Source organism: Schistocerca cancellata, chromosome 11, assembly GCF_023864275.1.
Source record: "Schistocerca cancellata isolate TAMUIC-IGC-003103 chromosome 11, iqSchCanc2.1, whole genome shotgun sequence".
Classification (NCBI taxonomy): domain Eukaryota; kingdom Metazoa; phylum Arthropoda; class Insecta; order Orthoptera; family Acrididae; genus Schistocerca; species Schistocerca cancellata.
The window spans coordinates 116532337-116676515 of NC_064636.1; the positions used below are offsets into that span (position 1 = coordinate 116532337).

Here is a 144179-nt window from a genome sequence, read left to right on the forward strand (position 1 = left end):
AACGTCATCCATGTTAAATCCTTCATAGCAGTGTAAGTTCATCTATTAATTGCCATAAATTCAGAGTCAAATGGAACTGATGTATGGACTATTTATTTAGTATAGAATCTATGTCTCACTCCTTCATGAAACTATTTAATTTTCTTTATGTTTCTGCCAAATAGAGAGTTCAGTCACGAATTCTTTCGTCGAAATGGGACGGAAGTTGCATGCGGCGAAATATTTTCTCCGCGCCATATTCTACTGGTACATGCATGATAAACTACGGTCCCTTAGGAAATTCGTGTTGAGCTATCCAAAAATAATTATATTTTTAATAGGCATTTACTCTCCTCTGCAATGCAACTTCCGACTGATCCAGACGATCCAACAAGAAACAGCCGCACACGGTCGGCGTTCGCAAATATATTTCCACCGCTGATTATAGCTATATGTTACAGCACAAAAGTAAACATATTGTTATAATTAGCGACTACGAACGGGGACATTTATAACTGTATGCCTGAGTATACACATTACGTAAACATATCGTTATAGGACCCCTCGGACCACACTACATGGGCCTCCCCCCGAGTCAGCCACTGGACAGTTTGGCCCAATGGTGACGTGCATCGTTATGTGCCACTACGGTCAATGGCCTTCATAGAGATACCGAACTGCACATCTCCTCTGCGTGCAGCTCCCTACAAAATATTCGCTTGGAAACTGGTTGAGATGGACTTCGATTGACCGGTAGAGGTAAACTGTTGTATTTAGAATCAAAACGCACATGCAAAGTGTTCCACTATTCTAAATTCCTCACTACAATGACATGCAAAGATTGCCATCTTGTCTATGATGGATGCAACAATTTATGATTTTCGAAATTCATGCAGTTGTTCCTGTCACCAATCACTAGCTTTAAACTGGTTATGAATGTTTCTAGCTAGGCCTATACAGTGTCTGTAAAGACATTTGCAAGCTTCACTGGCGCATATGTGAACAAAGTGAAATATGCGTTTGAGAATAATTAGTCCAGGACATTTTTCGGCGAACTGAGTAGTAACAGCGTATCTTGACTCTGCCATATAATTACAATCAGCAGAAGCAAATCTTATTGTTTCAGAAACATTATACTCAGAAAATGAAAGCATTACATTAGGATAAAGGTTTTCACTTATTGTACCCTCGTATGCCTTATCATATTTACCATGCTTAGATATTTCACCAAGACTCCAAACTATACTTTCATTTTAATTGATTTCATGGAGTGCTGTGTGCACAACGACCATATACGTGAAATTAAAAGGATGGTCAGCGTTGGCCGTAATATTGATGGTTTATTGAAAAAACAATCCATTTTCAATCACATAGTGATCATCTTCAGTGCTGTGCTGTACAAATTAAACTCATAGGCACTGGTATCAAGTTATTATCAATAACCAAAGCTAAGAAACGATCACAGTAATCAATATTGTGATCTAATTGGAAGGAGAATCAGCATTGGTCGTATTTTTTTGTTTTATTATCCGCAAAATCGACTTTCGGTCACCTAGTGGACATCCTCAGTGCTGTAATATACAATTAAAATTGGTAGGCACTGGTATCAACATGCTTAGAGCGATCACATATACTGTCAGTTTATGTGATCGCTCTAAGCTTGTTGATACCAGTGCCTACCAATTTTAATTGTATATTACAGCACTGAGGATGTCCACTAAGTGACCGATAGTCGATTTTGCGGATAATAAAACAAAAAAATACGACCAATGCTGATTCTCCTTCCAATTATATCCATTATCTAGTCGTGTTGCACAGTACACTCCATGGAGTCGCCAATCAATATTGTCATCGTTTCTTAGCGTTGGTTACTGATAATAATTTGATACCAGTGCCTATGAGTTTAATTTGTACAGCACAGCACTGATCACTATGTGATTGAAAATGTATTTTTCTATCAATAAACCATCAATATTACGTCCAACGCTGACATCCTTCTAATTTCATTTTAATTTATGTCCTTATCAAAATATGCAACAACAACACACGACGTTTTAACCCAATCTGCGTCTGTTGACTTATCAGTGAGAATACTGAATTTCGTGAGTTATTTACAATGAAATATTTAGTGCAACACAGATGTGTAGCATCAGAAATTTTAGAATCAGGAAAGCAACTCCAGGTGATTTACAAGATTGAAAGGAAGGCTGTGCAGCCACGAATCCTGCCAATTTAATTTCAACAATGTGAGCCTGATTATTTAAATGCGCATCATTTGTAGCTGTTTTAGAAAATGTATCAAAATTGTCTGCCTTTTATATGACACCAGTTTTTGACATGGTTTTCAATTTTAAATTTATTTTAACACATCCTAATTAACTCAAGAAAGTTACAATATAGACTCTACATCTAGCCCTTTCTGAGTTCGAGTCATCAGATCACAACCAACCTATACACTCACAAATAGTTTCCCACACTTTTCCGTATTTTTGTTTTCCAGTCTTACGTTTAAACAGGGCCGCTGTAGATTTATTGGGAGTACTAGGATCACTATCACTGCCTTCGGTTCCCACTGACACCACTTTGCACTGCTTAACACCTTATAAATCGCTCGTTTTCCTCATCTTAACCAGTAAGTTAACTCTAAACAATTTCACTTACGCACAATGTGAAGCAGTCAATACTACCAATTTCCCAGGCGATTCACCTCGGGGAATAACCTCAGCTGACTTACGCAGCTGCAGCGTAATGATATTGGGTAATCCCACGGCCAGACAGACTGACATATAGGCTGCTCAGAATCGTATTTGTGAAAGAAATTGTCAAAAATTAAGTTTATTTATTAATCGTTCGACTTATACAAAGGCACTCCTTCTTACATTAATTACATTATGCTTATACAACTATGGTAAAAATACACTTTACAGGTGCTCTTACAATACTATACAACATTACAAATACTCTCGAGCCACTTTAAAGCCTAGTCACTGATTCTGTGTATGTCTTTCAAATCACCCACACATCCGTACACTTCACACACTAGTAAATGGTCCATTGTTTGGATTTCACCACACATTCAGAGCTGTCTGACAGGTCCAATTTCTTCATTAGTAGCTTGCAGCTGCCGGCACCTGTTCTTAGGCGGTTCAAAGTTGTCCACAGTTTCCATGGGAGGTTGAGTGAGTGCTTCAATATTAACCAGTAAAAATTAAAATAATAAGAAAGATGGAATCTTAACAATAGTAAGCGTTTAAAGAACGTCGTTCGAAGGGCGGATCGTGTGTTCGTGCAGCATCTGAAACTATAGTACATGTGCAACATGGATTGTAAAGTTAGAAAAATTGCGCCCCAGCAGCAATATCTAATGGTCGCCGGGCTTCTTTTCAGTGCAAATTCTGGCGTTAAGAACTTGCTTATTCTGTATAAGGAGTAGTAGTAAATAATAATAGTGATGCTGTCACTGTTGGTTGGTAATATTTAATGGCAAAATGCAACGTAACACTAGATTGTGTACTTACCGCTATCCTGTGTGGCCGTTGTTCAGGTTGACTTGAAAAGAGAGGGAGATGATTAATTGGTCACCGATGCGTCGGTTCTCGATTGTTTTCAGGAGATGTACGGATTGATTACGCGAAGGGGTTTTCTTAATTGACCTTTTGCCTTTGACCCAGATTGCCTCCACGCAATCAGAATCTTCAAAGAAAATACCTAAGGGACCTATTTGAACATGAAAGCAAATTAGTGGATTTCGTAAGAAAAAGATTTACAGGTCGGAAGCTGAACACATTAGTGGTCTCCCAAAGACAATCGAGACACTGCGATAAAGAGCGAACCTGTAACGATGCTCATATACATTTGAACATTATGTTTAGTTAGTAAAAGAAAAGAATAAGGAGAAAATTACTGCATAGTCAAGTATTACTATATTTTGAACCAATTGGCTTTAAGCTTCTAGACATTGACAAATACACAATAAATACATGACTTACATCTGATATTTCCTTTGTACATGGTGCAGGTCAATAATCGCTGGTTTGTCGGCCCGTTCCTTCTTAAAAATTATATGTCCTTGCGTGTGCGTAAATACATTATATCTTCACCCGAGTTACCGAAACGTTTGCTCGTCGTTTCACATACTTTTTACACAAAATAGAAATACAACTGGTAGCAATGCTATGTAGTATATCTTAACATGTCGGCGATCAAAAGTACAGGGGATAACGAAGTCTCTAGTATATTTCATAACAAAAGATAGATTAAGCTTTCTTCTGTTTCGCAGCTTCTTGCCATCAAGAGCAGCGGCAATGATTTTAAATATCTGCGCCCAGTGGGTCGTAGTGTTTATTTATAGTATTTAAACGCTGGACGCGCGTCTTGGTATAGGCGGACATTAAAAAAAATATTTCGTTTCTTTACTCTAGCGCTGTGATGCCTATCTTTACGAACTACCGCTCGTTGGCTGTCCTTTTCTTTTATGACGAATATCCGATATGCAAAGTATCTGAAATCCATTAATATCACACTGCTTCCCGCGTGAGGAGCGGTGACTCCTTCAGGATCATTGCGACTCAAGCGTAGTCGGAACATTATTGCTTTCGTGAATGAAGTTAGTGTTTCTTGCTAAAATTCTTTGCAATAGATTTCATATATGACATTAGAAAAAGTGGTTCACATAAAGAATAACAGGTAAATATATTCGTACGACTGAAATTGATGGTAACTTGTTATAGGATAATTACATGACAATTGAGCCGTACTCTTTCTAATGTATTACACAAGGATTACAAATGTTCATTTCTCGGTAAGAGACAATGAATTTAGGACAAAGATACACATACAGTGATACATTATGGCATTATAAATATTAAAAAATAATAGAGAAATAAATTATTCGACTTCACAAGAAGTCTTGGTGCATTGTGCACTCTCGAAAAAATATATTACAAATAATTGACATTCTTGTTCTACAGTTACATTTACAGGGACATCTTTCTTCGTGCTCTCGACGAAGATGGTGGTGGTGGTGGTTAGTGTTTAACGTCCCGTCGACAACGTGGTCATTAGAGACGGAGCGCAAGCTCGGGTTAGGGAAGGATTGGGAAGGAAATCGGCCGTACCCTTTCAAAGGAACCATCCCGGCATTTGCCTGAAACGATTTAGGGAAATCACGGAAAACCTAAATCAGGATGGCTGGAGACGGGATTGAACCGTGGTCCTCCCGAATGCGAGTCCAGTGTGCTAACCACTGCGCCACCTCGCTCGGTCTCGACGAAGATTTCTTGCCCTAAACACTTAGCGCTTTACTGATTTATGGCTTTCATGACAGAGCCGCGAGCACTCCCAGCTATTCGTTTTCTATCTGTGTTTGGTTTCCCTCCCTTGTTGCGGTTACGTCGTGATTTTCTTCCTTCGACGGGTAACAGCAGTGATGTGCATCGATATTTGAGCCGAGTACCATCTCTGGTTCTGTGCATATAATTTCCGGCTAGGGGGTCTGCAGTACCAGTGAAATACCCGTTAAATCAGCTGGGCGGAACAGGTAATTAGAATTTGTGGAAAGGGCCAAATAAGGTTCGGATCAGTCTCATCTTCTAATCGTAATTTATTGTAATTTAATAACAGATTTACAACCAAAGCGGCACATAGGCGAACGTTTACCAAATGCAACTCTTTCACGGCTGAAGGCCTCGAAACAAGAAATTTTAAAAAATCGACCAGATAAAAATCCAGTTAAAATAGCAAATAAAATAATTAAAGAAACATATATCACAGCTAAGAGGAAAGCCTCAAGGCAAAGTAAATAGAACCACAAGGTGCAATACAAATGGCTAAAGGCCACAATTAAATTTCCAAATTTTAAAATATATTACCATAATCTTTTAAAGGCAGAAGGCCGCAATGTTTAAGCTTGAAAGATAATTTTAGGACCAAAGTGGCAAGGCTGAAAGCCCACAATTAATTTTACTAAGTTTTTCAAAAATATAACCATTAGCCTTAAATTTTCTATAGCTGAAAACAGATAATTAAACACCGGTGGTAAAAAGACAACGGCACTCAGAAGCCTCCATGGAGGTCGGTCTGCCCTCGTTCACTTAGGTGAGACAGGTGGTGAGCCCAACTATAATTGATCCATCGGAACCGAACCAGGGGACAGCCACGGACTGACCGGCACAAAGATTTGCTTGCCATCAATCAGTACACGAGGACTCAAACGCAAAACGTTACGAACGTGATAATCCATAATGATGTATGCATTAGCTGTCAAAATTACACACCATGTTGGACAGCGGCAACAGGTGAGGAAAGGACGCTGCCGGTAATTACGTTAGAGGACAGGGGAGGTAATCAGAACACTAACGGCCACAAGGCAGAAAATGCGAACACTCTGACCCGAGACAACGTGGCCTAAAAAGAATACCTCCTGCCTATCTAGCGTAATTTTACTAGGTTTAACAGTTACACCAACTCGCGGTGACCTCAAAAGAACTTGCCGGATATGCTCCAAATCATCCTAAAACGAACGACTATAGATAACCAAGTCGTCCAAATAATAATAGACACAAACTAACTTCAGATACCCAAGAATATTATTCAACAAACGAGTAAGCACCGCCGCTCCTTTAGCTAACCGAAAGGGGACTCTGTTAAATTCGAACAAGTTCCAATCAGTAGAAAAGGCAGTAACATGTTTACATTCCTCTGCCAACGGAATTTGATAATAGGCCTGATGTAAATCAAGAACAGTAAACCAATCAGCGCCGGCAAACCAAGTAAAAGCATTATGCACATCGGGCAAGGGTACTGATTCAAGTACAACATTGGCCTAAAAAGGCTGGTAATCAACAACAGGTCTAAAATCCAGCCCCTGATAGTTAGGTACAAGGTACAAGAAAAATTGGAGAAGCGTAAGCAGAAATAGAGGGTATGATGACTCCTTGTTCAAGCATCTGAGACATCTTAGCCCTGAGTATCTTAACCTTCGGAGGTGAGAGGCAGTATGGAGAGTGCCTAACGGCGGTCTCATTGGACAAACGGATATGATATTCACGAAAACTGGTGACACCCAGGTTATCGCTAAGCAGTTGAGAAAAACTGTGCAACAAATTGGGTAGCTGAGACGCCTGATTAGGCAAGAGATGGGACACATCGAATTCATTAGCTGCCAACTCTACGCCGAAGGTCCGGGCAGTTCGCCATGCACCAGGTTTAGCGCACTCGCAAAGGCCAAACTTCTCGCCAGGAGAGAACCTAAAGGAAAAGGTGCGTCCGGAATAATCCAAAATGAGCCAGGTTCTATATATGAAATCGCGCTCCAATATTAGATTAATAGGCAGTCCCTTAATCAACGCTTTAGATAAAGGCCAGGCACTCGCCCAGGCACTCGCCTGGACCCAACTCTGCATAGGAACACCTGGCCATCTCTGCACTGGGGACGGGACCGAAAGAAGTCTAGTAAGATGCCCAAATTCCAAAAACCACTCAAAACTCAATAATGACACAGAACTACCAGAACCCAAGAGAGCGCAGTTGGGCTCCCCCCCTACTCGAGAACAAACATAAGGCAAAGGGAATGATGCGGGGGCGACCACACGTGTACACCAAGGCCTAAAGGTTCGAACCCGGGTTCGCATACCAACCCAGGGTAATCTACTAGCTCTAAGAGTACAAGGCTGATCAGAAGAGCATACAAAATGAGCTGTATTGCCTCATCTGAAACAATGCCTAGGTTCTATTTTTCTAACTTCCACAGATGTGGATAAACCGGAATCGCCCCTAGGTCAATCCCTACAACTTCCTGACTCCGGTGGCTCTCAAGGGGTAATGCGGATGCTGCTACAACCACATCACTGCGTTCTCCTCAGGTCTCAGGCTGCTTATGGAAAACAAAATGCGACTTATCCGCCGCACGCATTCCCTTGAGAATGATAGAAACTAATTCGCATTCAGACAATTCAACAAGCAAGGCCAAGGAGGCTGTGAAGACTCTATCGACATACTGATGTAACTGCTCGTCACCCAGCTGCATTTCCCAAATGTGGCAGCACTCAAGTTGTTTCCGAACCCCGGTGGTTAACCTTTGACTAATTACAAGCCCCCTTAATTGTTGCAAGGTAAACTCTTCGGCCATGGCCCGTGAGAAGATGTTCTGCAACTTGCCTCTACCTAGCGGATATAGCAATGACAGGGTCTCGTGGTGCAGAACGTGGAAGGCGACCGCGTGCTGATCGAGACGAACCAACAACCACAATAGATTTTCTACTTGATCAATCTGCTCTACAACCAATTCGGTCAGACCCTCAAAGAAATAAGCCAGAGGGTTAGGCAACTTAGCAAACATGGTATCTAACTTAACAGCCGCTGGAGCAATGCCACCCACGGCCTGGCCCCCATGTTCCCCCTGATAGCGCAACTCACTATCTTCGAACTTCCTCCCATCTAACTCCAAACATGTGAGCTTAAACTGGAACGCACTCGCCAGAGTATCCAACTCAGCGGCCTATTTTTTTGTGATGCTTTCTCAACTCTAACGTACTCAAATCAGCTACCCAATTAGTAAAATGCGCCAACTGTGCCCGGACCCGACCCAACTGACCGCCACTAGGTTGGGTTCCTTCTAGGAGACCAATAGTATCCTCAAGACCTTTAAGGGCCTCACCAAGAAACCGGATGGCCGCACCTGTCTCACCAAACGCTGCCGAGGTGACGTCAAACGGCTGCAGCGCGGCAGCGCGCAAACGAGCTACCAATTCTGGAACACTGCCCTACCTCGGTTGAAACCTTACTGCCAACTAGTAAATGAGATGGTCTCTTCTCAGCAGGCCGATCCCCTGACACTATATGACTGCCATTATCGTAACACCTGAAACAATACAAGCCATACAATACCATGCCACAGACACAATCGAAGCGAGAGTGAAACTGACCGCAACTCAGTTGGTAAGCACAACCGTAACCACGCTCTGCTACCAGTGAAACGCGCGCTAAACCCGCTGGGCAGAACAGGTAACTAGGATTGTGGAAAGCGCCAAATAAGATTGGGGTCAGTCTCACCTTCTAATTGTGATTTATTGTAATTTAATAACACATTTACAACCAAAGCGGCACATGGCCTATCCTTTACCAAATGCCACTCCTTCATGGCTGAAGGCCTCCAAACAAGAAATCATAAGAATCAGCAAGCTAAATAGCAAATAAAATAATTAAAAAAACATATACCACAGCCAGGTGGAAAGCATCAAGGCAAAGTAGATAGAACAAACATATTCAAGGTGCAATACAAATGGCTGGATGCCACAATTAAATTTCAAAATTTTAAAATATATAACTACACTCTTGGAAATTGAAATAAGAACACCGTGAATTCATTGTCCCAGGAAGGGGAAACTTTATTGACACATTCCTGGGGTCAGATACATCACATGATCACACTGACAGAACCACAGGCACATAGACACAGGCAACAGAGCATGCACAATGTCGGCACTAGTACAGTGTATATCCACCTTTCGCAGCAATGCAGGCTGCTATTCTCCCATGGAGACGATCGTAGAGAGGCTGGATGTTGTCCTGTGGAACGGCTTGCCATGCCATTTCCACCTGGCGCCTCAGTTGGACCAGCGTTCGTGCTGGACGTGCAGACCGCGTGAGACGACGCTTCATCCAGTCCCAAACATGCTCAATGGGGAACAGATCCGGAGATCTTGCTGGCCAGGGTAGTTGACTTACACCTTCTAGAGCACGTTGGGTGGCACGGGATACATGCGGACGTGCATTGTCCTGTTGGAACAGCAAGTTCCCTTGCCGGTCTAGGAATGGTAGAACGATGGGTTCGATGACGGTTTGGATGTACCGTGCACTATTCAGTGTCCCCTCGACGATCACCAGTGGTGTACGGCCAGTGTAGGAGATCGCTCCCCACACCATGATGCCGGGTGTTGGCCCTGTGTGCCTCGTTCGTATGCAGTCCTCATTGTGGCGCTCACCTGCACGGCGCCAAACACGCATACGACCATCATTAGCACCAAGGCAGAAGCGACTCTCATCGCTGAAGACGACACGTCTCCATTCGTCCCTCCATTCACGCCTGTCGCGACACCACTGGAGGAAGACGGCCTAACTGTGTGCGGGACCGTAGCCCAGCTTCATGGAGACGGTTGCGAATGGTCCTCGCCGATACCCCAGGAGCAACAGTGTCCCTAATTTGCTGGGAAGTGGCGGTGCGGTCCCCTACGGCACTGCGTAGGATCCTACGGTCTTGGCGTGCATCCGTGCGTCGCTGCGGTCCGGTCCCAGGTCGACGGGCACGTGCACCTTCCGCCGATCACTGGCGACAACATCGATGTACTGTGGAGACCTCACGCCCCACGTGTGCAGCAATTCGGCGGTACGTCCACCCGGCCTCCCGCATGCCCACTATACGCCCTCGCTCAAAGTCCGTCAACTGCACATACGGTTCACATCCACGCTGTCGCGGCATGCTACCAGTGTTAAAGACTGCGATGGAGCTCCGTATGCCACGGCAAACTGGCTGACACTGACGGCGGCGGTGCACAAATGCTGCGCAGCTAGCGCCATTCGACGGCCAACACCGCGGTTCCTGGTGTGTCCGCTGTGCCGTGCGTGTGATCATTGCTTGTACAGCCCTCTCGCAGTGTCCGGAGCAAGTATGGTGGGTCTGACACACCGGTGTCAATGTGTTCTTTTTTCCATTTCCAGGAGTGTATAATCTTTTAAAGGCAGAAGGCAGCAACGTTTAAGCTTGAAAGATAATTTTAAGAGTAAAGTAGCAAGGCTGTAAGCCCATAACTAATTTTACTAAATTTTTAAGTAATATAACCATTAGCCTTAAATTTTAAATAGCCGAAAACAGATAATTAAACACCGGTGGCAAAGACAATAAAAACAACGGCCCTCAGAAGCCTACAGGCAGGTCGTTCTGCCCTCGTTCACTTAGGCGATACAGGTGGTGAGCCCAGCTACACTTGATCTGTCGGAACCCAACCAGGGGACAGCTACGGACTGACCGACACAACGACTTGCTAGCCATCAATCAGTGCATGAGAACTCAAACACAAAACACAAAACACAAACATAGCCAAAGCCTTGCAGACAAACAAAAATTACGCGAAGCGAAATATAGTGTGAGGAGGGCTATGCGAGAGGCGTTCATTGAATTCGAAAGTAAAGTTCTATGTACTGACTTGGCAGAAAATCCTAGGAAATTCTGGTCTTATGTCAAAGCGGTAGGTGGATCGAAACAAAATGTCCAGACACTCCGTGACCAAAATGGTACTGAAACAGAGGATGACAGACTAAAGGCCGAAATACTAAATGTCTTTTTCCAAAGCTGTTTCACAGAGGAAGAGTGCACTGTAGTTCCTTGTCTAGATTGTCGCACAGATGACAAAATGGTAGATATCGAAATAGACGACAGAGAGAGAGAGGAACAATTAAAATCGCTCAAAACAGGAAAGGCCGCTGGAACTGATGGGATACCAGTTCGATTTTACACAGAGTACGTGAAGGAACTTGCCCCCCTTCTTGCAGCAGTGCACCGTAGGTCTCTAGAATAGCGTAGCGTTCCAAAGGATTGGAAAAGGGCATAGGTCATCCCTGTTTTCAAGAAGGGACGTCGAACAGATGTGCAGAACTATAGACCTATATCTCTAACGTCGATCAGACGTAGAATTTTGTAACACGTATTATGTTCGAGTATAATGACTTTCCTGGAGACTAGCAATCTGCTCTGTAGGAATCAGCATGGGTTTCGAAAAAGACGGTCGTGTGAAACCCAGCTCGCGCTATTCGTCCACGAGACTCAGAGGGCCATAGACACGGTTTCCCAGGTAGATGTCTTGTTTCATGACTTCCGCAAGGCGTTCGATACACTTCCCCACAGTCGTTTAATGAACAAAGTAAGAGCATATGGTCTATCAGACCAATTGTGTGATTGGATTGAGGAGTTCCTAGATAACAGAACGCAGCATGTCATTGTCAATGGAGAGAAGTCTTACGAAGTAAGAGTGATTTCAGGTGTGCCACAGGGGAGTGTCGTAGCACCATTGCTATTCACAATATACATAAATGACCTTGTGGATAACATCGGAAGTTCACTGAGGCTTTTTGCAGATGATGCTGTGGTATATCGAGAGGTTGTAACAATGGAAAATTGTACTGAAATGCAGGACGATCTACAACGAATTGACGCATGGTGCAGGGAATGGCAATTGAATCTCAATGTAAACAAGTGTAATGTGCTGCGAATACATAGAAAGATAGATCCCTTATCATTTAGCTACAATATAGCAGGTCAGCAACTGGAAGCAGTTAATTCCATAAATTATCTGGGAGTTCGCATTAGGAGTGACTTAAAATGGAATGATCATATAAAGTTGATCGTCGGTAAAGCAGATGCCAGACTGAGATTCATTGGAAGAATCCTAAGTAAATGCAATCCAAAAACAAAGGAAGTAGGTTACAGTACGCTTGTTCGCCCACTGCTTGAATACTTCTCAGCAGTGTGGGATCCGTACCAGATAGGGTTGATAGAAGAGATAGAGAAGATCCAACGGAGAGCAGCGCGCTTCATTACAGGGTCATTTAGTAATCGCGAAAGCGTTACGGAAATGATAGATAAACTCCAGTGGAAGACTCTGCAGGAGAGACGCTCAGTAGCTCGGTACGGGCTTTTGTTGAAGTTTCGAGAACATACCTTCACCGAAGGGTCCAGCTGTATATTGCTCCCTCCTACGTATATCTCGCGAAGAGACCATGAGGATAAAATCAGAGAGATTAGAGCCAACACAGTAGCATACAGACAATTCTTCTTTCCACGAACAATACGAGACTGGAATAGAAGGGAGAACCGACAGAGGTACTCAGGATACCCTCCGCCACACACCGTCAGGTGGCTTGCGGAGTATGGATGTAGATGTAGATGTAGATGTACAACGTAATAATCCACAATGATGTATGTATTAGCTGTCAAAATTACATACCATGTCGGACAGCGACAACAGGTGAGGAAAGGACGCCGCCTGAAATTACGTTAGTGGCCAGGGCAGGCAACTGGAACACTAACGGCCACAAGACAGAAAATTCCGCTGGTACACTTGAATTTGAAATACGGTAATATAGTTAACTTCACACAAAAGGAACACAGCCTGAATTTACGTCAGTGCCCCGGGGCAGGTAACCAGAACACTAACGGCCACAAGGCAGAAAATTCCGCTGGTGGCCTCCAATTGTAGTCGACCAATATAGCTAATTGCACCACATGGCGGCTAAATGTAAGCAATAGAAACAGTCGGTGGTGCTGTAGGGAACCAGCCTACTCACGCCGCAATAAATTCACATCAGTATTTCCATTGTGTCTCAGCCGAGTCCGCTGTAACTAGTTCTGACGTCATGAATGTTGCGCAATACTTTAAAAATCAAGTAAATAACCTGAAACGATTCTAGAATGTCAGGAGTAATACTAAATTAATATGTGTTGAATGTCAGTTCAATAACTTTAACCATTTTCAAAATTTGGACGTTTCTCTGTAAAAATCATTGGCGCAACAGAAAAGAGCTAGAGACTTATAAATTTATATTTAGATTCCTTTTTCATAATAATTTAGTAGAAACAGTCTTCTGGATCTCACAAATTAAGATTTTAGTCGAAATTCAATATTATCTGGTTATTGTCTTAAAAATTAAGGAAGCAAGATAGACTAAGTAGGCTAATAAATAAGGCTGGGATGTTTATATTTAAGTAGATTGGAGATCCGCTATAATCATAAAGATGTGAGAAGTTTCAATTGAATAACTATATAACTATAGCGATAGCGTATCTCCAAAGGGCAAGTTCAGAGCTCGTCTACTGCGTGTAGTGTAATTAAATTAATTCTCTCGCCCAAGATATATAACTTAGCCACGTCAAACTTTTATTATGATTACTTACGTGTGTGCTGATTGCGCATTTAAATTGAGAGCTTCATCTGCCATCAGTAAAAGAAGCTATGATTTATTCAATAACTTAATGTGGTGCGTTACTAGCCCAGCGGCTAGTCGGGAGAGCCGATTTGATCAGACGTTCCCTTAGCCGTCCGCACCGCGGCTTTATATATAAGAACGCTGCGCGAGGAAGGAAGGCCGCAGATCTCTCCAGACGCTGAATAGCACACCATCTGTGTTGGGAGTCGCCTCGCGTCGGTATCATTGCTATAAACAGCCTCGGATGCCGTAATAAGTTACTCGGGATACGCGTAACCATGAAATCGTTTTCGAGTGAAGTGTCAATTCTGGGATGACTTTAATTATCTATCTTCAGTTTGCGTATGTCGTATTTTCACGTGCCGTCGCGGGACAGACATTCTACCATTATTTAGCGTGGCGTTTGATGAACATTATCATCAAATTATGGCGAACATTCATTTAAACATTTAATTTGGACAGTTATAGTTGCATCAGCGCATTAAACTCTGAACTGCACTGTTAGTCAGATTGTGTGGATTCTTCTTTTTTTCATCTGTGACTTTCAGAATATACTGAACTATTTTTAATCAAAATCGTTTTTGATTATGAATCCCAGACAATCTCCTAATTTCTCAGAGCTATAAGTTGTAGCTATAAGTGTGTTTCTCAGATGAAGTGGGCACTAGGAATTCTAATTACAGGCTTCACGTTTTGCGAATCACTTTCTGGTTGCCAAAATTGTAGTTAGAGAGCCAGTGTTGAGAACGGCGAAACAACAGCATAAATAATAGGAACATTTGTATAACAATTAATATCCACCCGCCGCCCCACATATGGTTAAACGGCAGGGAAATGCATCTATTATACATTACAAAACAAACATAATTTCCACCCGCCGCCCCACAGTGCTCATAGGGAAACCTCCCCAAGAGCGAAACACCGAAACTAACCACCACAATATGAATGGACGTGGGTTGGGTAGTTGAAGCCACTACTCAACTTTGACGTCCTGGGTCGGTGAACCACGAAGCTCGTAGCGATCAGACAGCTCCACACACCTTCCGACACTGCGCAGGGACCGACAGCGGACCAAGCCGACCAAATCGCGAGTTGATAACTTCCCCGGTCCGCAGCAACCGACCGACTCACTCCAGACCCCCTAGCCGGAAACTCTATGCACAAAACCAAAGATGGTACACGGTGCAAATATCGATACACGTCACTGCTGCCACACATAGAAGGAAGAATAACAACAACATAACCGAAACAAGGGCGGGAGATCGAACACAGATAGAGGTTCACAAAAATGCTTAGTTGGCAGTGAGCACGGCTCAATGACCTCCCCCCTCCCCCTCCCCCCCCCAAAAAAAAGTTTCACTACACTTGGTTTGGTATGACTTGCACTGGGAGTGGTAGAACTTCGGGTTTAAGTGGTAGCACTGCAGTTGAGTGAGGGAAATTGATTGCACTTTCATAGAGGAGGAAAATGAGGGCATCACTGTGGAGGTTGAAGTGGTTGTCTCGATGTGATGGTGCGTTGGAAATATGTCGTGGATCAGGAACTGGAAGACTGGTTCTGCACCGTGTTGAGCCGTTTGGTGGCGGTTTCTATTTCACTTGACACAAGTTCGAGCTTCCATTCTTGTTCCCATAAATGAAAAATACAGAGAAAATCTGTATTAGAATGTGCTTACTTACTAATAAGTGGATTATGTAAGGATAAGAACTTTTTATGTACCGGGTGATCAAAAAGTCAGTATAAATTTGAAAAATTAATAAACCACGAAATAATGTAGATAGAGACACACATGCTTGGAATAATATGGGGTTTTATTAGAACCAAAATGCGCGATGGCGCTCCACCTCATATTGCTAGACGCGTGAAAGATCTCTTGCGGAATGATGGTGGACATATTGAGCATTTCCTGTAAAGAAGATCGTCTTTACTTTGTCTTACTTTGTTATGCTAATTATTGCTATTCTGATCAGATGAAGCGCCATCTGTCGGACATTTCTTGAACTTTTGTATTTTTGTTTCTAATAGAACCCCATGTCATTCCAAGCATGTGTGTCAATTTGTACCTCTCTGTCTACATTATTCCGTGATTTATTCAGTTTTCAAATTTATACTGACTCTTTGATCACCCGGTACATAAGGTCTCATTCTCTTAGGAGTGTTTAGTTCTCGTATTTATTTATTTTTCTGGTTTTATTTGGGTCGACATGTTTTCTTCATTACTTGGCCTGGTCTATAAATTCAGTAGCAATTGTCAAAGTAGAGTTTAAGACTTTTCAGATTAGTGTCTTGGCGATTTTATGAGGTACATAAGTGCTTAACTCATGGTTTTATCAGATTTTATATTGTAAGTATTTCAAACGTATTTGGCGCCCGCTCTCATTGTGCAAAGCACGCAGCGTTCTCTGTGTCACGTCCGTTTGTCATAGTCAAGTGATAGTAACTTGACGGCTTCACAACGCTAGCAGCAGTGTTCTGCGAGAGGCAGAACGTTTGGTCTCTGTTAGACGTGTTGTGAGTTTTCACAGTTTTTCATCGACTCGGAATTACGGAAGCAGCCAGACGCGCCGACTCCCGCAGCTGTGTCGAAGAATGTGTCCGTGGAAAGGCGTACAGCACCGGTTGCGGTAAGTGCTACCCTTATTCACTTGCACAGTTAGGCTTTCCACATCGTGGTTTCGTGGTACAAGTACTTATAACATTACTTCACACGCGGAATCTTTTCAGTTCAAACATTATTATTTCGTGTCCACATGTATTTGGTCGTAATGTTAAAGTTCACACGCAACATTTTTATACGTGTCCGTTTATTGCTTGTCTATAGTCGGTTCACACGCAGCAACATATACGTGTCCATAAATTGATGACTGCCATTATTATTACAAAGTACAGTTAACATTCGTTATACATATTATGTCTAAAAATTATTTACAAAGGAAAAATAGTCTCTGTGACTACAAGGCCTGACTAAAAAACGTGTTTCTTATTCTTAGTTGTGCTTCCGAGGCACTTTAGGTTTGCACCTTTTTCGAAATCTTTTTATTCTTTTCTCTTTATAATAATTACTCTTTTCTCATGTTCAGATCTTTTATTTTCTCTCTGTTAATTATGTCATTAGTTTGAAGACATAGTCAATGTGGCTTCGTGTACGTTCAAGCATCTGAAATCCAATAATATTACAACATTACTGATCATATGAAATGTACACGCTAATAAGATTACGTCTTTCGGCCACGAGATGTCCGTGTGAACTCAACAAAATGGTTAAAAGGGCTCTGAGCACTATGGGACTTAACATCTTAGGTCATCAGTCCCCTAGCCTTAGAACTAATTAAACCTAACTAACCTAAGGACATCACACACATCCAAGCCCGAGGCAGGATTCGAACCTGCGACCGTAGCAGTCGCGCAGTTCCAGACTGAAGCGCCTAGAACCGCTCGGCCACCGTGGCCGGCTGAACTCAACAACTTTTAACTCTTGTACATAAGCTATTTATTCTGTAAACAGGAAACAAACATTCAGCTTTGTCTGGATGCGAATAATGTCAAGTTATTTCCACACCATGAAGAATGTCCAAGACTTTTACTTGATAAAAAACGATAAAGGAGATCGAACTGGCTGGTGAACTTTGCGTCGCTCACGTCACGTTGACGAAGAACAAGCCCGTACCGAGGGCTTCACTGTGAATAAACTGTACCTTTAATGAATGTGTGTTTATTGAACAAGAAATATAAATGCGCCTATTATCATTTCTTTCTGGGGTGTAAAGGCTGAATGACTACTCACAACAAAGTGTATTTTAGGCATTCAGTGGGCAGTGTAATACCTCTCTTTCTAATAAACAGCCTTTTTTTTAAACATTTGTATTAAGATTGTGACCACTGAGTCGAAGTTCATGTTTGTATTATATGTGTAATAAAAGGCGGCGCAGCCTTAAAATGTTTTGTGAGCTTCTAGGAGAAGCCTGGGTGTTCGCACTTGCCTTTCTGCTGTCTGCTTCCATGATGCAAGCATCACGGACTGTAACTGTAGAAAAATTACAATATACTAGCTTATCTTGAGTTACTTAAGTGCGACATTATTATAAATACTCCACGTGTTTAATTTCATTATTTACTGTATCACCAACTTTAGTTTTCAGCATATCAAGGAGGGAAGACGCAACATTTCGATGTGGTACTGATACGCCGCTGCAGTGGTTTTATTGCTAATTTAAAATGTTCTTTCTTATTCATTACAAGTGCGGCTCCTACAGTCGTTCAAAAAAAAAAAGTCTGAGTTTTTTCAAACCAATCATACACCATAGAGCGACTACCGAACAGTGATATGCAAATTGCAATTTCTAAAGCGCAGTCTGTCCACATCGTCTGTTCTGCTGCTCCAAACACCAATCTGACCATAATCTTCATTGTGGCAGCGAAATTCTGAAATATTTCAGTTCGCGAAAGTGGAAGCACCAGCTTACATCATCCGCAATTTTTTGTGATTCGAATACCATATTATGCTATCTGCTCTGCATTTAACAGCGGAATCACCATTGCACTCGTAATTTTACCGACTTTCTTTTTAATTTCAGCGAAGGCAGTTTTGACCTTTCTATTTGCTGAGTGAGTCCTTCTGAAAATATTATATCATTTTTTTCGATTTCTTCACATTTCATGCTGCCATTCCGCCTTAGCCTTCTTGCATTTCCCGTTCACTTTACTCCTGAATGACTTGTATCTCTTCATTCCTGTATTTGACTGCACGTTTTTGTACTTCCTCCCTTTGTCGATATGCTGAACTATTTCTTCTTTCTCCTCTGTGGTACCTTCCTTTTAGCTATGTTTATCTTTTCAAATTGTGTAGTTCCTCTTTTTATAAATGTCCCCTGCTCTTCAACTGCACTGCCTACTGTTCATCAGCGCTGTAAATATAGCCTCACACAACTTCAACCATGTATCTTTATTCCTTAGTATTTCTCTACCCCAGTTGATAGCGTCTTATTTGTTCCTGACCAGTCTGTTAAACTTCAGTCTAGTTTTTGTCATTACTAAATTGTGATATGAATCTACATCTACTTCTGGGTGTACCTGATTCTAGCACTGGATGCCCTATCTGCTCTGATTTGGGAATCTCTGTCTGGCCATAATGTTATCTAACTGGACTCTACCCGTATTTCTCAGTCTTCTCCTAGTACAGGCCTACTTCTACCACTCGTAAATATTGAACAGAGCATTCGCTATTACGCACTGAAATGTATTGAAGAACTCAATTAGTCTTTCTCCTCTCCCATTATTACTGCAAAGCCCATTTTGTCCCGTAAGATTTTCTTCTACTCCGTCCCGTAAAATCGCATTCCTGTTCCTCAAGACTATTACATTTTCACCTCCCATTCCATACTGAGTTACCTGTTCAGTACCCTCATATACTTTCTGCATATCGTCATCTCTTGCTTGCGACATCGGTAAGTATACCGGAACTATCGATTTAGGTGTTGGTTTGCCGTCGATTGTGATGATGAAAACCAATATCTTAGTCGCACTCTTTGGTTTGTTTACGCCCGTGGGAGCCGTTTGAGTTGTGGTCTGAGGGAAAGTTTGTACAGTTCTTTGTAATCTATAGGACTGTGTATTATGAACAATGTATTGCAATTAGACTTGTGCATCATGATGTAACCTTTGGATGCTAAAATGCGTAAGTAATGCTTTCAGGTGTAGCTAATGACATAAAGAATTCCTGATACCTCCAACCATTCAGTGCTTAGCTTCTTCGCTTTTTCTGCACTACCACACACTTCATTCCATTAACTGATTAACGATTCCTTGATACTTGAGGACGAATACTGTCAATCGCTTCCTTCTATATTTTTCATCACTTCGATGCAGTAGCTTTACATTAAGTATTCGATTTACACACCTTATCTTCACCATTATTCTCTGTAGGCTGCTGTCCCTCCTCGAGAACCCCTGCACAGACGCTCCTTCCATGTTGTTGCATTTACAGTGTAGCTGTCTGCATCGCTGATGCACGCGCGCCACCCCACAGCTAAACAGTGGAGGTGGAGACCGGATTGGACTATGTTGGTTAACATTGTCGCATATTTTCCTTAGTGCACAAATGACACGAGGGTATGGCCGTTTCTCTGGCTCTCTCTTGCACTGATAATCGCCAGGTAAGATTTGATCCTTTGATTTCTACATGTCTCCTTAATTCTATTAACCTTCTCCTTATTCTTTCTGTATATACTTCTTTAATATTTAAAAAATTAGTTTTTATATCTGTAGATATACAGTTAAAATTTAATGAAGCGGTTACCAAAGGGTGTAGCTATTCGAAACAGAGGAAAATTGTTTTTGATTCCTTGTAGGTATTTTGCACGAAGCCCATAGTGAGACACACAAGATGTAAGCTACAAACCACGTCGCGCCATACATTTAGTAGCTTATGTGGAGTCACCGACGCATCAGAAATGTGCCATTTGTGCTCTGGAATGGTTTTCGGCAAATGTGGCATATACGCAAGGTATTTCGCAGAACCCCACGAAAAGGAATATGTGGGTGTCAGGCCCGGAGGTCTAGCTGGCTCAGAACACAATGCCGCCATGGCAAGGATGATCGATTCAACGTTTTGGGAGATGCTGATTCAAAAGTGTACAGTACCTTCCGATTCATTGATATTGCACATCAGTGGAAATTCTGATATGCTTTTATCGTTTTCTGTGCTGCTTGTCGACGTACCGGTAAGCGTCGGCTGCAGCCCCGTGTCACTACCTCAGTGATTTTGGGTCGGGCCGTAGGCCGGGCCCCCTACTGTGTGGACTCGGCCCGTGTCCCCCGCTGGCCTCCCTCGCCCTGTGTTGCTGTGACGCCCACAGCCGGGCTGTCGGAAGCGGGAAGCGGCTCAGACCGCAAACGGGATGTTAGCTGGCCGCTAACCGCTAACCGCATGCCTTTACAGCGATGATATGACGCACTTTTCACACACACACACACGCACGTAAACGCGTGGAGTATTTCTGGTGCACACCTGCAGTGGTCCACTAACGCAAATAAGACTTGGAGGCGATAAATCACGTTCCTGCGATCCCACTAATCGAGAGATTTATATCAAACACGGCACCATTCTCCTATACAGCACAAAACAGGTCACTGTTGGAGAAGAAACGAAATAAAATCATGGGAAACTTAAAAAAAAAACGCAATATGACCGAGATCGGGGATGTTTTATAGAAATTCCAAATTTGGCGCGGACTTCATTGCGGGATGCTTTTAATTGTTTCCACAACGGAACTTTGTCTCCCCATCTCGCAGAAAACCCAAAGAGGTTCTGGTCGAATTTAAGGTACGCCTGCGACAAGACACAATTAATACATCTTCTGTACGATGGCGGTGCTAACGTTACTCATCACAGTTTCGCTAAAGAGGAGCTACTAAACACTGTTAATACACTACATTAAAATTGCTACACCAAGAAGAAATGCAGATGATAAAACGCGTATTCATAGGACAAATATATTATACTAGAACTGACTTGTGATTACATTTTGACGCAATTTGCGTGCATAGATCCTGAGAAATCAGTTCAATCACCTATGGCCGTAATAACGGCCTTGATACGCCTGGGCATTGAGTCAAACAGAGCTTGGATGGCGTGTACAGGTACAGCTGCCCATGCAGCTTCAACGCGATACCTCAGTTCATCAAGAGTAGTGACTGGCGTATTGTGAAGAGTCAGTTTCTCGACCACCATTGACCAGAGGTTTTAAGTTGGTGAGAGATCTGGAGAATGTGCTGGCGAGGGCAGCAATCGAACATTTTCTGCATCCATAAAAGCCCGTACAGGACCTGCAACATGCGGTCGTGCATTATCCTGCTGAAATGTAGGGTTTCGCAGGGATCGAATGAGGGGTAAAGCCACGTGTCGTAACACATCTGAAATCTTACGTCCACTGTTCAAAATGCCGTCAGTGCGAACAAGAGGTGACCGAGACGTGTAACCAATGGCACCCCATACCATCACGCCAGGTGATACGCCAGTCTGGCGATGACGAATACACGCTGCCAATGTGCGTTCACTGCGATGTCGCCAAACACGGATGCAACCATCATGATGCTGTAATCAGAACCTGGATTCATCCGAAAAACTGAAGTTTTGCCATTCGTGCACCCAGGTTCGTCGTTGAGTACACCATCGCAGGCGCTCCTGTCTGTGATGCAGCGTCAAGGGTAACCGCAGCCACGGTCTCCGAGCTGATAGTCCATGCTGCTGCAAACCTCGTCGAACTGTTCGTGCAGATGGTTGTTGTCTTGCAAACGTCCCCATCTGTTCACTCGGGGATCGAGTCGTGTCTACATTATCCGTTACAGCCATGCGGATAAGATGCCTGTCATCTCGACTGGTAGTGATACGAGGCCGTCGGGATCCAGCACGGCGTTCCGTATTACCCTCCTGAACCCACCGATTCCATATTCTGCTAACAGACATTGGATCTCGACCAACGCGAGCAGCAATGTCGCGATACGATAAACCGCAATCGCAATATGCTACAATCCGACCTTTATTAAAGTCGGAAAAGTGATGGTATGCATTTCTCCTCCTTACACGTGGCATCACAACAACGTTGCAGCAGGCAATGCCGGTCAACTGCTGTTTGTGTATGAGAAATCGCATGGAAACTTTCCTCGTGTCAGCACGTTGTAGGTATCACCTTGTGTGAATGCTCTGAAATGCTAATCACAGCATATCACAGCATCGTCTTCCTGTCGGTTAAATTTCGCGTCTGTAGCACGTCATCTACATGGTGATGAAATTTTAATGGCGAGTAATGTATTATACAATTCGAATTAATAACAGGTGCTGACGTGAGTAACTTAGAAATAGATACCCTCGATGTAGAGGAGCACTTAAACCACTTAATAAAGGCAACTATTTCTGCCAAACTGTATACCAGTCAGGTGCCGTAACGAGTGCCGTGACCCATACCAGTATCGTCGATTTGCAGTAAGATTTGGAACATACAGTGGGTTCCAACATTATGAATTATCTTGAAGAAAACGGTCTATTGAGACGTACTCAGCACTGATTCAGTAAATATCTTTTTTGTGAAACACAACTAGTCCCTTACTCATTTAATGAATGCTTAAATTGATTCCTTTCTAGATTTCCAGAAAGCTTTTGATACCGTTCCACAGAAACGGCTTGTAATTATATTGCGTTCCTATGGAGTTTATTTCCAGTTTTGCGACTGGGTTCGTCTTTCCTCTCGGAAAGTTCACAGGGCGTACTAATTGACTGAAAGTCATAGAGTAAAACAGAAATGACATTTGGCGTACGAAAGCGATTTGTTATAAACCGTCTGCTGATCCCAATTTGTATCAACGATTTAAGAGACACTTTGAACAGCCCTCGCAGACAGTTTGCACATTACGCTGTCAATTACCTTCAAGTAAAGTTAGCGTAATATCAAAACCAATTTCCAAATACCAAATTATTTAGCCAAAAGTGAAAAATGACTGTAAACAACGCACATGAATTAAAAAAAAGACCTTTACGTACCAGATACACGATAAATCACACAAATCTAAACACTGTCAATTCACCTAAGTATCAAGGAATAACAGTTAGGAAATATTCGACTTTGAACGATCTTACAGATAACGATGTGGCGAAGGCGAACCAAAGACTGCGGTTCATAGGCAGAATACTTAGAAGACGCATCAAATCCGCTAAAGAGACTGTATGCACTACGCTTGTCCGTCGTCTTCTGCAGTTTTCCTGTGTGGTATGGGACCCTTACCCGACTGAGTTGGTGAAAGACATCAAAAAGTTCGAAGGAGGGCAGTTCGTTCTTTACTGTCGCGAAATAGGAGGGAGAGTGTCATGGATATGTTCTGCGCGTTGGGATGGCAGTAATTTAAACAAAGATGATTTCTGTTACGGCGAGAGCATCTCACGAAATTTCAGTCATCAACTTTCTCCTCCGACTGCAGAAATATTTTATTTATGTCTACCTACACAGGGAGAAATGATCATTGTAACAGAGTAAGAGAAATCGGAGCTAGCATGGAAAGATGTAAGTGTCGTTCCTCCTGCACGATGTTCAGGAGTGGAACTGTACAGAAATTGGCTGCAGATGTTGAACTAACCCTCTGCCAGGCACTTAATATGAATTACCCAACACCCTTCCTCGTGGTCAACAGCGTAATAGGGAGATTGGTCTGATGGAGCTCTCCTCGCTGGTACATCTTCCTCCTCTGTACAGCCACTGCCATGATATGCATTACAACCTCCTTACGGTAATCGAGCATTGGTAACCCCCACCCAACAATTTTAACCTGCAGCAATTCCCTCCTTTAGAAACTCTACGATCCCTCGATGTTTCTGTGCGACCTCTCAACACAAACATTATTTTAGGTAACTCAGCACTTAAGTTTCTGTTTTTCCCATTGCAATTTGTTCCGGTACCTCCTCATTAGTTACTCGATCAACGCATCTAATAAACTGCAGTCCTCTGTAGCGCCATTTTTAAAAAGATTCTCTTTCCTTCTTGCCTGAATCGCTGGTCAACACAACTACCTACCGGAAATGTTCGTAACATTTCTATATACATTCGCTGTTAAATATTTCTGTTCTCAGAAACACTTTTCTCTTTTTCATAAACTTACTTTTTGCTATGCATGTTTATTTCACAACCCCTCCATTTCGTCCATCGTCAGTTCATCTACTGCGCATCAGCAATTCTTGACCTAAATCGGCTACGTTCTATTATCGTTCATTGCCTTTGGTTGAAAATCATTCATAAACGTTTTTCGAGATATTATCAATTCGGTTAACTGCTGTCCCATTGTTTTTGCGTCCCTGGCGGAATTACAGTGCCATATAAAAAATCTTGAAGATTTTACTTCTTCTCGCTGAACTTCCATTTCCTCGCTAATCTCATCATCCTACTCATTTCAGTTTTGCTTAATGTACAGGCTGAATAGCATGGGGGTAGGCTACAATTCCGCCTCACTCCCTTCATCGTATTCGACTCTTGTAACTTCAGTCATGTTTCTCGTTTATGTGCGAGTAGTAGATAATTGAAAGACATTGTTACAGACAATGTGGTCAAAAGCACCTCTCCCACATCCGCTGCATTGAAAATTCCCTTTCCCTAGTGCGAGGTGGAGACGCTATTGGCCTCCTCAAGCATATCCTTGTCTGGGCACAACATCTGCTCCATGTCCCGACCGAAAACCTCACCCTGCTGACATCAATAATTCAAAAGCAGCCTTAATCGCATTTATTATTGTTATTATACCTCCAACCGGTTTCAACCCGACGTAGGGGTCATCTCCTGGGGTCATCTTCACGAAACTGCCGTTATGTAGACAGGAGTGACACCACCAGCAGTCGACCATTGGTGTAAACGCCCAGAAGATGACCCCCATGTCGGGTTGAAACGGGTTGGTATAATAATAATAATAAATGCGATTAAGACTGTTTTTGATTTATTGATTAATCATACTAGTCGCTGCATGTTGTCCAAAAATCTGCTGACATCAGCCATGCCTCGTCCTTCCTCCAGAAGACTGTCACTGACACCATGGAAGCCCACATTCCTACCAAATTCATCGATACACACCGCCCTACTCTTCCTCTACAGGCCGTCCTTCTACTCCACAAATCCCACAGGCACCACCTTCTACATGATGCCTACTCCTTCCCTGACAATCTCAGTAAGGTTAATCATATTCCCTCCCACCTCTCCAACGTCTTCTCCATTCCAGAAGACCCCCACTCTGATTACTCTCTCTTCCCTACAGTTCTTCAGGGATCTCTCTCCTTTCACTAGCCCCCAGTGTCCAGTAATTGGATCAGGTACCCCTCCCCCCCCCCCCCCCCCCCGATTTAAACACTCTCATTACAGCACACAACTTCATATATTCTGCTCCAAAAGCAACACCACCCCTGGTCAAAATTGTCAGCTATCGCCATCTTAAGGAATCCTCTCCCTCCTACCTGGCTGTCCTGTCTATGTTGTATAATGTCATCTTCTCCACTGGCTTTCACTCTGACCTTTGGAAGACTTCCCACGTCCTGAAGGTCCCTAAATCCAAGAAACCCTCTTTGACGCCTCTTCCTATCATCCCATCTGCCTCATCTCCACGTTTATTGTGTTCTTCAAGTCCTCCTCCCCTGACCTCAACCAGCACCACCTTCTTCCCCTTACCCAGTGTGGCTTTCGACACACCTTCTTTACTGACAACCAGCTCCTTAACCTTACCAGTGTTCGTTCTCTCCAACTTAACTCCTGTTGACCACTATCTTTGATTCCCTCGACCTACAGGGTGCCTATGACCATGTCTGGCATCCCAGGGTCCTGTTTGAAGTCCAGACCTACGCCCTTCCTATTAATTTTGTCCATCTCGTTGCTTCATTCCTCCCCCACCGTCCCTGCTATGTCACTATCCATAATACCATGTCCCGTACATTTTATCCCACCACAGGCATGCCCCTAGACTGTCCTTTTCCATCTCCTCTATCTTCTCTAAACTGCAGATAAAACCAAACTTCTACTGCAGGTTCCCCTACTCCAGTTTTCCGATAAAAACTCCGTCCTAGCCCTCTATCCTACCCTTCAACTGTCTCAATGTACCCTTCAAACCCACTTCTACCAGATCACCACTTGGTGAAACCAGTGGCTCCTTCTCATCAACTGTTCAAAGACTCAGGAAATCATCATAGGTGGTATCAGCCCCTCCTTATGGCCCCACGATTTTTATGCTACTGTTTACGCTCTCCCTGACCACCTCACTCCTACCCTGAAATACCTGGGTCTCACCCTCAATGATCATGAAACCTGGACTCTCGATTTCCTTACAGTCCAACACAAAGTTTACAATAGACTACACCTCCTGGAACTCCTGTTTGGCGGGAAATGGAGACTGCATCCATCCACCATCCTTCACACCTACAAATCCTTCATCCATTCCATCCTTTGCTATGCTAGCATCACATGAATTTCTATCCCACTGAGGTTCTACAAAGCCCTTCAAGTTCTCGAATGCCTTTCACTCTGCCTTGTATTCAATATCTGCCATCTCCCACACAGATCCTATATGACCTCATCCCCTTCCCACATCTTTTCCTCAAACACATCTGCGCCCTGAACATTGTTTGCAGACTCGATCCCCTCCACATGCTGGCGTCTTGTATCATCTCTGTCCCACACCCATTTTCCCACCATTACCGCACCCTCCACCTTCTTTATTACCATTCCTTCTAATGGGTGACCCTTCTATATGATGAGCTCTGCCCCTCCTACCAACTCTAATCCTACCTTCCTCCCTCCTCAGTGTTCGCTCTCCCCTCCTTTTCCCTTCTCCTGAGCTGCTTTTTCCTCCCTCCTACACCCTCTCCATTTCCAGTGCACTCCTTCTGCATTTCAGCAGCTTCCTCCTGGCTTGCTTTCCCTCACCCTTTTGCACCCTGCCAATCACCTGCCCCTTTGTGGGCCACCCAACCCAATTATTTTCATCCCATCCTCTCCAGCCCCTCCTCCCCCACTGTCCCCCTCTCTGGACCCCCTCCATCAGCAGGTCCCTCCAAGTAAATTTTACTCTTTGTCATGTGTTGTCCATCTCGTGCAGTAGGTTTAATAATGCCACCGTTCTAGTGTAGTCAACTTTTATCTTGTAGTTTTAACACTGTGGACTACTTTTAACTTGTATTTGTGATTTTGGTGTACTTAAGTGCTATGCAGATCACCAACTATGCTTTTATCTTCATGTGAACATTTTTAACTGTCTCTTCCAATGAACAACATGTAAATGTATGTTTTAACTGCCATTGTCTCTCCCCTTACTATGTACTCGTGTTCTTATTTATATCGCCTTTTTATATGTCACACCGATAACTATTTATTAGTGCTCTTTGCTATAACCCTTTTTACCACTCTTTCGAACCGACCTACTAATCAGCCCAGCAAATGGCGTCACACCTTCATCCACACACTGCTGCCCACCAGGTGTCTTCATTTCCCTGGTCCTCTGATTTTATATAAATGTCTCTTGGCACAGTACTTAAAATTACAAAGCATATACATGTACGACTTTATCACATTTGTTTAAAATTCGATTATGTCACATAACATAAATCATATCAATTAACAAAATATAAACATAAAGAATTACGCAACGAGTAATTCCGTCTCACCCTGCAGCTTAATGTGGAACAGTAAGAGAACTTTCTGGTTAACGAAGCCTTGAGAGAGGTGAAAATCATGTATAGCTGCCTGAAATAGATGATTCGTAGGACCAGTAGACGATCGAATCTCCGGTTGTTCAGTTTGGAGTGAGACCCATGACGAGGCACGATTGTGCAATTAATAATCAACGAAATGATCATGTAGTTTTAAATTAAGTGTCTGTTAGAAGCTATATATGAATCAGGGGAAAGCGGAAAACTTCCTCTAAATGCACTGTAATTGTACGTTTTCGTGCCTACACATTAGAGAACTATAATTAAAATGATTTGCCTCAATCAGTACATGCACTGTTTTCCTCTTTGACATGTGTGAACTATTATAAAATGTTGTTATTTACATTTTGGAGTTCTTCATGTTAATGTTTAATCATATAACTGAGGAAAAGGAGTAGGGCAAGTACTTCCCTTTTATTATCATACAGTTTCAATTTTAGTAAGTAATTGCTAAACCTCATTGCATTTAAGTATGTAGACATGGGATACTATGCACAAATACTCACGCGATTATAGATAAAAAATAAATTAGAAAACTGAGGCACTCTTTTCACGATGTCTCTTTCAGTTAATTTTGCCGCATCAGCTACATTCTATGCTGAAGTGTGATCACAGACTTCAGTACACAGTACAATGAGGATGGTCTGTGATAAGAGATTTTTCTCCGTTGTAAAAGTATATAATACCTTCACTCATGACTTAAGATTTTAATGCAGAATTCAGTGTAATGCATGTTTTATATTTCTAACACAAATCTCAAATGGCAACATTAATATAATTGTAAACAGATATAAAGTAACATTTACACACGTGTATTGTTATATGAAATGTTTCCTCCACCGGTTACTAACAGTAAGTGGAAAGTGCTTTCATCTGTTACGTAAAAACTTACCTCTGTAATTTTATCGGAAAGGAAGAAGCAGTTGACGAGAGGAATCTGGATTCGAAAGATGGACAGATAGGACATGGCCGAGATATGAATTGTGTTTGAGGAAGGGAAGTTGTTTCCTTAGAGTAATGGTGGGATGGTGAGGAGTGGAGAGGAGAAGGAATTTATTGAAAGAGTGAGAGACACTTTTGGATGACTGGCTATGAGCAGAATGAAGGAGTTGCCAGAACTGGGTGATGGTGTCATTGTTGTGATGAATTACTAGATTTTACGACTAAACATCAACGTTTTACAAGTTTCGTGCTAACAACGACATGGGATGAAATATAATTTAGCGGTTTTGGTCAAAGAGCTGCGAGTATGTGGAACAATCAATGACTAAGTATGGAGTACATAAGAGCCATTGTTTTGACTGAAAAAAAGTGATGACGAGGTGAACTATAGTGGAGTAGTAGGCTGACTAAATAGGCATGACAAGTGAGAGAACTTTGCGCCAGGGAAGGCGATTTTGAAACTGTGTAATTTTTATCACAGAGTTATTGTGAGGGTCAAACACAGAATTAGTCCCAGAGTCAGAGCCTTCAATAAACTAACACCATGTCACAAAATAAACTGTTATGTGAGAGTCAATTGTTAAAATTAAATACTGTGTGTTCATGAAGTAACTCAACAAATGCCATTAAATTAGCCGATCAGAAGTCTTTAAAGGCGTTCCAGCAGCTGGACAGTAGGAAGAAGCCATAGTTCGAAGCATTACCATTTTCAGATAATTAATTCAATTACGGAATTTCTCGTGGCCACTTTGTAAACTTCAGAGGGCAGTGGGGACATTTGAATCACCAGAATTCAGCTGTCATCTTCAGTCGCTGTCACTGCTACAAACTCAGGTGAAGAGAAAACAAACTATGCGTCTTTGGATTAGCCACTTTTATTACAAACAAATGTGTTTATACAAATTTAACACAACTCTGAAGACTGTGTTTCAGTATAGACAACAGCAAATTGCATCAGAACTGCCTTAGTAATTCCAAAAATTAATAATAGAACTAAGTAATTTGTATCAGGTGCATCATGGAGAAGTTAAAGACCTCACCCACAGTGGGACACTTTACATTGCTGTATAACTCGAGTAGGAAAATTTTGTTTTCCTAAAGGAGAAGTGTAAAATAATTCATTGCTAGTTAGTTTCTCCAAGATAACATCGTTTGGAAGTCGGCTCGATTATGACACTACATTGCTATATCAATTAAAGATTGAAATTGGAACATGTAATTACATAAATTGCAATGAAAACATTGTCATAACTGTTCTAAAATACAGTTTCAATTCAGTTATAATTGTTTAAACGGCAAATAGTTTGACACAGTTTCAATAAATCTACAACAGATAAAACATTAATAACATCACATAAGTGTGTTTGTGGTAATGACAATATTACTCAGTGGCTTTGCATGAGTTCAAGTGCAATCCACTTTACATAATCATGTACTAAACATTATAGCAAATTTTACATATATATCTGCTAATGTATGAGTGTCTAGATGTCTAAGAGTGGACTTTACTTTATTTGTGACTCGAGATATGAAACATTATCACCTATCAGCTCGGAGTAAGCATTTAGTAAATTATGATTTCTTTCGATAAAACACTAGGAATGATGGAGGTCTTAGAAGTGTTAGATACAAAAAGTGACTAGTAAGTGAACTGTATTCCAGCTGTAGGTAGTCATTCATTCGTATTATCGTTATATGTTATAAGCGTTTTCAGTCCTCTGAAATGAAACATTACGGAGATTACAGTGAGGATTCTGCAGCCAGGGTTTGCTCGTGGAGTCTCTTCGCCATATTTCTCTCAGCTGATGAACACAGCTCTCCCTCAGCAACGAAAACGTCCGGACTCCACCAGGCCAGTACTTTGCAGGTGAGCAGAGGCAGCGTGGTTTCGTTACAAATGAAAAAAACAAACAGCAGTGGTCCCTGCGCCATCGTAGCTATATGGACGTAGTACACAAACTGTGCTATGCCTTGAACCTGGTGGAACCCAATTCTAATAATAATCCATATTCCACTCAAGATAACAGTTTTAACCGACATGAAAAGGAGTTCTTTCTTTGAGGCAAATTTCTTCTGACTGTAAACTCTGAGATGCTGCATGGTGTTCCGAGCACGTAGGTACATATATCCCACGAGTCCAAGAGAAACCAAATTAAAAGCTATCGATAGCGAAATACTCACAAGGAATATTATTCGACTGTGGATCAGATAACGTTTGCTCGTTTTCTGCAAAGTGATGCACGTTGTGCATACTACACTCCAGGCTATTAATGCATACAGCAGCTGACGACAGAATAGATTGTTTACTTCAGGAGGTAGTAGGTCGTTCGGAAGCCTGAGATGACGAACACAGGCGTACATTTGGTAGCAGAACATGTTTAGCCAGATACAGCTGAGCAGTGTGAGGGCGCTGTCGACCAGTACTGTAGTGGATAAGTCGGGAACACCTGCCATACGGTACACGACCTCAGAACACAGGATCTGGACCAAACACGTGACCTGAAAGGACAAGAATATCTTCCCAGGGAAATTGCGCAACTGGGGAAGATACACGTATACTCCGGCAGTCAAGAAGCGGAAAACAATGTTTACTGTTACAAATGATATTTCTAACGGTTTTAAAGTGTCAATTTTGAAATTCTTGTACTTTAATGTGGCGCTGTTTAGACTGTCTTTGTAGTTCAGTGTTCTTTCGGTTGGCTTCGTATATCCTTTGAGGCCGCCTCGCCACGTTACATTGAACGTCATCGAGTGCGACCCATCTGCGTAAAAATTGACGCCACACACCTCCGGAGGTTTTTGGAAGGAAAAGTCGCGGCACTTCAGCAATAGAACTGCTCTGGAAACAGAACACAAGGCGTCGGTAGCGTTCGATTCCAGACACGACTGGTCATCGGGGCTGTCGAAATAGCAGCGAGCGTCGTGCACGGACCGCATCATACTGAAGGGGACGTGCTGACAAGTGCCGAGGGAGTTGACCGCCATCCAGGCCAGCAGGCAGAGGTTGACGTCCACCCTCTGCGTGTAGGCCAGGTAGCTGGTGACGGGTATGTGGGGCGACCTCTGCACCATGTCATCCCACAGCTGCACGCGGCACTGCTCGTGCTGCTTAAAGGCTTCCACCGGCAGTTCTTCCAGCGGACACGTGGGGTGGTCCAGGGCGTTCGCCAACAGCTGCACGCAGTCAGTGTCCACGGACAGCGTAGCGTTGCTTTTGTCCTCCAGCTGCCACTCCCCACCTGCAAAAAAAAAAAAAAAGATGACAGCAAGTAGATGATACTCATACACTGAACGCCGTTGAACTCCACGGCTGCTCTGGATGTTAAGGTTCGGTGTTGTTTGTGAGCCGTGGCGGGAATGGTGCCAGGGCTGTCTTTGGCTTAGGCACCATCGATTCCCTCCGGCAGACGTTTCTCTTTGGAGCCTGAGCCGGCTCAGGATATAGCGGGCAGTACGGAGTGGAAAGGGACAACAAGGTTGGGCACGGCACCCAGAAGTGCGCGGAATAGCGAGATGTTGGAGAGGCGACAGCGACCACGGTGTGCCTGAGTACGGGCGGCAGGTGGCGCTTGGTCGTACTGGGGTCAGTAACGGCTGGCCGGCGCTGTGGCTTCACGGCAACCTCGTGAAGCTATGCGCTCGCTTCCGTGAAGGAACACGCTATTACTATCGGACTAAGCAACGTCTGGTGTCTTCGCCACATCGATACAGCAACTGGCATCAAGTTAAATAATTCAAGTCCTACCACAAATTAGTGAAATATAATGATGGTTCCTCTTGAGGCAGCAAAGCGTTGCAAGGCCTGTGATGTGATATTTCGTGCCCCTTACACTACTGGCCATTAAAATTGCTACACCAAGAAGAAATGCAGATGTAAACGGGTGTTAATTGGACAAGTATATTATACCAGAACTGACATGTGATTACATTTTCACACAATTTGGGTGCATAGATCCTGAGAAATCAGTACCCAGAACAACAACGTCTGGCCGTAATAACGGGCTTGATACGCCTGGGCATTGAGTCAAACAGAGCTTGGATGGCGTCCACAGGTACAGCTGCCCATGCAGCTTCAACACGATACCACAGTTCATTAAGAGTAGTGACTGGCGTATTGTGACGAGCCAGTTGCTCGGCCACCATTGACCAGACGTTTTCAATTGGAGAGAGATCTGGAGAATGTGCTGGCCAGGGCAGCAGTCGAACATTTTCTGTATCCAGAAAGGCCCATACAGGAACTGCAACATGCGGTCGTGCATTATCCTGCTGAAATGTAGGGTTTCTCATGGATCGAATGAAGGGTAGAGCCACGGCTCGTAACACATCTGAAATGTAACGTCCACCGTTAAAAGTGCCGTCAATGCGAACAAGAGGTGACCGAGACGTGTAACCAATGGCACCCCATAGCATCGCGCTGGGTGATATGCCAGTATGGCGATGACAAATACACGCTGCCAATGTGTGTTCACTGCGATGTCGCCAAACACGGATGCGACCATCATGATGCTGTAGTCAGATCCTGGATTCATCCGAAAAAATGACGTTTTGCCATTCGTGCACCCTGGTTCGTCGTCGAGTACACCATCGTAGGCGATCCTGTCTGTGATGCAGCGTCAAGGGTAGCCGCAGCCATGGTCTCCGAGCTGGTAGTCCATGCTGCTGCAAACGTCGTCGAACTGCTCGTGCAGATGGTTGTTGTCTTGCAAAAGTCCCCATTTGTTGACACAGAGATCGAGACGTGGCTGCACGATCCGTTACAGCTATGCGGATAAGATGCCTGTAATCTCGACTGCTAGTGATATGAGGCCGTTGGGATCCAGCACGGCGTTCCGTATTACCCTCCAGAACCCACTGATTCCATATTCTGCTAACAGTCATTGGATCTCGACCAACGCGAGTAGCAATGTCGCGATACGATAAACCGCAATCGCGATAGGCTACATTCCTACCTTTATCAAAGTTGGAAACGTGATGGTACGCATATCTCCTCCTTCCACGAGGCATCACAACAACGTTTCACCAGGCAACGCCGGTCAACTGCTGTTTGTGTATGAAAAATCGGTTGGAAACTTTCCTCATGTCAGCACGTTGTAGGTGTCGCCACCAGCGCCAACCTTGTGTGAATGCTCTTCAAAGCTAATCATTTGCATATCACAGCATCTTCTACCTGTCGGTTAAATTTCGCGTCTGTAGCAAGCCATCTTCGTGGTGTAGCAATTTTAATGGCCAGTAGTGTAATAAGTGAGTGCTTCGCTCCTTAATAGTATTGTTCTTACTTCAGCTGGCAAGTGTCTAAAACATCGACACTTGTGCACAGCCTTACCGAACGATCTATATTCCGTGTCTAAATATTGCCGTGTGGTACCTTACAGGGGCACATAAAGTGCTCCATGTGATGCTTGGGTTTTAATGAGCCAGTTCCGTATAAGTTTGAGTATTAAGGTGAAGGAAGGGTTGTTTGGTTCCCTTTGTCACTATTGATTTATGTTTGACGCATCGGAAGCAACGGGCCACCGAAGTGTAGAGATTCCCCTTTTAAATCACTAGCTGGCGTACGAGCGGTGGACTTGGCCTGAGCTCGCGTGTGCTGTTTGGTTCCGATTCCGGTGCTCTGAACGGGGTGGAAGTACAAACGGAGTCCACACCTTAATTCGGAAATGAGTACTCAGTCGCCTCCATCGTTCGTGGCCAAGTTGCGGCCTCACAATCTCGGGCCTTAGTTATTGTACAAGCTGCAGTCTTCTAAAACTTGTGGTGGCTCTGCAAGGTTGCCCAGGTCAAATGTTTTAAATATTTGTCTTAAGAATATTAAGGGATTTCTAGTAGAATGTGTCTTAATTGAAAACGTTTTCTAAAATTGCTGTGGAGTTCAAACTTAGTGGCGTATGACAATTTTGATGGGGAAATAACTGGGTTGTTATTGATCAAACTGTCTATAACGTTGTAAAGTTGTTTGCTATTATCTCGCCTGGGAGGGGCGGATCTTCGATCTATGTGGAAATAATAATTGATTTCCTAGTTATTTGATGTAAAGTTTATTTTAAATGATTTACTTGGCCCGAGTGGCGGTTTATTTAAATACACTCCTGGAAATGGAAAAAAGAACACATTGACACCGGTGTGTCAGACCCACCATACTTGCTCCGGACACTGCGAGAGGGCTGTACAAGCAATGATCACACGCACGGCACAGCGGACACACCAGGAACCGCGGTGTTGGCCGTCGAATGGCGCTAGCTGCGCAGCATTTGTGCACCGCCGCCGTCAGTGTCAGCCAGTTTGCCGCGGCATACGGAGCTCTATCGCAGTCTTTAACACTGGTAGCATGCCGCGACAGCGTGGACGTGAACCGTATGTGCAGTTGACGGACTTTGAGCGAGGGCGTATAGTGAGCATGCGGGAGGCCGGGTGGACGTACCGCCGAATTGCTCAACACGTGGGGCGTGAGGTCTCCACAGTACATCGATGTTGTCGCCAGTGGTCGGCGGAAGGTGCACGTGCCCGTCGACCTGGGACCGGACCGCAGCGACGCACGGATGCACGCCAAGACCGTAGGATCCTACGCAGTGCCGTAGGGGACCGCACCGCCAGTTCCCAGCAAATTAGGGACACTGTTGCTCCTGGGGTATCGGCGAGGACCATTCGCAACCGTCTCCATGAAGCTGGGCTACGGTCCCGCACACCGTTAGGCCGTCTTCCGCTCACGCCCCAACATCGTGCAGCCCGCCTCCAGTGGTGTCGCGACAGGCGTGAATGGAGGGACGAATGGAGACGTGTCGTCTTCAGCGATGAGAGTCGCTTCTGCCTTGGTGCCAATGATGGTCGTATGCGTGTTTGGCGCCGTGCAGGTGAGCGCCACAATCAGGACTGCATACGACCGAGGCACACAGGGCCAACACCCGGCATCATGGTGTGGGGAGCGATCTCCTACACTGGCCGTACACCACTGGTGATCGTCGAGAGGACACTGAATAGTGCACGGTACATCCAAACTGTCATCGAACCCATCGTTCTACCATTCCTAGACCGGCAAGGGAACTTGCTGTTCCAACAGGACAATGCACGTCCGCATGTATCCCGTGCCACCCAACGTGCTCTAGAAGGTGTAAGTCAACTACCCTGGCCAGCAAGATCTCCGGATCTGTCCCCCATTGAGCATGTTTGGGACTGGATGAAGCGTCGTCTCACGCGGTCTGCACGTCCAGCACGAACGCTGGTCCAACTGAGGCGCCAGGTGGAAATGGCATGGCAAGCCGTTCCACAGGACTACATCCAGCATCTCTACGATCGTCTCCATGGGAGAATAGCAGCCTGCATTGCTGCGAAAGGTGGATATACACTGTACTAGTGCCGACATTGTGCATGCTCTGTTGCCTGTGTCTATGTGCCTGTGGTTCTGTCAGTGTGATCATGTGATGTATCTGACCCCAGGAATGTGTCAATAAAGTTTCCCCTTCCTGGGACAATGAATTCACGGTGTTCTTATTTCAATTTCCAGGAGTGTATTTGCAAGGAGATTAATTCATTTATGGTGTTGTATAACAAGCAATTTGTAAAGTTTGCCTGAATGGTGTTTCTTAAAGAAATTATTATCTGATTTATGATTGTAATTCTGTTACTGATTTATCTATGATGCAAATAAATATCTTGAAATGAAATGGTCACTGTATGGGTCAAGTCATTCCACTCCCTGTATAGTAAAGGTTAAGCAATTTGCAATTCAAAAAGGAAAAACCTTCCAGTTTGGTTAAATCGTCGACGATCAACGATGAGAACAGGTCACAAGCAACAACTATCCGAGGGTAATCACCCGGTAGGTGCAAGCCGAAATGTAAAGATCCATTTTAGTATTCGGACAGACAGATGTCACAGATCCACTGAATGAATACTACACTAGTGTGCATCAGCAGCTTGATGTCCGAAAAGTCCCTGTACCAACCCTGATAGTGTAGAATTTGGGAATAATCTCTGCTGTGAAGTGACAATTGCATTGTTTACGCTGTGAATCTGTGCCGAAACAGTTACAGGCTAATGGAGCCAATGACGGCTTGTGTGTGGGTGCACGAACGTTCACACACAGGTCAACCACCGAAAGAGAGAATGTGAGCATTGGCCATGTTTCTCCTCGCCAAGTAACGCTGCTGTATTGAGATAAATGTGCTGTTTTTGGAGGCAGGTCCGCCGCTCGTGGTCTCGCGGTAGCGTTCTCGCTTCCCGAGCACGGGGTCCCGGGTTCGATTCCCGGCGGGGTCAGGGATTTTCACCTGCCTCGAGATGACTGGGTGTTTGTGTTGTCCTCATCATTTCATCATCATCCAGGAAAGTGGCGAAATTGGACTGAGCAAAGATTGGATAATTGTACGGGCGCTGATAACCACGCAGTTGAGCGCCCCACAAACCAAACATCATCATCATCACTTGGAGGCAGTGCCACACATGAGGTGATTACTGGACGTCACAGAACGCGAGGGGAAGCGTATATCTTCGTCCTTCAATGATCTGAGCAGTCTCCAATGGAACCCATTGGCCAAAGACTGGCTGTAATGCGGTCACCGCTGTGAAAATGTGAGGATGTAGGCCAATGTTTATGAATGAATTATCTCACAGCGACATGGAGCAAGTAGTTGTATGTCATGCTTTGTTGCTACAATTTCTGCCACATTCTGCTTGAGATTATTATGTAATTATAAACGTGCGATACATCCTATTTCATACAGGACGAATATTGTTTTCTGGTCTAAGGAACACCCTCGTTAAATGTAGGAATTGGAAAGGAACCGGCATCTTCTTACATGGACTGGTATGTCATACAGGCCACACTATTTAGAAGGATACAGGAATGAAAACATTTTTGTTGCTTGAACAAGAGAAAGCAATCATGGACTGTGCGTAGTTACAGTAGAGCACAGCTACATTATACATTGACAAGCAGGTGCACGAGTTCCTTAACGAACAATGCTGCTCTGGATTGGGCGTGGCTCCACATCTACATCCATACTCCGCAAGCCACGTGACGGTGTGTGGCGGAGGGTACCTTTAGTATCTCTACCAGTCCTCCCTTCTATTCCAGTGTCGTATTGTTCCTGGAAATAAAGATTGTCGGTATGCTTCTGGGTGGGCTCTAATGTCTCTGATTTTATCCTCGTGGTCTCTTCGCGAGATATACGTAGGAGGGAGCAATATACTGCTTGACACCTCGGTGAAGATATGTTCTCGAAACTTCAATAAAAGCCCGTACCGACCAACTGAGGGTCTCTCTTGCAGAGTCTTCCACTGCAATTTCCCTATCATCTCCGTAACGCTTTAGCGATTACTAAATGATCCTGTAACGAATCACGATGTTCTCCGTTGGATCTTCTCTATCTATTCTATAAACCCTGTCTGGTACGGATCCCACACCGGCGAGCAGTATTCAAGCAGTGGGCGAACAAGTGTACTGTACCCTACTTCCTTTGTTTTCGGACTGCATTTCCTTAGGATTCTTCCAATGAATCTCAGTCTGGCATCTGCTGTACCGACGATTAATTTTATATGGTCATTCCATTTTAAATCACTCCTAATGCCTACTGCCAATAATTTATGGAATTAACTGCTTCCAATTGATAACCTGCTATATTCTAGCTAAATGATAAAGGACCTTTCTCTCAATGTATTCGTAGCACGTTACTCTTAGCGCTCTGTTGCCCATATTACTCAGGACTAGTAGCCAGCACTGGGGTGATGGTGTTCTGTGGCCTGGTACACCCCATCCTAGATTTGTTACCGGTTGGTTCGAACAACACGTACATGTTACGGAAGTCCACTGGGAATCCCTGGAGGGAAGGCGACGTGCTTTTTTTGAAAAACACTACCGAGAAAATTTAGAGAATCGACATTTAAAGTTGACTGCTTGACTTCTGCTACTGGCAACATAAATTGTGTGTGAGGACCACGATAATCAACCTTCAAAGCAAGGCTCCCAGTATGAGATCTGCAGCCAACTGCAGACCATTAATGAATATACCAGCATATGGATTAGGTTCCCAAATGTGTGAGTGGCGAAAACTTCATAAGTGCATGTAAGGACAGTAGTATGAGAGGCAAATAGTTCAATTTATTGGGAAAATTTTACGAAAGTGTCGTTCATCTCTAAAGGAGGCCGCGACCCATTCTTGAGTACTGTTGGAGTATTTGGGATTAATAGAAGCAGTTCGGAGGTTGAGCTGCTACATACTTTAGCGGCAGGCTCTACCAACAGGCGAGAGTTACGGAGATGTTTTGGGAATTGCGATAGGAATACCTCGAATGAAGTCGAAGTTCTTTTCGTGGAATGCTAGTGAGAAAATTTAGACAACGGAATTTGAGTATAACTGTAAAACGATTCCACTGCCACCAAAACAGATTTCGCGTAAGTGCCACAAAGATAAGAGGTACCAGGACTCATGTGGAGGTATACATACAATCGTTTTTTCCTCGCTCGATTTGCGAAGTGGAACCTTTCTGCATATTTCTCCAGATTTAAATGCTGGGGTATCAACAAGTGTCAGCGTGCAAGCCATTCAACAAAACATCATCGATATAGTCTTTCAGAGCCGAAGACCCACTCCTGTACATTTGATTACTGCACAACATAAAGCTTTATGTCTCACGTGGGCCTGTCAATAGTGGCTGTTTTTTTTTTGTCTTTGGACTATTGATGACTGGAAACAACATGTGGCCTTGTCGAAAGGGTCTCGCTTCAAATTCTGTCGAGCGGATGTACGTGTACGGGTATGGAGACAACTTCATCTATCCATTTATCTTGCATGTCAGCAGCGGACTGTTCAAGCTGGTGGAGGCTCTGCAGTGGTGTAAGACGTGTGCAGTGCGATTGATATGGGACCTCTGATACGTCTAGATACGACTCTTACGGGTGACACGTACGTAAGCATCCTGTCTGATCACCTGAATCCATTCATGTCCATTGCGCATTCTGACGGACTTGCGTAATTCCAGCAGGACAATGCGACACCCAACACGTCCGGAATTGCTACAGAGTGGCTCCAGGCACACTCTTCTGAGTATATCTGGGGTACCTTGCAACGTTCTGTTCAGAAGAGATCTCAACCCTCTCGTAATCTTACGGATTTATGTACAGTCCTGCAGGATTCACGGTGTCAATTCCCTACAGCACTGCTTCAGACATTAGTGGAGTCAATACCACCTCGTGTTTCGTCACTTTTGCGTGCTCGCGGGGGCCCTACACGATATTAGGCAGTTGCACCAGTTTCTTTGTCTCGTCACTGTAACAGAAGAATCATCCTTATTTTTGTCATATTCAACCAGAAACCTCTGTTTTGCAAGTGCATGTCAATGTGAACAATGAAAAGTGTCTCGTCTAGCTACACACTTAAGAAATTGTAATTGTTCTATGTCCATAGTAAGTTGGAATATTAAAATTAGAAGCTTCCAACAATGCACACCACTTGTGGTCAGATAAAATGCTAGATCTAGTTCGAATGTTTTAAGAAAGAGTGTGAGGAAATTTTCGAACAGATTGGCCAAAGCAAGACATTAGTGATCAGACATAAACTTTAGTACTCTAGTAATGTTCTGTCTTGAAAGAAACGCCACACTTTGCACGATTCTTTGCTAATCCAGATCTTTGGTTGCTGCTTTTCCACTCATCATGGTTTTGGCTGCTTCCATCAGTGGTAACTGTGCCTGCAGTAAATCAGTTACGCCCTCGTAAGGAAACGTGTCTTTCCTACTGATCAAATTAAACTGGTAGCTATTGGGGAAATCCTGTCTTGTTGTTTTCAGCTCTTCAGGCTTGTGACATGAGACACATTTTTCTGGAGAGCAGAAAAGAGAGCTGAAGGAATCTATAAACAGAAATTTTATTGTTTCTTTGATAACCCATAGCCATAGATGTAGTGAATGTTTTATGTTTTTCCATATTCATCGCAGTCACAGAAAAAAGGCCTCGATTTATTGTAGTCAATTCTTCAACTCATTTGTGTTGGATGGTAACTATAATATGCCCATCGTAATCCGTCAGGCTGTGAAAGACAACACACAACGTATAATTAGCTCTATAATTTAAATTAACTGTCATCTCTACCCTCATTAAATCTGCCTGTAAAATGGCAGTGATTTCTGTGTTGCACATTCATCTGCTTGAGGCATTCCTTGTAGAAGTGTCAAATTGCAACTGTTCAAAATGCTTCTTCCTCTTCAGCACTAGTAGTCATCTGTTTGTTTCGCAACAAGCATTTTTATGCAGTTTGTAATCTGACACAGCTGACTGCTAAACCATTATATTCAATCGATACCTTGGTGTAACTGAAATTCTGGGCATTCGTCATTTTATTTTTAGTGCACGTAGATGCAATCTGGTATGGTTTGTGCACATCTGGCTGCATATACAGCAAATGGTAGCCTTAATTGTTTAATAGTCAAATCTTATGAACTGTTTCTCTGATATGGGGACGACACTATTAGTATAAACTGATTTTAATTGCAAAGAATCCACTAAGTGGACAGCCAACTTTTCCTTGGAATGGAAGTACCACAGAAATCGTTGGAATGTTTATGAGCATTAATGCTACTATCTTCTAGTTTCAAAAGGTTTCTTATGTGAGAGAAATGGTAAATTCCTATATGTTCGACCTGTTGCATTAGTAGATTCACATACTTGTCACTTTTATAATGTTTCAAGACATGTAACAGAACCACTCAATTCTTTGTTTTCTTCTGTTCGTCCTATAAGCATCCACTCATGGTCAGTGTACTGTATACCATATGCTTAGACACACTTTCATTTTTTTTCAAGGGTCTCCACTTATTTCAGTTCAGAACGAAATGATTAATTCATTTGAATAAGGAAGAAAACTAGATCAGTTGCTGGCATTGTTGTTTGCTGGGTACATACCAGCTATAATTGATCATTTGAAGCAACAGTCATCTTTCTTTGAATCAACACTTATCATAGCATATTTCTTTATAATGCCTTTTGGTAAATTTCTGTGGATTCCTGCGTAAGACCCTTTATCTACATTTGCATTAATATAAAGCTCCGTAATTTCTTTTAACACCGAACTTGAACCACGAACTTGGCCAGTTTCTAGTTTTTTTGAAAGTCAGTCCGTGACAACTGTTGTATACCATTTGCTGGTGTCATCAAACAGCGATGGGGCCACATTCTTGGTGTTGATACCCATTTATCCAGGTTCATCTAGCTTTGGCAATAAGACACTACGGGCAAGTGAGGCGTTTATATTAATTAGCCGATTGAGCTCCCACACCCTTGTAATGAAAATCGGGAGACATGCACCAAGAAATTCTTTGGGCTCATAAAGTCCATTGTGAATGGCTATTATGCCAGTACATACCCGATTTTTAAAAGTGGTTTCGACAGGTGTCTAGAGCACTGCTTAGTCTCTGTGTCAAAAGTGTCCACGATGTTCAACATAAAGAAAGGCTTGCCTGCAGTTCACTGGTGTGTGACCTATGCTCTGATCAGGTATTGGGTGACAGCTGCTACCCTCCCTCCCCCTCCCTCCCTGCCTCCCTCTCTCTCTCTCTCTCTCTCTCTCTCTCTCTCTCTGTGTCTTTCTCCAGCTACTTGCAGATTTAGTGACAATGAATCATAAAAACTACACCTGAGTTACAGGAAGTAATCAGATCTGTAGGTGAAATACATGATTGCCAAGTAGTAATATATATATATATATATATATATATATATATATATATATATATATATATATATCAGAATTACATTTTTTGTTGCACGGAAAATAAACTAGGAAATTATGGAGCGATGATGATTTCTGTTATGGTGCAACATTGATAAAATATACACCCATTGGCAGCCCTGCCTTTATAACCCACTTCCTGCTAAAAGATCTGACGAGTTTGGAGTAGTTCCAAGTAATTCCGACTAGTTCCGACCAGTTCAGAATTGTTCCGAGCTGTTCAGATTTGTTTCAGGTATTATTCAGCAAGTTTTGGCAACTCCTGTCTTGTAGACATACATTTCAATCAACACAAAACTCAAGCTTGAAGGCAGGTGTGCCCTCAAGATATGCGCGTACAAGAATCACTAACTCAATAGCAAATGCAGGTATTGCCTCTTCACCTCTAAGCAGCATGACAAGTTTTATAAGAGCAGCGTGTGCTGGCTTCACGGGGAATCAAGCAGCTTCTCGGCAGAGTATGACGGCACAGGTGATCAGTGAATCTAGTGCTCTGATAAGGGTCTCTTATTGCCAGCCAGCTGTGGAGCGATCATTGTCCACCGCCAGCCGCTTGCTGCTGCCTGCCGAATAAGTGCTCGTTGCTGCATGTCTTCTTACCGGTTACTCTCTGTCTTTCATGACTGTGTCATCACCAACACCGTGTCAAGCGGTTAAAGGCGCTACAGTGTGTATATTCATGTGCATTGTGCATTCCGATGGACTTGCACAAGTCCAGCAGGACAATGCGAAACCTTACACGTCCAGAATTGCTAGAGAGTGGCTCCAGGAACATTTGTATGAGTTCAGACACTTCCGCCGGCCACCAAACTCTCCAGACATGAAAATTATTGAGCGTCTCTGAAATGCGTTCCAACGTGCTGTTCAGAAGAGGTCTCCACCCCCTCGTCGTCTTAAGGATTTGTGGACAGCCCTGCAGGATTCGTGGTGTCAGTTCTCTTCAGCACTACTTCAGACATTAGTCGATCCGCGTCGTGTTGCAGCACTTCTGCATGATCGCGGCTCTTCAGTCTATCTTTCGTATTAAAAGAGTTTCGGTAAAACGATGCACATGAGTTAAAAAATTTAAAAATTGTATTTTCCGCCCCTACGGCAATTTATGGTCATTGACTGCAGTTAAAACAAGAACCTTTGTTTATGGCATTCTAAACGTTCACACCACTCAGGGATTAGGCGTTAAACCTGCTTCGAGTGTCCGACTGGTTCCAACAAGGCATTAATAGGAGCGATATATGGTCGTGCAAGAGGTGATCGGCATGGATGTGTGTGATGTCCTTAGTTTAGTTAGATTTAAGTAGTTCTAAGTTCTAGGGGACTGATGACCTTAGAAGTTAAGTCCCATAGTGCTCACAGCCATTTGAACCATTCGAACCAACACAGTATACATTGTTTATCTGTGCTTAAGTATAATTTGTAATACATATTAATCCAACAACAGACTAATTCTCTCTGTGTGTTTGCTAGCAACTGCAAGTCGTGTTCATCAGTAGTGTTATTTGGATGGTGAATATGCTGGAAGCAACAACTTGATGTGTATCTTGCTACAGTTGTAACTTCATATCAACGTGTAAAGCCAGCTGCAGAATATTAAAACCAATGCATGAACACTCATACAATTTGAGAAAAAACAAAATGAAAGATGAGAAGCTGCGGCCTCAGAGATATATTGTGCAATGTACATAATACCATCCAATGCTCAACTCTCCGACAGCACGGGGGAAATTTTTGCATTCGAGATCTGATTTCTCTAATCTCGACGGGCATTTCCCCATTCGGCGGGAGTCGACTCAGTATGTTCACATTCAGAGGAAAAAATCAATGACATTTCGTGAAAAGATTTATTCTCTCCGAAAGGTGCATTTATTTTAATGATAGCCGACCATACTCAGTTGTCATATCTGTGACAGATTCTCTCTCTCTCTCTCTCTCTGTCTCTCTCTCTCTCTCTCTCTCTTTCTATGTATATATGTGCGTTTGCGAGAGAGAGCCAGCGCCTGAAATGTACATAGGGTGATTTGATGATGATGTGACATACTTTCTAGATGACAGAGAAGGATAAATGTATCAGTCTGAGGTAAGATTCCCTGTACTGCAAACTAGCAAGTCGAAAGCCGTAAGCGAAAACGTTCTGATAACTCTGGCAGTGGAATACATGTACTGGTAGTGTTGTTGCTATGCGCAGTAAGCAATAGAGGAAATATGTTTAACAGTAGCGAAGATGAAAAAGTGCTCATATGTCTTCAGGTATGCATTTTAGAGCCAACGTTTATTTTTCCTTGTTCTCGTCCAAACTATCACCTCTGTTTGCTACCTGTCCTACAGTATTATCGACAATAGTACAAGTACATATATTTCACTGTTGGAGGTTTTGGCTTACAACTTTCGAATCGTTTGTTCCCAGTACAGAGACCCTTACGTCGAATTGACTCTGCATATGCATACATTTACAAGAGACTGTATCTATAACTTCTAAGCTCTAGAGCGTCGTTAGATGACGTTTCTGGACATGGTTTCCTATGTAAAACGTAATCTACTAAGTCGCCTTCAGAATCTCTGGAAGTGTGTAACAGGTGCTGTGAAACACCCTATTTCGTGATGATTGTGTTAAGCATCGTGTACCACACTGTAAAACTTCAGGAAAAGGTGGCCAAGGAAACTGTAGGCAGGCCTCTTTACTAGATTCGTTACACCTTATGAGTGTTCTGCCAATAAAACGTAGTCATTCTTTCGCTTTTCCCAATTTTCATCCCTAGGAATTCAGTTAAATCGATAGACTTTAAATTTACATGAACTGTTGTACAACTGAAATGTAACAAAATGTTTTGGTAATGATAGTCATTTGGAGAACCTTATATTTTTATAGTTAGGAGTCAGTTGCCACACTTAACAGCATACAGACGACATGTCTAATACATTTTCATCCTCAGATTACTTGACGGTAAACTGTGGCATCATCAGCAAACAACGTAAGGTGGCTGTTCAGATTGTCTCATAAATAATTTATTTATTTTGGAAAATCCAGATATAACATTGATTTCACTCAGTGACTTACAGTCTGTTACTACCAACTGTGGGCTTTTGACAGATCATGAATCCAGTTGCCCAACGGAAGCGGTACTCCATAGACAGGAAATTGAATTGGAAGATAACGTAACAACTAAAAATAACAAACACAAAGGGAAATAATTTCGCATGTCTAATCTTATCTTTCTGAGGAGAAATTGGCACTGAAAATGGTATGAGAAAGTGTAATCATATTGTAACACACTATTTCCGAGGCTGTGTGAAATTGTGGGAAACTATGTAAAAACACAACACCATGAAATTACGTGAATGAATTCCGTTCCATTTTTTATCGGTCTGTGGGAATGAAAATCATGGAGGTGTATTTCTTGACGTTCCGGTTGTTCTTTTCAACGGTCCGTGTGAATCAAACTGTCTGACCAACTTTTCTTTTTCTTTTGATATCCTACACGTTCCGGCTATTTCTTTCTTTTTTTGTGTGTGCGGACTGTGAGAATGACTTCTCATATGGTGACCACCATTGCCTCTGCGGATGATGGTCGGTTTTACAGTGTGACTACCACAATCTGAGGGGAGCATCGATGATCAGTTTAGAGGGTGACCTCTTCCGACAAAAACTGCAACTCTTACGTCTCAGTTAGTTGAAGATTAAAAGAGATGGTTTGCAGATAAATATCGACGAATATACCGATTATGCAAACTGCAGTAGTTTAGAAGAAGAATATTTCTGCAGGCTGCACGTAAAATTTTTAGTTCATTGATCCGTTCACACACGTCTCACATTTTGACAAGGCGTATTCACTTGATGTCACATGATTTTTGTTTTTTTGTTTTTTTGTTTTAGAATTTAAATGAAGAGGTACTCACAGTAAAGCGTCAACTCCACTCTTCGAAAATTACGCATTTTTCGCTAATATGGAAAGAGGTTGAGGCACCACTTTTTGGTGTAGCCACGTAATTTCCGTATATCTCCTAAACGTGATCAAATTTTAGGGTATTTCTTACATTGAGACATGGAATCCGCACCTTCTGGTAATTCACTGCATTCCGTTTGTCTTCGCACATAGAAAACATCTACAAATGACGAGGTTATGCACTGTGAGTTTTGCTGAACTTCCACCCAGAACAGTTCGGGTTTCTTACCTGCGATGGTGTTAGTCATACATTAAAAGTGATACAAAGCAACACGATAGGTTTTATCAATGTAGACTTAGTAGATAGCCACACTACGGGCCATTAAAATTACTACACCAGGAAGAAATGCAGATCATAAACGGGTATTCATTGAACCAATATATTGTACTAGAACTGACATTTACATTTTCACGCAGTTTGGGTGCATAGATCCTGAGAAATCAGTACTCAGAACAACCACCTCTGGGCGTAATAACGGCCTCGATACGCCTGGGCATTGAGTCAAACAGAGCTTGGATGGCGTGTACAGGTACAGCTGCCCATGCAGCTTCAACACGATACCACAGTTTATCAAGAGTAGTGACTGGCGTATTGTCACGAGCCAGTTTCTCGGCCACCATTGACCAGACGTTTTCAATTGGTGAGAGATCTGGAGAATGTGCTGGCCAGGGCAGCAGTCCAACATTTTTTGTATCCAGAAAGGCCCGTACATGACCTGTATCATGCGGTCGTGCATTATTCTGCTGAAATGTAGGGTTTCGCAGGGATCGAATGAAGGGTAGAGCCACAGGTCGTAACATATCTCTGATGTAACGTCCACTGTTCGAAATGCCGTCAATGCGAACAAGAGGTGACCGCGATGTGTAACCAATGGCACCCCATACTGACCGAGACGTGTAACCAATGGCACCCCATACCACCACGCCGGGTGATACGCCAGTATAGTGATGACGAATACACGCTTCCAATGTGCGTTCACCACGATGTCGCCAAACACGGATGCGACCATCATGATGCTCTAAACAGAACCTGGATTCATCAGAAAAAATGACGTTCTGCCATTCGTGCACCCAGGTTCGTCGTTGAGTACACCATCGCAGGCGCTCCTGTCTGTGATGCAGCGGCAATGGCAACCGCAGCCATGGTTTCCGAGCTGATAGTCCGTGCTGATGCAAACGTCGTCGAACTATTCGTGCAGATGGTTGTTGTCTTGCAAACGTCCCCATCTGTTGACTCAGGGATGGAGACGTGGCGGCACGATCCGTTACAGCCGTGCATATAAGATGCCTGTCATCTCCACTGTTAGTGATACGAGGCCGTTGGGATCCAGCACGGTGTTCCGTATTACCCTCCTGAATCCACCGATTCCATATTCGGCTGACCAACGCGAGCAGCAGTCTCGCGATACGATAAACCGCAACCGCAGTAGTCTACAATCCGACCTTTAGCAAAGTCGGAAACGTGATGGTACGCATTTCTCCTCCTTGTACGAGGCATCACAACAACGTTTCATCAGGCAACACCGGTCAACTGATGTGTTTATGGTTGGGAACTTTCCTCATGTCAGCACTTTGTAGGTGTCGCCACCGGCGCCAGCCTTGTGTGAATGTTGTGAAAAGCTAATCATTTGTATATCAGTGCATCTTGTTCCTGTCGGTAAAATTTGATGTCTGTAGCACGTCATCTTCGTTGTGTAGCAATTTTAATGGCCGGTAGTGTACGTATCTTGTGTATTGACTGTTTCTGCAGTGACAGAATGAGTCGTCATTGTTTTGTAGAGAGCTTTTATGTATATATCCCTTCTTTTCAAACAAGATCATTACAATTTTAGATATGTATTCAGCAATCGTGGTTAATCTGATATGAATCTTAATGCATTGCTCGAAATGCGATCGCCTCGAAGTAGTGCAAAGTAGCAGTTTATTAGCACAAAAATCTCAAAAACTGTGCCATATGACACCAAGTCTAGAAATATTTTGTATAATTCATCCTCATACCAAATCTGTTTTTCCTAACTTTAACTGCAAGTCGCATCTCAATTTGATGTTAAACGTAGATGAACTGGTAGTAATTGCCGATCTATTGCTTGCAAGATCATAAAGTTTTTGCTTGGTGTTCTTTGAAATTAGTACAAACGAGTCTCAAAATAAAATAGCGTGCAGACAGAGAACGCAGTCTCAACATCAGGAATGCACAAGGCTGAAGAGTTCTCTCCCTGCAGGGGTCGCAGCAGTGGATAGCGAGAGCCGCGCTTTGTCGTGCGTCGCGCGCTCCTGGGCCTTGTTAACAGTCCTAGGCTGCCGAGCTTACGACGAAGCTTACATACACTCCTGGAAATGGAAAAAAGAACACATTGACACCGGTGTGTCAGACCCACCATACTTGCTCCGGACACTGCGAGAGGGCTGTACAAGCAATGACCACACGCACCTCACAGTGGACACACCAGGAACCGCGGTGTTGGCCGTCGAATGGCGCTAGCTGCGCAGCATTTGTGCACCGCCGCCGTCAGTGTCAGCCAGTTTGCCGTGGCATACGGAGCTCCATCGCAGTCTTTAACACTGGTAGCATGCCGCGACAGCGTGGACGTGAACCGTATGTGCAGTTGACGGACTTTGAGCGAGGGCTTATAGTGGGCATGCGGGAGGCCGGGTGGACGTACCGCCGAATTGCTCAACACGTGGGGCGTGAGGTCTCCACAGTACATCGATGTTGTCGCCAGTGGTCGGCGGAAGGTGCACGTGCCCGTCGACCTGTGACCGGACCGCAGCGACGCACGGATGCACGCCAAGACCGTAGGATCCTACGTAGTGCCGTAGGGGACCGCACCGCCACTTCCCAGCAAATTAGGGACACTGTTGCTCCTGGGGTATCGGCGAGGACCATTCGCAACCGTCTCCATGAAGCTGGGCTACGGTCCCGCACACCGTTAGGCCGTCTTCCGCTCACGCCCCAACATCGTGCAGCCCGCCTCCAGTGGTGTCACGACAGGCGTGAATGGAGGGACGAACGGAGACTTGGCCTCTTCAGCGATGAGAGTCGCTTCTGCCTTGGTGCCAATGATGGTCGTATGCGTGTTTGGCGCCGTGCAGGTGAGCGCCACAATCAAAAAAATGGTTCAAATGGCTCTGAGCACTATGGGACTCAACTGCTGTGGTCATAAGTCCCCTAGAACTTAGAACTACTTAAACCTAACTAACCTAAGGACATCACACACATCCATGCCCGAGGCAGGATTCGAACCTGCGACCGTAGCGGTCGTGCGGTTCCAGACTGTAGCGCCTTTAACCGCTCGGCCACTCCGGCCGGCGCCACAATCAGGACTACATACGACCGAGGCACACAGGGCCAACACCCGGCATCATGGTGTGGGGAGCGATCTCCTACACTGGCCGTACACCACTGGTGATCGTCGAGGGGACACTGAATAGTGCACGGTACATCCAAACCGTCATCGAACCCATCGTTCTACCATTCCTAGACCGGCAAGTGATCTTGCTGTTCCAACAGGACAATGCACGTCCGCATGTATCCCGTGCCACCCAACGTGCTCTAGAAGGTGTAAGTCAACTACCCTGGCCAGCAAGATCTCCGGATCTGTCCCCCATTGAGCATGTTTGGGACTGGATGAAGCGTCGTCTCACGCGGTCTGCACGTCCAGCATGAACGCTGGTCCAACTGAGGCGCCAGGTGGAAATGGCATGGCAAGCCGTTCCACAGGACTACATCCAGCATCTCTACGATCGTCTCCATGGGAGAATAGCAGCCTGCATTGCTGCGAAAGGTGGATATACACTGTACTAGTGCCAACATTGTGCATGCTCTGTTGCCTGTGTCTATGTGCCTGTGGTTCTGTCAGTGTGATCATGTGATGTATCTGACCCCAGGAATGTGTCAATAAAGTTTCCCCTTCCTGGGACAATGAATTCACGGTGTTCTTATTTCAATTTCCAGGAGTGTATTATAGATGTGGAAATATAGCAAGTTGCTCGTTTTACATAATTTTCGATAAATTCTTTTGAACTAGCCGAGAAAACTTCAGATCCACATTTTTTTTGAAAATGAAGCAAAATTGAATACTTTTGAAAATTGCGGAAAATTCATACCGTTTGGACACTTTTGTACATGTCACAAAATTCATGGGCGTTTCCATGTCTCTTGTGGAAAACAGTGGTCCTGCGATGAATCTTTGATGGTAGGGGTGGAACCGAAGGAGCTATTGGCATGGGCACAGCACTCCGTCTTCAGGCCACAAGTGGCCCACTGGGACCATCCGACTGCCGTGTCATCCTCACTGAGGATGCGGATAGGAGGGGTGTGTGGTCACCACACCACTCTTCCAGTCGATATGATGGTTTTCTTTGACCGGAGCCGCTACTATCCAGTCTAGTAGCTCTTCAATGGGCATCATGAGGCTGAGTGCACCCTGAAAATGGCAAAAGCTCATGGGTGCCTCGATGGTCACCCATCCAAGTGCCAGCCACTCCCGACAGCGCTTAACTTTAGTGATCTCACGGGAACCGGTGTATCCACAGCCTCATTGGAATGGGAGGACAGTAAATTTTGTTTAGTGTATGATGCCTTTAATTTGGATTTATTGGGTTATATGGGGTGGGGTTAGTTGTGGGTAATGTTTACGAGGGTCGAAGGTTTCTGTAATTTTAAGTTCGGCATTCTGTCCTAGATGGGCCAATTGGGCCTGACTGAACTCTGTGCCATCCTCTATTGATGGCGTCATTGGATGCAGTATGGGTGGGGGTGTGGTCAGCACACCCAACACCTGGGCGTTGACATTACTAAAAAAGAACAATCCTTGGCAGTAGCAGGAATCGAACATGGGTCTTCCACCAGACAGTCAGCCACACTAACCACTCAGCTATCGAGGTGAACTGACAGTCACCATACTAGATGCATTTTTGACATCTCTAAGTTTGTAGTTGAGATTTGAATGATTCTACATTTTGTCAGCGATAGCAGATCGCAGCTCTGTTATTGATATGATGTTCTCTTGTGGATGTGGATGCAGTAATATTATGAATGTGGGTTGTCGGGAGAGAACCATGGTGGTTATGGATGGCTATAAATATTTGGACTCTGGGAGCCGAATTTAATTTCCACTTGACTTGCCCCACTATGTCTCACATTCACCAACCTGGTTGACAGTGGTTAAAATGACAGGACATTGAAGAGTTTGATGTTGAGTGGGAGTAATAGGGGTGAGTTACACGTTTGTTCTAAACTAAATGAGTACAGTTTTGCTGTAGAATGGTTGTTTGGTAATCAGGGTTCATCAATTTTATGATGATGGTATCGTTCCTTGGAATTCGCTATTACATGTTCAGGCTTTGTAATTGTGTCCGTGGGTTACAAGCTAAAGATTTAAACCTATGGAATTTGCTGGTTGTATGGGACTCGATTATAGAACCAATCATTGAAGGGTAATTTTGAGAAGAAGTGGGTGTGGATTATTTGTGCATGATATTATCACAAGTATACTTCATTTTTTCTGGGTCAAGACAAATAGATGATGGATCGAAAATATATTTTTCATCAGCCTGCACAGAAACAAAAGGGGCAGCAGCATTTGCTGAGGTGTAGGGAAGTAGGGGTGTACATGAAACGGTCCATGAACTGCATATGACCAAGGCGGCAGCAAGCAACGCTATGATGAGGGGCAAGTTGGTGAGAGGGAAACAGCTTGATAACATCACGATGACTGCAGTTCATGTAACCAGGGCTGTGGACTGACTACAGCCCATACGCAGTGGCTCTCAGCTGAGTGGGGTAGGGGAAGGAAAACATGTTCATCACTGTGGAATGATGGGCTGAGGGGAAGGGTGAGTGAGATATATGGCAAGATCTGGCACCAATAATAGCCGCTCAGAGTAACATTTTGTCTCTCTGCAACGAGGAGTGGAAACTGCTCCTGATTACCTCAGGTATATCACCTGTATTACTAAAAAATCATGTCACACCCAAACTATTTGATATGATACCGAAAAAAAATTTACAGAATAAAATTATGTCACAAAATTCTGCTGGGGCCAGACCCCTCTGCCTCTCACAGAGGAGCGATCGCCGTTTGAAGTACTAATCGAAGGAAGAATTTGCTGACCCTTTTAGCATGATGCAATGATCGCAGTTTTACCACTGGCATAGTTATTCTACAGTATCTTCGTGTCAAAGAAGTACAAACATTTTCAAATAAATACCTTGGTGAAGTTTGTCATGGTGCTGATACTTTTATTAATATTTTCTTTGTTTTGTGAGAAAACGATGCTTTTGTGTCTAATTCACTGTCATATTTCTTATCAAATTCCGGAATAGTCGAGCCAAAATGCAGGTTACTTGTGATGAGTTCAGATAATGGTCTTTTGTTTCTAAGAGAAAATAAAAACCCATGCAGCAGGCAAATGATAAAATCATCTTGTATAATTAATCTGTGCATGAAGTTAAATTTCTGCTTACCTGAAACAATTTGTCCATAAAGATATACCCTTATCTTTCAAAAGAATACTCAGCTGTATTTTTTGCAGTACTTCTGACTTTTGAACAATGACATTAGATGTGTTGAATTGCTAACTGTTATCAGTACTCTTCACAACATAGTGCAACATTCAGAACAAAGACAAATAAACTATTCGAATCTTGGCTGGTTCACTAAGAGGATTCAAACTCCTCCCAGGCATTAATTGTGCATAATTACAGAATTAAATCGGAAAAACAAATAATCTGACTTGCACCAAATAATGCTGATCCTAAAGAAAGTCATCTGTATTTCCAAGGATTACACACAACATAAACTAACACAAACAATTTTAAGGCAGATGATAAAGTGGTATGTTTCTGGGTTCAAACGATCCTTGTTATGCATCCAGGATCTGGGCCAGCTGTAGCATCAAACGAAATAAATGTGTACTGCAGAGAGATAAGTGAGGGATTGAATGCAACATTAACAGTATTGATTTGGATAAAGTGGGGTGTACCTTAGTGGAAGTTGATGTTAATTGTGTGCATAAAGTTGGGCCTGTGTTTGGTGTTTCAGTGACTGGAAAACAACATAGAGATGCAAGTTTGACTATTGACGCTCAGGTTAATGGTGTTCAGGCAGTGGAGGCTGTGCCAGGTGTCTCATGAGATGATGTTTGTATTTTCCACCTGTAAGTGCAAATAATATTTCAGTAATAGATACCAAGACTATGTGTTGTGTTTAAAATGGATGCACATAAGGTTAATTAATTATGTTACAATTGTTGTGAATGATGAGGAGATGTAGGCCCATTTATTTGTCATTAGAAAACAGCTGTTGATTGGAAATAATGAAATATTATCTAGGGATGAAAAAAAAAATTTCAAATGTTGGGAGAAAAATTATTTATGGGTGGGAAAGATTAAAAGAATTGTAGAGTTGGTGATACTCATAAGACTACTAGCAAAGTTAATAAAATTGTAAATTGTGAGGAGGATGGTGAGATTCAAATTTCTGTAGTTATTGATAGTGAGCAATAAATGAGTGTGGATAAACGAGAATTAAGCAATGATTAGATGGAGAAAGATGAGTGTTATTATGAAGTCAAGTTTTATTACCTGTCAATTCCAGAAGCATGGGAATAAGAAAAATTTTGTGTTCCTATTAAATTCGAGCAGTTCACTGTAGAAAATAAAAAAATTAAGGACTTTTTAAAACAATGTTTGTTGGGGGTAAAGATACCGAACTATTTAAAGAAAGACAGATGTGCTATTTTTAAAGAATTTGTTCATGAAGTAGAAGTAGATCTTTGTATGAAACACAATCAAAACATAAGTTTACAGAGAAGGTACAACGTTTAATAAATGTTAAAGAGGTGAAGGTAAATGAGACTACTCCAGAGGCCACTGGAAGTACTATATTTGGGACACCTGGAAATTTCTATGACTATATTAAGAATCGGGATAAGGAGTTGTTTTCAACCACAAGAAGATTGCAATGCTACAGGAAATTAAAGTAGGCCTGTGAAGAGAGGTAGTTATCACTTACCAAATATTGCTTGTTGTTCCTTGGTTGTGTGTTAGGTCTCTCTAGGAAAGAATTAGGCATACATTTATTTCAAGGACAAGATACTAGAAGTGAATGTAGGAGATGACAGGAAGATAGAGAAATGTAAGAACAATTTGACTGGAAAAGACTTGGTGGTGCGTTTATGTGTTAAAATGATAACAGTAGAAGTGGCAGGGAATGAAGAAACAGAGTAAATTCATCGGGAGGTACCTGTATATGTAGTAAATTAATTGGTACATTGGTAGATAAAATCATGTTCCTCACACTTTTGTAACCTTTCTGTAGATTTTCTGAAGAAGAAATTACTCAAATCACATCAATAAAGTTGAGTTTCTGAACATCACGTGACTAAAACTTTTTTTCCTGCGACCTTAATACGAGCATAAAAAAAAATTTGAAATGTATAGAATGGTTGCATGCCTCTTACGTTACTACATGTCACATTTCAAACCTTCAAATACCCTAAGCGTGTTGTCCCCAATACGCATTACCTGCACTACATATTAACCAGGGTGTGACGATTGTGGTGCCGATAGTTTCCTGGCTGAGATCTTGGCAACGACTCCTCACATTAGAAATATACCGCGGCCGCTACTTTGAGAAATATACGTTTTCCCCCCAAGTGGGAGTTTTTGAGGTGTAGAGTAGGATGTGCGTACAAACCGCACACGGGTTGTCTGTCGTAATACACACAAATGATTAGAGACCTCTGATTTCAGATGACAGTCATCAAAAGCATCGCAAATATATTTGGTATTTGCAGTATTTACCGACTTAGGACATTATATTTCACAATATCATCAGATACTGGTATTACTATCTTACGATATGTTCGTGTTATCAGTGTTGTTCCACAAGTCTTAGGACAAAAAAAAAAAATGCATCAAATGGCCTTAAACCATTACTTATTAAAACATCTGTTCTTTCAAGTGTAGCTTACGTGTTACACACACAACAAGGAGCAATGGAAATCGATGAGAAAGCGAAAACTTTGCTGAATCATGATATCAGCCAGCATATCGGAAGGATTTAAACTGCTTTGGAAAAAGGAACAGGCCATTGCAGAAGTGCAAAAAGGATTTGCTTACAGTTTGAAAAACGGAATACGGTTAAATTCGGCTACAGCAGGGGAATACAGAACATCTACATTTACTGTAAATACCGGAACAAAATCACAATGGCTTGTAGTACTTGAAGAAATCTCTCGATTCATGGATGTATACTGGATTGAGGGATACACCTATTTTTTTGTGTACTTTAATTCACTCTTGGATTCACTTAAAATTGATGGTTACATTGCATCCAAATATGGTGAACTGGAGGTTGTGCACCTAACAGTTTGTGGCTTCATGAGGCAGGTCCCACGCTATGGGGTTGTCTGCAAGGCAAAGAGGGCAACACCGGAAATCTGTGGGACAGTGCCGTGGACGGATGATTGGCGCAGGGGATTGGACGCTAGCGAACGTAATGTACTGCATGTAAACAAGTAAAAGGGTCCCTTGCTGTTTGGTTATGCTACTGGTAGAGCTGTACCTGAGAGAGATCCTGTAGGATCTGAAGTAGGATGACTAAATTAGTAGCGATAATTCACAGAAGAAAAAAGAAGAGACTTACAAAACGCTTTTTCGACTGAGCCTTTAGTATTGGTTTGTCAGACTGGAACCGATACCACGTTGCGTTAACAGGAGATCCGGTGAAGAGCAGCGTACGATCATTTAGTCTGTGCGATACCTGTGGTAAATGCTACAAGAGAGAGATCTTGTATCCTGTGGAGGATTTGCTGTTCCTAATTCGAGCGAGGGCCTTTGTGGTACTATATTAATTTTTCCTGTCTAAATCTCCCGAAATGACCACAAAAAGAAATTACACCACATATAGTAAAATTGTCTGCAGGTGTTGCACATTTGATTATAGGTATAGGCACTAGTGCTGTCTCGGAAAGCTGTTGCCTTTCTTCAGTGGAACCACATTTAAGTGTCTACAAAACATATATAGGCTGATGGTCATGCACCAGTGTGATCATAAATCTCTCATTGCTACAACAGAATTAGCATTCAGGAATCTGACCGACAAGATATTGGAGGTCCCTGACCTTGTTGATATGGGAGCTATTGACGGGTGTGGATGAACTTTTATAACACGTAGTTTTTCTTTGCTGTAATGCATAAGTAATAGGAGCTTGCCAGTTTTGTTACTGCGAAAGGAGTTTCCAGCTGCAGAAAAATCAAGAGTGATGAGTACATTGTTGGCCAGTTGCCAAATTGTGATGCGAAAATTACAGAAAGAAAAATGCTGATAGCAATAAAGCTAAGGGCATTTCAAAACCAGGAAGATGATAGTTGCATGGATTTGTATCATAAAGACTGGAGTCTTAAAGAAACATTTCTTAATGCCAAGAACATAGGAAAGGCAACATCATGCAGCAATACTCTGACGTAGGGATGAGAGGCATAGCGTAGAAAATCTCTTTTTGGTATAGACTTGTTGCTGAGAATATTACGGAATACCTATTACAATCTGCTTGAGAAGGTGGTTACATTGTACCTGCATATGCAGGACTGCTCACTGTGCATCTTGTTATTCGTAAGAGAAAAGCGCCATAAACATTTCTTTTATCACAAATACTGTTATCTGCTGGTCATGAGAAGATAAGGCAGTGTACCAAACAATGTTGACCTATTAAAGAAGTTACTTCCAGCTTCCAACAACAAATGAATGACATCTGACAGTACCCTGCCTTAAAATCAACAGCAATGTCATTCAGCTCTCAAATAGCATCTAGGAAAAATAAACAATTCGTGTACCGCTCCCCTAAATCTTCACATATGCCGTTGAATGGCTGTATATATATATATATATATATATATATATATATATATATATATATGCTCTAATCTGTCTTCTCTTATTTCTGTGGCCTCTACAGAGTCTTTTCGTAAGAGCGTGCAGAAATGTAACTGGACATAGAGAATGATCCACTGAACAATTTGAGGAAGGAACCTGGGGGTGGAGAAGCCAGCTTAAGGGGAGACGGAGGTGAATTTCTCTACCGCTTTGCCTAACATAACTGTTTTCCACGTTGATTACAATTAATACGCGTACAAGTTTACGCATACTGTTCTGTTTATTCACATGTACATTCATTATTTTCTGCAAGGAAGCAAGGAGGACGAGCGTGATTACTAGGACGTCATGATGCAGGTCTAGTATACTTTGCTTGTCCATAAGGTGGCTCTGTTCTATCTGATTCACGAGTACATTGTGCCATGATACAACGTGGTATGATCAACGACAGACCGATTCATTACTCAGTGCTATTCAGAGACGTACGGTACAATACGATGGAGCAGTACCGGTACAGTTTTGCAGACCTCAATGATGGGCACCTCGTGGCTTATTACGTTGCAACGCTCCCGCTGCTGAAAGGCTGTACAGGGAACGATTTCCTGACAGCCACCATCTGTCACAACAAGTGTTTATTTCTCTCGACCGACAAATGCTGGAGATTGGTTCATTGGAAAGAAAGACGAGGGACCTGGCAACATTAGGACCATTCGCACACCCGATTTTGAAGAGGAGGTGCTGGAATGTGTTGCAGTGGACCCCAATACAAGTGCTCGTCGTAATACACGTGGAATGGGCGCTGCACGTACTAGCGTGTGGCGAGTACTGCACGAACGACAGTGACACCCATATCATCCACAATGGGTGCATCCAATGCTTGTGGCCGACCTTGTACCAAAGGTCACACTGTGTCAGTGGCTGCTCCGACACTGGATTTGTCGACCAAATTTTCTGCAAATTCTGTTGTTTACTGACCAGACCTCACTTCAGCGTGGTGGTATTTCGAATAACAGGGTCATGTGTAGAATGAGCAAAACCCTCATGCTGTAGTTGAGTCACACCATAATGTATGTGAATATCTGGGCCGACATCGCACCTGTATTTGACGTTCATGCAGGGAGTTCTACCCGAGTTGTTGTATCCTCGGCTGTTCGTGAGAGGATGTGCATACATGATGGTACACTGCCTCACTTCAGTGTGGATGTCCACAACCATATCAATGCTGTATTTTCCGGTCGCTGGATTGGCAGAGGAGGTCCTATTCTATGGCCTGCGAAGTCACGTGACCTGAATCCCTTTGACTGTCACTTGTATGGGAGTGTGTGTCAGAGTCATGTTCGCCAATGTCATTCTCGCATTGAGACTGATGGCCGTCAGTTTCAGTCCACTTTTTAAGGTACAGTACAAATGGTACTTGCAGTGTGTCAAAGAAGATACTTGTGGTTAACTGTAGCTAATGTCAATCAAAAAGCACATAGAAATGTGATTTTATTCCTATTATGTCTTTAATCTGGCTTCTCCAGTCCCAGGTTCTCTACCTCAAATTGTTGTGTGGAGCATCCTCTACGTCGTGTTAAATTTTTTCCTGACCTTACTGAAACACACAGTACATGAGATATGCCATAAAGGTACGACAGCATACACTTGTGTCTGAACAAGTCTGACTCTGACCTGTGTAAGAGACAAATGGTCATAAGACCAACATGTATAAGTAATGAGTTTCTTAATATCGTAGATCTTTTTCACTACCTTTAATGATTTTCTTATGTTGAACATGAATGATTCGACAGGTAGGCACACCCAGTATTAATTTCCACTAGCAGGTGTCCACATGCATTTGTTCACATCATATATAGAGAATTTTGAAAAAAAAAATGGTTCAAATGGCTCTGAGCACTATGGGACTTAACATCTATGGTCATCAGTCCCCTAGAACTTAGAACTACTTAAACCTAACTAACCTAAGGACAGCACACAACACCCAGCCATCACGAGGCAGAGAAAATCCCTGACCCCGCCGGGAATCGAACCCGGGAACACGGGCGTGGGAAGCGAGAACGCTACCGCACGACCACGAGATGCGGGCAGAGAATTTTGATTGAAGATCACTGAGATGGAAGCAAATTCGCACCTGTGCATTTGTAGAATAGATTTTGTAATGCATTATACGTTACATTGGAACGGCAGATGCTCACTGTGGTGGTTGACTTGGTAGAAAAGAACAGTGGGCTACCTTTTCCCCTTTGAAGAGTTTGTACAGATGCTAAATAGTTGTTTATGCACGTGTGCCTACTGGTACTAGAGTACACTACTGGCAGTTAAAATTGCTCCTAAAAGAAGAAATGCAGATGATAAATGGGTAATAATTGGACAAATATTTTATACTAGAACCGACATGTGGTTACATTTTCACGCAATTTGGGTGCATAGGTCCTGAGAAATCAGTACCCAGAACTACCACTTCTGGCCGTAATAACGCCCTTGATATGCCTGGGCATTGAGTCAAAAAGAGCTTGGATGGCGTGTACAGGTGCAGCTGCCCATGCAGCTTCAACACGAGACCAGAGTTCATCAAGAGTAGTGAATGACCAGTTGTGACAAGCCAGTTGCTCGGGCACCATTGACCAGACGTTTTCAGTTGGTGAGAGATCTGGAGAATGTGCTGGCCAGGGCAGGAGTCCAACATTTTCTGTATCCAGAAAGGTCCGTACAGGACCTGCAACGTCAGGTCGTGCATTATTCTGCTGAAATGTAGGGCTTCGCACGGATCGAATGAAGGGTAGAGCCACGGGTCGTAACACATCTGAAATATAACGTCCACTGTTCAGTGTGCCGTCAATGTGAGCAAGAGGTGACCAACACGTGTAACCAATGGAACCCCATACCATCAAGCCGGGTGATACGCCAGTATGGCGATAACGAATACATGCTTCCAATGTGCGTTCACCGCGATGTCGCCAAACACGGATGCGACCATCATGATACTGTAATCAGAACCTGGATTGATCCGAAAATATGACGTTTTGCCATTCGTGCACCCAGGTTCCTCGTTGAGTACACCATCGCAGGCGCTCCTGTCTATGATGCAGCGGCAAGGGTAACCGCAGCCACAGTCTCCGAGCTGATAGTCCGTGCTGGTGCAAACGTCGTCGAACTGTTCGGGCAGATGGTTGTTGTCTTGCAAACGTCCCCATCTGTTGACTCAGGGATCGAGACGTGGCTGCACGATCCGTTACAGCCGTGCGGATAAGATGCCAGTCATCTCGACTGCTAGTGATACGAGGCCGTTGGGATCCAGCACGGCGTTCCGAATTAGCCTCTTGAACCCACGGTTCCATATTCTGCTAACAGTCATTGGATCTCGAACAACGCGAGCAACAATGTCGTGATACGATAAACCGCAATCGCTATCGGCTACAATCCGACCTTTATCAAAGTCGGAAACGTGATGGTACGCATTTCTCCTCCTTACACGAGGCATCACAACGTTTCACCAGGGATGCCCGGTCAATTTGTGTTTGTGTACGAGAAATCGGTTGGAAACTGTCCTCATGTCAGCACGTTGTATGTGTCGCCACCGGCGCCAACCTTGCGTGAATGCTCTGAAAAGCTAATCATTTGCATATCACAGCATCTTCTTCCTGTCGATTAAATTTCGCGTCTGTAGCACGTCATCTTCGTGGTGTAGCGATTTTAATGGCCAGTAGTGTAGATACCTCTCTCCCGCAGTGCTGCTAGCAGCAGCGATATTGAAATAACTTCACACCTTTTAAACATCAAGAAGTAATGGGCTGTGTACATTTCTTTCCAAGACAGTCATACCGGTGGTTGTTGGCCTGACCCATGTGAAGTGATGCCCACGCAGCACACGTCCAATGACATGACAGCTGCAGGCATAGTGGTGTGATTGGTACATGGAAGAGGGTTTGCCACATTTTGTTTGTTTATAGATAATGATGTAGTCATCCCTATCCCATTGCATGCCAGTCTTATTTCGTATCATTGCTGGTGTGGAACTTATTAAACATAGAATAGCAGTGTAATGATACAATATCTTGTTCGTGTGTGTGCGCACTCTTTAACATGTTTACATACCTGTAGAAAAATTTAATACAAGGATTTTTTAATATCTGTAATATCCAACAACCTTACAATGTCATACTCCTCTAAGTCAGGCTGATAGTGACTTCATAGTTCGCAGATGATTTTTTCAGTAGGTTCAGATCGAAGCATTTTAACACCCCAGTTATGCAGAAACAAGCTTCTTACTTTTTTAATAGCTATAATTACACATTAACACTGAAGTGGTAGATGAATGTTATATCAATAATCCACTGTAATGTCGAAATGTCTGAGCAGCCAGGAGACATTTTGGGATCATACAAAATAGCAATTAAAATAATTCTAAGTATAAGGGGTAGTGTGATAGTGGATTGTAAATGAATACCAGATAAGAGGACAGGTAGGTTATTTGCTTCATACAGGTGATAAATCTAGCAACTCTGAAGGGTAAAGGGAGTGACTGGAGAAGGATGCTCATGTGTATAAACAGATCTGGCAACAATGTAGAGTGGGCTCAGAGACAGTCAGCTCTATTACTAACAGCCATATGCGGTTAAACGCCAGAATCTTTAAAGACAGCCATGACTGCTTGCACCCTGTATACTGACAGCTAACGGGGGAGGGAGGGGGACGTTGGCTGCTGGCTGGACTCGGTGGCAGTGCGCGCCCTGGTCACGCTGTTTGCCAGGAGATGGCGCACAGGCTTCAATCACTCAGTGTGTCCACAGTTGCAGGAATGCAGTAGATAAACTGACAATTCCTTATAATGTCTGGAAATGACCAGCATGCTCAGCTGGCGGACAAGTTCATGGAGGGGCAAGCCACACATGGAGGAAACAAGAGACTCTTGAACAAACCAACAGACAGTAGGGAGAAGTTTATGTGATTCTAGCTCTTCATCAGACCAGCAGTTTTGAATTTATTAATTATCAGACCAACCTTTATAAACTCTCTCACAACGGATAAAGCTTGGGTTCTCTATGAGAACATACTGATACCACGTTTTTACACATTGGATTATGAGCCACAATGTGGTTTCCAAGGTTCAGAAGGCATATTTTCACACGTAATAAATAATAAATACGTAAAAGTAGCAGCAATATAATACACTACTGGCCATTAAAACTGCTACACCACGAAGATGACGTGCTGCAGACGCGAAATTTAACCGACGGGAAGAAGATGCTGTGATATGCAAATGATTAGCTTTCCAGAGCATTCACAAAAGGTAGGCGCCGGTGGCGACATCTACAACATGATTACATGATTCCAACCGATTCCTCGTACAGAAATAGCATTTGACCGGCGTTGCCTGATGAAACGTTTTTCTGATGCCTCGTGTAAGGAGGAGAAATGCGTACCATCACTTTTCCGACTTTGATAAAGGTCGGATAGTAGCCTATCGCGATTGCGGTTTATCGTATCGCGACATTGCTGCTCGCATCGGACGAGATCTAAGCAGAATATGGAATCAGTGGGTTCAGGAGGGTAATACGGAACGCCATGCTGGATCCCAACGGCCTCGTATCACTAGCAGTCGAGATGACACGCATCTTATCCGAACGGCTGCAACGGATCGTGCAGCACCGTCTCGATCCCTGAGTCAACAGATGCGGACGTTTGCAGGACAACAACCATCTGCACGAACAGTTCGACGACGTTTGCAGCAACGTGGACTATCAGCTCGGAGACCGTGGCTGTGGTTACCCTTGACGCTGCATCACAGACAGGAGCGCCTGCGATGGCGTACTCAACTACGAACCTGGGTACACGAATGGCACAACGTCATATATTTCGGATGAATCCAGGTTCTGTTTACAGCATCATGATGGTCGGATCCGTGTTTGCCGACATCACGGTGAACGCACATTGGAAGCGTGTATTGGATATCGCCTTACTGCCGCATCTCCTGGCATGATGGTATGGGGTGCCATTGGTTACACGTCTCGGTCACCTCTTGTTCGCATTGACAGCACTTTGAACAGTGGACGTTGCATTCCAGATGTGTTACGACACCTGGCTCAACCCTTCATTAGATCCCTGCGAAACCCTACATTTCAGCAGGATAATGCACGACCGCATGATGCAGGTCCTGTACGGATCTTTCTGTATACAGAACATGTTCGACTGCTGCCCTGCCCAGCACATCTTCAAATCTCTCACCAATTGAAAGCGTCTGGTCAATGGTGGCAGAGGACCTGGCTCGTCACAATACGCCAGTCACTACTCTTGATGAACTGTGGTAACGTGTTGAAGTTGCATGGGCATCTGTACCTGCACACGCCATCCAAGTTCCGTTTGACTCAATGCCCAGGCGTATCAAGGTCGTTATTTCGGCCAGGGGTGGTTGTTATGGGTACTGATCTCTCAGGATCCATGCACCCAAATTGTGTGAAAATGTAATCTCATTTAATTCAATTATAATATATTTGTCCAATGAATACCCGTTTATCATCTGCATTTCTTCTTGGTTTAGCAATTTTAATGGTCAGTAGTGTAAACTATACTGACGTATCTATTCAACATGTTAATAATTTTTCAACATCAAATTATCATAGCAGAACTGCTGCACCAATAAAAAGTAACTATAGCAAAATTTAAAACGTCAGCAAAGATGTAAAGACGTAATCCGAAAACTGAGAAGATTTCGATACTTATTAATTATATATGTTTATTACTTCTCTGAGTATTTACAAAATGAAAGACAGACTGCATAAGTTTCTGGCAGCCATCTTGGCCTGTAGCCTTTGGTTTGGAATCTTGAAAGGGAGCAGATGCGGATATCATTGAGCTGTATGTGAGGTGCGACCTTAAAAGTGTTTGAGATTCTTGAAAGAACGATTCTGGGGACTTGGGAGAACATCATATGACAGTGCCGAAAACAGAATATTTTCGTGAGTTCGTGTGAGGTGGAATTGTACTAATTTTACGCAAGTTAACAAGTGATTGCACTTGCCAGACAATTAAGTGTGATTTGCAGAGATGTAGATGTAGTATTTATGCTGGTTATTCATTGTGGCAGTTTATCCTATAAGAGCAAGAGCTGGTCTTCCATTACTGTTGGCAGGTAATTTTACACGAATCTTATTGCACTTGTAATAATTTGGTAGTCTGCCGGAAGTGCTTAGTAGTTACTAACAAGGTGCACAGCTCTGAACAATATATTAACTGTGATAGTTCGGTAACAAAAAGAATTAGCAAACTTTATTTATGGTAAACTAAAATCCGTGTTATTTGAGAATGTTATTTAATATTATCGCCGTTTACCAACCCTGCCTGCATTTGTGTGAGTTACTGTATAGTGAATACAACGATTTATTGGGTGTTGTGCAGTTACATTGGTTATCCCTTGAGCGCTGAGGAAGCCAAATAAATTGATATATCGAGTATACATCTGGAAATTATAACTGGTATTGTTGTTTCTATTATTATTACTATTAGTATTATTATTTTGGTGAAACGATGATCCTATGACATTTTTGTCACATGAAATATGTTTCTTTTTATCTCCTCTGAACTCTCCAACATTTTGTATGAATAGTTTTTTTTTACAATGTGTACTGCAGGAGCCAATAACACTTCTAAGTGAAGTATGTAGCTCACATGGAGAGCTACCAACCAGTCGGAAACCAGACGATGAAAGAAACACCAGCAATTATCTTGCGTTGCATTGAAAATCACGGAAGATCTAAGATTGGATATCCAGACAGATTTTGGAACCTCATTCATAGACTAACAATATATCGACAGTCATCAGTGCATATATTGTACACATAGTGAATAAGTCTTAATACTGAACTTACCGTTAATGTCGGTAACAACTGTCAACTTTGAAGTGAAGTACCGCAGTCTGTTGAACCAGTAGCTGTGATAGAAGGAGTAGAGTGCGTCGGCCAGACCGAACACCTGGTATGCCTCTGGCTGCAGCTCCTCACACTGCGCACTGAAGTCGCCACGGAAGGAGAGGTAGTGCTCGTGGTAGGACAGCAGGCCGTCATTCAACAGCGGCTGCCTGCAACAATCAACCCCTGAGATTAGAAGTCAGAAACGAATAACGTGGCAAATCATGTACAGTGTATGTATGAATGGAACATTATCAGGGATGAATATTCACTCAGCGCCAAAGAGTATGCTGATTTGAAACTTCATGCCATATGAAAACTATGTGTCAGACCGGGACTCGAACCCAGATTCTTGCCCTTTTTAACTAAAAATCTTAATTGTAATGAATTAAAAATTCTGAGCGAAAGCTTTATCATTATTAACACATCCTTCGAATTGCTTACATAAAGCAAGAAATGAAAAAATGACAGTACAAGTATACCCATACACCTTGTACCGAACATTATATATATATATATATATATATATATATATATATATATATATATATATATATATATAGGGTGTCCCAGCTATCTTGTCCACCCAAAATATCTCTGGAACAATAATAGCTATTGGAAAAGTCTTTCACCAGTATCAATATAGGGCTGGGGCCCATGAATGTACATATTTGGAAACGTTCTAAAACGAAAGGATATGTGTTTTTAACACAAACTCATCTTTTTTAAATGGACTTCCTATATTTTTTCTTCAGCAATCCATAGCATGACAAAGCACATACACAATGGCGTTGATTGCATCGCAATATTCCCATAATATCCCGAGATATTGAGACGCGAAGTTGACGCTTGAAACACCCGACATGAGCTGCTAGCGCACGTCCTGAGGCTCAGGCGTGAACCCCATGCTGCCCGTAATCGCAGCAGGATGGCAGCAGACCGTATTATTCGTTTCGGACCTCTTGATAAGTATGGAAGTGTGATTACGCATGTCAATCACATCGCGATTACGGGCAGCATGGGGTTCACGCCTGAGCCTCAGGACGTGCGCTAGCAGCGCATGTCGGGTGTTTCAAGCGTCAACTTCGCGTCTCAATATCTCGGAATGTAATGGGAATATTGCGATGCAATCAATGCCATTGTGTATGTGCTTTGTCATGCTATGGATTGCTGAAGAAAAAATATAGGAGGTCCATTTAAAAAAACATAAGTTTGTGTTAAAAAACACATATGCTTTCGTTTTAGAATGTTTCCAAATATGTACATTCATGGGTCCCAGCCCTACATTGATACCGGTGAATGTCGTTTTCCAATAGCTGTTATTGTTCCAGAGATATTTTGGGCGGACAAGATAGCTGGGACACCCTGTATATAAATATGTGTGTGTGTGTGTGTGTGTGTGTAATAACTCGACTTGTGGCTAAGCCATTTCTCGGCAGTATTTTTTCTTCAATGCTTCAATGAGTATTAGTCCGGCATTGAGCAGGATAATAACTGTGGAGTTTTACAATATATATATATATATATATATATATATATATATATATATAGAGAGAGAGAGAGAGAGAGAGAGAGAGAGCATTTTATCTGTTCTGTGTTGATATGTGGATTGAACTAAAGTAAATCATACAACTGGAGAATGCATCAATAGCCAAAGAACATATATCTTAAAACAAAGAATTTTGCTTATATTGCAAGAAAGTGAACATGTGATATTTATGTTAATGATGAAAGTAATTTCTTTAAAGTTGTTGTACCTGAAGGTGATTTGTACAAATCTGTGTTAACTTTATGTGTAATTAAATTATGACTTGAAAGATGAGACAGCTTGAGATATACAGTCACGAATCGCAGCCCATCGTCACAGCTTTACTTCTGCCAGCACCACGTCTTCTGTATTGCAAAGTTAACAGAAGCTCCGCTGACAAACTTGCAAGAATGGCACCCTTAGAAGGAAGGATACTGCAAAGAACTACAGTCTGCAGGATTGTTTGCTGAATGGATTTTGTACAGAGTATACGCTAATTTGAAACTTCCTGTTAGCTTAAAACTGTGTGCTGGACAGAAGTTCTGGAATAGAGTTCCGGTCCAACTTACAGTTTTAGACTGCCTTGAAGGTTAAAATCAGCTCGCACTCCGTACACAGTGAAAATTCATTGAGGAAACAATAACTCAACTTGTGGCTACGCCATTCCTCCTGAGTATTTTTTCTTCGAAGAGTTTTAGTCCGGCATTGTGCAGGAGAACGTCTGCCGAGTTTTGCAGTAGGGTGCCAGTGCAGTTTCGATTCCAGTCCCACTCCAATACTCAGTTTTGATCTGCCAGTAGGTTGTTCTCTGGATTAACTGATGGAACAGTTCCAATAATGCTATTTATCAAGACTGGGACGACAGCTGAAAGCAAGGTGACGTTTAATTGATGAACGTGAATGTAGCCTAACGTCAAATTGTTCCGTTTCTCCCGTCCACTGTTACTAATGCAGCAGTTCATGAGAGTACGATTTGATTACGTAAAGTATTTAAAGATCGTCATTGGAACTCCAGCACACCTGAAAGTCCACAGATGCACCATTTACGAGGTTTGCTTACCTCGCGTCTTGCAAAGTTCTTTCAACGTTCCAACTGGTATTCCTACAATCCTAAACTCGTGATTCTGTGTAAACACACAACCGATTTACGAGGAGTTGGAATGCCCTATCCTGACAATGTTAAATTTAGCGACTTGGTTTCCCTGTATTACACAAACCACTGTACCCACTGACATGAAACTTTTACAGGGAATTAATCTGTATGTTCTGAGTCTACTGAACTACAGTAGTTGCATTTCTGCCACTGCTTTCGGAAATACAATTTTTTATCTACACAGTTAAAATTTTGGGTACTTTTTTTGTACGTTATCCTAAATAATTTTAATTATAGATATCTTGATGTTCTTCTTTTAGTTCAGTATTTGAATACTCTGCTCGAAATAGTTTCTGACTTTTAGAGAACAATGCAACAGGAAATGTAAACTTTCAGGAACGGCTTCTAAAGTTTCAAAAGACTGTAACTCACTTAACACATGCTTTTTTTTGTTTTTAGTCACTCAGAGGCACCCTGCACCATAATAAGATTATTAAACTACTCTGTTGAGTCTGACCATGCAGACAATTGTTCAGTAATTCAGGATTTGCCAGGTCTCTGTAAACAGGTTTTATGATGTCCATGACTGCTGCTGGGATGGAATGTTTAAGGCTGTATGAACTGTTTGAGTACTGGGCATTGCGGTAATAGCACCATAAATCAGGCGCAGGAGGGAAAAAGTGATGTAGTGGTTTCTCTTAAGTGGACAGTCTGTCGAAGAATGTAACCGATAATGCCCGCTTTATTTTCAACAAATCCTTAGTATTATCTCTGATGGCCATCCCATAATACTGCTGTAGTTAAGCAATCATTCTGTCTCTCATCCTGCCTCCTATGGTTTTACCATTTAAAGTTTTTTGTCTCTCAAACTGTGTTTCAACTTCCTCAACCTGGTACCCATCTTATTCTGCCATGACCTTCATAAGACATAAATCCACAGCCTTCTATATAAGAAATTACAAATTTTACTAGATCTTGAAGCAATGCATGTAAAAATTTTAACGTTTTCAACCGGCTTAGATTATATTAAAAAAATACTTACCATGTGAGTTTATATATTGCAAATTTTATATTGATATAAAAATACGAAAGTGTGAAAAAAAATCCGTTCTAACTCCCCTTAAATAACGGAATGGCAAGCGAAAAGATCTCAACGTAACCTTAAAGAAATTCTCGAAATAATGCGATGCCACCTTGTCTTTTAATAGAAAAACCAAGGAGAGAACAGACTTTAGAGCCAGTCTAAAGGTAAACCTTGAATGTAAGTTCACGGAATCTAGTCATCAAATATCGAGTACCATTTCAAATTCATAAAATTATCTGCACAAGACTTTAATCATAATTCGAACTCGCACACGCCAATTCACACATATACGTTTCCCGCGGCACATTTAACTCACTAAATCACTTTTACGAGAAAACGTAATCAGTCCTCTGCATATAGACCTACGTGGTGCCTCTCCAGCAACTTAGTCACCTGCTGTCTAGTAAACGTTTCTTGAGGCTGACTCATACTTCAGCTTCATTTGAATAATATAAAGTATTCACTCGCAGCGAGTGCATGTTCTAAGTCTCAGTACTAGTCGACGACTAACTGTGAAGCTATCTTCAATTTTTTGCTCCTGAGCGCACAGGGTATGTTTCTGGCTGGTTGGTTTAGTCGTCTGATGACTGACAATCGCAGTGAAATTCTAATTAAAATGTTTGCTTCATTTTGGGGTCACTGAAAACATCGTTATGAAGCTGTCGGTGTGGATAATGCCAATAGCTTAGTTGGAGTCACATATAAACATTTAATCAGTCAATATTAACAACCGAAGTAATGGTTTCGATGCCAAGCGTCTCAGTGTGAATCACCATACTCTCTGACTGGTGCAGGGTGACAAGCCTCCTGCTCGCATCTCCTTTCTTATCCTCTGTGACCCTCCGTCGTTTGATGAGATAGACATTACTAAATGCTTGTTCGTGTGCAGCAGCATAAGCTTTTATGCACTATATGATGAAATCAAATGAAATGGCGATTGATGAGGGTGGCCACCTTTCTGCACTCGCCACAGTGGACTGGAGTTTCCAGAGGCTCTGCACGCGTGCTTGGGAGACTACTGGTAAGACAGATAAGCGTCGTCAATGTGAGTGGAAAGGATGTCCCCATGAGTGTGTGTGCAGCCCCTAGTTTAGCTAATAGTGCTGGAGCCGTTACTACGGATGTTAGGCGACTGTAGGAATTAAGTGTACCGGTGGAATTTTTCGATGACCTGCAATAAATGATGATACAATAACTGTAGCAGATACATCCAAAAAAGTGCTCTGTGAACCAGAGGAATGATATCAAAGCTCCACTGCTGCTATTGCCGCTGTGTGGCCCTTGATACACCACTGGCCTTCGACTTCACTTTGAGATCCAACCAACAATAACCCCAGTAACGTGTGTCACCACGTCAGCTCCTTCATCTGCAGTCACCTAGTGGTCCTTCACCAACAGTCTCCTATCCTTTCCCGTCTTCTCCAGTGTTATGCCGCCCACAACAAACTTCAATTTTGAAACCAACATTACCGCCGCCAAATGCACCAGCGCCATCACCTCCACCATCACCTTCACTGTCCTTCCATCACTAGTGACGTCGCCAGCTCTATCACCAAAACCATAGACACCCCCAGCATGGTGATCAGCCTCATCACCACCACGATTTACCAGTGACCGAAGTTCCAGTCATATACACCGCCACGGCACTGATACTGCTGCTATAAACTCCTGCCAACTTCCCTACCAAAACACAAGTAGAGCCACCTCCTATTGGAAAAATCCCCATCCATGCACTCGTAAAACTACACAAACGATACAGAGAAGATACTGACTCACTCTACAGCCCAAGAAAGACAACGAACTCACAAAAGAATTCACAAAATTCATGGACATGAAACCACCATCTTCTACCTACTTCCACTTTTCAGTTCACCTTCCAGAGCAAAACACCTTGATGCTGTCCCAAAAGAGATGTATAAGAAGCCGAAAGTCTATCACAGGAAATTTTAAGATATTCCCCAAACTCATAAATACTGTAAATCATACCTAGGAAAGGTGTTGTGATTATCAAATCCCTCGATCTCCATGGGTACACGCACCTGCTTTGCAGTCCTCCTACATTTGGTTCCCATGCATTCATCACATCTATCCCCTCCTCTCCACAAACAAAAATATGTTCCACATGGCTAACCAACACTTACCATCACAGTCAAGAATGTCAACCTTGAGATCGTGGTCGAGGAGATGATGCAGAAAATCAACTCCTACCTCAACTTACAAACTCGAAGTTTCATCCTCATTGGCTACAATTATGGTCCTACTAATTTAGCCTTTTCTCAGAATCCTCTAGCAAAATTGATCAACTAGTCAGAAAAAGAGTCTACATATACTTCAAGCACTCCAATCCATCCAAATCAAAACTCCATGAAATCAATTGCCTCCACTATTTTGAGTACAGTGAGAATCACACGAACCAGTGTAAAAACCCATCAACCTGCCATCACTGTAAATCTCATCATCTTCACCAAGAATGTCTTAACTTACGGAGATATAGTCAGATTTGTTATCATGGCCTTCCAAAGCATGCCGCTTTTCTAGCATCCCCATACCCTACACTAGTTCTCCCCAGCTGTCCAGTCTGTGCTCCATACCTGTATAACCACTACCTACTACTACAAATAATTCTGTGTTTGATATTTTATCGACCTCAGCAATATGGCTTCAAATTAATCTTAGTTACGTCTATCAACGTTTATGAATCCAAACGGTGTCTCAGCAGTACTTACACCCTACACACATTGTCCCTAGCTGCTCTATGTTTATTCCATCTCGATGTAACTGCTACCTACACCTACACCCAAGTATGCTTTCAACATTTAAACAATCTCATTTAGGCCTAGCTACTTCCATATCCCACTTTTCTTAATCCAAATTTCGTCACAGTAGTATATTATCATTTACTTAACAACTATTTCAAAATAGTCCCACAGACAACTTGCCCATTTTTTTTTACCTGACCTCTGTGTTTTCCTACAATCTGCATTGAACCAATAGCCCACACACAGTAGCCATGCCAGATATGGAGTATCGAACCATAATTGCCACATAGTAGTGAGATACGGAGTAGCAACTGGATACCTTTTGTGTACATACTGTGTTCAGTTGTGCTGCTGAACACTTCATCCTGAGGATATATTTCAGCATCCTATTAGTCAATTGTGCAACTATCTATATTTGTACAAGCTGTCCTATCCAATGTAATTTCCTTGGTCCCATTGACCAATACTTTTCCACCCATAAGATTGTTGCTGATGTGTGTGTACATAGCAGTGGACATGCTGAATTTAAGGAGACCTAGTCTGCTTCCTTGACACACCTAGCCCAAAGTAACTCCTCTCTCATCCTCCTCATAAACGGCAGAAGTCCTTGTCCCAGTTTGAAATGATCACGATTCAGTCCAACCATAAATCCTGACCCACACTCCCCACTACGACACCCACTCCACAATAACTTACCTGCGATAATTCAATAACACGACGACAAAATCTGGTATGCCTTCAGGGAGGTTATCTATACCCAAATTGGGAGCAACCTAGCGACCCTCCACATCACTAAGATTTCCAGTACCACTTTCTTCCTGCAAGAAGGCTTGACTGAAGCTGCCACTATCCCCCACCCACGCATACAAACACATAGAAATGAAGCAGTAATCTCTCTTCTTCTGCATCCAAGACTAGGACACACACAACACATCATTGGCAACTATGAAGACACGGTCGCAACATCCTTGATGGAAAAAGAGGCCTTGACTACGACAGACATGCAACAACTAATTACAACAACACCCACAAACTCAAGTGAGCACTGGGCAGCTTACCACACACTTACAAGTCACAGTCCTGTGAACTCCATCTCAAAAATCAACACCTCCTGACAATCTATGTAAAGTAATCTTTTCGCCTGTTATTTCCAAGACTAACTCACTGTCCTGACAAATTGACCGTGACATGGCACCATATGTCAAGGCACGGCACGGTCAAGGCACCAAATGTCCACTAGTAGAGGGATGTTTCCATTGCCCTCTCGCTTCCAACTTCCAGTGTCTACGCACTGTAACAGACGTGGGTAATCTTTGGTGACTCGTGGACGCTATTCACATACTTACTGAAGCTCACGGGCAGGCTCGTCCCGTGACGTGACAGTAGCGCTCGTAAAATCAAAACTGTATTGCCCATGACACTGTTCGTGGCGTAAAGCACTGATATGAATGACACCAGTTTTCCGATACGCCACACCAACAAAGTGCGTCTCAAAACACGCGTTTTAGGGAGCACATTTATTTTGGGTCTACGCTACTTTCAGACGTTTACGTTTACTCACACGTCGTGAATGAAGTTTCTTTACTTACGGTATTTTACTATTGCTATCTTAAAAATATCCGTCGCAAAATTCTGTAGCGCTGTTAGTAAAGATACAATTTTGATGTCACTTAAACAAAATTAAACATCTGAAAATCGGATGCCCTGCCTCTTGAAATGGTACCACGGAATAATAAACGCCTAAAACACAACTGATTGCAGCTAATTCACTGTAGGTATCATGGCTTGCAGTGACCAATTACGGGCCCAATGGACCAGAACTATTAACTACATAACAGGCCATTAGAACGTTTGAAATTTATTATAATAATGTTCACAAACCCCTATTAGCGAGCCTTTTTAGATACTTGTCCAAAAATAGTTTTGAAGGCTGATCTCGTATACATGGGTTTTGTCTCTCACACTAAAAATGAAACGGTTCAAATGGCTCTGAGCTCTATGGGACTTAACTGCTGAGGTCATGAGTCCCCTAGAACTTAGAACTACTTAAACCTAACTAACCTAAGGACATTACACACATCCATGCCCGAGGCAGGATTCGAACCTGCGACCGTAGCGGTCGCGCGGTTCCAGACTGTAGCGCCTACAACCGCTCGGCACTCCGGCCGGCTCTTACACTAAATAATCTAAGTCACCATTTGTTTGTTCATTTTAAAATGTTAGAAAGTCTGAATTACTTGAACTTGGCATATATTGGCTAAGTTAGAAAGAAGTCAAACTGGAAAAAAGCCAACAAGAGAATGTCGAATACCCGAAAATGTATCACGGGCGGCCCTTCACTGTCTTTCCCTGGAGTTTCCACCACAGGCCAGACTGAAACCACACGCGCGCTGACAGCTGTATGTTGAGAACAGACTGAAACACTGCAGCAATAGCACAAAATAAAAAGTCCGTGGCCGTGACCTACCCCACTGCCCATATTTTTCCGACATCTCCCTATTTTTGGTTCACCCCTCATCGCTGCTCAGCCATTGTTTATTGGGAGAAATATGGCTTGTGGACTTCCTTCCTCGACAAACTGGAGCCATTGTCTAGGATGGAGATGACGGTAGCGTATTAGCGTCGTTTCTCCTGGAGGTGATAACTTTGTTTCCTCGTGTGGTACCTGTATACAGTTTTCGAGTCAGGACCACAGGTTTCCCAGTTACCATTGTTTCCGTAAATTAAGTGAATTTAGCTATCCAGAAAGATGTTATTTGCAATCAGTGTTATGACATCGTTCACTGTCACGATTTGCTCTGCTCACCTGCTGCACAGTACGTCGCCCATTTTCAGACATAACACCAAGCCAAAAATTTAAGACTAAACGGAATTCCAAAATTTTGTAAATGGCTACTTGCAGTAATCCCCTCCTCCACAACTGTTCACCATATTTTGAATCGTATACACGTACGTCCAACCTTGGCACAGAGAACAGCCGTGACGTGATTTTGAATGAAAGCAGTAAGGCCTAGGTACATCGCTGGAAGGAGCTGGAATAACATCTGCACACACAAGCCACGAAATTCTCGTAAATTCCGGGGAGGGCGGCAATGAGCTCTGACGCGACGTTGAATCACATTCCAGATGTGTTCGGTCAGGTTCAAATCTGACGAGATGGAGGACCAGCACATCAACTGTAACTCGCCATCATGTTACTCGAACCTAATATTTTTTTAATATTTTGTGGGATCAGCCTCAGCTGCTCAAATTTTCTGGTCTTTGCAAGGTTTCGGCTACATTATCCTAGACTTCTTCAGGAGCATAAAATTACGATAACATGCCAGAGTAAGGGTCAGTCAACATTAAAATTAAAACCTGTAGTGAATGTACCTTCTCTGATAATATCATACCAACTGACTCTGTGCAACCATAGTCTCATAAACTGGCCTTCTTTCATTCCAGTTTACATAGAGCGCTCGCTATTCCCCTTTCTGCTAAGGCATTGGAGAACAAATTATTAACACTCAGAGTGATTGCTGAAAATAAAAGGTATAAACCTGACATTGTAAGACAACTCTATAACAAGAGATTAAATAACAAGAGAAGCACGACTTCCTCTACATTAGGTACCACGTCAGATGATAACCACGCGAACGTAATCTCCATTCCCTTTATAGGTAAAGCTTCATACAGAATAGGGCGGATTCTAAATAACCATGGTCATAAGGCAACATATTCTACCAATAACAGTCTTAAGGAAAATTTAACCCACTCTTTAAAAAGAGCTAAGGACAAACTGCCTCTCTCCGGGGTATATAAAATCACATGCGGTGAGTGCTCCAACTCTTACACTGGCCAAACAGGGAGAACGTTGTCAGCAACATATAAAGAGCATCTGCCAACGAGAAGTGGTGACGGCACACGGGGTTCGACTTTCGCCGACCGCCTTGTCCAAATGGCCCACGCACTCAGTCCTCCAACAAATACTGAGCTGTTGCACTGCGAGGTAAAAGGAACAAGGCTAGTTAGTCTAGACGAGATGCAGATTTTTAAATACTTGTTATCCAGTGTAGAAAACTTTCTGAACGATCAGCTGCTGCTGAGAAATAAAAATCTTTTTTGATGGTTTCCAATCTTTGTTACGTCTGGTTTAATTGATCCCTGTTACATCGACCATCATATTTCTCTCCTGGTTGCGGCATACCATGTTCAGACATCAAGCCTCGCGGTTCCCTCTAAATTTAAGTTTGGCCCACTACTCTTTCAGGAGAGTTTGGACGCTATTTAACAATTATGCAGCACAGTAAGTAAAACTTATCTGCTTTAAATACTTCTCCTTTCTATGATACGATAACCTTACGAGCATATCGCGTTACTTACAATGATACCTGTGGAAGAATATTCCCGTCAAAGGTACATTGTAGATTATATGTTAGTACACTTCACCTATGTCGGTCAATAGCACATAAGCGTGATGACGGAGATGCTGTACCCTGCGCCACACTCCAATTAATATGCAGCGCCCATGTCGGTCATTAGCATGGAGGAATTTAAGAATTATGCAGCAAAGTAAAGTAGAACTTAGCTGCTCTAAATATTGCCCTTGTAATGATAACGATAACGTTACACGTGTATCGTGTTACTCACAATCACCTATAGAAAATACACTCCTGGAAATGGAAAAAAGAACACATTGACACCGGTGTGTCAGACCCACCATACTTGCTCCGGACACTGCGAGAGGGCTGTACAAGCAATGATCACACGCACGGCACAGCGGACACACCAGGAACCGCGGTGTTGGCCGTCGAATGGCGCTAGCTGCGCAGCATTTGTGCACCGCCGCCGTCAGTGTCAGCCAGTTTGCCGTGGCATACGGAGCTCCATCGCAGTCTTTAACACTGGTAGCATGCCGCGACAGCGTGGACGTGAACCGTATGTGCAGTTGACGGACTTTGAGCGAGGGCGTATAGTGGGCATGCGGGAGGCCGGGTGGACGTACCGCCGAATTGCTCAACACGTGGGGCGTGAGGTCTCCACAGTACATCGATATTGTCGCCAGTGGTCGGCGGAAGGTGCACGTGCCCGTCGACCTGGGACCGGACCGCAGCGACGCACGGATGCACGCCAGGACCGTAGGATGCTACGCATGCCGTAGGGGACCGCACCGCCACTTCCCAGCAAATTAGGGACACTGTTGCTCCTGGGGTATCGGCGAGGACCATTCGCAACCGTCTCCATGAAGCTGGGCTACGGTCCCGCACACCGTTAGGCCGTCTTCCGCTCACGCCCCAACATCGTGCAGCCCGCCTCCAGTGGAGTCGCGACAGGCGTGAATGGAGGGACGAATGGAGACGTGTCGTCTTCAGCGATGAGAGTCGCTTCTGCCTTGGTGCCAATGATGGTCGTATGCGTGTTTGGCGCCGTGCAGGTGAGCGCCACAATCAGGACTGCATACGACCGAGGCACACAGGGCCAACACCCGGCATCATGGTGTGGGGAGCGATCTCTTACACTGGCCGTACACCACTGGTGATCGTCGATGGGACACTGAATAGTGCACGGTACATCCAAACCGTCATCGAACCCATCGTTCTACCATTCCTAGACCGGCAAGGGAACTTGCTGTTCCAACAGGACAATGCACGTCCGCATGTATCCCGTGCCACCCAACGTGCCCTAGAAGGTGTAAGCCAACTACCCTGGCCAGCAAGATCTCCGGATCTGTCCCCCATTGAGCATGTTTGGGACTGGATGAAGCGTCGTCTCACGCGGTCTGCACGTCCAGCACGAACGCTGGTCCAACTGAGGCGCCAGGTGGAAATGGCATGGCAAGCCGTTCCACAGGACTACATCCAGCATCTCTAAGATCGTCTCCATGGGAGAATAGCAGCCTGCATTGCTGCGAAAGGTGGATATACACTGTACTAGTGCCGACATTGTGCATGCTCTGTTGCCTGTGCCTATGTGCCTGTGGTTCTGTCAGTGTGATCATGTGATGTATCTGACCCCAGGAATGTGTCAATAAAGTTTCCCCTTCCTGGGACAATGAATTCACGGTGTTCTTATTTCAATTTCCAGGAGTGTATTTCCCGTCTAACGTACATCGTAGACTATATTTTAGCATACTTGACCTGTGTCGGTCAATAGCACGTAAGCGTGATGACGGAGACTTTGTACCCTCCGTCACACTGTAATTAATACGCTTGACCCATGTCGGTCAATACTAGTTAAGTGTGATGACAGGGGCGTTGTATGCCCAGTTACACCCAAATTATATTTTAGATAGTGATTAAGGTTTTAAATAAGTGAGACAAGTAAGGTGCTCGCTATTAGGCATGTTCGGTGGGAATACTTTACACGATGACCATATGTGCTTAAAGTCGTAGAGGTAATCCTTAAACTTTATATACCCAACCAAGTAAATCTCCTACCATTTAATGCAATTTTCGTATAGATAATACACATAGGGACTTCATCTACATAACGCCTAGTTTGCCTACAATTACGATTATCAGCTCCCAACACGTGACATACAGACAGCCAAAGATATACAGCCTTGACCCTCCATATGTGCACGCGCACTAGTTGCCATGTGCTCAGTGCAATTCCGCGTGAAATGGTCAGTGCCAACGTAGTTGCCGCTGCCAACCGACCGTAGGGTGAAGAGATGCCACGGTACCATAGGTTTTAGTTTTTAATGTTGACTGTGCCTTACTCTGGCATGTTACAGTAATTTTATGCTTCTGAAGAAGGCTAGATTAATTTAGCCGAAACCTGGTAAAGACCAGACTGAGTATGATCCTTCAAAATATTAGTCTTTCACAGTTGCCGACGGGGCTGCAATAGGCTAAAAATTCTTTCTCGAACCTCTCCATCACACTCCTTCCCCTGTGACATGGCGCATTATCTGGTTGAAAAATGCCGCTGCTGTCGGGAAACATGATCGTCATGGGTGGGTGGTCGGCTACCAGTGTACTATACGCCTTGGGCATCGTGGTGCCTCTTGCGAGCCCCACTGAGCTATGGATGTCCAGGTGAATATTCTCCAGGGGATAATGGAGACGCTGCCAGCTTGTCTCCATGCCTCCATACAGGTGTCAAGTAGCTGCTCGTCTGGAAGACGACGGATTCGCGTCCTTCCATTGGCGTGTGATAAGGAAGGTATCGAAATTCATCAGACCATACAACACTCTGCCAGCATGCAACGTCCAGTGTCGATGGTCCCGTGCCCATTTCAGTCGTAGTTGGTGATGTCGTGGTGCTAATGATGTCGTGGTGCTAACATTAGCACATGTCTACATCTACATCTACATACTCCACAATCCACCATACGGTGCGTGGCGGAGGGTACCTCGTTCCACAACTAGCATCTTCTCTCCCTGTTCCACTCCCAAACAGAACGAGGGAAAAATGACTGCCTATAAGCCTCTGTACGAGCCCTAATCTCTCTTCTTTTTGTGGTGTTTCCGCGAAATATAAGTTGGCGACAGTAAAATTGTACTGCAGTCAGCCTCAAATGCTGGTTCTCTAAATTTTCCCCAGTAGCGATTCACGAAAAGAACGCCTCCTTTCCTCCGGAGACTCCCACCCGAGTTCCTGAAGGATTTCCGTAACACTCGCGTGATGATCAAACCTACCAGTAACAAATCTAGCAGCCCGCCTCTGAATTGCATCTATGTCCTCCCTCAATCCGATCTGATAGGGATCCCAAACGCTCGAGCAGTACTCACATGAGCCGGCCGTGGTGGCCGAGCGGTTCTAGGCGCTACAGTCTGGAACCGCGTGACCGCTACGGTCGCAGGTTCGAATCCTGCCTCAGGTTTGGTTTGGTTGTCTGGGGGAAGAGACCAAACAGCAAGGTCATCGGTCTCATCGGATTAAGGACGGATGGGAAAGGAAGTCGGCCGTGCCCTTTCAAAGGAACCATCCCGGCATTTGCCTGGAGAGATTTAGGGAAATCATGGAAAACCTAAATCAGGGTGGCCGGTCGCGGGATTGAACCGTCGTCCTGCCTCGGGCATGGATATGTGTGATGTCCTTAGGTTACTTAGGTTTAAGTAGTTATAAGTTCTAGGAGACTGATGACCTCAGAAGTTAAGTCCCATAGTGAAATAAACAAAAAAAAAAAAAAGTACTCACATGAGTGGGTCTGCGGGCTGTGGAGGGCCATCGTTATGAGTGTTCAGTGCACAGTGTTTTCAGACACAATTGTACTCTCCCCAGCATTAAAGTCTGACGTCAGTTTCGCAACAGTTCGCCAACAGTCCCATTTTACCAGTCTGCCCAGCCTACGGCGACCAACATCTGTAATACGGGGTGGCCGCCCAATCTCCCAAAATCGGACTGTGGTTTCACCGTGGTTTCGCCACGTTTTGAAGACAATCACTACAGCACTGATCGACCACCTGACAAGTCGATCAGTCTCCGAAGCGCTCGTGCCAACACAATCTGCCCTCGGTCAAACTCCCTATTCTGCACAGAGACAGCCAGCTCACGGCCGCTACGCACGCTGTTGTCGCCTAGGCGGGCTCCTATCCACAGTAGGTGGGCGGTCATAATGTTCTGGCTGATCAGTGTATTCTCAGTAGTCTGCGTAACAGTGAAGAACACGTTTCAGTGACAGTGAAACAAACATTCACAAATTATAATGAGTTCCACAAAGGTTTGAATGTATTTTAGTTTATACCTGTGTATATACTTTCCAGGCCAGTTCTTGGCTTCTTCCACCTTGCCATGCGCTATCAGCTCGCTGACGGATTGCATGTCGAGTACCCAACCGCGCAGTTTCGTGTGCAGCATGTCTCTCACACGTCCCACGCCCTTAATCGATCTGTCGAGTCGGTGATCATTTGTACGGTTAACCTGAGGCAGAGAGCAAATTGTTCAAATCCTTTGCATAACATTCACAAGCAGCAGCCGGTCTTAACTTACACTTACAGACTGCTGTTACATAATATTTAAATTATTGTCAGCGAATGATTATACATTCAGTTTTATATGGCACTTTCGAGAACAGAAGCTTTTGAAATGTGGTGCTGCAGACGATTAGATGGGTAGATCACATAACTAATGAGGAGGTATTGAATAGGACTGGGGAGAAGAGGAGTTTGTGGCACAACTTCACTAGAAGAAGGGATGGGTTGGTAGGAGATGTTATGAGGCGACAAGAGATCACTAATTTAGTATTGGAGGGCAAGGTGGAGGGTAAAAATCGTAGAGGGAGACCATGAGATGAATACACTAAGCAGATTCAGTTGGACGTAGGCTGCAGTAGGTACTGGGAGATGAAAACGCTTGTACAGGATAGAGTAGCATGGAGAGCTGCATCAAACCAGTCTCAGGACTGAAGACCACAACAACAACAATGGCACTTTAAACAGTAATGCAAAGTAAATTCCAACGATCTCTTACAAAACACACACAAATCGCAGCCTATACCGTCAGGCAAGGTAGCTGCAGATATTTTTAGATAGTTACACTACAAATGTTTGAACCCAAGAGTGCACGGCACTATGTCTACATAAAGTGTTATACGGCTGCCAACTGTGTCACTCTCCACCTAACGCGATAGGGAGACTTGGAAGATTTTATTCGAACTTTTGAACGATTTTCGGAAATATGAAGGTGAGATCGTTGACTTTTGTGCCAAAATCTTACTGGGTACTAGTCTTGTGAGGAGCATCGAAACTTGTTACGACGGTTTGGATACGTAAGGAAAGGCAAAAACCGTACCACGTGAGAAAAGTTATCTGAAGTAGTTGTGCACGTAATGGATGTAAGTTTGGCATGTTTGTTGCTTTTGCCTGTCGTGTTGTTACTCGCTTCTACTCAAAATTTTCGTTTGCTGTTCGCCATTTGCATGTTAACGCCCACTGCTGAACATGTTTCTAATCTTGCACATTTGAAGGACTCTAGCTGGCATCATGGATCTGACGAGTTACAGATAGGGAAAATTAGAGTCTGCCCCACTTTTTGTGGCTGAGGTTGACATAAAAGTAAAATCAGAGGAGATATCTTGAAACATCTGGATCGTTTATAAAGAAAATTCTACGGAATGATGTTTTTTTTAATATTCATTAGGGACATCCATTACGTTCTCCTGGATGGTGAGTGTTCTACAGAGAAGCGTGTCAGGACTGCTCTTGTTCCCTGCATGCATGAACGGTCTGAGGGGCGGGGTGGGCATCGGTCTGTGGCTGTTTGCTGTCAGTGCTTTAGTATACAGGAGAGTGATGATGATGATGTTTGGTTTGTGGGGCGCTCAACTGCGTGGTTATCAGCGCCCGTACAATTACCCAATCTTTGCTCAGTCCAATTTCGCCACTTTCCTGGATGATGATGAAATGATGAGGACAACACAAACACCCAGTCATCTCGAGGCAGGTGAAAATCCCTGACCCCGCCGGGAATCGAACCCGGGACCCCGTGCTCGGGAAGCGAGAACGCTACCGCGAGACCACGAGCGGCGGACATACAGGAGAGTGTTGTCGGTGGGTGACTCTTGGTGGGTACAGGACGACCAAGACTCGTGAGGCGTGATCAGTGGCTGTCGGCTCTAAATGTAGAAAATGTAAGCCAAAGCAGGTGAGCAGGATAAACAGTCCTGCAATGTTCGAGTACAGCATTACCGGTGGGCTGCCTGACACAGACACGTTGATTGGACATCTGAGCACAACGTTGCAGAGTGATATGAAATGGAAGTAACACATGGCCTCAGTTGCAGAAAAGCCGAGTAGTCGATTTCGCTCTACTGGTAGACACCTACTAAAGTGCAGGTAAGTGGTAAGGCTCCCCACCAGATCGGATTAAAGAGAGCCATCGAAGCAATTCAGAGGTGTGCTCTTATATTAGTTACCTGTAGAGCTGACTAACACGCGAACATTACAGATATGCTACGTGAACTCAAATGGAAATCCCTGGAGTGAAAATCATATAAAAGCTGTTATGTCTCGTATCCCCTCATCCCCTTCTCCTTTCCTGCAAACACATGAGCACCCTTACACCGTCCACTGACTCGATTCCCCCCCATCCCCTGCGTCTTCTATTCTCTCAACCCCCAGCCTGTTGCCGCGCGTCCACCTCCACACCCTCCACCTCCTTTCTCAATGCAACTTTGAGCATCTACCACTCCCAGATGATGAGCTTCGCCCAGATCTCTACCTCTCGTACCAACCATACGTTCACTCAGGGCTTCCTCTCCCCTCCTCTTCCTTCCCCTGAACGCTTTTTCTCCCTCTTACACCCCCCACCCTATCTTGTGCCCCCCTTCTATGTCTCTGCGCTCCCTCGTGACTTGCCTTCCCTCTCCACCCACATCACCCATCTCCTGAACCTTGGTGCGCTCCCAACCCTACCTCCCCTTTTTTCATTTTATTCCACTCCCTCCAGCCCCTGTCCCCTGCTGCACCTCTTCACTCTCTTTCCCTCCTCTCAGGTCTCCTCTACCTCGGCAGATCCCTCCTGGCAGTTTGTATTCCTAGTTGCGCTCCATCGCTTACGGTGGTTTTTTAAGTGTCTCTCGTCCTGGAGTGTTTTTATACTGTTTCCAACTTTTAACTTGTGCGTGTGACTCCAGTGCATTTTATGTGCTCCACGTATCGTCAGCTGTGTTTTTTTACCTTTTTCTCGACAATTTGAACTCACGGGTTTAGGTCAGTAGCTGTAGGCATAGTCTTGCATCACTGTACTGAACGCATTTCACGAGAATTATCTTAAGCAGTTCCAGGGATAACCAAATGGCGAGCATACCGCATTATATACAATCTCAAGAAGTAGTCAATTTACTGAACGTACAGGTAGAAGTAAGTGACTATTAGGCTGTCACATCATCATCGCTGCTGAAAGACATGAAACGTAGAAAGCCATTTATGCCTAACAACAGTGCTTAGAAAATGATTTAAAAAACGCCTGCGGTCGGCAACAAAAATTCAGCACTGGACAGAAGACTAGGAGAGGTCTATGCCGTGTTCGCAGCGAGCGACTCATTACAAATTCGAACAAGAAGGAATCCTTTCTGAGAAACAGAGTCGGAACCAAGTCAAACCACGCGCAAAGCCATCTTTGCGGATGCGTTACATGAATGTTAAATAAGATCGTATGTACAGAATTGTCAAAAACTGCTGAAAAGTTCTGGACGTTACGTAAAATTAATCAACGAAAAAAATTGTCCAGTTGATCATTACGTCCAAACGGAATATCTGAGATGAAGAATCATTATTTATTCTATTTCTCAAGTCTAAATCCCTTTTTCTCTCACATACTAGTCGTACATCGTTAGAAAGGTTTTTTTCTGCGCATTCTCTCACTGCATTCCGCTTTTGCGCTAAAACTTACTATTTGTGGATAATTTGAACATAAAAGGGGCTTTTGACTGCAACAGGCAGAAGGCTGCTATGGATGCCCAAATTGATACGCATATTTTACGATCTAGCTTATGAGTAACGAATAAGAGAGTCTTTCTTTCTTATTTCCTTATTACAAATACTATTTTACTTGTTTGAAAGTACTTATTATCTCGGTTATTTATATACAGCATTGTCACAGTTTGTAACCATGAGCACTGCGGTAGTCCATTATCTCTGAACTCGTACAAGTTGGGACTTCTCAAAATGAAAAGAAAATCATTTTTGTCATTGTCGCCTTGAATTGTAATTTGCCTATTGCTACTGATGCCTATCGTCGTTACTATGTTTGAAAATGTTTGTCTAGTCAAACTTATAGGTTACGCTGTCATAAAGACAATTCCTTATCTCTGCCCATCGCACAAACCAAGACTAACATTCCCAATGCAAAGCACACGGAAATGTATATACAAAGATTTATCACAAATTCATGACTACTGTATTATTTCACGTCGTTCGTCTAATTTTGAAAGATGTTTTCTTGTCGTTCCCACTGCTACCCTTATAGCAGCAACGAGTACTCTTAATCGAAATACTGTCATTATTGAAAACTATAAGAGTGTGAAAGTTTTGCATGGGTCCCCTGGTTAATTATGCAAGTCTACTTTCAAAAGAAGCTTAAACGAACAAATAGGCGCTCTCTGTCGTGGGGAACAATCTAGAACGACACACATACATATAAATGACAGTTGAACTCAGAAGCAGCCCAATTCGTCCAGCACAGGAAAGTCCACTGGATGTGACGAGGTGTGCGCTAAATTCTGTATGGAATACGTGTAAGGCCTGGACGCCTTTTTGGGAACAAAATGTCGCAGATCTCTGACACAATTAAGTGTAACATGTGACTGGAAAAAGTAGCAGCTGATTCCAGCCTATAAGAAAGGCCGCAGGGCTGACATGAGGTGCTACAGAATTACGTCAGACACGCACGTCTTAAGGTTTCTCGCGGCCATCTGGAATCGTAAGCTGCAGTTAGAAATCAATATGTGCTTGTAAATCAAGACTGTCTGTAAATCACGGTCTTTTACATAACTACTGTTTGTAAAGTCCAATAATTACCTACCTTATCTTCCGCATTAAACTTGTTAAAATTTGAAAAAAATATGTATTAACGGTGGTTACATACAGGGTGTTACCAAAAGGTACAGCCAAACTTTCAAGAAACATTCCTTACACACAAATAAAGAGAAGACGTTATGTGGACATGCGTCCGGAAACGCTTAATTTCCATGTTAGAGCTCATTTTAGTTTCGTCAGTATGTACTGTACTTCCTCGATTCACCGCCAGTTGGCCTAATTGAAGGAAGGTAATGTTGACTTCGGTGCTTGTGTTGACGTACGAATCATTGCTCTATAATACTAGCATCAAGCACATCAGTACGTAGCATCAACAGGTTAGTGTTCACCACGAACGTGGTTTTGCAGTCAGTGCAATGTTTACAAATAGGGAGTTGGCAGATGCCCATTTGATGTATGGATTAGCAGGGGGCAATAGCCGTAGCGCGGTACGTTTGTATCGAGACAGATTTCCAGAACGAAGGTGTCCCGACAGGAAGACGATCGAAGCAATTGATCGGCGTCTTAGGGAGCACGGAACATTCCAGCCTATGACTCGCGCCTGGGGAAGACCTGAACGACGAGGACACCTGCAACGGACGAGGCAATTCTTCGTGCAGTTGACGATAACCCTAATGTCAGTGTCAGAGAAGTTGCTGCTGTACAACAACGCTTCTCAACAACAGATTCGGTGACCGATGGATTGGTAGAGGCGGACCAGTTCCATGGCCTCCACGCTCTCCTGACCTCAACCCTCTTGACTTTCATTTATGGCGGCATTTGAAAGCTCTTGTCTACGCAACCCCTGTACCAAATGTAGATACTCTTCATGCTCGTATTGTGGACGGCTGTGATACAATACGCCATTCTCCAGGGCTGCATCAGCGCATCAGGGATTCCATACGACGGAGGGTGGATGCATGTATCCTCGCTAACGGAGGACATTTTGAACATTTCCTGTAACAAAGTGTTTGAAGTCACGCTGGTACGTTTTGTTGCTATGTGTTTCCGTTCCATGATTAATGTGATTTGAAGAGAAGTAATAAAATGAGCTCTAACATGGAAAGTAAGCGTTTCCAGACACATATCCACATAACATATTTTCTTTCTTTGTGTGTGAGGAATGTTTCCTGAAAGTTTGGCCGTACCTTTTTGAACACCCTGTATAACTGCCCATCTCACAAGGACATCGCTACTTCTCAGAACCATAATAAATATCTTACATTCCTTTCGCAGGATAAAAAATAAAAGTCGTAATATAAAAAAAAAATCATAATTGAGATGGCACTCCTCCATTCGAGAATGACATCAAATATGCCTTTGTCCTCTTCATCAACTCTCCATATTCATGTCATTTTGGATTAATTTCGAAATGGAATGACTTCTGAGATATGCTACTTCCCTCTACTTCTCCTGGTGTGGCATGTTTCCACTTGTGTTACGTTGCTACTCGGAGTGCTTCTCATTCTTAATGGACTACTGAAAGTCCTGAAAAGCTTCTTACACGTCTCTTTCAGCTCATTGGAAAGATAGCGGTTTGCTATCAAAAGTTTTGTCCCATAACAAAGGTTTCTGCCCTTTTTACCTATTTTGTCTTCTGTTTCTTCATTTTGTTGCTTTTTCTGGATTTTTTAATTGCAATGTCCATAGCTTTGTGCTTCCTTAACGATCCTGAACGAAGAAATCTAACTACTTCTCTAATTACGCCACTTGTTTCAAGAGATCTCTCACAGGACACAGCGCGGATGATCCACGTGGTATGTTGTTCACTAACTCCTGGAATTCGTCAAATGTGGAATCCTATGCATCATGACATCAGTGGCAATACAGACCACAAATTCTTCATAATTCTCTCATTATACTTGCCATACGGTGTCCTGCCGGAGGATGTGACTATGTACAAGTAAGCTCATATGTTTTTTTTCATATTTGCAATCTAAATGGTGATCCATCTTCTGACATTAATTTATCCACATTTCTTAAAATGTTAATGAAACTTTTAGTAAAAGTTCTGTTCACATTCTGAGCAGTTGAATTCCACAAAACCTAAATTTTGTAATCATGTCCACTACCATGATAACGTAATAAAATTCAATTTCTGTTCTTACTAATGGCCCAAATATATCCTCTGTTACAAACACTTTTTAATTTTCTCAGTAGAACAGAATATTTTGGCACATTTGCTGACACATTTGGTACCCTAGCTAACTGACAGTCTTTATATCTGTATGTACATCTACGTCTACATAGATACTCTGCAAGCAACCGTACGGTGCAAACAGAGTGAGGGAAAAACTAATGTTTACCTGCTTCCGTATGAGTCCTAATGTCTCATATATCTTCGTGGTCTTTACACGCTCTGTATGTTGGCGGCAATAGAACCGTGAAGCAGTCAGCTTCAAATGCCTATTCTCTAAATTTTATCAATAGCGTTTCTAAAAAAGAACGTCGCCTTCCCACCAGGAATTCCCATTTGAGTCCTCGAAGCGTCTCTGTTATACTTATGTGTTGTTTGAACCTACCAGTAACAAATCTATCAGCCTGATTATGAATTGCTTCGATGTCTTTCTTCAATTTCATCTAGTGCGGATCTCAAACACTCAGACAGTACTCAAAAATAGGTCGCAGCGATGTCCTATATGCGACCACCTTTATAAGTGAATCACTCTTTACTAAAAGTCTCACAATGAACCGAAGTCGACCATTCGCCTTTCCTACCACAGGTCTCACATGCTCGTTCCATTTCGTATCTCTATGGTAAATGCCCGTAGTCCTTAATCCATTATTCGCAGTATATCATGTGAGAAAATGGCAAGTTGAGTTTCGTATGAGCGATGCTTTGTTAAACCATGCTGATTCGTAGACATAACCTTCTCAGTCTCAAGAAAGTTTATTATATTCGAACTAAGATTATGTTCAAGGATTCTGCAGCTAACAGAAGCTAGGGATGTTAGACTATAATTCGCAGGTCCTTATGTACTGATGGACTTGCTCTTTCGTACAGTCGTTTGGGACTTTGTGTTGGGCGAGAGATTCACGATAAATGCAGCCCGGGTAAGTGGCTAATGCTTAGAGTAATCTTAGAAAACCGAACTGGAATTCCACCCAGACTTCGTGAGTTATTTGCTTTCTAGTGTTTCAGTTATTTCTCTGTGCCAGTGATGCACACTACCATATAATCCCTACGGGAATCTGCTAATGATGGTATGTTTGTACGATTCTCCAGTGTGAATGTTTCTTTAAACGTGAAATTTAAAACTTCGGCCTTCGTTTTGCTGTCTCCTGTTGCCACACCAGACTGGTCAACAAGAGACTGAAGGAAGCCTTAGACCAGCTTAGCGATTTTATATAGGACCAGACTTTTCTCGGGTTACCTGCCACATCTCTTGCTAAGGTGTGATGGTGATAGCTCCGCTCATAGCTCTTTTCACATACTTACGAATCTCTACCCACCTTTGTATGTAGTTATTTGTGCGTTCTCATTTGAACCGAGACTGCAATAATATCTGCTTCCTCAGAATCTCCTGAATTCCATTATTAAACCATGGTGGGTCTTTCCATTCTTTACCCACTTACTAGACACATAACTCTCCACATTTCGGTTTACAATCTGCTTAAACTTTGCCCTTACCGACACTAAGTGATGTCAGTTCACTAAGAGGGATGCTAACAACTGCTTATCTGCTCTGTCTAACAGAAACACTCTCTTAGCCTCCTTGACTGATTTATTAATTGTTGTAACCATAGTTGCTGTGAAGACAACTTGATTGATGATCCTCGATTCTTCACTGACACTATCAGAACGCTCATGTCACTTTTTTGTCTTTCGGATATGGAAAATTTTTATTCACTTCTTCCTTGTTTGGACCAGGCATAACTCCTTAGTTAAAACTATTCTGGTCTATAAATGTTGTTATTTTCTTGCCAGATTCTGACTTTATATTTTTGATTACTCAACCCTTCTTACATGCCACAAGCATCTCTTTCAGCAACATATTATGCTCATTCGAATTGTCCTCATTGATGAGTACTATTTCTGTGTACAGAATTAGTCTATTCCTGAGATCTTCACTTAATACAAAACACAGAACACAAATAAATGCTTCCGTTGATACGACAAAACCATATGGCAGTCTGTCAAATTTATAACAATGCTCAAAACAAAGAAAATCTTTGAATTTCCGACAGCACTAAAGTGATTCCGCTTGCCGGTACCTCCTTCTCAAATCTAAGGGAGACATCACTTCTATTGCAGAGATCTTTTGAGGTAGTTGTTCCACATTTTTTGGGCGATAAAACTCATGCAAGATAATTATGTTAATCTGTCTCACATCTGGAACTATCCTTATATTTCCAATTTTCTTGGGTGCTACTAAAATAAGGCTACTATATCAGCTTGTGGACGATTCTATTATACTGTGACGGAGCATCTTCTGAATCTCTTCTAATTACACAGCGTTGTGTACTAATGGCTGTGGGTAAGACCTCAGAAAAAATGGCAGATGATCTCTAACATTAAATTAACGATAGGGTCTTTGTATCATACCTGGATTGCCTGAAAATATTTGGTGATATGTTTTATAGTAAATACAGATAAAAGTTGCTTTAATTCGTGACTGAAAATTTCCATCTTATGAACGTTAGCACTGATAGCACTTATGGCTTCCCAATGTCGGTTCATCACTTACATATATACTGCCATTACAAAAAGGTTTGACATGGGATTAATAAAAACAATGAAAACGTAAGTGATGGTTTTAAAGTTTCAGGTGTTCTATATAGTCTCTCTCTCCACTTGAGTACAACGCAAAGAGTATTCATACAACCATCTGAAACTGTCAGAGGTGTCCTCCTCTGGAATTTTGCTCAAGTCACACATCACTTCACACTCTCATTAGTCTTGGCGAGACATCATAGACCTAACCTGTATTTTATCGTTTTCCGGTAGGTTCATATTGATAACACCAAGTCTCGGCACCTGTGATGATATGACAATATTTTTCATGTCAACCAAAATATATCAGATGTCCACACAGTTTTTGAGAATCAAGGTACATGGGACGAACTTTGTACACGCCTTTCGATTTTTGTAAACGTTCTGGAGAATGTCTTGTATTCTTTATTTAGAGATGCGATTTGTAACACAACAACGCTGAGATACTAAAACTGAGTACCCACTACTTAACACTGCCTGTTCATAGCGACTGGTAGAATGCACGTTTGTTATCTAAGAATTGGTAGTCCACACTGCCATCATAGCTAATGAGTTGACATCACTTATACGCAAGGAGTGCAATTAGTCTTAGAACTTTTTGGACAGATGGTGTAAACATGTAATTGGTGCATTTCTCTTCGCTTTTGGGTGTAATTTCATTCAGTAATTTGGTTATTAACTTCTATCTGATTGTTAACATTACTGAAAACGATCACTGCATCCTTCTCATGCAAGTAATTCTTCCCAATAATCATCTGATGTTGATAATGTAGTGTCATAAACGTTTGCTTCTTGAATAAAACACTCTTATTTGAAACTGCCCCTTTTCTCTTGGTGTTCCTAAGATGAAGTACTCGGCAGCAACTCACCGTCTCACGCTTATCGAAAGCCTTGTCCAAAATAGCTGAAACTGCGCTTGACATGCCTATCACTGCTTTCATGGAAATGTTCTTTATATTCCTAGTCACTACTGACACTCCAATATAACAATGAAACTTCACTTTCTATAGGGTCTTGCCTAACGATACCAATGTTAAAATCCTTTGACGCTTCGTTCAATATTTCTGGTACTAAATGTCCTGTCCTCCCACTAATAATATGACTAGCCCTGTCTGAAGTTGTGTTACTGCCCTGCTCAACTACACGTCACTTATTAACATTACCCATCTTCCATCATTATCTTTGCTACTTGCAGAGCATGGCAGAAGATTTATATCTCAGCTGTCCCTTTTATTCATATAATTCAATAAATTGCATCCTTTCCCTTTGATCTCTTTTTTAGCATCTTGAGTTTTAATACTTCTTCAGAATCATTGTAGCCATCTCTCTCCATGTCCATTTCTTCTCTCTCTTCTTCTTCAAATATCCCCAGTTACATGCTGCTAACAATCTGTTGTGTAACATTTTGGTGGTTTTCAAACTTGCTTCTTGATTGAGTGTGCCGAATTTTCCTCAGATTTATTTCTCATGTAAGGGATTAAACAAAATGAAAGATCAATGGTTATTTGTTTTTAATTATTGCTTATTATTTCTAATTTGTTGTTTCAGGCACCAACTGTTAGCTTACGTCTTTACCATTAATTACACCACATTAGTTCACACTATTCACTACTTTATAAAACTAAACCTTGTTCAACAATTTTCTTATTCATGGTTCACAACTAATTTATGACATCAGCATTCTGTCTACAACTGTTAAGTTCTTAATCTCTCACGGGTACTCTTTATTATTTGCCCTCTTAACCCTTATGTCTAATTGTTTTGTTTTCTGTGGGCATTCCCTCTTCTGTTGTGATGCTACCGATCCTGCGGTGGCGTCCCCTGCTCAGCATTTCAGCTCCCTTCCTTAGCATGTTCTGATTTCTGCTGATTGCACGACATGACCTCATACAATGTACTGATGAGTACAGTATCTCTGTAAATCATTTCCTTTTCTTGCAGGTGTTTTCTGCTATCAGCTTTGTACATAATAATGGGTTGAGTTCAGTTTACATTTATTTACCTATACCATAGATTCCATTATTCACCAATCATTAAAAATTTGAGGTGACATTAAGGTTTCCAAAGGTATGGCCACCTGACAGTATCACTACAAGAAAATTGGGAGGAGGCAGATCTTGTAATAGGCATCCTGTAATGGTCTGACAGATAAGTCTTCGACACTAACAGCTCAGTAGCGTCGTTTCGTTGACTAGCGGCAGCAGAAAGACGTCCAATGATGGATGGCTCATGAGCAGGTCAACTATGTCAGGTGTGATGTGTAGCGCAAGCCATAAACCCGAAGAGAAAGAGAGGAAGAAATACGTGCTGCGTAGGGAACTCGATGTACTGTACACAGTGAGGGACTATGTTGAGAAGGAAAAAGAAAATGGCGAGCTCTCATTCCTGTTACTTACGTTGTAAGTAGACCTGCAACATCTTTGAAAGAAAGCAAAAGCACGGTTGTAACGACAAGGAAGATCAGTACAATACATACTATGGTGAGAGTGGCATAACAAATCTGTGGACATCATGGAAAACATTGCTGAGGAATTGGCATCTTATAACGATATCTACATTAGTAGTGTAGCTTCAGACAGACAACCTTCGTAAAAGCAAGAAATTTTCTTTGCCCACAAGGCTGTTCTGTCACCAGTGGATAAAAACATTAACGGAAGAGGTGGTTCTCATTAGAATCGACAGCAAAAGTACATCGACAACGATAGTTAAGGTATACATGCCGACGTCGCAAGCTGAAGATCAACAGCTAGAGAAAGATTATGAGGATATTAAACGTGTAATTCAACTCGTAAAGGTAGATAAAAATCTAATAGTCATGAGGGACTGGAATACGGTTGTAGGGGAAGGAATAGAACGAATGGTTACCCGAGAATATGAAGCTGGTGTTAGGAATGAGAGGCAGAAAGACTAATTGAGTTCTTCAATATATATGAGCTACAAATTGCGAATAATCCCTTCAAGAATCACAAGATTAGGAGGTATACATGGAAAAGTCTGGAAGATATGGGAAGATTTCAATTAGATTACATTATGGTCAGGTAGGGATTCCGAAATCAGATACTGGATTGTAAGGTATACCGAGCAGTAGTTATAGACTCAGAACACAATTTAGCAGTGACGAAGAGTAAGCTGAAGTTTAAGAGATTAGTCAGGGAGAAGCAATACACAAAAGAAGTTAGATTAAGAAGTACAAAGGAATGAAGAGATGTGCTTCAAATCGTCTAAGGCTACAGATACTGAGACAAGGAATAGCTCAGCAGGTGGTACGGTTGAAGAGAAATGGACATTTCTAAAAAGGGCAGTCACAGAAGTCAGAAAGAAAAACATAGGAGCAAATACCGTAATTTCGGTAAAAACCATGATTAACAGAAGAAATACTTCAGTTGCTCAATGAAAGAAGGAAGTACAAAAATGTTCAAACACATTCAGGAATACAGAAATAAAGGTCGCTTAGGAATCAAATAAACAGGAAGTGGCTGCACGAAAAATCTGAAGTAATCGAATAAGAAATGATTGTTTGAAGAGTGCCTCAGTATGTAGAATGGTCAAAACAATCTTCCGTGACATTAAAAGCAACGGTGGCAACGTAAGAATTCCATTGTTAAATGCTGAGGAGAGAGCGGATAGGTGGAAAGAGTACATTGAAGGCCTCTATGAGGGGGAAGTCTTGTCTCATGTGACTGAAGGAGAAACAGGAGTCGATGAGGAACATTTAAGGGATCCAGTATTAGAATCTGAATTTAAAAGAGCACTGGAGAGCTTAAGACCAAATAAGGCAGAAGAGATGGATAACATTTCATCAGAATCTGTCAAATCACTGGGGGAAGTGGGAACAAAACGATTATTCACATTGGTGTCTAAAATGCACAAGTATGGCGATATACCATCCAAAAAAAATTGATTCAAATGGCTCTCAGCACTATGGAACTTAACTCCTGAGGTCATCAGTCCCCTAGAACTAAGAACTACTTAAACCTAACTAACCTAAGCACATCACACACATCCATGCCCAAAGCAGGATAGGAACCTGCCTCTGTAATGGTCGCGCGGTTCCAGACTGTAGCGCCTAGAACCGCTCGGCCACCCCGGCCGGCGATATACCATCCGAATTTCAGAAAAATATCGCCCACACAATTCCGAATACTGCGAGAGCTGACTAGTGTGAGAAAGGGGTAAGCTACAGGGAGAGATTGGTAAAACACAACATGTTCAAATGGTTCAAATGGTTCTGAGCACTATGGGACTTAACATCTGTGGTCATCAGTCCTGTAGAACTTAGAACTACTTAAACCTAACTAACCTAAGGTCATCAAACACATCCATGCCCGAGGCAGGATTCGAACCTGCGACCGTAGCGGTCACGCGGTTACAGACTGAAGCGCCTATAACTGCACGGCCACACCGGCCGCCAACACAACATGTACAAGAGCCATTAGGGAATAATAAAAGTGGAAGATCAAGAACGAAGTGCTCAGACTAAAACGGATGTAAGACAGGGATGTAGTCTTTCGCCCCTACTGTTGAATCTAGACACTGAAAAAGCAATGATGGAAATAAAAGAAAGTTTCAAAGTGGAAATAAAATTCAAGGTGAGAGGATATCAAAGATAAGATTCGCTGACGACACTGTGACCCTCAGTGGAAGTGAAGAAGTAAGACAAGGTATGCTGAATTTAAAGAGCAGTCTACTGAGTACAGAACATGGATGGACGAGAAATCGAAGAAAAACGAAAGTAATTATAGGGGGCAGGAATGAGAACAACGAGAAACTTAAAATTAAGACTGATGTTCAGGAAGTAAATGAAATTACAGAATTATACTATCTAGGCAGTAATATAATCGATGACAGAAGGAGCAAAGAAGACATCAAAAGCAGACTAACATTGTCATTAACAGAATACCTGGCCAAGAGAATACTAGCTTCAAACATAGGTCTTACTTTGAGTAATAAACTTGTGAGAATGTACGGTTGGAGCACAGCATGTAAGACGGACTATGGAAAAACAGGAACAGAAGAGTGTCGAAGCATTTGAGATGTGGTGCTACAGTACCATGTTGAAAATTAAGTGAACTGATAAGGCAAGGAATGAGGAGGTTCTGAGCAGAGTCGAACAGAATGGTAGCACATCTATTAAGACAGCAGTGAATGACTTCTATGGTATTAGAGGGAGCTGTAGAGGGCAAAAACTCTATAGGAAGACCGAGATCGGAATACATCCAGAAAATAATGGATGACGTAGGTTGCAAGTGTCACTAGGGGTTGAAGAGGTTGCCACAGGAAAGGAATTCATGGCAGGCAGCATCAAACCAAGACTCATTATTTAAAAAAAAAAACTGAGCTGGAATTAATTCCAACGATAGCTCGAGCTATGCAGAAGAAAACCACTCTAAATCAGGTCTGGAGGGTGATGAAAGTGAAGTTGTTCCATTACCATAACTGCAGTACACTGGAACTGAAGAGATGCGCGTGCCATCAACCGTTCCTACCATTGCTGAGTTCCTTCTTCAGGTGATAACTGTTAGTTTATTGATAAATTATTCTGTCAGGCGTAGTGCAACAAGTTATTAACACAAATATATAACAACGAAAACAAAAACTACGAATGCCCGACAATAATGCAAAACTAACTTGCATTTCTGTTCGGAAGTAGGTCTATGGCAAATAATTTTACGATATGTAGGTCATGTCAGTTTCTTGAGTTTATATTTTAAAACTGGCAAATTGAAATAAATTTACACTCGCGGATAGGATCTGCATGCTGTCACGGTTTTTATTTTTTTCGCTAGACTGCGTGATAATGGCGACCACGGTGCAGTACGATACATACGGCAACATTGCCAACTGGCCATGTGAGCTGTCAATACCATTTGTTCGGCTGACACACTTCAAAGGATCTGCTTTATGCTGAAGAATAATCTAAACGCAATAGTGAAAAACCGTTACGAAGAATAGAAAGAAGTGTCTGTGCACAAAAGTGTTAAAAAGATTGGTAGCGTCGTAAAATCGTTCAAAATCCAGCGATCTGCAGCATCTTAGACTACAGTAGTTCGAAAAGACCAACACGACAACGCACAGGTAGCAGCCCAAGTTCATAAGCACTTCACTGCACAGCTACCAGCAGGCACAGAAAGAGAAGGAAGTATTGCAATCGCAAAAACTGTACGGAGCTGGGATTTGCTGCCACAGGCCGGCCGCGGTGGCCGAGCGGTTCTAGGCGCTTCAGTCCGGAACCGCGCTGCTGCTACGGTCGCAGGATCGAATCCTGCCTCGGGCATGGATGTGTGTGATGTCCTTAGGTTAGTTAGGTTTAAGTAGTTCTAAGTTCTAGGGTGTTTCTTACTGATAATTGTTTGGACTCTTCTTCTATCAACTTTGTGCAATTTGTCAGTTGTTGCTTGAGTATTCAGTCTGAAAAGTGTTTCACTTGCGTATGTTGCTTCCGGTTTAACGACGGAGGAGTAACGTCGAAATTTGCTTTTATTGAGAGAGATCGTTTTTTGTAGGTTGGCCACGTGCTTCTCTGCGCTCGCTGAAGTTTTAATGTTCTACTATCTATTGCCGCTCTTTCATTAACATTCCAAGTAATAATCTCACCAAGTATTTAAACTTTTTGACTACCTTAATTTTTTGATCATTATGGAGCATTATATGGGATGTGTCAACTGGGAAGCTGGGCATCATTTCTGTCTACTCAAACGAACTTTGCAGTCCGACCTTTGCCGCTAATCGTTCTAGTTGTTCTGTCTGAACCTTTGCTTCAACAGTACTGTTTGCTAAAAGCGCCAAATCATCTGCTAATGCAAGGCAGTTAAGTTGAATCTTTCTTCAAATGTTAACAGATGGTGGACATATCTTGTTCCATTCGTGCATGATTTTCTCCAGCACACAATTGAACAATAATGGAGACAATCCATCGCCTTGTCGCAGGCCAGTATGAATCACAAAAGGTTGAGAGAATTCATTGGTGAATCCTACTCTAGGTTTAGTATTTCGAAGGGTGACTGCAAAGAGTTTGACAAGTTTCAGATGTAGACCAAATTCTTTAAGAATTGACATTGGAGATTCACGATTGATCCTATTGTAGGCTTTTTTAAAATCGACAAACGTGATCACTAGTTTCTTGTCCCTGACCCTTTGATGGTTCACTATCCATTTCAGACTAATAATTTGATCAGGACAGCTACATCCTGGACGAAAGCCTCCTTGATATTCGCCTAGTTCACCACCCAGCTCTTCATGAATTCTGAAATACAGAACCTTGGAAAAATTTTATAAGTAATATCCAGCAGGGATATAACCCTATGATTATTTGGATCCAATCATCTCCTTTTTTTGTGTAGTGGATGGATTATTGCAATATTCCATTCCTCTGGAAACTTCTCAGTATTCTAAATGTCAGTAAGATGTTTGTATAAGTTGAGAATAATTTGTACATTTGCGTATTTCCAAAGCTCCGCCACTAGTTGGTTCTCACGTGCTGCTTCATAATTCCAAAGTGAGTTAATCGCTGCTTGTAGTTCATCTGGCTGGGGTGGTATAACATTTTCTAAATGCGTTTTGTTTCTTGGATAGGGGTAAAATTCCAAATGATGTTGAGTTCCCCGCTATTTAGTAACTGCTTGAAATATTTAGCCAATATTATTGAATTGTCATAATGTGCTACCTTTCTGTTTGTATCCTTCATTGTAACAGTAGGTGGAGTGTATTTCGACTGGTACCGTTCGAGTGTCTGGTAGTAATCTCTTGTCTTGTGGCGATTGAAAGCATCCTCGATAGATTTTAGCGAGTCCTTATGAAATTGCCTTTTGACCCTTCTAATTTTTTTAGCGGTTGATCGTCTATCGTTTATTAATTCCTCCCTGGAGCTTTCAGTTCTGTTTCGTTGGTCATTTAACCAGGCCTTATGTCTACTTTGAATCACTACTTCACATTCCTCACTCCACCAAGTATGGTTCTTGCATTTCGGTACAGGAGCTACTTCTTCAGCGAAAGCTTTTAATCGATTGACAGTGGTTCAAAATGGTTCAAATGGCTCTGAGCACTATGGGACTCAACATCTTAGGTCATAAGTCCCCTAGAACTTAGAACTACTTAAACCTAACTAACCTAAGGACATCACACACACCCATGCCCGAGGCAGGATTCGAACCTGCGACCGTAGCAGTCCCGCGGTTCCGGACTGCAGCGCCAGAACCACTAGACCACCGCGGCCGGCGATTGACAGTGGCTTCTAGATTGTCACTTAAAGGTATTCTTGATCTCTCGTAATATATCCGATTAATAATAATACAAATAGGATCATATGCTCTCTTTGTATCTAACTTTTGAGGTTCGTTTTTTCTTTCTTTTAGGTGTCAGTTTGATATTCATTTTTGAAATGTAGTGGTCTGAATCAACATCGACGACACGCACCACTTTAACATTATAGATTTCCTTATGGAATTACTTATCTGTGGCCGCATGATCTATCTGGAACTCTCCGCTTGATTATTTAAGGTTTTCATTTGACTCACCCTCGTATTTGATCAAGTTCATCCCCGAATTTTTTCGTTCCATCCTTGTCAGTTCTATTTTTAACATTAGTTGGATCATGAATATTTATCAGTATGTATCTGTTGTTTTCCACCTTAATTGTTAAGAAAGCCATTCTTGAGGATGAAAAATCCACAGTGAAATCCAATATTCTATTCTGTCCCAAGAAACCCACACCGAATTGGAGAAGATTATGTAATACCCTTTCTCCTGGTGGTCCCTTATAAAGTCGATATTCTCCTGCTTCGATCGTGTCCTGGTCAGTGTTGCGTAACTCTTGAAGGGCTGTGATAACTATGTTCTCTCGACCTAATACATCTGTTAAATGTTTCAATTTACCAACGTTCCTTAAAGAATTAATATTTAATGTTGCAAAATACGCAAATATTCCTGGTTTGTTAAATTTTAGCACCATCTTATGTGGAATATGTAGCATGTTTGTTTGTTCTGTCAGTGCCTCACTAGGCGCTGCGACTCGCCTTTGTCCTCTGTGTGACACCCAACCGTATCCGAATGGTGTCTTCACCTGGATAATCTCGTCGTGACTGTCCAAACCGGCGGATTCTTTCAATAGAAGATTCGTCATATTTGTTTGATTATCTGATCAATTATCAAGTGTCTGACGAAGGTCAGGGTTTACAATTCTAGATGCGATCTGGAGAGGTGATGGGTGAAAGATGGATGGTGAAAAATGAGATTGATGGGATGTGTGTTTGGTCCGCGACAGCTATCATATTTCGCTCAAGTCTGCCAGCAAGCTGGTGAAGTCCCCCTTATCCGCCACCTTGGACGTGGCACGTAGGAGTACACCTCTCCTCCTATTACGACATCGCAACAGGTAACTATTAAAAGTATTTACAAAACAGAAATGAAGTTACATATCTCCCTATCCCATTACGCAAGGAAAAGAGGCCGCCCTCTAAAAGGTGTTGCAGGATATATTGGCAGCAGGAATCATAAAATTTGATTGTAGTGAATACAACTCTCCGTTTCTTAATGAAAACCTATAGGAAGATGTCGAAAAATTGTTGCAGAAATTTACTGGTGCCAATTAACTTTGGGGTTCTGGCATGTGTTATTGGACTCGAAATGTAGACAATGCAGCGCCATCCTGTGTGAATGTCAATGCCATCAACATCAGACGCTACCAGTTGGGCTAAATGTGACGCATCGGCATTTATTCACTGGATAGAGCTGTCACTGAAGATTTATTGAAAAGCAATAATTTTGCAGAATGAGGGGAGAACATTTGCAACATTAGAGGAAACTTTTCGTATATTTTGAAATCGCTCGAGCTAAATGGAGCTTAAGGGAATTTGAATTCGGTAGGCAGGAAACAAAAAATTCTTAGGGCTTTCATTTCCGCTGGGAGATATAAAAGTAGATAAGGGGAAATTGGAGGTAGTATTCTAATGCATAATTGCAAGAAGCAACTTAGGAAGTTTGTGTGGCTTCTATCACCGTTTCATAGACAATCAAGTGCGAAACAGCAAATCGTTGCATAACCTGCTCAACAAAAGTACTTACATACGCCTTCCCGCTACAGATCATGAAAGGCCTCGCCATCTCTTACAGCGTGTGATAATAATTGGAAGACGGTGAGTAAGGAATTTGACAGAATGAAACAGCGCTAAGCAACCAACGTGTTACTATTATCCTGCCCAGATCTTAAAAAAACATTTAATTCGGCTTGTGATGGATCTGAGCGTAGATGGGAGTCCATCTGTATGAAATCGACAACGAACAGGGGCATGATAACATCAAGATAATCGCTTTTGGGAGAAGAGTGTTGACGACCAGAGAGCAAAAGCATTGAGTGACATGGGGGGACGCACTGTCAGTACTGTTCAAATTCACCAAATTCTGCCATTCTATAGCCAGCCCGAAATCTTTAGACGTAACAAACTAATAACCCTTCTCATCTCTGTTAATAGCCAAACTGCAACATCAGAGATTAGCAATATGGGCTTTAGCTCTGTGATTTCAATTTGCAGTACTTATCGTGAGAAGAGAATTTGATGACCAACAAGTTCTTATGCCTACTGCTTGGCCTAAAAAGCGAAAAGCTCAACTACCGATACTTGGAAGCAGGCTGGTCCTCACCAAAGGTGTGCCTGACGAAGGCAGATTCGGCAAATAACTGAAAACGATACGCCGTAAGCAAAACACCGGTTATTTCCTATCTTTGGTGTAAAGGAGTTACAGCTACACTGGATAAGAGAAAACTCAAATGCATCATGTAGTGCAGAAATGGGCTCTGTACCAAGTAACAAACACAGACAAAGGGGAGTGCTGTATACATTTTGGACCCAAGAGGTGTCTGGAAATACTGAAACTGGATCGTTTATTTTTTAACATGGCCAAGACGATATCACATTTATTTACAACATGTGAAATTTGTGAGAAAATCAACTGTTAGTGGTAAACATAAAGATTTAGTACACCTTCCGTTGCTGAGAGAGCCTAAAGAGATAGTAGCGGCCAATCTACTAGGACCTTGATGAAGGTCGACAGGAGCAGCAACGCAAGATCCCTTAACTATAATCAGATGATAGGATCAGATCTAGCGATCGAGCAGGCCAAGAGAATATATAGACACTCTCTAGAGCACATTCCACTACAAAAGCGGTATGTGGACGAGTGTTATCCTGTTAGAAAAAAAAAACGGAACGATGTTAATGAATTTCAGCACAACAGGTAGAATCACCAGATTGACGTACAAATTAGCAGTCGGCTTCATGGGACAATTACGAGGGTGCTCCAGCTGTCATATGAAACCGCACCCCAACCATAGCGCCAGGTGTAGGTCCAGCCTGTCAGCCATGCAGATAGGTTGGTTGTAGCCCCTCAACCGGCTCTCTCCTAACCTGTACCTGGTCATCACTTGCACCGAGGCAGGACCAGCTTTTATTACAATTCACCACAGACCTCCACCCTGCTCTGAAGTCGTAAATGGCAGTGGTTTGCGTCAATGAAATACACACGCTACAAGGCGTCTGGCTCGGAGCTGTCCTTGAAATGATCGATTTCTGACAGTTCGTTGTGCCACTGTGGTGCCAACTGCACCTCAGATCGCTGCTGCGCGAGGGAGATGCGCCAAACACGATGGCCTTCCCTATCAGTAGTGACACGTGACCGTCCGTAGCGCAGTCATTTCGTGATAATAAATTCTTGTGAACACAGCTGTCAGCCATCTACTATTGTTACATTCCTCCCAAGCCTTTCTGCAATATCGCAGAAGAGACATCCAGCTTGTAATTGCTCTATTACATGACCTCATTCAAACTCAGTGAAGTGTTTATAATGGTGTCTCTCTTGCCTTAACGGCATTTTTGACGAAAGTTCATTTACCACGTCCAGTCTGAAAGGTAAGTGACGCTTACGAATGTTGCAGCGTGTATTTAAGGCAGACCTGATTTGCATCCTCATAAAATGCTTTCATTTATGTCGCACAACTCCTTCTTGGTGTTGAGGTTTTTTTTTTCGGTCAGTCTATTTAGGTTCTACATCTACATCTACATCCATACTCCGCAAGCCACCTGACGGTGTGTGGCGGAGGGTACCTTCAGTACCTCTATCGGTTCTCCTTCTATTCCAGTCTCGTATTGTTCGTGGAAAGAAGGATTGTCGGTATGCCTCTGTGTGGGCTCTAATCTCTCTGATTTTATCCTCATGGTCTCTTCGCGAGATATACGTAGGAGGGAGCAATATACTGCTTGACTCTTCGGTGAAGGTATGTTCTCGAAACTTTGACAAAAGCCCGTACCGAGCTACTGAGCGTCTCTCCTGCAGAGTCTTCCACTGGAGTTTATCTATCATCTCCGTAACGCTTTCGCGATTACTAAATGATCCTGTAACGAAGCGCGCTGCTCTCCGTTGCATCTTCTCTATATCTTCTATCAACCCTATCTGGTACGGATCCCACACTGCTGAGCAGTATTCAAGCAGTGGGCGAACAAGAGTACTGTAACCTACTTCCTTTGTTTTCGGATTGCATTTCCTTAGGATTCTTCCAATGAGCCTCAGTCTGGCATCTGCTTTACCGACAACCAACATTATATGATCATTCCATTTTAAATCACTCCTAATGCGTACTCCCAGATAATTTATGGTATTAACTGCTTCCAGTTGCTGACCTGCTATTTTGTAGCTAAATGATAAAGGATCTATCTTTCTGTGTATTCGCAGCACATTACACTTGTCTACATTGAGATTCAGTTGCCATTCCCTGCACCATGCGTCAATTCGCTGCAGATCCTCCTGCATTTCAGTACAATTTTCCATTGTTACAACCTCTCGATACACCACAGCATCATGTGCAAAAAGCCTCAGTGAACTTCCGATGTCATCCACCAGGTCATTTATATATATAGTGAATAGCAACGGTCCTATGACATTCCCCTGCGGCACACCTGAAATTACTCTTACTTCGGAAGACTTCTCTCCATTGAGAATAACATGCTGCGTCCTGTTGTCTAGGAACTCCTCAATCCAATCACACAATTGGTCTGATAGTCCATATGCTCTTACTTTGTTCATTAAACGACTGTGGGGAACTGTATCGAACGCCTTGCGGAAGTCAAGAAACACGGCATCTACCTGTGAACCCGTGTCTATGGCCCTCTGAGTCTCGTGGACGAATAGCGCGAGCTGGGTTTCACATGACCGTCTTTTTCGAAACCCATGCTGATTCCTACAGAGTAGATTTCTAGTCTCCAGAAAAGTCATTATACTCGAACACAATACGTGTTCCAAAATTCTACAACTGTTCGACGTTAGAGATATAGGTCTATAGTTCTGCACATCTGTTCGACGTCCCTTCTTGAAAACGGGGATGACCTGTGCCCTTTTACAATCCTTTGGAACGCTACGCTCTTCTAGAGACCTACGGTACACCACTGCAAGAAGGGGGGCAAGTTCCTTCGCGTACTCTGTGTAAAATTGAACTGGTATCCCATCAGGTCCAGAGGCCTTTCCTCTTTTGAGCGATTTTAATTGTTTCTCTATCCCTCTGTCGTTAATTAGAAGATGCCGACTGGATACTCCTTCACGTTGAAAAGTCGTAATTTTACGAGCCCAGATGTCAACTTACACAATTTCAATGGAAGCAAATTGTTAGAGTGGATGTCAGCACTTGGAATGAATCATAACAGACCCCATTATAATTGTAATCAGATACTTAATGCACCAACACGAATGAACGCCAGCTTCTGTGGCACAAATGAAGTTTCATCTCTGAGCTATGTCAGTTGAATGAGAAGTTCATTGTTAGGCGTTTTCTCCCGTTTTCAGATGTATAAACTAACATTTTCCCTTATTGCCGCAGATGCTTCTCATCGTTGGTAGTTAACTGCAGCCACGTCACGGGATTAGGCAAACGGTTTCTAAAATTAGCCAGGTGCTATCTGTTCCTAACTTGCACCCATTTGTGAGATCTGACCACCTTCAAATTAAAACTGCTGTAGCACTAAAAGGACAATGGAGTGGACCTTATATGACACACAGTTACTCACAGGTAAACATATCTGTTGAGTAAATAACACCAATAAGAGGTAGACATTACTTTTTCTGTAGACGGGTGATCATACTTAATATTTAGAGAAAGTATCATAAGTGTGAGTTGAATTCTTTACTTACCAAAATATTATGACACCATAAAAAGTAATTAAAAAGATGCAACTACATTTGAGTGATACATGTCTCGGAATTGTAACCTCAATCTGGAATTTTGAAAGTGAAACTGCTATATTCACTAAAACATGCCTAATTTTTCTTAAGATTAGCGAAATTCAAAGTAAAGATATTAACAAATGGTGAAAAGTAACTATCATTAACTAAGTAATGACATTTTGTCAAATATTTTCCCATCAATTGAAAAAGAGTACAATAGTCTCCCTAGCCGGCCGGTGTGGCCGTGCGCTTCTAGGCGTTACAGTCTGGAACCGCGTGACCGCTACGGTCGCAGAATCGAATCCTGCCTCGGGCATGGATGTGTGAGATGTCCTTAGGTTAGTTAGGTTTAAGTAGTTCTAAGTTCTAGGGCACTGACGACCACAGATGTTAAGTCCCATAGTGCTCAGAGCCATTTGAACCAATAGTCTCCCTGTTTTCAAAAGAGAGTATTTCATAGCGGTAAAAAGCTAAATTATTAGGTATGGTTCAAATGGCTCTAAGCACTATACGCCTTAACATCTGAGGTCATCAGTCGCCTAGACTTAGAACTACTTAAACCTAACTAACCTAAGGACATCACACACATCCATGCCTGAAGCAGGATTCGAACCTGCGACCGTAGCAGCAGTGCGGTTCCGGACTGAAGCGCCAAGAACGGCTCGGTCACAGCGGCCGGCTATTAGGTATGAACAGAATGTCCGCTACCAGTAACTCAGATGTACTCGACAGTTTAACTAAAAGAAAAAATGTGTATTCCTTGCATTGTCGGGTATATAACAGATCGCTACAGTTTTCCGTTACGGCATCCAAACCACTTCAAAAAAAAAAAAATCGTCTGATACATTATTAAATACTGATGGCTACGTAATATCTGACCCCCCGTTCCCAAACCCTTCCCCCGCCCTCCCACCTTAATATCCCGTTAGAGGAAGAGATCATGAATCAGCAAATTCGGGAGGTGATGATATAAAATACGAGAGTGAAGAGCCAATACATATCTATACAAATTTCCACGGAATATGTAGCCAAGAGGCCTAGGCTTGTGTAGCTTGATCTGATATAAAACTTCCCAGATCTGTTAAAGAAATTCTGGGAAAGTACGAAAAAATATACGAAGGACCTTCTTCCTATTCTCACCTGTTCTGGGTTTCTGTTCTTCATTTAACAAAGTTCACAGGCATAGAGGTGGGTCAGAACTCTTGCAGAGAGTTAACATTACCATCGGAGAGTCAAACAAAACGACAGTGTGAGCCAGGTAAATCGGGAAGCATATTCGAGAACTGACAACTTATTTGAGGCAATGTGCGCCATTTCCTCATACCTCGTTCGTATGATACAAGTCAAAATAGGAAAAACAGAAAACAATACTTACCACATGTTCAAATGCCATGGGAACGAACAGTTGTGAGATATGCGTCACACCGAGCGAGAGCAGCTGGACAGAGTCTCGCCAGTAATTGGAGAGATACTCCAGGAACACCGGTATCTCAGCCTCGAGTTCTGGAGAAGAAGATATGAAATACTAGTAAACAATTCAATGGACCCGAGTTTGTAGCAGCACAACATGCACTTCACCAGCTCAAAGAGTGTATGAACATAGAGTTTACGTTTTGGAATTAGATCAATGTACAATATTGGAAATAAGAAGAGTTGTAGTATGGACACTTTGATCGAACATTACCAAACTCATACTCCAATGATAGACCTAAATAGGACATCAGGCAGACAAACAGTGGTCTGTAGTAAACATGTAATCGAGATCTAATACACAGATGATATTAGTTTGTCAGTGATATCAACCAGACACACTGCATTCCCCATTCCTCTCCAAACAATCAGAGCCTACTATTAAAATTAAAGGAGCTGATCAAAATCTAACCCAGTTATTCTTGATTCCCCACATCCCTTTCCCCTACCCCACCACCTCATCAGCCAATCATGGCCCAGTATTAGAATGAAACAGCCAATTAAAGTGCTACGTGGCAAAACTAACACAGCTCTGGCAGTGAGAAATTTAAAAACCAATCGGTCACAGTGTACTGTTAAAATTTAACAGTCAATCAAAATCCAAGATGGTGAACTAACACAGTCTTCATTTGCACTCTTCACCAGTCCGTCTACAGCCAATCACTGCAAACTATTAAACTGATATGTAAAATTATGTAATGTTCTAACACCAAGATGAAAGAATTTCCGTAACATTTGCACACACACATACACACACACGCCCACACACATACCCATGCTTAAACAGCGTAATATTTAAAATATGCAAGAAAAGGCCCCCATTTGGATTTTTTCCACGATATTTACATAAAATGGCGTACTGAACCATACACACATGTGCATACATGCATGTATGCATGCACACACATGCACACACACACACACACACACACACACACACACACACACACACAAACAAACAAACAAGCACACACACACACACACACACACACACACACACATACTTTTTGATGAGGGCAGTGGTGTTCATTTGATGAAACTCTATTGAGTGGGATAATAATCACCATTGTAATGGGAAACCACTACCTCCCTGACTGATCAAGAAAAGATACCTATCACCATTTAAAAATGCAATGGGTCATCACTTCCAGAAACAAAATGTGTCATAGTTTGAAAAACATTATGGGTCACAGCATGGAGAGCTGCATCACACCAGTCTTTGGACTGAAGACCACAACAAGAACAAACTAATGGGTCACTGTTTAAAAGGTGAAATGGTTAGTGTTTGGAGAAACGAAATGGGTCACCAGTTAAAAAAATGTGGCATAGGTCGCTCTTTAAAAAAATTAAACGAGTCAACATTTAAAAAATAAAACAAATGAGTATTTAATGAAACAGAATGGTTCATTACTCAAAAGAAGAGTGTGGTTCACCATTTAAGAATATGGAGCTGTAACGATTTATAAAAATGGAACAGATCACAGTCTAAAGAAGCTGACTGAGCAACCAGTAAAAAAACGTAATGTTTCACTTTTAATAAGAATAGAGCACATCACCTCTTAAAAAATGGAACCAGTTACCATTTAGAAAAAAGGAATGTTTCAGTGTTTATAAAAATGGAATGATGAGAATTTATAAGAGCGAAACATGTCCCTGATTAATGAGACACAATGGGTCATCATTTAAAAAAAAGTAACATGTTAGGGTCTATAAAAACGGAAAGGATTACTGTTTCAAGAAACTGAATGAGTCACCATTTAGAAAAGGGCAAAGGTGAGCCACTGTTGATAGAAATTGAATTGGTCAACATTTCTAAAAACAAAATTGGGCACCATTTAAAAAAATGGAATGTGTCACCACTAAAACTGGGACAAGTTACCATTTGTAAAAAATGTTACAGGTTAACATTTAACAAATTGGAATGAGTCTCCATATATAAAAACAGAAGAGGTCACCATTTATAAAAATCGAACAGGTCATCATTTAAAGAAAACTTAAGCTTCACTATTTAAAGAAATGGAATAGTCACGAAGACTGCCACAAACTATAACAAATTACTCAACAACTTTAAAAAACCGTTACAAAATGTGGTGTCACCGCCAGACACCACACTTGCTAGGTGGTAGCTTAAATCGGCCGCGGTCCATTAGTACATGTCGGACCCGCGTGTCGCCACTGTCAGTACTTGCAGACTTAGCGCCACCACATGGCAGGTCTAGAAAGACGGACTAGCACTCGCCCCAGTTGTACGACGACTTTGCTAGCGACTACACTGATGAAGCCTTGCTCTCATTTGCCGAGAGACAGTTAGAATAGCCTTCAGCTAAGTCCATGACTACGACCTAGCAAGGCGCCATTAGCCTTACAGTGATTGTAATTAACTGTATCTGGAGATAGTCTCATTTGTATCGTCAATAGCGATGTACCACAAGGATGCATTAAAGTTAAGTATTCAAGGAGCTGCATATTTTTCTCTATAGCATTCATCAAGTATCCTGTTCCAGAACTCACGCCAGCCGGCGTGTGTGTACGCGTGCCTATCGGTAACCTCACCCTGTGTCTAGACTCTTGTCTAGACACAACAAAAAATATACCAACTTGTCCCAGATACTTTAAAAAGTTACCGCAATATTGTGCCAAATTGATCCCCAAATTATAAAAACTTGCCCTGAAACTGTACCAAATATCCCTAAAAACTGTAAGAAACTGTTCTCTACCTTACAACAACACTGTTCAAATTGGCCTCAACAACGCAACACATTTCCTCAAAATTGTTAAGTATAATCTCCAAACCTTCCTTTCATGTAAAAACTTGACCATGTTACAACGAAAAGTATAACAAATTTCCTATAACATGAAAAAAGTTACTCTCAAAACTAACAAATCTCCCTCCATAGTACAGAAAACTGTGACATACTCTCCTCAAAATCTCGACAGACAGCATTCCATGTAACACATTGCCTATGTTACATGAAAAATGTAAAAAAAATCCCTCAAAACTATATAAGAAATTGCCCTCAAAGCCCAACAAATTTCCCCAAAACTGAAATAAATTTCTCCAGAACTGTATTAAATTGCCGCAAAAGTAAGAAACTGTACAGCGATATTATATGGTCTCATCACTGAAATTAATTGTTTCTCTTATCTCCCCTTCTAGCACTGCCCTGTCATTAAATTTCTTCTGACATATCTCTGTGCACAAAATATTTCCACATTTCTGATTTATATACAAAATTTAATTTGACATCTCTCCACCTCTACATTGTCATTAAATGTCATCACTCATGTGTGTGGTCACACACCATTTTATAAATATCTGACTCCAATTCCACCCAAATACACACACAGAAAAACGCACACACACACACACACACACACACTCTCTCTCTCTCTCTCTCTCTCTCTCACACACACATACACACATGCATATGAACACATGCTGGGGTTGACAGTGAAGACCCACCTGCTATGTGGGAGAGATCACCTCATGTCTTAATTTTCTAATGATACAGCTTGTTAACTTTAACCTTTGTGAAGCATAAACTACAGAATGAATGGGAAGGAAAACCAAATCAAACAAAACCTTAGGCATAAAATTTATTATATTCTTTTTTCACTCAATGTATTTACATGCAACTTTCTTGCATGCAATGTTTCTCACTAGCTTAGCAATTATTATGGATCATTAAATTTCCATCAGAAAATATACATCTAAAGCATGATATTCACCTAAAGTTATCGTCTACCATTTACACTTTTTCGGTATTTACATTATTTACATATTTTACAATAAAAGTACTTATAATTATTTTTCGTGTGGTAATGGCCTTGATCCAGTGCATTTACCTTATTGAGAAGTATATGATGTATATCATCATATAAGGCAAGTCTGTGTCGTTTAACAGTAGCAACATGTTTCTTTGCGTAGATTACGTGTGGATAGTCGTTCAGACTTCCAGATTTACCCCACAACATCTATAACAAACTATGGTTAATCTATTAAGAGACAACTGTTTTATATATTTTGCTCTGCGTATTACACACCCAGACTCGGTCTATTGAGCAAACATTTTTGTTGATTGGGTTAAAATGTCTATAACAGGTTCATCATTAAATTCGTACTTCATCTCAACAACCATTTCTTTGTTTATCAAGCTGATGAATACTGTAGCTGTTGTTTTCAGGGTATCCCTACTTATCGAATCTTGTGTGCATATATCTCCTGATGTGCTCGTAAGATATTCGGAGATTTAATGTGGTAAGTTAAGCTATCGGTGTGTATGTAGCACAGTGTTACATGTTTTTTTCATCAACTTGATTAATATGTACCCATGGTGAAAGTTGGTAAGTAGCATTTTCGAAGTATCCAGAATGGCTATTTCCACTATGAATGATTTATGGAAGACCATATTAAACCTGTCCAATTCAATCATGACAAAATTTTCTTGAAAAATAACGTCCCTTAGATTTAGCTTGTCCATCCCAAATCTATCTTCCCAGGGGTAGTATATTGATATTTAGTATTACTAATATTATTACTTTTCTAAAGCATATGTGTTAAAATATTTGTGTTAAACTCAGATACGCTAATTTATATCTCAAATTTTGTCATTTGTTGTATGTAGATCACAGATTAAAAACAAACAGAAAATAAATAAATATCTAAAAACATGGTCTTCCATATCATATAAGATCAAAAGTAATGTTTTGCTTTCTTATTATAGGACGCTGGTGGCACTTTTCCGAACATAAGAGCATATCCAAATGCAAATGATGAAGTAAATTCTTTAGCAATCTTCAAGATCCAGTCCTAAAACGTACACTATGTTGGAATCGTCTGGTACGTTTTCAGTCACGAAATACGTACTCTAGGGAGGTAGCTACTCAGTACCAGAGACAATAAGGTACTGCAACATGTAGGGGATATTCCAGTAAATTCGATTCATTGATTACATATTCATATAGAAAATTACCCTTGTGATTAACTATTTCAGAGTCTTGACAATCTCGATCATTGGGAAAATATGGTCACATTGAGTTCATCTGATTTCAGGTCAGAGGCTCACCTTTCAAACAATCACATCAATAAATTTAGTGAACTGAAATGTCAGAAATTTATGTTGCAGTACCACTTTTGGTGCAATGTAGCAATTCTATTCGTAAAAGATATATATTTCTCCATATTCAAAAGCAGAAGAGAAACATGAGCTGGATTTAATTTAACCTCTTTGTTGCCATCAGTTGTCTTTTCCTCACAAGTGTTCGTGATCAAGAAATGCCTGTTACAACTGCTCAGATTATGGAATGTGACGGGCACTGTATACTGAGACCTGTAATTCACACTGGAATTTGCATGTGATGCAAATCGGTATGCACCAGGGAGGTGATGACAATTTTCATCGCCTTCGTCAAATAGCTCCAGGCAAATACACAGACCTCTGACGAGTGAACAGTGATTCTTCTTCAGAGCTCATTTCCATCCTTTTATTTGGTAATAAATTCTTACTCTTGGCGATTGCATGGAGCTCTTCAGTGAACCATTATGCAGTCGCTGTATCAACACAATTTAAATTCGGAATAATCATGGTCATAGCCGCAGTGAATGTAGTAGGCAATGCTGAATGAGTTCTGCAAGTGTTCTGATCCGAATATGAATCAGAGTCAGTGCTATGACTACAAGCAGTAACTAGTTCTAACTTGCATGCCATTCCAGCATAAATTACAAGATGTAGTTCCAGTTTGTTGCTTCACTTTGTAAATTTTACAAGCTAATTTTTGCCAGCAGGAAACATGCTGCTGACCATTTAACAAAATTTGCATCTGACTTTTCCTGGGAATGAAAACAGCAGAGGCACATACTAGAGTTCAGGTCTAATAAGCAGTAAAAATGTGCTCTGCTAATCTTGGTAAATTTATGTATGACATTTGTTTATATCAGTAAACTACAGCGTTAATAGATTCACATGCTTGTCACGATGGTATTGTATGATAAGAAACAGTACAATTCGAAATTTTTGGTCCTCTCTCTTCTCTTCTGTAGTCATCCATTCATAAACTGAATAGTGGATGTGGTACATATTTACAGGGTCGTATTCACTGTGTACTTCGAAAATGTGAACATGTCTCAGCTTTTCAGGAAATGATACCTTGGCCAAATTTAATTTCTTTCCATATAAAATACATTTATTCGTAAGTACCATATGTTGATTAACAGGATACAATGCTGCTAGCATTGACCACTTGAAGCAGGCATTGTTCTTGGACTGGACAGTTGTTATTGCACGGTTATCTGCTATCATTGTAGGCAGTTTCGTGTATGCTTCTGCATACACTTTCTAGTTTTCATTTATCTTGACATGCTATTGAACTATAGAGTCCGCTGTAAAAATGTACACAACCTTTAAGAAACTAAAAGTATTCCTTACGTGTTTATTTCGCATTCCATAAATGATCACACATGTTGTACAACCTTCAGTTTAGCACATGATTCCTTTAAATGTTAAAAATGTTCACCGTTGGCATATACACACATAACAGATCGACGAGCGGTCACCGCAACTACGTCAGTCAGTATTACAGTGGAGATCGCTGCACATGTCGCTGGAATCTCCTGGCGAAGTTCCTCCAGCGTGCGTGGCTTATGTCGATAGACGCTATCTTTCACAGTCCCTCCCCCCCCCCCCCTCAAACAAACGTCCAAAGGTGTGAGATCTGGCGACCGTGGAGGGAACTCAGTGAGCCCTCTTCGTCCAATCCAGTGCCCCAGAAAATGGTCATCCAGCAATGCTCCTATGGCTAGGTGGTAGTGTGGTGGCGCCCCGTCTTATTGGTAGAAGACCTCTTAGTCAGCTCCATAAAGCACACGTATACCTGGCAAAATTGATGTGCGTAACATGCCCAGGTACACTTCTCCAGTGACAGTAGCATCAAAGAAAAAGTGTCCTAACAGGCCCCTAGATGAACCCACACATAAACTCTTGGTGGATTGACCGTTTTATCCACATAAACATGAGTATTTTACAATTCCCAGTACACACTGTTGTCTGTATTCTCGGTTCCCTTAAGTTTAAATTGTGCCTCATCACTCCACACTACCTTCATCACAAATTGTTCGTCATCAGTTTGCTGATACCATTCACAAAATTGCATTCCGCGATCAGGATCGTCATCATTAATCGCGTGCAGTAATCTTGGAATGTAAACTTTCCACTTTGCAGCTTTCAGAATTCTTCGTACACTTGCACTGCTAACCCTCACATCACATGCACATTACGTAACCGACTTCTGTGGAGAATTAACGAACGTGTTTAATTGTTAGGCGTGTTGGCGGTTCAGTTTCAGACTACGGCCTCCATTGAGGTTGCAATTCAACGGCATTATCAAACCTGAAAAACCACTTCACAACACATTTTCGTTCCTCAAATGTCAAGCGTGCTCCAACCATCGTGTTTTCTCAATACCGAGAAGAAAGTACTTACACCTGTTTCCCCAGAGACCATGTCGTAACTCGAATCGAATGATAATATCGATATCTAAATAGAGGCTGACAAAGAACGTATACATTTATGTGGCGGACTCTGTGTTTTCTTCAAGGCCCATCTAGAGTCTCTTTACCATAAAGTCTCCAGTTTCCTTATCAGCTTGTGACTGACATTAATCAGGTAACAACCATCACTAATTTTGGATGGTATTAAAGTCGCATTTTTGGTACTGAGATACAGTTTTCTTCACCAGATATTTGCAAAGGAAAGTTTCAGATTGACGAAAAATTGAGTTGATAGTGTTGATTAATCAGACGAACTTTGCTTTCAAAAACGTGATAACAGGCACCTAAGAAAGTCCTATGTTCGTTAAAACGAAGCCTGTGGTCTACCACTCCCCTACATATTCTGCTTCTAAACGCAGACTCTACAGCAAGTCATTTGAGGTCATTGAATTTAATGCCAATAACAACAAGAGAAATACGAAAGATAGCTGATGAAAGCTTTCTTTACTGATAAGAATATAAAATTCCCTTAAAAACCGACAACGAGGGAACACAAGCGAGTATCAATGGAATGCAGTTCATTCATGGTCACTTATGTAGAGAAGTCATTGCTCATTCACCCAGATCGTTCAGAAACCTGACTGAAAAATCTCACCCTCTGAAATTCATTGTGGGTGTCGAATATCATGTGGTTTGCATGTAACTAAGTGTTCACGTTCTGATCCAGTTCACAACGATTACTTTTAAAATCCTGCATCCTCCTTCTCAAAGGGTGGAGATAACGTGACAGCACACATACTTTCTTGGAAATGAGGAAGAGAAAGAGAAGGACTCTTCTGTCGGGATAGGCTTGGTGGCAAAACTCGAGATAGGAACGTGCATGTGCAGTTCCTGACTCAGCGAGAATCTACACTTCAATTAAGGAATTTTGGGAAACTCCTCACTACAAGTTACAGAAGGGTTTGACATGAAACCAGAGATTTCACTTACAGAAGACATTAATGCTATATCACCATAGCTGCCAACATCATTTCAGCTTCTCTACAACGGGGGTATGTAAGTCTTGCAAATAAATGATTCGATTACTCTGATGTTCTATATTCTATTATTTTTATCTGTATTTCACTGATTACTCTTCCATTTCTTTGTTTCAATATTGCAGTTTCTGCTAGTAGTTGCAGTGAGAGCACAGCCGTTCCCCCAAAATTCGACATATGCGGTAACGCACAACAAAATAAATAAAAAGTAGGAATTCTTCCCTTGCGTATGCATTCCTTTACGCACAGACCAGTAATATATGTTTCACATCTATGAAATCACTAAGACATGTTTTTTTTTCATTCAATGTACAGTACCTACAGGGAATATGTGGTTTAATAACCTCCTCCACATCGAGCAGAAGAAAACTCGCAGTCAGCTGTTGCAGCTGAGGGTCTTGAGTTGTAGAAGACCTCTGCAGGCTGAACATCACCGATTAACCTAACACTTAAAAAAAAGTGAGTGTACCTCTGTTACTGAATGTGTCGAATTTTGGGTGAATGAGCAACTAATTCTGTCGGTAGGTGAACATGAATGAACTGCATTCCACTAGTATTCGCTTGTTCCCCTCGTTGTCGGATTTTAAAGCAATTTTATATCCTTATCAGTACAGGAAGCTTTCATCAGCTCCCTTTCCTATTTCTCTTATTGATGTTGGCATTGGTTGGGAAAATGTAATGTCACTGACACAGACTGTCAAAGCACTCAAAGTTTTCAGCTGGAGACATGCGTATTAGATCTTTCTATTTTAGAACGAAAAGTCCCTTAACTTTCATTGAAAGTTGACAAGGGTAAAGATGTATCTGATATGCTGATTAAAAACACATGAAAAACCTGTTCACTCTTACGTTACGATATCTGTAATCACACAGTTGATGTTTCTCTAGAGATTTTTTGATGATTAATGATCTGTATAACGGATTTTATGAATCAGCTTATGTGACAGGTTGTATGTTCATATCAGATTCCATTTCCTTCATGATATCTTCCATACACATAAAATCCTTGAAGTGCTACAGAAGAAACTATTTTCTGCTATTGAAATGCAGGAAATTAATCCCACTATTGAAAACCAGAGTGTAAATTCCATTGTTATGGATATATATTGCAATACATCAACCGATATTTGTTCAAAGTTGTGCACTCATGCTAGTGCTGCAGTTAAGTGTTAGTGTATTTTATCCACACTTTTCCTACCTACATACAGATTCAGACACGAAATTAACCTCCAGTTTGCTCACTTAGTGTAAAATAGCGCAAAACATAATCCATGGAAGTTCTGTGCCATGGCTCAAATCTATAGTGTGCCAGTCACTTGCATCAGAAAAAAAAACAAAAACTCATCGTTCATAAGCTTTGCTAGTATTGTGTTCCGTCCCTCCAGTGTGAACACTTGTACCATGTTGTTCATTGTCTGCATGTTCTCTCCAGCTGAATGTTTAGAATAGTTCGTTACGATTATTGCTTCAAGTTTTGAAAACAATGGACTGGCTGGGTGAGATTAAGATATGTGAACACAAAATAAGCAGTCTTGCATATGCGGATGACTTAGTTGTGATGGCAGATTCGATTGAAAGTTTGCAAAGTAATATTTCAGAGCTAGATCAGAAATGTAAGGACTATGGTATGAAGATTAGCATCTCCAAAACGAAAGTAATGTCAGTGGGAAAGAAATATAAACGTATTGAGCGCCAAATAGGAGGAACAAAGTTAGAACAGGTGGACGGTTTCAAGTACTTAGGATGCATATTCTCACAGGATGGCAACATAGTGAAAGAACTGGAAGCGAGGTGTAGCAAAGCTAATGCAGTGAGCGCTCAGCTACGATCTACTCTCTTCTGCAAGAAGGAAGTCAGTACCAAGACTAAGATATCTGTGCACTGTTCGATCTTTCGACCAACTTTGTTGTATGGGAGCGAAAGCTGGGTGGATTCAGGTTACCTTATCAACAAGGTTGAGGTTACGGATATGAAAGTAGCTAGGATGATTGCAGGTACTAGTAGATGGGAACAATGGCAGGAGGGTGTCCACAATGAGGAAATCAAAGAAAAACTGGGAATGAACTCTATAGATGTAGCAGTCAGGGCGAACAGGCTTAGATGGTGGGGTCATGTTACACGCATGGGAGAAGCAAGGTTACCCAAGAGACTCATGGATTCAGCAGTAGAGGGTAGGAGGAGTCGGGGTTGACCGCGGAGGAGGTACCTGGATTCGGTTAAGAATGATTTTCAAGTAATAGGTTTAACATCAGAAGATGCACCAATGTTAGCACTGAATAGGGGATCATGGAGGAACTGTATAAGGGGGGGCTATGCTCCAGACTGAACGCTGAAAGGCATAATCAGTCTTAAATCATGATGATGATGATGATGATGGTTTATGATGGATCGTTTCCAGAACATTCCAGTGGTTAAAACAGGAATCATGCAAAATGTGTCGACTCATCTCACGTAACTGGCACCTGAACCATACTGAGAGAGCGTTCAGCTGGAGTACCACCTTATTACAGGATAGATATGTGGGCATTGCAAAGCCATGCGTGGCATGGTCAAGATTATTATACATTTCTTGCAGAGCAGAAAAAAACCTTTTGCCGCAAAATTTTTTGTACCACAGTGAAGATGGCAGAGAGATGCCAGATCTGCTTATATGCCGCCTAAGACTAAGTTTTCGGGATATCCCGGGCCTTCAATAATATTCTTCGGAAATGTCGAAAACGAAATATGTAGCTTGTGTCGACAACGACATAAAACTTGCCGACTAACACGCAGTTCTCAGGTGACTCAGCGTGACGACGCCTTATAAAAGCTGGAAGACTCCCTGCACAAACTTTTTGTTGACACTGTACCATAATAATGTCACTGTCATGATAGTGGTCGCTGTCATCGAAAATTGTGGAGTATAAAATGCACTGCATGATAGGATCTGTATATTTTTCTTGTTGTAATACAGGAACTCAGGGATTCCACGTCAAGTATGTCGAAGGATATGGGTTAGAGTGGTAGCGCCTTCGACCATAAATATAATAGACTGGCCCTGACGTCATTTTCGTGGCTCCAACATCTCAGGGCTAAAGTCACGTGACTGTTGGCAAAACATGGTTGTTTCGTGTTGCGCTTTCGGCTGTACTCAGCGTTTTGTCGGGGGAAATGGCATTACATTTCACGTGTAAGTGTTCCTATGATGGTGCAGATGCGTTTATGGAAATCTGCTGAAGTGACTTTTATGTTTTTTACACTTGAAATAGATTATCACGTAAATTAAAGTGTTGAAAGTGATGCCTGTGAAGTCAGACTCATATTCCATTTTCGAAAGTATCTGTGATAATTCGGTTACAGAAGTAAGTATAACTGTTTCTCGTTCCTACTCATAGGTTCCCTAAGGATGAAAACCGAAGGCAGCTTTGGATACAGGCTCTGAAATGGAAAAACTTTAAGCCATCTGCACATACGCGCCTTTTTGTATATACGAGTGAGATTATAATAAGGTAAGAGCACCTATAGTCGACACATGAAGAGAATTTTTTTCTACCTTCTGATACTATTAAATAAATGTAGGCTCCAAAATTATTTTCTGAAACTTCAAAGTCTCACCTTTCATCTAAAATGTCATTTTTTTAAACTGATAGTTTAAACTTTTGTAAAAATAGTAGGAACTGAACCTTTAGAGTGCACCTTAAATTGATACTCTAAAATGGACCTGCTCCTAAAGTCGACAATTTTGGCACCTATAGTTGGCGTAATTCCCATATCCCATTTTCTTTTATAAGTGACTAGAGCTCAAAACGCGGCGAATCCAATGTTAGAAGTTTTGACACGAGCCCACTCTTACCGTTTAAAAGAATTTTAACGACATTTTACTTAGTTTATAGTGATTTCGTCCCGCTGGCCACCAGAGGGCCGTTCGATGTATTTGTTAGATTTTATAAATGGTACTATGAACAAATCCAGGTCAAATGTAGTTCTGACATAATTTTTCGCAAATAAAAAAGTAATTTTTGTTGGAAGCGTTTGGCAGTCAACTGAGAAATGTGGGTAAAATACGATACAAACATAGGATGACAGACCGCTGATTTGAAATCTCGCCACGTTTTGCCAACAGTCACGTGGTTTATGTTGGAGCCACACCAGCCCTATAGCTTCTGCACAGCAAGGCCAGTCTACTAGTATCTATGGTCGAAGGGTAGCGCAGAACGCAGTGTAACGGCGTGTTTACACCTGTGGGCGCCTCCGGAACTGCGGCTGTAGCTCGCCGCACATGCAAGTAGAGGTGCCCAGTGTGAACGCAGGTGTGAATGAAATCACTCCTGTTGCTGAAAAGGCAGACGCCTTCACGCTCTCTACTTGCGTGTGGGGCAAGCACAGCCGCGCAGCGACTAATACGCACACGTGTAAACGCTCCTTGAGACTGCCGACGTTATGCAATGGCGACGCCATTTGATACTGAGTGCGAGAGGCGTGAAATGCCAGGCAGCAGTGCCAGTTCGTCTGAAAGAGCGCAGGACATATCTGCCGTCAAAGCTCCCGCCTATTAGTCGTGCTGGACTTAACTTTCTGAGCAGTTACGCCACGTGCATGATACATTTCTAAAGCGTGAGTAACACAGCCACAATTTATTTCGAAAATTTTGTTGTGTCATTGTGTCTATTGTTTACATAAAAATGTTACTTTATGTAAATAAACTATCACGCGGTGGAGGAATATAAATATTAATATCGGAGCTATAAAATAAGTTTCTTCCGGTTCCTTGTTTACTCTGAAATAGTATTTAGTAAAGTACTTCCTCTGAAACTTTTATAAAAGTTTCAGAGGAAGTACTTTACAGTTTCTGAACATTTTCTTCTTTTCTAAGTGTATGATACGTACAATTATATATTTTACATCGAAATTATTCTGTTCCAGTAAAACAAGACAGTTCATTCTTCCATTAAGAATATATTATTCGTAATTTACCTATAGAGTTAGTTTATAAAATGCGATCCAATGCCATTTCGAATTTATGAAAGCAGATGGAGCAGTCGAAACTGGGACGTCTAATGCAGTTGTCTCTAATATTTACTCAAACTGAAAAACATATAGTTTGCAGTAGATGATGTTCTAAACAAAGTGGGTGACAAAGGGTACATTCATAATTTTACACTGTGTGTTACACGATGACAAGACAAATTTTCGTGCCAAAATATTTATAATAAAATTTATATACGTATGGCTTTTGGATTTTCTTTCATCCCCTGTGTAACACGTGTGTAAATAAATTTGTACGCAAATGTATGTGAGATGAAATTTAACAATGAGGCAGAAGTGGAAAGAGAGATTGGAAATATTTGTGAGATGGAATTTAAATGATGAGGATGTACAGTGTTTATAGAAGTCGTACATTACACAATGTGTGTGTGTGTTCGTGCATTACAGTGATTAAATACAGAGATATGTATGTGTATGCAAATACTGCAGAATTGGAGCCATTTTCACATCTCATTTTAATATATGACTGGGATTGGCTGAAGAGAGAGGGGGGGGGGGGGGGGGAAGAGTGTGAGTGGGTGGTGAACAAACCACAAGTGGGCTAATTTCACCATCTTAGACTTCAATTGGCTGTTTCATTTTAATAGTAAGCTGTGGTTGACTGGGAAAAGGGAGGGAGAGGGAGTTATGAGGTGCAAAGCACAATTGGATTTGATCTTCCATGTTGGATTTTGGTGGGCTGTTTCACTTTAATGCCAGGCTGTGATTGGTTGGAGAAGGGATATGGAGTTAGTGTGGCTTCAGGTAACTGACAAGCCTGATGATGACGTTGATAAGCCAGTGCTATCTTGACAAAGTCATGCAGTCAAGGTCATTTCATAGAACCATGTGTGTAGGCAACTTGGACTAACATTTCCATTTGTTAGTGTCTTTTAAGTGCATATAAACCCAGAGTCACAACAGATATACTGTTCTCGAGCTAATTATGAGTGAGTGTACAAGATAAATGTGAAAAATTCCAATTTCCTATGCTCAGATCACATGGATTCCACCAGACAGGTGATGTCATTTCCACACGATCCACGTGCTTCATTAGTTTTATAGCCACTCATGTCCACAACAGCTCTCCTTATACAAGCATATGAAACAGCTTTCATTTTTCCATAACTGCAATACCAGATCAGATATGTACAGCACTTTGCATATTGGTTGTACCCTTGGACATCACTATATCTTTTTCCATCTCCTTTTCCATTTCAGCTGTACAGCTGTGGAACAAACTTTCATGTGAACTACGTCTTATCCAAAACGGATCTGCATACAAGACGGGATTAACGGTTTACCAGTTATCATCAGCTTATCATCCCCTTCAGCATATCCCATTTACCTTGCTTCCATCAGGCAGTGAGCTACTATTTCCACTTTATTGTCAACACTATCAACATAGTTCTCACCCCTGTCTATTTCTGTTTTCTACCTTCCATTCCATCTCCTAATAATACGCTAACCTTTCTTGCCCTCCTTGTGTCCAGGGAACTTCTGTTCCACAATATTCTTTCTGCACTGATGCCATACATATCTGTTGCCACTCATTACCCAGTTTCGATAAGAACATAAAAATGGAAGGATAACGCAAATCTTAAATGGCAGCTATCCATTACCATACCTCTCATTACTGTTAACATTATTCTTGTTATCAGTGTTATTATTATCATCGTGTACCTCTCATGTGCTATGCGTATTGTAATGTTGTGTCACTAAAACCATCAGCTTAGATGTTAGATAATGCATGAATGGCGTAATCTTATCAGGTGAAATAAATGTGTAGATAAATAAATAAATACAATGTATTTAAATTCGCTATGGATTTAACGTTTGTTAAATCATATGTAAGGACATGTCGCCTAATCTTACTTTCTTTCAATTCGTGTCGTCTGTCGTGATGGGGTTTACGTTGTTTAGCAGATCCTTGTTCCTTGCTAAAATGTGTGTGGCAGCAGGTCTCGATAAATTTCCAGATGGGCCAAGCAGGGCACAAGATTGCCTAAAAACCTTTACAAATTTAGGGTGAAGCGTACAGGACCTTTCTGCATCATTGATATCACCAGAACGACAATGGACGAGAGTCTTAAACTATCAAGTGTCAGACCTTTGTGGAAAAGTTATATGCAGTCTAGACCACATCACGTTGTGTAGTAATATTTAATTCTGGACGTATTCCAGACCTTCATGTTGAGTATACTGTGAACACTCCCATCTTCCTAGCCATCAGTCATGTTCTCATGACTGAATAGATATGTTAATGCCTTGACGATCACTCATGTGTACTTAGACACCTTGACTGGCCCCCATATCAAGTGATATTAATGTCACATAAAATGCCATACACCAGTGTGTGAATTGTAGCAATCAACATCCCTGCAATTTGGTAGCTTTGTGGCATCTGATGAGCGGCTTCAGCTGGGTGTGATATAGCTGGATGGCTTTGTGGACCCTCTGCCTCCCCATACATTGTGTTGTGATGTCGGTGTGGTCTCTCACCTAGGGGGGTTTCACATTTTTTCTCTAGTGTACTTATTTGACATCAATTACAGTTTTTCTTCAATGTTTATGGTAATTATCAAGCATAAAAGGTACCTTATGTGCTAACCAGTTATCATCAAATATTGCTTTCTTCGTGCAGTGTGGTTATAATTTAGTTCTAAGTTCACTTTTTCTGTGTACTTTGATTCGGACACAGTTATCTGTTCTGACACAACCACATCATCTACATGTTCACCACCTGAGATGAGATTTTCTTGATAGCATACTTCCAAACAAACTACTCACCAGATTTGTTCAAGTACTGGTAACTCCGAAAAAAATGCCTGTTGTATGTATAGGCAAGGTCACTCCTGGAGACTATGGCCTGCGTGATGCGACGAGCAGCCTGGAGTAACCGGGAGAGCAGAGGCTGCCTCCGATGATCGGTTGGCAACGTCTCCAGGTTCCATTCCACATCGTTCAACCTTTGAAAATAAAATGGAGTTAACTGACGTAATAAATAATATTCTGAAATTTTATTTTTTGCCAGAACAGACTCTAATTGTACTCTCTCAAATTTTTACATTTGCCTATTACAGAGGCGACCAGGTCATAGGTCGTTAGAGACCAATCAAGGTATCAGACTGAGTTATTCCAGCCTAAACTGTGAGAGATATGTGAGTCCTTAGTAAACTGGGCAGTCTCTGTTGATATACAAGAATGACTGTGCACACATTTATCTAAAACTATGAGATGACATGGAACGTGCTCTGCTGCAGAAAGATCATTACTGCAGTATGGCTTTAGAGAACATACACAGTGTATTCACGGTCAGTATTTGAGTTCGATGAAGCAGACTGTGGTACTCAGTGTCACTTGATGCAAGTCGTTCAGACCACCTTCAAAAACATGCTGTAGGCAGTTCTTCACAACATGTGTCACACTCTGCTCCTCTACGCCACTGACACACCTAGCACTTTCATTATATATCCCACTTCCTCAGGATATGGCCACTTTTTCCTTGTGCAGTTTGAATACGATGGAGTCCTGAGCTTTCGTGATGAGGAAGAGCAAACACAGAGTTTTCGTCAGTTAGGCGATTCTAAAACGCGACATTTAGAATTGTCAAGGGTGTTGATCGGTGCTTCAGCCAACCTGCTCAGTGACAGCTTCGTTCCGTGCTGGATAAATGACAGCGATAGACGTTATCATATGTACTGCTACGGAACAATGTGGACATGGAAATAGCATTCTGGCGCATAATTTAAGAATCCACAGCCAGTTTTTAGGCGTCAAGTGTAAGATATAGAATAATTACACTCTCCTAGTGTCTGCCACTATTTTAGCTAACATGTCCTTTGTAGGACAACAGTACACAGTTTAGAGGTGGTAATATAAGTGTGTGTGTGTGTGTGTGTGTGTGTGTGTGTGTGTGTGTGTGTGTGTGTGTGTGTTGGTGTCTGTAACACAACATCTCGCCCCTACATCTAAGCAATCCCAGGTGTGTCATATTTAACTGTGTGTTTACCGACATGACGGTTAAATTTCTATGAAAGTGTTCCAAAGAGTTGGTAGTTATACTATTAAGAGAAGCTTTCTAGTTGGAACAAATTCGAGGTCGAAATTAAGAAACAATTTTGTAACGATCAGCAACAAGTCTGCTACATGCAGAATGTTTCCCTCCCATGCTACATTGTGAATATGGATATGCGAGACACTAACAAAATCTCACACTGGATGAGACATTTCACAGAAGACAGTTGCCAAATTCTACAGATAATGGATGTAACAGCAACAGATGAGTTCGTCGATTTGTGCCTGCACATCGAGGAAATGCAAGAGGAAAGAGTTAGATGAAAGGTGTAATGTGGCATGTGCGTTCCTTACACTGGCTCACATAGGGTCTAATAGATCAATAGAGACCAAGAAAGTGATACTAGGTCTGTTTCTGGCCCCGGTCTTCACGAATCGCAGGTAACCTGATGCTGGATCACTGCAGAAACAGTTCAGGATAGTTAGCCGGAGGTGTTATGGCTCAGCTCTTGGGGCACGATGCAGTTAGGGAGACCTGTGAAGTGTGAAGGTGAGGTGTCCACTGCATGCACGGAGACGTCCACAAGAAAGCATTACAGTTTCTGCCAGGCAAAGTTTACAACAGGTTCCAGCTCTTTCAGAGCTGAGAGGTCAGCCAGTGGCAGGTGCGCATGCTGTGAAGAGATGCTGATGCCTCGTCAGTGTGTCGTGATGCTGCTGGCGCAGGTCAATGCCTCAGCTGCATGTAGAGCGGGCATCGGCAGCAGGCGCGGCAGGCATAGCCCACAAGACGTTATCAGCTCCCAACTCAGTGCTTTCGATGATCACCCCATCCTGCACTCATGCAGTGTCTGCTGATGGTGATCCAAGACGCGAGTTGCCGTGCGAGGTGCCTGGTTATCCACCATGAATCATGCAAAACTGCAGCACATGTTCGCGAGTCAGTCAGATGTATCTAGACTGGTCGGTGCAAAGATGGCAGCTTGTAGATCATCTATGATGACCCAGTGGATGGAAGAGACTGGCTGTTCACCAGTTTTCTCATTCGTGATGACCCAGAAGGCAGCAGCCGTCGACCACAGTTGTGGTATGCATCAATTCCGGCTGCCCCAGTATTGGAAGCCAGGAGCAGGTAGAAGGGTAAACATAGCTATTACCATAGTTGTTACAGTAGTTTTGTGATGATGAGTGATGGTGAGTAAGTAAGTTATCGTATGTGCAATAACATTATCTGCCCTCACATGTCCGTCTGTTTGGGTAAGATTAGCTCTTGATCTGCATCTGCTCGTCCCTCTCCCAAGCCGTCCCAGTACACAGTGCATTGCATTGCGCAATGTCACTGCTGAGTCGTGTGTATGGAGAGGCATGGGCAAGAGCATGCATCTATAAATTTTGCTGTTGAAGTAACTATACATTATATAACCTGTACATTACGCAACAGTGTCGAAGTATGGATTAAATACAATTAAGAGTATCTACGCATTGTATTCATTACTTTTAACCATATCATGTAGCACATATCAACCAGTAATAGCATTTGACAATTATGATAAAGATCAAAAGTCAAATAGTAAATAACTGTTACAAAATATGTTTTCCCTTAGGACACGCAATGTTGTTAAATCAAAAGGTATCTTGTAGCCTGTCTTCTTCCTCGAAGTTAGCTGTCTCCATACCAGTTTTCATCGAAATCAGTCGAGCAGGTTAGTAAGGATAAAACTTTCGGTTACGGTTTTTTTTTTTGGGGGGGGGGGGGATGTTGGAATAAAGCCTGCAAGAGCCCCAAGCTATGCTCTAGTTACCTGTGAATTCAGGAAAATTCATCTAGCAATTTTGGAGAAGCGTGTTCGAACAGACAAACAGACAGACACAACTGTAATACAGATTTATTCTTAGTACAGAATCAAGCAATGGCTGGGTTAGAACCTGGGACCTAGGGCCACAGACGCTACTCCTAGACTCTGGGTGAACTACTGCATACGAAGCTGAAACCCAGTATGCGATTAAATGAATATCAGCTGCAGAACAAGTGTTTCCCTCGTGATACTAAAATACACTGAAGAGCCATAGAAACTGTTACACCTGCAAAATATCGTGTACGGCTCCGGCGAGTATGCAGAAGTGCCGCAACGCACGTTGCAAGCCATCGCAGATATGGCCAATATTGTCCATTTCGGGGAGTATGGTGACCAGTGGAAGTGCTTAAAATTATAAGAGCCTTCCTTGAGCCACTCTGTAGCAATTCTGGACGTATGGGGTGTCACATTGGCCTGCTGGAATTGTCCAAGTCCGTAGGAATGCACAATGGAAATGAGTGGAAGCAGGTAATCAGACAGCATGCTTACGTACATATCACCTGTCAGAGTCGTGTCTAGACGTATCACAGCTCCAAAATCACTCCAACTACACACGCTCCACAGCATAACACAGCTTCCACCAGCTTGAACATCCTCCTGCTGACATGCAGGGTCCATGGATTCATGAGGTCATATCCATACCTGTGCACATCAATCCGCTCGATACAATTTGAAACGAGACTCGTCCGACCAGGCAACATGTCTCTAGTCGTCAACAGACCAGTGTCGGTATTGATGGCCCCAAGCGAGGCATAAAGCTTTGTGTCGGCTCTGAAAGCCCATGTCGATGATGTTTCGTTGAATGGTTCGCACGACTTGCTTGATGGCCCAGCGTCGAAATCTGCAGCAATTTCTGGAAGAGTAGCACTTCTGTCACGTTGAACGATTCTCTTCAGTCGTCGTTGGTCCCGTTCCTGCAATATCTTTTTCCAGCCGCAGCGATGTCGGAGATTGGATGCTTTCCCAGATTCCTGATACTCACGGTACACTCGTGAAATGGTCGTACGGAAAATCCCCGCTTTATCGTTACCTCGAAGATGTTGTGTGCCATCGGTCGTTGTAGCATTAACCGATCTGTCAACTGCACCAGACACTTGTTATCCTATATAGGGGTTGCCGACCGCAGCGCCGTATTCTGCCTGTTTACATATCTCTGTGTTTGAATACACACGCCTACAGCAGTTTCTTTGGCCCTTCAGAGTAAAAGTATGTTGAAATGATCTAGGACTTGAGATTTGCAGATATTCAGTGAAAAGTTGTGATGGCAACATCCATGCACAAATGTCGCTAACAGTAATGACAGACTCCGTGTTCCATCCCTGATGAGCCAATGGGGATTGAAGAACCACTGTGTCATCTTCTACTAATGGCGCGCCTGGATGTGGAACTGAGGATCAAGGGGTCAGCACGCCACGCTCCCAGCTGTCGGCTTTCATGAGGAAGAAAAGATCCCTGCCAGTATCGGAAATCGAATATCGCTCCATACAGATGCCAGAAACACTGACCAGGGCTGCAGAGGTGTATAGTAATCATGTGCGCCGACTCTGTACAATGCCTGATAATGGTACAAAATTTCTGAGGGAAATTAAAAACGATCGAAATGTGTTTATATCAGGTCGGCTACCATAACGAAATTTCCAACCAGCTGCTTACTTTTAGATGAATTAAGTGTAGTCGAAAGGTGCACGTCTCAAATTATCAAATGCACGTGCATCGAAGCACGAAATAAGCTCTCTGGACAGAATGTTATTCATCGCCTTCATGAAGTACATGGGTTGCTTTGGATTGCTGCAGGTGGCGCAGAACTTGTACCAGGTGGTCACGTGACCCTCCACCGCTCACGTTGGTGGTGGCAGTGAGGTGGCAATCGCCGTTTGTTTGTGCCAGATGGCTGTATGTGGGTGGACGTACTATTATCGTCTTGGGACATGCACATGACCAAGGTCAGAAATGAAGTTATCCAGTTTCTTCGAGTATCATTTCGGACTGTCAGAGTGTCTCACAAGGAATGATGTACCACTCACACTGATGTAACACAGCCTGAGAACAGTCGTCGAATAAACACCCTAGCCGTCAGGACCAGAGACGACTGTCACTTCGAGTCAGTAACAGTGGGTTTCAAACCCACCGTAAATATCTGCTCTCACTGAATGCACGTCCTTCTCAACCAATTATCGAATGATCGACGAGAAGGCACCAGCATAGATAGGAGATTTCGAGTCGGAGGCACTGCAAAAGGCCGTTGCCTATAGTGGCAAGTAAAAATACGCGTCTTCAATGGAACAAGCCATACAGAAACTGGACAGCCTATCCTCAGATGATCAAGGCACTCTGGGCACCGACTTTCCAGTTAAGCGTTTAATGTTCAGTGTGTGTGGGGTGTGTTCTCAGGCTGAAGGTGCTTGTGTAATGCTTTGCGTGTGGTTTCCGCACCATGACTTTAATCCACTCATTCAGGACACCATGAATCTAAGCCAGGATGGTTATTTCAACAGTCTCTCCCTATCCTCAACATCTTCGTGATGAGTATACCATGGACACTGCCATCTTACGAAATGACAAAAACCGTGTTCATGATCTGACAAACAGGCATCCTACTGCGCCCCTACATGCCGACTATACGGCCAAATTCTAAAGTCATAGACAATGTCTGATGTTATTTACAGTAGCAGCTGATGTATACCATTCATGCAGAGTCATAGTAGATGTGTAGTGTACTATCGAGAACAGGTTGGCTGCTCTTGAAACATGGTGGTGTCACATGAGGACACTGATCTTCAATGCATGACATCATCAGTGACCTTGAGACATGCACATGTCACCATCAATGACCTAGAACTAATGATGTTGTAAACATGGAGGATGGGAGAAATTTTAAAATACTTATGATGGCATGTGGCACAGAATTTAATACATTTAAGCTCGCAGCTGGTGATAAATTTAAAAATATGGCAGGTGGAAATGGTGAAAATGTAAAAGTTCAAGATGACACAGGTGTGAAATAGTTTTTCAACTAGTCACGATGCAGTATCTATTTTTGGCCAACGAACATCATGTTCCAAACTTTCGTAAGCGCACGAACACACACAAACACACACTAATGTTATATCAATACTGTACTGTTTGGCAGTAAATTTCATCTCACATTGCCGAGCGGTTCTAGGCGCTACAGTCTGGAACCGCACGACCGCTATGGTCGCAGGTTCGAATCCTGCCTCGGGCATTGATGTGTGTGATGTCCTTAAGTTAGTTAGGTTTAAGTAGTTCTAAGTTCTAGGGGACTGATGACCTCAGAAGTTAAGTCCCATAGTGCTCAGAGTCATTCGAACCATTTGATCATCTCACATTGTGTAATGTTCTCTCTGTTTTCATACTTAAAGTTTATGTGAAATATTGTAACACCTTGCTAGTAAATTTCGTTTCATTGTCAGTGTATTTAATCTTTCTCTGTCTCTCTTTCAGTTTATAGCATTTATGGCAAACACTGTACTTCCCAGTTATCAATAAATTTCATCTCTGTCTTTGCAATATACTAGCGAACGCATAAAAGTTTGACAGTTGCTAAATTTGTGTGGGAATACTTCCAAATCACCTTGTCCCCCTCCTCTCTCTCCTCGTCTCCCCTCTATTTATCCATCTCCTCCTCCTGCTTCCTCTCATTGTCCATCTCCTCACTCCTGTGTCTGTGCATCTCCTCCTTCCCCCTGCCTCTGCCCATTTTCTCCCCCTCCCTTCTCTATCCATTTCCTCTTCTGCTCGCTCTCTCTCTCTGACCTTGAGCTGTCTATATTGCTACTGCAAATGAAGCCTTAATTGGGAAATGAAGTCACCTAAAGTGAATGTGTAAATCATTGTGGATCATGAAATGAGTTGTACAGGAGAGATCTCTACATTTGCTGGATCTGTGAGGACAGTATCTTCTACGACAGTATTCATCATAGTTATGATATGTGAATGGGTATGGGTGCAAGTTCTTGGATGATTCAGATACCTTACTAGTATCCTAATCACAAATCGATAAGACAAAACTACAAATACCTATTTCTTCTTAAAACTGGCTTTAGTGAAGGAAATAAATCAGCACACAGTTTTTAATACAATTTCTGTTTAAAACGATATATAAGAAGAAAGAATATACTCGGAAGAAACAATTTGGCTAATGGTTTAGATGCACTGATAAGAAAACCAAACTGCACATATTCGAAGTGTAGCATTTACTATCTCACAGTCAGTTGGAACAGAAAATCTATACATTATTGTTGAAAAAAGTGTATTGCCTGTGTCTCTCTAGATGCTAGTAGAGTATTGTGTCAAACGCTGTATTACTTCTTGAGTTTTAGCTAACAGCATTTCCCCTTTATGTATTACATATATATTTATTTTCCATATATTTGAAAAATATGTAGCCTATAGCTGACCAAAATTTTATGAGTACTTCTTCTAAAACAGTTGAGGTAAACTGGTCCAGAATTTTTCTAGATATTTACGAAGTACATTTATATATATATACACTCCTGGAAATGGAAAAAAGAACACATTGACACCCGTGTGTCAGACCCACCATACTTGCTCCGGACACTGCGAGAGGGCTGTACAAGCAATGATCACACGCACGGCACAGCGGACACACCAGGAACCGCGGTGTTGGCCGTCGAATGGCGCTAGCTGCACAGCATTTGTGCACCGCCGCCGTCAGTGTCAGCCAGTTTACCGTGGCATACGGAGCTCCATCGCAGTCTTTAACACTGGTAGCATACCGCGACAGCGTGGACGTGAACCGTATGTGCAGTTGACGGACTTTGAGCGAGGGCGTATAGTGGGCATGCGGGAGGCCGGGTGGACGTACCGCCGAATTGCTCAACACGTTGGGCGTGAGGTCTCCACAGTACATCGATGTTGTCGCCAGTGGTCGGCGGAAGGTGCACGTGCCCGTCGACCTGGGACCGGACCGCAGCGACGCACAGATGCACGCCAAGACCGTAGGATCCTACGCAGTGCTGTAGGGGACCGCACCGCCACTTCCCAGCAAATTAGGGACACTGTTGCTCCTGGGGTATCGGCGAGGACCATTGGCAACCGTCTCCATGAAGCTGGGCTACGGTCCCGCACACCGTTAGGCCGTCTTCCGCTCACGCCCCAACATCGTGCAGCCCGCCTCCAGTGGTGTCGCGACAGGCGTGAATGGAGGGACGAATGGAGACGTGTCGTCTTCAGCGATGAGAGTCGCTTCTGCCTTGGTGCCAATGATGGTCGTATGCGTGTTTGGCGCCGTGCAGGTGAGCGCCACAATCAGGACTGCATACGACCGAGGCACACAGGGCCAACACCCGGCATCATGGTGTGGGGAGCGATCTCCTACACTGGCCGTACACCACTGGTGATCGTCGAGGGGACACTGAATAGTGCACGGTACATCCAAACCGTCATCGAACCCATCGTTCTACCATTCCTAGACCGGCAAGGGAACTTGCTGTTCCAACAGGACAATGCACGTCCGCATGTATCCCGTGCCACCCAACGTGCTCTAGAAGGTGTAAGTCAACTACCCTGGCCAGCAAGATCTCCGGATCTGTCCTCCATTGAGCATGTTTGGGACTGGATGAAGCGCCGTCTCACGCGGTCTGCACGTCCAGCACGAACGCTGGTCCAACTGAGGCGCCAGGTGGAAATGGCATGGCAAGCCGTTCCACAGGACTACATCCAGCATCTCTACGGTCGTCTCCATGGGAGAATAGCAGCCTGCATTGCTGCGAAAGGTGGATATACACTGTACTAGTGCCGACATTGTGCATGCTCTGTTGCCTGTGTCTATGTGCCTGTGGTTCTGTCAGTGTGATCATGTGATGTATCTGACCCCAGGAATGTGTCAATAAAGTTTCCCCTTCCTGGGACAATGAATTCACGGCGTTCTTATTTCAATTTCCAGGAGTGTATATATATATATATATATATATATATATATATATATATATATATATATATTTTTTTTCTATTGGACAAGGGGACTAGTTGCATGGCCTGCTCATTCCCCAAATTTAAGAAAGTACGATTTCTGGTTATGGGGCCATCTCATAAGTATCGTTCATGCAGAGCTCATTCCAGATGTGGAGACACTGGAGCAGCATATTCGTGCTGACACTGTTCGGACGCAGCCTGGCCGATGTGGACGTGTGGAACACAACATGCTGCATCACATACACGCATCTGTTGAGGCCCATGGAAACCATTTTTAACACATACTGTAACTGTGGCTGCATCGCACAGCACATATTAAACTGCGTTCTCTGTTACAATGTGTGATATAGCCTATGTCCATCTGAAGGTGTATATATATATATATATATATATATATATATATATATATATATATATATATATATATATATATATATATATATATATATATATATGTGTGTGTGTGTGTGTGTGTGTGTGTGTGTGTGTGTATGTGTGTGTCTGTAGCCTTTGTGCATCTGAACATTTAGTACGGTACCGTGTAAAAATTTAAGGTAAACTTGTCAAGATTTTTTTCAAGGATTTTGATAATATCATAAAACAAAGACTGATAGCTGAATCGCCTAAGAAACTGGTATAGGCACGCGTATTCAAATGCAGAGATATGTAAACAAGCACTATATGATGCTGCGGTCGGCAATGCCTATATGAGACATCAAGTATTCAGCGCAGTTGTTAGATCAGGAACTGCAGCTCCAATTGCACTGCTTTATGGTTGACAACGAGCGCAACGTAGAACCAATTATATACTGCAGAACTGATTTTTGAGTAAGTTAACATGCATTTCCAGGAATTACTGATTACATGTCTTTTACTGATGGGCGTTTCACAACTTCTGCTTTATGTTTTACATGTTGTGACTCAGTATCGAAAGAGTATATGTTTATTCTCAGTAGTATCAATTCAGTAATAATTTAACGTGATAATTCAGCTTTTATTAAACCAACTATCTGTTTGTTGACACATAGTATGTTATATGTGTTATCATCAGAGTAAGCTTAAGGGTCAAACCACCTGTGCACGTCACCTTTATTAACAGCATAAATATTTGTCGTGGTTGCATGATGTATTAGGCTATCTGTGTATGAATAACGCATTTCAACATTCTGTGGATCAAATTTATTCAATATATAGCTATAATAAAAGTCTGGAGACAGGCTCTTAGGAATATACAAAATAGATACTCCTGTTGTAATATTGTATCAAAACAATATTAAGTCCACTGAACTGAACTGCAAGTAAAATTTCGTTAAGTATGAGACTGCACTTGCAATTCGCTTTTGTAATCAGTGCAGAAGCTCCTTACATACCATCCCAATTCGCTACTAACTTCACATCACTCATGTTTCTCACATTTTTTCGAAAATTGCTATTATTCATGAGCTTGAAGAAGTTTCTCACGCAATCTTTTTCTTCCATTTATACATTTCTCAGCATTAATGTCTATATATGGTTTTGGTCAGATTAACAGACAAAAAACAATATTTGATGATCTTTTCTCAATGCCATATTGTGATGCAGGCACTGTTTTAGATTCCTGTAGTGTCTCACATATTTGTTTCATCATGTAAATAGAAATTTTTTTTTGTAATACCTCTGCCACTTATGCAGTTAGTTGGTGGTACCATTTTCTCAGGGCATAATGGTAGTCAGCGAAAAGGCACAATGGTAGTCAACGAAAATTGTGGATCGTTTTGGGATATTCAAGATGTACTTCTAAAATATATACCAAATCTGAAACATCTGGTATGATTTTCTCATTTAAAGTTCCAAATGTTTCTGGGCTAAGCCAAGCAAAGTTAGAGACAGGAAGGTGTTGCAACACTGCCCAAATGTAAAGGCCGTTGAGATCAAGATATATAATGTAAGGCATATTCTTATTCTTGTCACAAATAGGCATGAAGCATTTGTTGCAATTATGTGCCTGTAAAAGCAATGTACAATACCATCTCGGAAGCCATATTCAACAAATTGTAACTGTTCTAGGACCATAATAGGCTGCAGTTTCATATTACTACTTTTCAGCAATGCATTCCGTGGCAAGGGAGTTGATGCTGAATAATAGGCCGGATTTAGTACATATTTTAAAGCATACAGGCAATATGTCTATTTTTAAATATATCGGAGGAATCTCCTAGGGTCCTACAGTAAAATAAACTCCATAATTCCGATGCTTCTTATAGTGCATTTGTTTGACTGCTGTTTCACCGCTCAGTAATCTTTCGAATGCTTGCATTGGTGGCAGCTGTTCCTCCAAAAAACCAGATCCATCACTTACTGCTTGTAAGGAAAGACACATATCTTGTTGATGAAACTGAAGTGCTTGCTTGTGGAAACACTCTCATGTTATTTTTAACCCTTCACGCTTTCTGTATGAGAAACATTTTTTCATTTGAAGGGATCCTTAAACTGAAATTTTATACCACTGCAATATGCTCCTGCAATAGATTTTGTGAAAGTTTTGTATGTTTCCGTGTCCTGTATTTATTTTAGCTGCTTTTCCACTTGTTTGCAGCAGTTTTTATCATAAAATACGAAGCGTGATTCATTAGATTGTTACACAAAGGGCATTGTAAAATTAAAATTGCGGCTGTCATGTACTGTTCCAAAAAATCTGCCTGTAAAATGGCATTTATGTCTGTATTTCACATATGTTCCCTTGCAGCGGTTCTTGCAGATGTGCCAAATTTATTCTGTTTCAAACGATCCTTCGTTTCACCATCATTAATCATTTACTTCTTTTCCAACAAATAATTTTTATGCGCTCAGTAATCTTATATGGCTGGTTGGTGAACCATTCAATTCAATCTGCACCTCAGTACAGTTGAAACTCGAAATTTTCGTTAGTGTACCTGCAGGAGACATACAGTATAATACTATGGAGTCCGCGAACTTGACTACTGTTAGTAGCACCCAATAGCAGCAAGGATTCGATGCTTGTATAAACGGCAAATGGTTATTCGGTTTCTTGGGCGTCTTGATTTTTGTGAGCCATTTCTTTGCTTTGGGGCTGACGCTGTTGATTGGTTGACACTGTGCACAGTCAACCAAGTAAGCATCCAACTTCTCTTCGGATTAGCACAGCCCACGCTTAAGCGTGAAGTTCTCACCAAGTATACAATACAGTAAATGAGGTAGTGTACATCACATTTATATGAATTATCTTCAGATAGACTCTTAAGGTAGATCTGTATGCCCAGCGTTTGGTTGTGTAATATATGACGAAAGTGTATTTTTGATCCATTGGTGCGTAGTGTTGTTATCCTGTGAAGATGGTTCTTGTAACTGAAAACGAAACCGGTAGAGAATTAATGCACATTTGTACAGCTGATAGCGCAAATATGCTTTAAAAAAAAAAGCCATCCATATACTTTTGCAAAGGTGATGTAGATGTATGCGGAGTATTGACATGGTGGAAATAGCTTGTTTTCTTAATCACTCTTCAGGCAACTGTGCTTTTAATATTCTTGCAGTGTGTGCCTCACCAGATACCATATGCTGACGGCAGGGTTTTGAAGGGCAGTTATCAGCAGAAAACTAAACTAAGCTAAGTACATGAGGACTATTCTTCCAGCTGAGTCTCGATCTAGAAAAGACGGACCTCTGTATCCGTTCTCTGATGCAATTCAGAATTTTTCGCGTTAAATAAGCAAGAGATGCCAAATTCATTCTCGACGGAGCTGTGCTGCTTATTCTACTAACATTGAACTAGAATTTTAAGTCATATTCATAAAATGCCGTTTCTTCTGTAAAGGGCTGAACTTCAAACTTACATTGTACCAGAAATGACGAAAATCTAAATACATCAGATTTGTCCAGTACATTAAATAACAGGCAGGCAGCCGCGGAAGTAAAATTTCTTCCACTGATGTTTCGGCCGCGTATCGTTCTACCGTCCTCACACAAAATTGAAGTCAGACAACAATGTGTTAAGGCACCCTTACATGCTCCACCGCGGCGGTACGCGCCTACGAGTTACAGACACTTGTCTGGCTGTGATAAGCGTTTGTATCTTCGATGTTCCACAGATCTCTCATGAACCGTGCGTGTTGATTCACCTATGAATGACTTCTCATGTGGGTGCTCTTTCCTCGAAGATGGGTGGTGCTCTCTAGGAACACAGTGTTAAGGTGATCTTCCGGTCTCCCACGAAGACTGCAGCTTTACTCGGCTCTGTAAAGGGCGATTTAAAGCTTCGGAAGACGAGTGTGTATAAGATTGCTCGCAAAAATTGTGAGAAGTCATACGTAGGTCAAACAACTCGTACCGTTCATGAGAGATCTGTGGAACATCGAAGATACTCAAGCTTAACACAGCCAGGGAAGTCAGCTGTGGCCGAACATTGTATTGATACAGTGTTCCATCAACTACAATCATGTGAAGATTCTAACATCCGCCTCTTCATTTTGGGGTTCTGTCTTCAAGGAAGCTACAGAGATTAGATTAGCTAATAATTTAATAAATAGAGATAATGGTTTTAATTTGGGCAAAGCATGGAATCCGGCTCTTGGGATAATTGCGGAGGAGTCGTCATGGTGTCATCGCCGCCGAACATACATCAATAAGCGGATCGTATATCTCTACGCCTTCGCCACAGGCGGTGCGTGTGTAAGCGTATATCTTTGCTATCGAGCAGCGCCTGTAACTCGCAGGTGCCTACCGCCGGTGTGGAGCATACAACGCCGCGCTTGAGACAGTGAACTTCGTCTTCAATTTAGTGGGACAATGTCTTCAGTCCAGAGATTGATTGGATGCAGCTCTCCATTCTACTCTACTCTGTGCAAGCTTATTATAACCTGTGCGAGGTTCTTCATCTCCTAGTACCTACTGCAACATACATCCTTCTGAACCTATTTAGTGTATTCATCTCTTGGTCTCCCTCCACGACTCTTACCCCCCAACGCTGCCCTCCAATACTAAATTGGTGATCCCTTGATGCCTCAGAATATACCCTAACAACCAGTCCCATCTTCTATTCAAGTTGGGCCACAAACTTCTCTACTCTCTAATTTTGTTCAATACCTCCTCATTAGTTCTACCCATCTAATCTTCAGCATTCTTCTGTATAACCACATTTCGATAGCTTCCATTCTCTTCTTGTCTAACCTATTTATCATCTACGTTTCACTTCCATACATGGGTAGACTGCATACAAATACTTCCATAAACGACTTTCTGACAGTTAAATCTATACTCGATGTTAACAAATTTCTCTTCTTCAGAAACGCTTTCCTTGTCATTGCCAATCTACATCTTATATCCTCTCTACTTCGACCATCATCAACTATCTTGCCCCCCAAATAGCAAAACTCATTTACTACTTTTATTTTCTCATTTCCTAATCTAATTCCTTCAGCATCACCCGATTTAATTCGACTACATTCCACTATCCTCCTTTCTCTATTGTTCATATTCATCTTATTTCCTCCTTTCAAGACACTGTCAATTCCGTTCAGCTGCTCTTCCAGGTCCTTTACTGTCTCTGACAGAATTGCAATGTCATCGACGAACATCAAAGTATTTGTTTCTTCTCCATGGATTTTAATTCCTACTCCGAATATTCCTTTTGTTTTCTTTACTGCTTGCTCAATATACAGATTGAATAACATCGGGGAGATGCTACAACCCTGTCTTACTCCCTTCCCAACCACTGCCTCCCTTTCATGTCCCTCGACTCTTATAACTGCAATCTGGTTTCTGTACAAATTGTAAATAGCTTCTCGCTCCCAGTATTTCACCCCTGCCACCTTCAGAATTTGAAGGAGAGTATTCCAGTCAACATTGTGAAAAGCATTCTCTAAGTTTACAAATGCTACGTTTACCTTTTCTTAATCTATTTTCTAAGATAGGTCGTAGGGTCAGTGTTGACTCACGTGTTCCAACATTTCTACGGAATCCAAATTGTCCTCAAGTGCATCGCCCTTGTATAGACCCTCTATATACTCCTTCCACCTTTCTGCTTTCCCTTCTTTGCTTAGAAATGGGTTTCCATCTGAGCTCTTTATGTTCATACAAGTGGTTCTCTTATCTCCAGAGGTCTCTTTGATTTTCCTGTAGGCAGTGTCTATCTTACCCCTAGTGAGATAAGCCTCTACATCCTTACATTTGTCCTCTAGCCATCCCTGCTTAGCCATTTTGCACTTCCTGTCGATCTCATTTTTGAGACGTTTGTATTCCTTTTTGCCTGCTTCATTTACTGCATTTTTATATTTTCTCCATTCATCAGTTAAATTCAATATTTCTTCTGTTACCCAAGGATTTCTACTAGCCCTCGTCTTTATACCTACTTGATCCTCTGCTGCCTTCACTACTTCATCCCTCAAAGCTACCCATTCTTCTTATACTGTATTTCTTTCCCCCATTCCTGTCAATTGTTCCCTTATGCTCTCCCTGAAACTCTGTACAACCTCTGGTTCTTTCAGTTTATCCAGGTCCCATCTCCTTAAATTCCCACCCTTTTGCAGTTTCTTCTGTTTTAATCTACAGGTCATAACCAATAGATTGTGGTCAGAGCCCACATCTGCCCCTGGAAATGTCTTACAATTTAAAACCTGGTTCCTAATTCTCTGTCTTACCATTATATAATCTATCTGATACCCTTTAGTATCTCCAGGGTTCTTCCATGTATACAACCTTCTATCATGATTCGTAAACAAAGTGTCAGCTATGATTAAGTTGTGCTCTGTGCAAAATTCTATCAGGCGGCTTCCTCTTTCATTTCTTAGCCCCAATCCATATTCACCTACTACGTTTTCTTTTCTCCCTTTTCCTACGCTCGAATTCCAGTCACCCATGACTATAAAATTTTCGTCTCCCTTCACTATCTGAATAATTTCTTTTATTTCATCATACATTTCTTCAATTTCTTCGTCATCTGCAGAGCTAGTTGGCATATAAACTTGTACTACTGTAGTAGGTGTGGGCTTCGTATGTATCTTGGCCACAATGATGCGTTCACTATGCTGTTTGTCGTAGCTTACCCGCATTCCTATTTTCCTATTCATTATTAAACCTACTCCTGCATTACCCCTATTTGACTTTGTGTTTATAACCCTGTAGTCACCTGACCAGAAGTCTTGTTCCTCCTGCCACCGAACTTCACTAATTCCCACTATATCTAACTTCAACCTGTCCATTTCCCTTTCTAAATTTTCTAACCTACCTGCCCGATTAAGGTATCTGTCATTCCACATTCCGATCCGTAGAACGCCAGTTTTCTTTCTCCTGATAACGACATCCTCTTGAGTGGTCCCCGCCCGGAGATCCAAATGGGGGACTATTTTACCTCCGGAATATTTTACCCAAGAGGACGCCATCATCATTTAATCATTCAGTAAAGCTGCATGCCCTCGGGAAAAATTACGGCCGTAGTTTCCCCTTGCTTTCAGCCGTTCGCAGTACCAGCACAGCAAGGCCGCTTTGGTTAATGTTACAAGGCCAGATCAGTCAATCATCCAGACTGTTGCCCTTGCAACTACTGAAAAGGCTGCTGCCCCTCTTCAGGAACCACACGTTTGTCTGGCCTCTCAACAGATACTCCTCCGTTGTGGTTGTACCTACGGTACGGCTATCTGTATCGCTGAGGCACGCAAGCCTCCCCACCATCGGCAAGGTCCATGGTTCATTGGGGGAAGAAGAATATAATAATTCCAATCTGAAAGAAATCAGGTGTTGACAGATGTGAAAATTACCGAACTATCAGTTGAATAACCCACGGCTGCAAAATACTAACACGAATTCTTTACAGACGAATGGAAAAACTGGTAGAAGCCGACCTCGGGGAAGAATATAATAATTCCAATCCCAAAGAAAGCAGGTGTTGACAGATGTGAAAATTACCGAACAATCAGTTTAATAAGCCACAGCTGCGAAGTACTAACACGAATTCTTTACAGACGAATGGAAAAACTAGTAGAAGGCGACCTTGGGGAAGATCAGTTTGGATTCCGTAGCAATACTGGAACACGTGAGGCAATACTGACCTTACGACTTATCTTAGAAGAAAGATTAAGGAAAGACAACCTACGTTTCTAGCATTTGTAGACTTAGAGAAAGCTTTTGACAATGTTGACTGGAATACTCTCTTTCAAATTCTAAAGGTGGCAGGGGTAAAATACAGGGAACGAAAGGCTATTTACAATTTGTAAGAAATCAGATGGAAGTTCTAAGAGTCGAGGGACATGAAAGGGAAGCAGTGGTTGGAAAGGCAGTAAGACAGGGTTGTAGCATCTCCCCGATGTTATTCAATCTGTATATTGATCAAACAGTAAAGGAAACAAAAGAAAAATTTGGAGTAGGTATTAAAATCCATGGAGAAGAAATAAAAACTTTGAGGTTCGCCGATGACATTGTATTTCTGTCAGAGACAGCAAATTACATGGAAGAGCAGTTGAACGGAATTGATGGTGTCTTGAAGGGAGGATATAAGATGAACATCAACAAAAGCAAAACGAGGATAATGGAATGTAGTCGAATTAAGTCGGGTGATGCTGAGGGTATTAGATTAGGAAATGAGACACTTAAAGTAGTAAAGGAGTTTTGCTATTTGAGGAGCAAAATAACTGATGAGGGTCGAAGTAAAGAGGATATAAATTGTAGACTGGCAATGGCAAGGAAAGCGTTTCTGAAGAAGAGAAATTTGTTAACATCGAGTATAGATTTAAGTGTCAGGAAGTCATTTCTGAAAGTATTTGTATGGAGTGTAGCCATGTATGGAAGTGAAACTTGGACGGTAAATACTTTGGACAAGAAGAGAATAGAAGCTTTTGAAATGTGGTGCTACAGAAGAATGCTGAAGATTAGATGGGTAGATCACATAACTAATGAGGAAGTATTGAATAGGATTGGGGAGAAGAGAAGTTTGTGGCAGAACTTCACGAGAAGAAGGGATCGGTTGGTAGGACATGCTCTGAGGCATCAAGGGATCACAAATTTAGTATTGGAGGGCAGCGTGGAGGGTAAAAATCATAGGGGGAGACCAAGAAATGAATACACTAAGCAGATTCAGAAGGATGTAGGTTGCAGTAGGTACTGGGAGATGAAGAAGCTTGCACAGGATAGAGTAGCATGGAGAGCTGCATCAAACCAGTCTCAGGACTGAAGACCACCACAACAACAACATATTCTTCTTGAAGTCACGCGAACGATACGCTGGCGAAATATTAGTGGAAGGTATTTTACTCCCACGCATGTGTGCCTGTAATATAACGTACTGGACAAATTTCATGTGTCGAGTTTTTCATAATTTTTGTGTTGCAATGTAAGTTCGGAGTTCAGCTCTTTGCAGAACAAACGGCATTTTATGAGTGTGATGTAACAATATTAGGTCAGTGTTAGTAGTATAAGCAGCACAGTAAGTATGTTACAGCGGAGCATCATGTAACCTAACCAACAGTTAACCATTTAACCGTTTTTGTAATGTGTAATTCGATTGGGAACCGTGTGAACCACGACTGTGTTATTGTCAAAATATTTTGCACGAATGGCGGCATCGATCGCAAAGACTGAAATCCTTTTAATGTACGGATAGGTTTCGGTCAGTGTGTGACCATAGTCAACGGAAATTGTTCGAACCTTGTAGGACCATGTTATGACACACAACATTCTTTATGAGGTGCAATCTTTACTACCTATGGCGCTTTCTATCCATAATGTATTTTGATTTAAGCGTTTGCCATTTACTGTTTACTGTTTGGCATTTGCCCCAGGCCGTTTGCCCTATTACTATTTACCCTTTAAAATCCACTAGCTGAGACCCACAGGATCTGACATCAGAACTGGTTGAAAAACCAGCAATAGACGTCACCCCCAATACCTGACACCTCTTTGCAAGTGCTGGTAAACTGCAGAAAGTTCCTGGAATGGGTCTGATACATAAAGTTTCTGGAACATATCCAATTCAAAGAGAGTAGTTTTCGCTATGTGACAGCATGCTTTACTATTACCGACACAATTGCTAATGCAAGACGAAGTTAATAACCTAGAACGCATTATCTGACATAAACGTTAAGTAGGGAAACAAGAGTGAGAGATGGAATTGCAGAGGTTGTAATATTATTGAGATTTCCGTCCTATGAAAGCTGTGAGTACCCTTGGAATTGCATTCCCCTATCTGTATATTAAATGATCAACTTATGAGATGAGACCTATTCTTTGCAAGACATTTGTTTTATATAATTTACGTAACTGTAAAGACGCGCATCTAGCGCGGACGTTAATACATCGATTGCGCAGTCAAAGAAACTTTTTAACGGAAGCTGAACTGAACGTTCCGCTTCGATCTGAATAAAAGATAACAGTAAAAACTTTTGTAGATCGTCAGATTTTATCGTACTTCTGCTTGTAATATGAAAGCGTAAAAAAGGTCGACTCTAAGCCATAAAAGTGAGAGGTCTTGCCAGCGTGCAGACAACATTATTAATTAATAAAATTCGAGTAATTTATGTTCGATACTGTAAACCGGCGAGTTATTCTTATGAAGGTGTTGAACGGTGCAAGAATTGTCTTGAAGGAAGGAGAAAAGTAATGACTATAATGTGTGACAAAAACGTGACCAAGAAGCTAGTACAGGACAGGTTGAAATCTGATCGCACCATACAGTTAGAAAAGTACTTATGTAACTTATACTGTTTGTGAATAAGGCCTAATTGCTTGTGAGAATTGTTTGAATATATTTAATGTTTACCAGATTTCTTATTCTATTCTTTTCCTTCATTTTTTCCCTCCATGCCATATTATTTTATAAATATCAAACAGCCTTTACTACAGCAGGGAATACTGCGGCATCCTGGTCATAGACAGAAGGCTCCTGGTCATAGACAGAAGGCCGCTCCTTGTCTTCTATGTAACTCATAGCTGCCCCATTTATTAATGATTTCATTTGCAAATGCAGTTTTTTTATTGTTCATTGTTAAACTTCCATTAGGTGATCATAAAATTCATACTGATTACGTAAAAAAATACGGGTTGTTCTTTTCCAAATAATAGAAGCCTTTGCGTAACCAGAAATTAGCCCCCTTCTGACAACGATCAGGAGCCGACGAGAAGACCACTTTCGTGTTTCCTGTGGCAAAGCTGTGCCAAACTCAGCACATGACATTCTAGTATGATACACAAAATATATATATATATATATATATATATATATATATATATATATATATATATATATAGTGTTTCATACTAGAATGTCGTGAGCTGAGTTTGGCACTGCTTTGCCAAATATATATATATATATATATATATATATATATATATATATATATATATATCAGATTAAAATTGAAACAACTGGAATATATTTAACTTATTTGTTTTTTTTTCTTTCATCATACTAGAAGGAAGAACATTATGCAATGTGTGTGTGTGTGTGTGTATGCCTTTTCATCAAAAAAGTTGTGGATCGTTTTGAACATGGTGGGATTCAGAAAATATACTGCACTGTGTTTGGTTGGAAAACATTGTTGCATTGCCTTTTTTTTGTTTTCCATAAGCACCAACTTGCATATTTTTAAATCTAATGCCATCCGCCATCTTCAACTTTCTATGGTCTGCAGCCATCCACAATTTTTAATTCCTTAAAACTCCCACAGTCCTGTATCTTGAAAACGTCATATGTTCTACATCATTGATGACATCATGTGTGCATGAATAATTGATGTTGTCATCCATTCAAGAGCAATGATCCCATGTGGTATCATCAGCGGTCAACAGAGGTGAAAGTGGTCTGGAATCACCACAGCATTCCTACCGTAACTTTGCAGAATGTGAATATCGGCGAGTGGCTTCAGCAGTACACAATGTACCTACAGGACCTCGTGGACTCTTTGCCTCGTCTAGCTGAGGTCGCAGTAGGGGCTAGAGGCACTGTCACCAGTCTTAGCGTGCTGGCTTGCAGGGGTTGACCATGAGTAGTCCGGTGTGCTTGCTAACAGACATCAGTCTCAGAAAAGAGGAGAAGTAGAGGATAGCATACAGAACAGATTTATGCAGAGGAGTAGAGGATTAGGTATACAATTACTGGCTGTGGCCTTCAGTGCTGTACATATCATTGATGACATCATGTGTGCATGAATAATTGATGTTGTCATCCATTTAAGAGCAATGATCCCATGTGATATCATCAGCGGTCAACAGAGGTGAAAGTGGTCTGGAATCGCCACAGCATTCCTACCGTAACTTTGCAGGATGTGATTATCAGCAAGTGGCTTCAGCAGTACACGACGTAACTATGGGAACTCATGGACTCTTTGCCTCATCTAGCTGAGGTTGCTGCAGGGGCTAGAGACACTATCAGCAGGTCTTAGCGTGCTGCCTCGTAGGGATTGACCATGAGTTTACCATGAGAAGTAGAGGATAGCATATAGAATAGATTTAATCAGACGAGGAGAGGGTTACTGGCTGTGTCCTTCAGTGTTATACGTACCCCTCCACAGAGCAGGAGTCGATGCAGTGGGCAGCGGCGCGGCGCATGAGGTCCCTGGCGCTGGCGAGTAGGCTGGCCGTGGCCTGCGTGAGGCCGGGAACCGCCGCCAGGGCGGCGCCACACGTCTCATTGTCAGCAGGCTGCGGGGCTTCCCCTCCAGGGGGCGGCGGTCCATCATTCCAGACGTCCGGCACCAGGTGGGCCACAGCTGTCACCGCGGCGGACGGCGGCGCCAGGATCTCGCACGTTTCAGTCAGGAAGTACCTCCCTGCGAAACGTTTTTCGATCATCTCGAGAATACAGGCTTAAGCTAGTGACTTCTATCTACATCAAGACTACTCGCCACTGAAATCGCAAGGCTACAAAAACGGCCATCAAGAAGTGTCAACGTGCTGCCACGATTCTTTACCTTTCCTCTCCTTCCCCCCTCCTTTCCCCCCTTCTTGGTCCCCCCCCACCTCCACCTACCGCAGTGTCGCCTCTAC

At 42.3% G+C, this 144179-nt stretch overlaps 1 protein-coding gene across 1 annotated transcript; it reads right to left on the bottom strand.

Moving 5' to 3' along the window:
* Positions 1 to 20703: 20703 nt before the first annotated feature.
* Positions 20704 to 106632, bottom strand: LOC126108297 (uncharacterized). The gene is made up of 6 exons (XM_049913519.1): positions 106629 to 106632; positions 105761 to 105888; positions 80699 to 80874; positions 65525 to 65733; positions 32081 to 32359; positions 20704 to 20816 (listed from the first exon to the last, which is right to left on the bottom strand). Exons 1-6 carry the CDS (start codon positions 106630 to 106632, stop codon positions 20704 to 20706), a joined length of 909 nt encoding a protein of 302 aa, XP_049769476.1.
* Between the last annotated feature and the right edge of the window lie 37547 nt (positions 106633 to 144179).

Coding starts and splice junctions, on each gene's coding strand:
- LOC126108297 (XM_049913519.1), bottom strand. Junction 65,734..80,698: donor CCTGGAAAGTATATACACAG/GTATAAACTAAA, acceptor TGATTGTTGCAG/GCAGCCGCTGTTGAATGACG. Junction 32,360..65,524: donor AGTTGTTACCGACATTAACG/GTAAGTTCAGTA, acceptor TTTTTTTTGCAG/GTGGGGAGTGGCAGCTGGAG.